Below are 144,179 nucleotides of genomic sequence, written 5' to 3'. Positions count from 1 at the left end.
TTGCAAAGATTTAAGAAGCAGTAAGAACCTACGAATACGCTTCAGAACCTTGCTTATCACTCTCGTAGGCACCTCGAAGATGAGATTAAACTAAGTACCGGGCGCACTGAGGCATGTAATCACTCTCTCTTAGCATATTCCGTACGCGATTGAAAGGTAGAGAAACACAAAGACTATGTGCTGTTCAAATGATTCAAATGGCTCTGAGCACTATGGGACTTAACTTCTAAGCTCATCAGTCCCCTAGAACTTCTTAAACCTAACTAACCTAAGGACATCACACACATCCATGCCCGAGGCAGGATTCGAACCTGCGACCGTACCGGTCGCGCGGTTCCAGACTGTAGCGGCTACAACCGCTCGGCCACCCCGGCCGGCTATGTGCTATTCACTTCACAGTCCCTTGCAATCGCCATCAATTTATTTATTTATTGTTTATTTATTTATGTGCTGTCATAGAATTTTGACCTGCTGCATAGCTACTATTGCGGATCGTATTACATCTGTTATTTTAAATTTTTAATTGACTGCATATTTATTCCGCTCAACAAAAAGAGGATACTATTCTGCTATTAAATTACAAGTAGGTTTCTTATGCCAATATGTTAGAGTGTTAGTATATTATACCGAAGTTAAATATATACTATAAGTTCAACCTACGTCAATATAATGAAATTAATTATGCTTCGTTATATATGTTTATGACATTAGAAAATAATTCAGAATTTATTTTCTACTATTATAGAACGAAATTTCTGTGTTTATACAGCCATGCATTCCTCCTTGCAGGCGAGATGCGTAAAAAAAGTATGCAGACACTATCTCTTCTCATTTACTTTCAGCTCGTAGTCGAGCGACGTAGTCTGTCTCTAACTATTGGAGCCAGTCCATCTTGTGCTGTGAGGCGATCTGATGATAAGACGTACATCTGGCACAGAACCAAGAGTCTCCATTCACACCTTGACTCCTCGCAACGCTCCGCTTCGTTGCCAGTTCACCCGTAACTCTACGTGAGGCCATGGTCGCCTTCTCCTTAGGCTTCGCCCCGCGGGATAGCCACGCGGTCTTAGGCGCCTTTCACGGCCCGCGCGGCTCCCCCCGTCGGAGGTTCGAGTCCTCCCTCGGGCACGGGTGTGTGTGTTGTCCTTAGTGTAAGTTAGTTTAAGTTAGATTAAGTAGTGCGTAAGCTTAGTGACTGATGATCACCGCCGTTTGGTCCCACAAATTTCCAAAATTTCCCTAGGCCTCGGGGACAGAATCAACGAAATTTACCTTCGATAGATCTCCTCTCCAAGACCATCACAGGACGGTGTCTGAGATGACCCAGAGATAGCACAGTTCGCTTTAGGTCTTATGAGTCTATTTCTTTGAAATCTCCATAGTCACTGTCTGCGCTGACTGTCAAATTTCGTGTGGAACTGCTAAAGGTTAATTTTGGGAATTCTTTCCTCGAAGCCTAAGGAGATTCACAAAGTGAACCAGAACACTACTGACGAATTGGTTGGTTGGTTTGTGGGGGTTAAAGGGACCAAACTGCTACGGTCATAGGTCCCTTTTTCCAAATACTAAAAGCACCCACAGAGAATAAAAACGATCAACAGACGATAAGACAGACGACACAGAACAAGAGAAACGTAGACAAAGACCAGACAAGACGAACTAAAATCACACAGAGTGACGGTGGTTGGCCGACCATACAAACAAAAAGGGAAAAGCCAACCACCGAGAAACACATAAAAAAAAGACAAATCGTAGGCCATAGGCCAGAATCAACTCAAAAACTCACACACTTACATTAAGCGATAAAATCCCCCTGCCCGAATAAAACGCAGAACTATGTCCGCTATGGAAGAGTCGTCAGATAAAAGCGCAGAGAGCGTATCAGGCAGCGCAAAAGTCTGCCTGAGCACAGTTAAAAGGGCGCTCTCCAACAGAATATGGACCACCGTCAAGGACGCCGCACAACGACAAAGAGGGGGATCCTAACGACACAGTAAATAACTGTGCGTGAGTCGGGTGTGGCCAATGCGGAGCCGACAAAGGACGACTGATTGCCTGCGGTTGGCTCGCATGGATGACCGCCACAAAGTAGTCGTCTCCTTGATACGGCGGAGTTTGTTTGGCACGGGCAGGTTGCGCCAATCAGTGTCCCATAAATCGAAAACTTTGCGGCGTAATAGTGCCCTCAAATCAGTCGCCGGGAGGCCATTCTCCAGAGATGGTGCACTAGTGGCCTCTTTCGCCAGACGGTCAACAGTTTCATTTCCGGGTATCACAACATGGCCTGGGGTCCAAACAAAGACCACAGATCTGCCGCAACGGGCAAGAGTATGCAGGGACTCCTGGATAGCCATCAACAGACGAGAACGAGGGAAACACTGGTCGAGAGCTCGTAAACCGCTCAGGCAATCGCTACAGATAACGAAGGACTCACCTGAGCAGGAGCGGATATACTCTAGGGCACGAAAGATGGTGACCAGCTCAGCAGTGTAAACACTGCAGCCAGCCGGCAACGAACGTTGTTCAGAATGGTCCCCTAGAGTTAGTGCATAACCGACACGACCAGCAACCATCGAACCGTCGGTATAGACAACGCCAGAGCCCTGATACATGGCCAGGATGGAATAAAAGCGGCGTCGGAAGGCGACCGGAGGGACTGAGTCCTTCGGGCCCTGTGCCAAGTCGAGCCGAAGGCAAGGGCGAGTCACACACCATGGGGGTGTACGCAGAGGGGCCCAGAAAGGACGTGGTAAAGGGAAACACCCAAGCCCGTAGAGAAGCTGTTTGACGCGTATGGCGATCGGACAACCCGACTGGGGCCGACGTTCTGGCAGACGGACGACTAACTGCGGGGACAGGACACGATAATTTGGATGCCCGGGCAAGCTAAACACATGGGCAGCATAAGCAGCCAGTAATTGTTGGCGTCGTAACCGCAGTGGAGGGACACCTGCCTCCACAAGTATGCTGTCCACAGGGCTGGTCCGGAAGGCACCAGTGGCAAGGCGTATCCCGCTGTGGAGGATTGGGTCCAGCAGCCGCAACGCATATGGGGATGCTGAGCCATAAGCCAGACTCCCATAGTCCAGACGGGACTGGATTAACGCCTGGTAAAGCCGTAGGAGAGTAGATCGGTCGGCGCCCCACCTGGTGTGACTCAGGCATCGCAGATCATTTAGATACCGCCAACACGCCTGTTTAAGCTGCCGAATATGAGGCAGCCAAGTCAATCGGGCATCAAAAACCACCCCCAAAAACCTATGTAACTCTACCACTGTAAGAAGCTCGCCGTCAAGATAAAGCCGCGGCTCCGGGTGAACAGTGCGTCGCCGGCAGAAATGCATAACGCAGGTCTTGGCTGCCGAAAACTGAAAACCATGCGCTACAGCCCAAGACTGCGCCTTGTGGATTGCGTCCTGTAGCTGACGTTCAGCAGCTGCAATGCCAATAGAGCTGTAGTAAAGGCAGAAGTCGTCAGAAAACAGGGAAGCGGAGACAGAATTTCCCACGGCCTCAGAGAGCCCGTTAATGGCTATTAAAAACAGACAGACACTTAGAACAGAACCCTGTGGCACACCGTTCTCCTGGACGTGGAAGGAACAATATGAGGCCACGACGTGCACGCGGAAGGTACGATACGACAGAAAATTGCGGATATAGATCGGCAGAGGGCCCCGAAGGCCCCATCCATGAAGCGTAGAAAGGATGTGATGACGCCATGTCGTATAATACGCCTTCTGCATGTCGAAAAAGACAGCGACCAGATGCTGACGGCGGGCAAAGGCAGTACGGATGGCCGACTCCAGGCTCACCAGATTGTCGGCGGCGGAGCGGGCTTTACGGAACCCACCCTGAGACGGAGCCAGAAGGCCCCGAGACTCCAGTTCCCAATTCAAGCGCCGGCTCACCATCCGTTCAAGCAACTTGCAAAGAACGTTGGTGAGGCTAATGGGACGGTAGCTGTCCACCTCCAAAGGGTTCTTCCCCTGTTTCAGAATGGGGACAACAAGACTTTCCCGCCATTGCGACGGAAACTCACCCTCGACCCAAATGCGGTTGTAAAGGTCGAGGAGGCGTCGCTGGCAGTCCACTGAAAGGTGTTTCAGCATCTGAGAGTGGATGCTATCTGGGCCAGGAGCGGTATCAGGACAAGCGGCGAGGGTACTGCGGAATTCCCACTCACCGAATGGAACATTGTACAATTCAGGATGGTGGGTGCGAAAAGAAAGACTCCGACGTTCTATCCGCTTTTTAATGGAGCGGAAGCCCAAGGGGTAGTTGGCAGAATCGGAATTCAGAGCAAAGTGCTCTTCCAAGCTGTTTGCAATGACGTCGGAGTCAGTACAAACTGCTCCATTCAGTGAGAGCGCAGGGATGCTGACAGGGGTCCGATAGCCATAGAGGCGGCGAATCTTGGCCCAGACCTGCGATGGAGTGACATGGAGGCCAATGGTGTACACATACCGCTCCCAGCACTCCTGCTTGCGTTGGCGGATAATGCGGCGGGCTCGCGCACGCAGCCGTTTGAAGGCGATAAGGTGTTCGATTGAGGGATGTCGCTTGTAACGCTGGAGCGCCCGCCGGTGAGCTTTAATCGTTTCAGCGATCTCAGGCGACCACCAAGGCACATCCGCCGCCAAGGGGACCCCAGAAGAACGGGGAATGGCAGATTCGGCGGCAGTAACGATGCCGGTGGTGACCGATTGAACCACTGCATCAATGTCATCGTTAGAGAGAGGCTCAATAGCGGCAGTGGAGGAGAACAAGTCCCAGTCAGCCTTATTCAGAGCCCATCTGCTAGGGCGCCCAGAAGACTGACGCTGTGGTAGTGACAGATCGGAACGTGGTCACTACCACAAAGGTCGTCATGCACTCTCCATTGGACAGACGGTAAGAGGCTAGGGCTACAGATCGAAAGGTCAGTGGCGGAGTATGTGCCATGCGCCACACTGAAGTGTGTGAAGGCACCATCATTTAATATCGAGAGATCGAGCTGCACCAATAAATGCTCAACGATGGCGCCTCGACCTGTTGCCACCGACCCACCCCACAGATGGTTATGGGCGTTAAAGTCGCCCAGTAAGAAGAAAGGTGGCGGCAATTTGGCTACCAGAGCAGCCAGGACACGCTGCGCGACATCACCATCCGGTGGAAGGTAAAAAGACTGCAGACGGTAACAGCCTGTGGCGTCCACACCCGAACAGCGACAGCCTCTAAAGGTGTTTGGAGAGGTACAGACTCGCTGTGAAGAGAGTTCAGGACATAGATGCAGACGCCACCAGACACCCTTTCATAAGCTGCCCGGTTCTTATAATAACCCCGATAACCACGGAGGGCGGGGGTTCGCATTGCCGGAAACCAAGTTTCCTGCAGAGCAATGCAGAGGAAAGGGTGAAAGATGATAAGTTGGCGGAGCTCAGCTAGATGGTGGAAGAAACCGCTGCAGTTCCACTGGAGGATAGTGTTGTCCATGGCTGAGAAAGGCTAAACGGGACTGGGAAGGGAGATTACGCCGCCGGGTCACCTGCTGCCTCCGATTTAGCACCTGTGATAGTGCTTACCGTGGCGTCTGATGGACCGGCGGGATTGAGGTCCTCAGCGGACGCCAGAATCTCCACCGCATCCTGAGACGCAGAGCTGGAAGGTTGCGGTGGGATGGCTGCCACCGCGAGTTCCTTGGGCTGAGAGCTCTTCTTGGGTTTCTCACGCCGTTCCTTGGGTCGCACCAGCGGGGAGGGCTTCACCGATTCAGTCTGCGGGACGGAGCAGGATCGTGAAGCCCTACGACCAGCTGATTTCGGGCACTTACGCCACTGTCGGTCGTCAGCCTTCTCGCTGGCGGAAACCTGGAAAGGGAGGGACCCAAGGGACCCCTTGCGAGTGTGAGAAGCCGAAGAAGTTGGACACTTCTCCGGCTTAGAAGTGGGGACGGATGCCCCCGATGGGTGGGATGGTGTTGCTCCTAAGGTAGTTGGCGCAGGAGCAACCCGGTGGGTAGAGCCCCCCACTGGTGAGGGGGCAGGAGGAGTTCTACTGCTCGTCGATCCGGCCACAATTGGAGAAACAGACGGGGCTAGCACAGGTGTTGTAGCAGCAGTGTAGGAAGATGTCATTCTCACAGGATGGAGTCGGTCGTATTTCCTTTTGGCCTCAGTATAGGTTAGTTGGTCCAGGGTCTTGTATTCCATGATTTTACGCTCTTTCTGGAAAATTCGGCAGTCTGGCGAGCAAGGTGAATGGTGCTCCCCGCAGTTGACCCAGATGGAAGGCAGGGCACATGGAGTACTGGGATGTGATGGGCGTCCCCAATCTCGACATGTGAGGCTGGAAGTGCAGCGAGAAGACATATGGCCGAACTTCCAGCACTTAAAGCACCGCATCTGGGAAGGGATATAGGGCTTAACGGTACATCGGTAGACCATCACCTTGACCTTTTCCGGTAATGTATCCCCTTCGAAGGCCAAGATGAAGGCACCGGTAGCAATCTGATTTTCCTTCGGACCCCGATGAACGCGTCGGACGAAATGTACACCTTGGCGCTCTAAATTGGCGCGCAGCTCTTCATCAGACTGCAAAAGAAGATCCCTATGGTAAATAAGTCCCTGGACCATTTTTAAACTCTTATCCGTTGTGATCGTAACGGCAACATCCCCCAACTTGTCACAAGCGAGTAACCGTCGTGACTGGGCAGAGGATGCCGTTTGTATCAGGACTGACCCAGATTGCATTTTTGACAAGCCCTCCACCTCCCCAAACTTGTCCTCTAAATGCTCGACGAAGAACTGAGGCTTTGTGGAGAGAAAAGACTCCCCATCAGCCCTCGTACAAACTAGGAAGTGGGGCGAATAACTGCTACTGCCATCCTGAGACTTACGTTCCTCCCACGGTGTGGCCAGGGAGGGGAACGTTTTCGGATCGTACTTCTGAACGTTAAACTGAGCCCGAGAACGCTTAGAGACTGCTGGCGGCTGGCCACTAGCGAGAGACGATGTACCACGCTTCATTGCGGGTCATCCGCCCTGATGCCACCTACTCCGACCAAGGGCCCTCCCCACGGGCGCCACCCAGCCACGGCAAGAGCCACCTGGCAGGATGGCCGTTGCCGGGAGTCCCGATACCCCAGGAGGATAGGCATCTACTCCTTGGCATACGTGGGGAGTTAACGGCGCAGGCATCAGTAGAGCGATCCCTGTGTTGTCAGGGGGCTACAACCATCAGGGTACATGCCGGCCCCACCACAACGGACTGGCTACCGTGCTGGATGTTAGGTAACATGTGGTCCATGGTCGCCGTCGGGGCAGAAAGAGGCACTGCACAGTGCAACGTGTAATCTGCACGCAGAAACAGAGTCATGCCCAAGAGATGGAGAGCGGACAGGACTGCAATTCAACGGTGTATAAGCTGGCGAAAGGTCTGATCGCAAGATGGACACAATGCACCAAGTAAGGCGCCCTTCCCCAATCGGCTCGCTCTTCGGAAAATTTTGAAAGATGGAGGTCAAACCCAACAGGGGACCATCATACAAGGTCGAAAAGTTTGAGACTCCTTTTAGTCGCCTCTTACGACAGGCAGGAATACCGCGGGCCTATTCTAGCCCCCGAACCCGCAGGGGGTCCACTGAGGAATTTCCAAAGATAGTTCAGGGATATCATTTTGGTATAAGGCCCCACTACCTCTAACAGTTCGTTACAGAGTTAGTCTATTTCCTTTGGTTTCTTGCCCAATTAGCTCTCCTTATCTGTTTCGCTCTGAAAATAGTGGACAATAATACAAATGCCGACAGTTTACGCCGTGTGTCTTCTTTCCATTCACTCAACGTACCTGCTGTTAACAACAGTAATGGTGTCTTTATCCAGTTGCATTCAGCACTACTCGGTTCTGTCTAGGGTTTTGTTTTCCGGTATCACTAGTTGCGCGTTAACAGTGATACAAAAATGATTCAAATGGCTCTGAGCACTATGGGACTCAACATCTGAGGTCATCAATCCCTAGAACTTAGAATTACTTAAACCTAACTAACCTAAGGACATCACTCACATCCATGTCCGAGGCAGGATTCGAACCTGCGACCGTAGCGGACACGCGGTACCAAACTGAAGCGCCTAGAACCGCACGGCCACAGCGGCCGGCTAACAGTGATACACAGCAGTACTATAGACACATTTATTGATGAAAGTTGGCCAATATGAATATCACGTACGGGTTCACTGAATGCAATGGAACAGCTGCACAACGACGCTACGCTGGGTTGTGCTCATACCAACGCAACCACATGGCAGTGCTTTTGCATCTGTCCGAGGCTCGTTGCATTACGCTGTTGTATATTTAACGTTTTCGTGATTCATAATTACAGACTTTTTCATTGGTGTGGAGGTATTTTCACAGAAATAAGGGCGACAGCGGTAACAAGCCAAATCAATCATTATTACATTAGTACAATGTACCACCGAAGACTTTGGTTTCCTTGCACCAAAATATTCAGAAGGTATCCCTGAAAAACATGTGGAAGTTTGTGGGTGGATTTGTGGTTCAACCAACAGACCATGGACTTCCGGGGAAGTAGCTTGGGGCGAAATCGGAACGAAGCGATGAGCTGCGTTGAATACAGCCGGTAGATTAAATTTATGGAATCTTCTAGGCTGAAGAAAACGAGCAAATGCTAACTATAATAGTATAATTCTTCGCTGCTTCATACTACAAACGGACTAGTTGTACAGATGTCTCGCTAAAACGCAACGATGTATCTACACTCCCTACAGCGCGGAAATTTGTAACTTTTAGGCAGACGAATGTAACATAAACAGGGTATTCGATTGCCCTTCTATTAGTGTGAGACACAGAATAACGAAGAAGTTGGAGATAGGGTAATTACTAAAGCAGTCCAGACAACGTACGCAATGCTTGAAGACTTCAGTGACTACCGTAGCAGAATATTACCAAAATATCTTTCACTAAACCCAAAGGAATTTTGGTTGTACTTAAACGCTATTAGTGCCACCAGTGTCAGTGTCCAGTCATTCGCGGATGAGACAGGAACTGAAATTGAAGGTAGCAAAGCAAAATCACTTAAACTGGTGAGTGAAATAGATATTAGTGACAGTGGTTTTTAGAAACAGCTGAAATCGTTAAAACTGGGCAAAGCTCCAGTATCCGATGAAATCCCTGTAAGATAATATACTGAATTTATAGCTGAATTATCCCTTGTTCTTATTACGATTTACCGTAGATCCCTCGAACAAAAAATCATGCCCAGTAATAGTAAGAAAGCCTAAGTCACACCCGTCTACAAGAACACAAAACTGCCGTCCAATATCGTCGACATCCGTTTATTGTACAATTTTAGGACATATTCTGAGCTCAAGCATAATGAGATATCCCCGACAGAATGACCTCCATGCCAAACAGCATGGATTCCGAAAGTATCGATCCTGTGAAACCCAACTAGCACTTTTCTCACATGAGATACTGAAGTCATGGATGAAGGCAGTCAGATCAATGCGCTATTCCTCGATTTTCAAAAAGCATTTGATTCAGTACCACATCAACGCTTGTTATGAAAAGTACGGTCTTATGGGATATCAAATGAAATTTGTGAGACATCGACAGATGTAGAAGTAACTTCTTGTGTGCTCCAGGGTCGTGTTAAAGAAATATAAAATTGTGCACTTAACAAAACAAAAGAAGGTACTCTCGTAAGACTATAATATCAATGACTCACAGTTGTAATCGGCAAAGTCATAAAAATACCTGAGTAACAATTTGTAGGGATACGAAATGAGCCGGCCGCGGTGGTCTCGCGGTTCTAGGCGCGCAGTCCGGAACCGTGCGACTGCTACGGTCGCAGGTTCGAATCCTGCCTCGGGCATGGATGTGTGTGATGTCCTTAGGTTAGTTAGGTTTAAGTAGTTCTAAGTTGTAGGGGACTGATGACCACAGCAGTTGAGTCCCATAGTGCTCAGAGCCATTTGAACCATTTTTGATACGAAATGGAACTATCACATAGTTCACGCATATATGTAGTATGTGGCAGATTTCAGTTTATTGCTAGAATACTAGAGAAAAGTAATCAGTCTACAAAGGGGACTGCATGTGAAACACTGGTACGGCCCATCCGATAACATTGTTCAAGTATGTGGGACCTGTACCAAATAGGACTAACAGCGGATATTGAATGTATACAGAGAAGGGCAGCACGAATGGCCACAGGTTTGTTCGACCCATGGCAGAGTGTCACGAAGTTAATGAAAGAACTGAAACGGCAGACGATTGAGGATACACGCAAACTATCTCGAAGAAACCTACTTAGAAAATTTATAGAACCAATTTTAACGTGATGAATTTAGGAATATATTGCTGCCCCCTGTATCGCTACCATAGGAATCGCAAAACCAAGATGAGACTAATTACAACACCACAGCGGCATTTAAGCAATTCTTCCCGCAACCCATACGTGAATAGACCGCGAGAAAGCTATAAAAATTGGTATTATGGGACGTACTCTCTTCCATGCACTTCACAGCAGTTTGCAGAGTGCAAATGTAGGTGTAGATGAATGTAGCCGGATCACGTCTTCGACAATTTTAGGTTCCTGGACAGTTGAATAACCCGTCATTATCAAGTCCAAAATGGAACTAGAGAGCTGTGAGCAAGATATTTAAACCCTCGGTTGGCGGTGATAGGCCAACCAAGAACCATAAAAGGCGATATACTGAAAGACACAACACTCAGCGTAAACAGCTAGCGTCACGACATGCACAAAGATAACCAGCTTCAGAAGTTGCAGATAGCGAGTGCCAAGGAGATGAGCAAGTCGCATTAACTCTGCGCCTCTATTGTTTGACCAGGGGGAGAGTAGGATTCCAAACTCTTCCGTCTCTATATTTAGCCTTACTTGCTGTTTTAATCTCAAGTGCTTCCTTAATATCACTTCTAACATTCTGCGTGGTGTCTGTTTGTTCTATATCGTGTCTCCTACCACTTTCGCACAACGACGCTCTGAGCGTGTTTTTTAGGGAACTGAGTAGTTTGAACCTGGGACCTGTTGCTGGTAGGGAGACGCCAGACCACACATGACATGTAGAATTCAGAAGAGTTCAGTGAGACTAGCGATGTTATAACCAAATACTAAATGATCTCAGCGTCAGCTCCACTGCACTCCATGTGAAATAATCTTAATACTAACTAAATTTAGTGGAAGGGTTCAAGGCTTTCCTATTTTTAGGTAGCTGGTAAAATAACGTCGAAAATGCAGTTAAGTTTACCATTGGAAATTTTATTCTACTCACAAAACATTGTTTATAAATTGCACTATTGATAAAGGGAAATATTTTAATACAGGGAGGTAAAAACCAACTGCGTTCAACAAAAATGTGAACGAATATTCCCTGAATTGGTTTCCAAGTTCTATAATGGATCGAAGGATGACCTATGCCATATCACATCTATAATCTAGGTTTAAATAAAGTTTCACAAAAGAGAAAACTATCAAAATGGTCTACAGTGACCCTCAATTTTCTGTAATTACTTATCTAACTTGTCGTAAATTACATTGGCTGATGTGGCTTCTCAATAACGATATAACAGAAAAATCATCGCGTTTCAGATTTTTAATTCAAGTGGCAAATGTGAACACCATGAGCTTTAATCGACGATCGACACTAGTATTACGCAAGAAGGGGGTCTAACAGATGAGACTTCTGCAGTTCTGAGTGAAGCTTTATGCTGTTATGTGGCATCGCGTACTTTCATTGCCTTGTCGGTGTTCGTCAGGGGGCGGCGGGCAGCACAGCTCCGCTCATCTCGCTGTCTCGGAAGCAGCTCTCCCCTAACTTCTCCTTACTACAATTTACCGAAGTTGGTTTAAAAAAAACTATCTGGCTGTCTTTTCATCTAACCAATCAGGGTCTCAGTGTTAACCTTAAGCTCTGCCTACAAAAATTCTGTCCATCCAATGAGAAACGTTATACTTTTCGTGGTGGGGCAATGTTTTTAAAGTTTGCAACGTAACAGAGACGCGAAAAGTCTCACGCTAAAACTTGCAGCTGGTGTGGTCCTTTTAGCGTTATCGTAAGATCTATACTGTTCTTCTGGAGGGCTCTAGCTTTTAACATGGGCTGGGGGGTGGACATAGTGGTTAGCTGGCGACTTGGGTGTCCGTCCTTTATTGTAGGGCCTTCAGCTTAACACAGTTCTGCTCTCGGCTTCTGTTCTCGTTTCTCCCCTAGGAACTGCGTCTGACTCACGGTGGGAAGGTATGACATGCATTTAGGCATTCTTGTGTTAGTCTGTGGTATTCCATTTCCTCACTCGTTACTCGTATTACTTTGGTTAATTTAATGTCACGATTTATTTGAGCTATGTGACATACTACTGGATTTGCTCATCATGCCAGGGTTTTCATGGAAGGTGTTGGCTTTGCCTGACACCTTACACACAGTCCCCGTATTTGGAAGGGCACACTAGCATTTCTGTGTAGTTATCTTCCATAGGATTATCGGTACCAAGGCAATATTCTTCAATAGCAGATTTACTCGGCTGCTGCCACGACGGGATACTGTTGACATATGACTTACACTAACCGAAACCATCCTTTACCGAGACCCTGAAAGGGCCCTAAACTTGAATGGTCGAAAAACACACTTCACACCGTGTTTCCGCAGTATGTTTTAGCAACAGTTTTCATTATTTCATTTATTTCCAAATTTATTATTCAATTACTGTGCACATGTGAAGCCGGCCGGTGTGGTCGAGCGGTTCTAGGCGCTTCAGTCAGGAAACACGCTGCTGCTACGGTCGCAGGTTCGAATCCTGCCTTGGGCATGGATGTGTGTGATGTCCTTAGGTTAGTTAGGTTTAAGTAGTTCTAAGTTCTAGGGGACTGGTGACCTCAGATGTTAAGTCTCATAGTGCTTAGAGCCATTTGAACCATTTTTTAGATTACACTTCGTTATTTTCATCACTCACCCGATCCGTGGTCGGTCGATAACTCAACACGCGTCTGATATCTCTTTCACTATTAGAATTCTGACGAAAGGTGCTCATTGTACAGATTGATAACATTGGGGATAGGCTACAACCCTGTCTTTATCTCTTCTCGACCACTGCTTCCGTTTCATGTCCTCCGGCTTTTACAATTGCAGTCTGGTTCCTGCACAAGTCCTACATAGCCCTTCGCTCCTGTATTTTATCACTACTGCCTTCAAAATTTCAAAGAGTGTAATCATGTCAACAAAGCACAACTCCCCTTAAATCTAAAATGCTGTGGATATAGGTTTGCCCCTCTTCAAACTGTATTCTAAGATAAGAAATAGGTCAGCATTGCCTCGCGTGTTCTTATATTCCTCCTGAATCCAAAACGTCTGTAAATAATTCGTGTCAGCTTTTCGCTTTTATGTCACATTAAACTGATGGTACGGTAATATTCACCCATGTCACCACACACCTTATTTGGAACTGGAAATATTTCTCCTCTCACCTAGCACACCAGCTGGAATAGTTTTGTCTTGGCTGGCTCTTCCAGGGGCATCAATAATAATGAGGGACTGTTGCTTACTACAGAAGCCTTCTTTCCACTTAGGACTTTCAGTGTTCTGTCAAATTCTTCTCGCAGTATAACATCTGCCACTTCATCTTCATCCCTCAAGTTTGCTTCCTTTATGCAGACCCTCTATACGTAAACAGCTTCCGCTTTTCTAGCTTGGCATCTGCGCTCTTGGTATTCATTCAGCTGCTTCTCTTTTCTACAAAACTCTGTTTAATTTTCCAAAAAGAGGCATTTTATTCCCTAGTAATGTATGTTACTATAGCCTTGTATTCGTGCTGTAACCATTCCTGCTTTGCCAGTTCACACTTTCTGTGAATTTCATTTCAGAAATTTCATTTTCTGCTACACATACTATATGTTTATATTCTCTCCTTTCCTCAATTCAATTCAATACCTTCCATTTTATCCAAGGATTTCTACTGGGCCTTCAGTGTTTACCTGTGTGGTCCATTGCTGCCCTTTATATTTCATGACTCAGAACCACCCATTCATCTTCTTTCGTATTCCTTGCCCTGGCTTCAGTTCAACGCTGCCTAATGCTCCCTCTGAACCTCTCAACCTCTGGGTCTTTCAATAAACTCCGGTCTCATCACCTGAAATTCCTACCTTCCTGCAAATTCTTCAGTTTCAATCTGCAGTTCATAACCAATAAATTATGGCCAGAGTCCACTTATACTCCTGAGAACTTCTTACAATTTAAAATATGGTTTAGAAATCTCTGTCTCTGTATAACCAGTTTGAAATCTCCTAGTGTCCCCATGTCTTTATGTATACTATATATATAAATATACAATATATATAAATGACCTAGTAGGTGGTGTCGCTTTTCGCGGATGATGCTGTAGTATACAGAGAAGTTGCAGCATAAGAAAATTGTTGCGAAATGCAGGAAGATCTGCAGCGGATAGGCACTTGGTGCAGGGAGTGGCAACTGACCCTTAACGTAGATAAATGTTATGTATTGCGAATACATAGAAAGAAGGATCCTTTATTGTATGATTATATGATAGCGGAACAAACACTGGTAGCAGTTACTTCTGTAAAATATCTGGGAGTATGCGTGCGGAACGATTTGAAGTGGAATGATCATATAAAATTAATTGTTGATAAGGCGGGTGCCATGTTGAGATTCATTGGGAGAGTCCTTAGAAAATGTAGTCCATCAACAAAGGAGGTTGTTTACAAAACACTCGTTCGACCTATACTTGAGTATTGCTCATCAGTGCCGGCCGCGGTGGTCTCGCGGTTAAGGCGCTCAGTCCGGAACCGCGTGACTGCTACGGTCGCAGGTTCGAATCCTGCCTCGGGAATGGATGTGTGTGCTGTCCTTAGATTAGTTAGGTTTAAGTAGTTTTAAGTTCTAGGGGACTGATGAGCTTAGAAGTTAAGTCCCATAGTGCTCAGAGCCATTTGAACCATTGCTCATCAGTGTGGGATCCGTACCAGATCGGGTTGACGGAGGAGATAGAGAAGATCCAAAGAAGAGCGGTGCGTTTCGTCACAGGGTTATTTGGTAACCGTGAGAGCGTTGCGGAGATGTTTAGCAGACTCAGGTGGCAGACTCTGCAAGAGAGGCGCTCTGCATCGCGGTGTAGCTTGCTCGCCAGGTTTCGAGAGGGTGCGTTTCTGGATGAGGTATCGACTATATTGCTTCCCCCTACTTATACCTCCAGAGGAGATCACGAATGTAAAATTAGAGAGATAAGAGCGCGTACGGAAGCTTTCAGACAGTCGTTCTTCCCGCGAACCATACACGACTGGAACAGGAAAGAGAGGTAATGACAGTACCCTCCGCCACACACCGCTGGGTGGCTTGCGGAGTATAAATGTAGATATACAACAACCATTCAGGATTCTTAAACCAACCACTTCACTGGGGACATGTCAACGCCAGTTTGCAGCTACGGTGTCCATTTAATTATCATTTCATTTCTAGCAAAGCTACATGGTCATTAAAGGTAACTGTTCTTTCGGGAACAGATACTACCATTATATATACGAGGGTCAGTCAAAAAGTAATGCCTCCTATTTTTTTTTCTACGTTTAATTGTCAGGAAATTTAAATGCAATTACATAGGTTGAAAACCACAACATTGAGGATCATTTTGTCATTTTTCAATGTAATCTCCGCCCATCTCTACAGTTTTGGTCCATCTTTGAACAAGGGCATGTATCCCAGCACGGTAAAAATCACAGCTCTGCTTCCTAAGCCATTGACGCACGGATGTTTTGACGGCCTCCTCATCTTCAAAATGAATCCCACGATGAGCTTCTTTTAGTGGCTCGAACAGATGGAAGTCTGATGGTGCCAGGTCAGGGCTGTATGGGGGATGAGGCAAAACTTCCCATCCAATTTTGACAATCTCGTCAGAGGTGTGACGACTGGTGTGTGGTCTTGCATTGTCATGCAAAAGAAGAACATCTGCCATTGATTTTGTTGGGCGAACTCGCTGAAGACGTGCTTCAAGTTTTTTGAGGGTTGTGACGTATTGAACAGAATTTATTGTGCATCCCTGCTCCAAAAAATCAACCAGAATCACACCCTCTGTATCCCAGAAAACTGTTGCCATAACTTTCCCTGCCGATCGCACAGTTTTGAATTTTTTCTTCCTCGGCGAGCTTGTGTGACGCCACTCCACTGACTGCCTCTTTGATTCGGGTTCAAAAAAATGCCCCCATGTTTCGTCCCCGGTCACAATTTTTTTCAGAAACTCATCTCCCTCCAAACGGAAGCGCTGCAAGTGTTGGGAGGCTATTGTTTTCCTTGCCTCTTTATTCTGATCGGTTAACATTCTTGGAACCCACGGTGCACAAACTTTTGAGTACCCCAATTGTTTAATAATCGTGATCACACTGCCTTTACTAAGAGAAATAATGCGACACACTTCATCTGCAGTCACCCGACGGTCACCACGAATGATGTCATCAACTTGCTGAATGTTGTGTGGAGTCACTGCACTCACCGGCCTGCCGCTCCGCTTTTCGTCAGTCAACGGTGTTTGCCCTTCAGCTTCCTTACAACGACGAACCCATCGTCTAACAGTGCTGACATCCACTGTCACAACACCATACACCTTCTTCAGTCTTTCATGAATGCGTATGGGCGTTTCACCTTCTGCATTCAAGAATTCAATCACACAACGCTGTCTCAAACGAACATCGATGTCGGCCATCTTACAAACTTCTGCTGTGCTGCCACCTGTTGACACAGAAAGTTACTACTGCAGTGGATTGCAGAAGAAGGTTTGAGGAATGGCGCCAAATTCAAATTTTTCACTTAACTTAATTTTTTTAAGTAGAAAAAAAATGGGAGGCATTACTTTTTGACTGACCCTCGTAGTTAAAATATGGCTTCCCGGCCATTGACCTTCTTTTGCGAACGCACACGCTATGCCCGAACTCGTACGGGACTTAGTAGATTAATCTGCCACTAGTAATGAGTACGATGGGCAAACATCTATTAGGCGCACTGCGAATATAGTGGTGTGGACATGTTGGGAAAGTGAGTCTCACGGGGAGCGCGCAAGGGATAAATCCCTGCAGGCGCACTATCCTCTGTGCTCTCGGTGGCTCAGATGGATAGCCGGTACGGTAACTCAGCGTGTTCGGTCAAAGGGTTAGCTGCTCTCTGTAATAAAAAAACATCCGCCCCGAGCAGATGCAACGAACGAAAACGAACAAAATGAGATTTTAAAAAAAAGAGGGATAGAGCATCTGCTATGTAAGCAGGAGATCCCGGGTTCGAGTCCCGGTCGGGGAACACATTTTTAACATGTTCCCAGTGAAGTACATCAACGCCTGTTTGCAGCTAGGGTTTCCATTTAATTATCATTTCTTTCTGTCTTTCCCGATATGTGCGGCATTTTGCAGGGTTTAATTGTCGGTGCAATATGGTGATCCGTGTAAAATATTTTTTTGCCACTTCGGTGGGTAAATTCGATAAGAGCCAATCATAATGCTCCATTGATTCACAAGACATCCTTTGTGCTGGGGTATAAGAGTCTCTACATAGCGATGAAAACGTTTACATATGTTTAAAGCAGGAATGGTAGGACGTGATGGACGTGGTACCACGTTAGGACTACGAGGAAGAATGAATTCGACGTTAGTTTTCATTATTTTCGTAAACAGGTTCTGTTAGGGCAAGAATTTCCATGCAGACAATAGAGCACAAAAGCTCCTACAACAGCGAGCGTTATCTATTTCTGGGCCACTACACAATTTCCGAGGGGTCGACTTGGTTCTTATTTTACATAGCCATGTGACATCAGTATAAGATTGAGAACCCTTTTAGATGTGTTTGTTATGGTGGGCAGCTACACGCGCGCATTTCACTGTGATGCGCCAGCCACACTGGGCAGGTAAACATGTGTGCATGGCTAGATGCAGCTCGAATGTCCCGTTAGGATCACAAGGAAGAGAGAGCAGCCTGTGCTTTTCCGGGAAGCAATGGAGCTGATTTCTGCAGTGTCAGTGAGGGTGAGTCACTCTGCAATTAGATCTTCACTCCAGTCCGGTCTTCATTCCCGTCTTCCATGGCGGAGCAGTGTAACTGAGTAGTCTTTCCGTATTTGAGGATATGTGCGGCTCTTTTGTAGGATTTAACTGTCAGTGCAATATGGCGATCAGTAGTTTTTTGCTGCTGAAAGTCTCATCTGTGGTAAACAATGGTGGCAGTCTGAGGGGTAAATTCAGTGACGAATGGGCTGTCCCATTAGGATTGCAGTCAGATATATTTCTATAGCGCGATCTGTGATGTCAGTATAACATTGCAAAACTTTTAACTGCTGTATTAACATCTCTCTCGGGGACGGACCCGCACCCCAACTACGCGCCATCGCGTCAGCAATGGTGCCTAGGTGAACACATTTCAACAGGAATTTTTCACATGTCAAGTATGAAAGGGATGCCGCTGCCTCATGCTTTCGGGGCCCAAACGGGCACATGTTCATGGTTTGGCAGCTGTTGGCTGTGTTGTCACTCTGTGGGGTATACCAGTTTATCCCGACCTCTGGGACCATGTGTGGTACAGTGGAAAGGTGGTGGCGGGCGGTGCATGGCAGGATGTGTTATTTATTAGTGATCTTTTGCTTAATCTATATTCCATTGATTTCACCGACCAATATGATGCTGCGAATTAAGGTGTTGGGGTCGGGTTGTTTTAGGGTAGGAGACCGGACAGTGAGGTCATCGGTCTCATCAGGCTTGCGAATTAAAAAAAAAACTACCCCATAGATGTGAAGAACATCGATTTAATTAATTTGCATTATTTTTTTTATATAGTGTAGTATTAACACTACAATAGTTTAAGGGGATGGATGATAAAGAAGAATGTGCCAGAAATGGCGTTCAAAAGTATGTGAAATTCGAAAAGTGTACCAGAAAATGGTGGGAGGACATAGATAATTACCTAATTTGGTATCAAAGGCAGGACAATAGTTTAAGGAACTTGGCGTGACATGGAAAACCACTTAACAGAAGAATAGGTTGACTGCTGACAAAGGGCCAAACAATAGGTGAAGGCACACAGAGTACAGTGCCGAACATTAGGTTATGCAACATGTTTGCCCCATGTAATTACTTCTTACAAGTCCTACATGTTTCCAAACAGCAGAGAATGATGAGCAAGAGAAATCCAACCCCCACAAACAGGCTTTTTATATAAATAAATAATATGCTGTTGAATTTCCTGTTATGAGATCCTTCCTCTCCACCAATTTCCATATATTCCAAACACTGCTTGATTCCCCAAAATTGTTGAAATAAACAATATTCCACACATTGTCTAAATTGTTTAAACAATATTCGGTACACAGCAATCGATTTCCCTCCCAATGAGCCGACTGGAGTGGCCGTGCGGTTCTAGACGCTCCAGTCTGGAGCCGAGCGACTGCTACGGCCGCAGGTTCGAATCCTGCCTCGGGCATGGATGTGTGTGATGTCGTTAGGTTAGTTAGGTTTATTTAGTTCTAAGTTCTAGGCGACTGATGACCTCAGAATTTAAGTCGCATAGTGCCCAGAGCCATTTGAACCACCAGACCTCCCTATGACCGATCAACTGAGTCTTTCTCTCCAATTTCTGAGAGGAAGGGTGGGAGGGGAGGTGGATTTACCAGAGGGGAGGTTAATTAATTGATCAATTTAATTAATCAATCAAACTGATAAGCATGAGAGGGGATATTCCAATAACTCAGACCTGAAAGTGTACCTGTAGCAGTGAGGGGGAGTGGGTGGGTTGAAGGTTTCCTGAGGGGGTGGGAATGGGAAGAGGAGGAGGAGCAATAGGTTAAGTGCCTGTCAGTCAAAGAACAATAGATTTGCCCCTGAGTGAATACCTGCCCCTGAGGTAGGTAACTCACACTAACAAAATGCGCCATAATATAGTTTGCTTTACTACTGCAACCTTCTTCCTGCCACCCTCTTCAACATTTCTCACAATAAATTTAACCTATTACTTTCTCTTTTTAATGTCTCTACTTACCCGATTTACGGATCTGACATTCCATTCTTTTACTTGTAGATGCCAGTTTTGTTTTTCCTGATGACGACATCCTCCTGAGTAAATTCAACTTATAGATCCGAATGAGGGACTATTTTATCTTCGGAATATTTCAACAAGGAGGATGCTATTAGCATGAAGCCATACCGTAGAGCTACATTCCCACAGGTAAAAACAAAGGCTGTAGCTTTCAGCCATTCTTAGTATACAGCCCAACAAAGCCACGTTGGTTGATGTTACAAGACCAGATCACCAGCCACCCTGACTCCAGCCACAGAAAAGTCTGCTGCCCATTGTCATTCAAGAACCATCGATTAGTCTGGTCTCTCCATGGATACCCTTCTGCTGTGGTTGCACCTACATTGGACGTGGTTGCAGAGTGTGGGCGAAAAATTTGTATTCATTACACTGCGAAGGGTCTGTGTTAAGGAGCCCGCCACTCAAATCAAATCTGTTAAATATACTTCTATTTTATTAGGATCAAACTGTTTAGTGATAATTTCTGAGATGTCGTCGATACGGACTTGTTGTCTTTTACCATTTTCGTCTGATACTTCCGCCTCACGATTCAGTGCACTGAGGACTTTCTTTTTGGCTCAGAAGAAAAATTAGAATTCAGAGATGACCCAGGTGACAGAAGTGAAGATAGGTACTGTAAATCATTTTTCTCTTTTTGCGAATCCACGCAAAAGATTTCACGATACACAGTCTCACTGATATTAGTCAAATGTTGCAAGAATGACGAAATCCAAATGCGGGACCTTGGCTTCACAAGGAAAACATAATAATGGTTCAGCATAAAGTATACACTGTGAGAAGAGAAATAGAAATCTTATTGTGATAATTTAGGTTCATTGCAGAACAAACATTTTGGAGGAGTAAATAGCTTTTCGCTTTCTCTTTGCATAAGGGATAGACGCTATGGCGTAGAAATGTACAGGTACTCTGCAATATTCTAAAAACTCAGTATAATCTTCTCTATACTACTGTACTCTCTCAGTATGTCAAAAAGTCTTGAAGATAAGACACGTCGACTTGATCCACTTGTTCCTAGACATTTCGTGCTGAATTACAAGTATGGGGTTTAACTAACATCAGAGCAAGCATTTTTAAATTTTCTCAAGACTAATGTAGTCGGATCTTTGTTAATATAAGGCATCTTTTTCTTAAAAACGTTTCTGAGAAAAATTTCATTTTCCTGATGCCTTCAGGGTAAATACAAGTGGTCTTTTTCCAAAACGTTTTTAATCAAATATCACTCACTTCTAACAGCGCCCATGTTAGAGTATTGTGTGTCAAAAAATAATGCTTTAACAAAGGACTTCAAGCAACTTTAAATGACGTATTCATCGAAAACCTTCGCCAGGTGATTCTCACATTAAAATGAGCTACAGAAATATGCTTATCACTACCAGCATTCAATCATCAGTAGATTAATTTTTTATTTTCAGCAACATTTGGGTATAATTTATAAGTAAATAAACGCGTCACTTCCTGAATTATTGAATCTCACTTTCGCCTCGCGCTCGGCTTTCACAGCCACCCATGCTCATTCAGAAGCGCTTTTCTCATTCTCATAAATAACTAGTGATAAACTCCTAGCACGACCCTTGACCCTCCTATCAACACTTGATTGCTCAAAATCTAGCTTTCGTTTCCACTAGCACTGACATGCAGACACATTTTTATGGCCTGGCGCATGGTATTAAGCGTCTCGAAACGGTGAAGCTGACTGGATGTTCGCCCACTGCTGTTGTCGGCAACGACGGTAAAAGTCGAAGGACAGTCAAGCCACAAGTAGGCGACAAGATACTGGACGTTCACGCCTCATCACAAAACTTGGAGGTCGGAGGCTTGCTCACTAGGTAAAGCGAATTATGCGGCGATAGGAGTCAGATTTGTAGACAGAGTACAAAGGTGGTGCAGATACGAGGTGTTTCGGATCACTTTGTTAGATACGGGGTTCCGCAGTGGTGCAATTAGAATTGCTATGGCAACGGGATTGCAAATTTTCGACCTTGGGTCACGGATGAATCACGTTTTATGCTGCAGCAGGACGATTGTTCTGTTCGGATATGTTAACATCCAAGGGAACAGCTGCGGGAAACATATATGAGCAACGAACGCAGAACGGAGGGGGCAGTATTGGACGTCCCTATGAACCGTGACAGTAATCGAAGGTACTCTGGCAGCTGTGTGCCCACGTGAACATTACTGCAAACGGCCTGCAGCCAGTCATGCTTGACGCATTCCCCGACGGTGATGACATCTTCCAGGATGACGACTGTTCGTGTCACAAGGCCAAAATCGCGCTACAGGGGTTTGAGGAACATGAAAGTAAACCCACGGTGATGTCCTGACTACTAAATTCGCTTTGTATCAACCCGATGGATGATATCTTGAACACTACTGAGCGCCAGTTCGGCACTCATGAACCACCGGTCCTTTAGTTAAGGGCACTGCGTGACCTTGCGTAGACATGTGATGCCAAGTACTTCCGGAAACCAACGAAGAGCATGTCGAACCATGCCGCGCTAAATGGCTTCTGCATTGTGTTCCAAAGGTGGCCTAACATGGTATTAACCAAATGGTCATAATGTTTTGCTGTGATGTTTTCAGGTTTTACTTCTTATAAGTTAGTAACTGTTGAAGCTGTTTATGTTTATTGTTAATGTTTAACTGAGGTTATAGTAGCAGTTATCCAAGCACTGAAAGACCTGAATCGAAACAAGGCCCCGGGAGTAGACAACATTCCATTAGAACTACTGACGGCGTTGGGAGAGCCAGTACTGACAAAACTCTACCATCTGGTGAGCAAGATGTACAAGACAGGCGAAATACCCTCAGACTTAAAGAAGAATATAATAATTCCAAACGGAAAGAAAGCAGGTGCTGGCAGATGTGATAAATACCGAACAATCAGTTTAATCAGTCACGGATGCAAAATACTAATGCGAATTCTTTACAGACGAATGGAAAAACTGGTAGAAGCCGATCTCGGAGAAGATCAGTTCGGTTTCCGTAGAAATATAGGAACACGTGAGGCAATACTGACCCTAAGCTAGATTAAGGAAGAGCAAACCTACGTTTCTAGCGTTTGTAGACTTAGAGATGGCTTTTGACAAAATTGCCTGGAATACTCTGTTTCAAATTCTAAATTTCCGCTCCTTCAGTAACGTTTCACGACGAGTTTCGGTAACATGCTGCCATCATCATGCGCACTGCTATAACAAGTACATAATTTTAATCTGAAGTTATGAAGTGTGAAGAGGTTCACTTCTTGTGTGCCAGTTAGGTTATATAAGGAAATAACAATTTTTACTGGAAATTTATTTATGTGACACATACAGCACAGCAACAAATATATCACCACTAGACACTTTCAGATACAGATATTTACATCATTCTTAGAGATTTATACATCTGTATATGAAAGTGTTTTAACTAATGATGGGAATGTTTCTGTGATCCATGTACCAGACAAATAAATATTTATACACTCCTGGAAATTGAAATAAGAACACCGTGAATTCATTGTCCCAGGAAGGGGAAACTTTATTGACACATTCCTGGGGTCAGATACATCACATGATCACACTGACAGAACAACAGGCACATAGACACAGGCAACAGAGCAAGCACAATGTCGGCACTAGTACAGTGTATATCCACCTTTCGCAGCAATGCAGGGTGGTATTCTCCCATGGAGACGATTGTAGAGATGCTGGATGTAGTCCTGTGGAACGGCTTGCCATGCCATTTCCACCTGGCGCCTCAGTTGGACCAGCGTTCGTGCTGGACGTGCAGACCTCGTGAGACGACGCTTCATCCAATCCCAAACATGCTCAATGGGGGACAGATCCGGAGATCTTGCTGGCCAGGGTAGTTGACTTACACCTTCTAGAGCACGTTGGGTGGCACGGGATACATGCGGACGTGCATTGTCCTGTTGGAACAGCAAGTTCCCTTGCCGGTCTAGGAATGGTAGAACGATGGGTTCGATGACGGTTTGGATGTACCGTGCACTATTCAGTGTCCCCTCGACGATCACCAGAAGTGTACGGCCAGTGTAAGAGATCGCTCCCCACACCATGATGCCGGGTGTTGGCCCTATGTGCCTCTGTCGTATGCAGTCCTGATTGTGGCGCTCACGTGCACGGCGCCAAACACGCATACGACCATCATTGGCACCAAGGCAGAAGCGACTCTCATCGCTGAAGACGACACATCTCCATTCGTCCCTCCATTCACGCCTGTCGCGACACCACTGGAGGCGGGCTGCACGATGTTGGGGCGTGAGCGGAAGACGGCCTAACGGTGTGCGGGACCGTAGCCCAGCTTCATGGAGACGGTTGCGAATGGTCCTCGCCGATACCCCAGGAGCAACAGTGTCCGTAATTTGCTGGGAAGTGGCGGTGCGGTCCCCTACGGCACTGCGTAGGATCCTACGGTATTGGCGTGCATCCGTGCGTCGCTGCGGTCCGGTCCCAGGTCGACGGGCACGTGCACCTTCCGCCGACCACTGGCGACAACATCGATGTACTGTGGAGACCTCATGCCCCACGTGTTGAGCAATTCGGCGGTACGTCCACCCAGCCTCCCGCATGCCCACTATACGCCCTCGCTCAACGTCCGTCAACTGCACATACGGTTCACGTCCACGCTGTCGCGGCATGCTACCAGTGTTAAAGACTGCGATGGAGCTCCGTATGCCACGGCAAACTGGCTGACACTGACGGCGGCGGTGCACAAATGCTGCGCAGCTAGCGCCATTCGACGGCCAACACCGCGGTTTCTGGTGTGTCCGCTGTGCCGTGCGTGTGATCATTGCTTGTACAGCCCCCTCGCAGTGACCGGAGCAAGTACGGTGGGTCTGACACACCGGTGTCAATGTGTTCTTTTTTCCATTTCCAGGAGTGTATTTCGTTGCGTAACGTCAGTGACACAACCAGCAAATGAACCCCATCACACTTCAGATGCTGCCGAAACGCTCTGTGCAAATGTATAGTGGTAGAAGATGAATGAAGCAGTTGAAATTATTTTATAATTTTTTAGTCGCAGACCTCAAACACCTCCATGTAACATGGATAAATTTGTGTTTACTGGATACTTTCCAGAGTCTGTCTTCTGTTGCGTCTTTTACTGCATATAGTTCCCTCTAGCACCAAGGAAGTTATTTCCTGATGTCTCAATAGATATCCTACCATCCTGTCCGTTCTTCTTGTCAATGTTTTCCACGTATTTCTCTCCTCGCGGATTCCGCTAAATAGGCCAGGAGAATAGTACACACAGGAAGTGGCTACAAGGGTAGCGGGGGCTGTGTGGAGGGACTGGGTTGCTTTTTAGGTTAGAGAGTCTCAGGAAAGAGCAGAAAGGAACAACAGAGTTTAATACAGCTTTTGCGTTAGTGCATGCCTCACGATTCACCTATACACAAATGCAGCACTCTTACATCTAATAGCACAAAGAGTACTCTGCGGCATTGGTTCCTTACCCAGCCTGCATTTGTCGTGACTCTCTCGTCTAGCGCAAAGTGACTGAAAAAAGCACAGGTGACACCACTATATAAGAAGGTCAATATCGCTAACTTCAGTTTGCTGCAAAATCCTTGAACATATTCTGAGTTCGAATATAATAAACTTTCTTGAGGCTGAGAAGCTTATGTAGAGGGATCAGCATGGTTTTAGAAAGCATCGCTCGTCCGAAACTCAGCTTGCTCTTTTCTCACATGATATACTGTGAACAGTGGATGAAGGGCAACAGGCAGATTCCATATTTCTGGATTTCCGGAAAGCATTTGACACGGTGTCGCATTACAGGCTGTTCACGAAGGTACGAGCATACGGAATAAATTCGCAGATATGTGAGTGGTTCGAAGAGTTCTTAAGTAATAGAAATCAGTGTGTTGTCCTCGATGGCGAGTCTTCGTCAGAGACAAGGGTGTCATCAGGGGTGCACCAGTGCGATAGGATTGGTGTTCTCTGCTGTTGTTTGCTGATGATGCTGTGGTGTACGGTAAGTTGTTGTTGTTGAGTGACTGGAGGAAGATAAAAGACGACTTAGACAAAATTTTCAGTTGGTGTGATGTGTGGCAGCGAACTCTAAATGTTGAAAAATGTATCTTAATATGGATGAGTAGGAAGAACAAACCTGTAATGTTCGGATAAAGTTTTACTAGTGTCGTGTTCGACAAAGTCACGTCGTTTAAATATCTAGGCGATGTAAAATGGAACAAACATGCGAAAACTGTGGTAGGGAAGGTGAATGGTCAACTTCGGTTTATTGGGAGAATTTTAGGAAAAAGCGGTTCACTTGGAAAAGGAGCTGCTATATTTGTTACTGGTTCGAACAACACGTAAGTGTTACGAAGATGCTTCGGGAACTCAAATGGGAATCCCTGAACGTTCTTTTCGAGAAACACTGTTGAGAAAATTTAGAGAAACAATATTTGTAGCTAACTGACAAACGATTCAACTGTTGCCAAAATACAATGCTCGTAAGGCTCATGAAGGTAAGACACGAGAAATTAGGCTCAAGCTCAGAGACAGTAGTTTTTCCCTCTATTTGCGAGTTGAGCAGGAAAGGAAATGAATGGCAGTGGTTCAGGGTATCCCCGCCAAACAACATACGGCGGCTTGTGGATGTAACACATTTGACTTAGTGGTTAACTGGAGTGTCATGACTATCATTATAGTGAATTAATAGCCTTTCTAACTATGAGTGCCTTGTACCACACACGCCCATCCTGCTGTAAGTGTAATGCAACATACAGAGAATTTTGTTTGATTTTCCTGTATAACAGCAGTGGTATTGTGTACCTTTACAAAGATAACTCTCAAAAACAGGTTGTTATAAATAAATGGGGAATCACAGTTTTTAGGTATTGGAACGTGCTATTTGCATCCAATAATACGACAGGAAACAGCAGGTCCATAATTACCATACATACACAGCTTGTGTTAATGTTTATTACCTAGCAGCATTTAAATAAAATAAAACATAAAATTAACAACCTCACAGGCACAATAAAGATTTTTCTTAAACTCCTGTTAAAATCTGCATAACAAATACATAAAACATTAACAAAATTTGTGTTGGTGTAATTACTTAATAAAATAAACCTTGCTGAACTCTGAACCCACAAGACTATGCTGTACTATGACTTCTGTTTTGCAATATAAATTCATACCAAGGTATAACACTGAGGCATAACCTAAGGCACACAAGTAATAATAAAAGCAACTTCTAAAACTTCAGCTCTCGGAACTAGACGCCTGGAACACTAACTTCTGACTAAGGAACAATCCAGCTGATTTCAGTAGAGGGAGGCACTAATTTAACAACAAACAATTAATAAAAAAGCAGCGCCTCAGCATGTAAATATTCCCCGAGAGCATACGCACATGAAATCTTCTTTATAAAAATTAAACTTCACAACCAGCATATCAGGTACCAATATAACAAACAAATGGCTGATGAGGGAATACATAATTAATGAGTAGGAGCCTCCAGCAATCTGATAGTACACTAATTACAGAGTGAAACCCAGTGTTACAGGTCTAAATTCATATTTTGAGAGAAAGGTGCATTCGTCAAAGTGGCAGAGGAGCGCGCTACAAAGCTTAACGACCTGACAGAACCAGGAACAAAGAGAACAGCAGCACTCAACCTAAGGACGATATCGAGACAGGAGTGCACCCCCCCAACATGAAGCCCGGTCTAACGGATTACAGTTCTACTGGCAACGGCCATGTCAACAAGCCCCTGCCCCACGCCCCACCATCCCGGACGAAACATACTGCACAACTGAAACCTAAATCAACTACAGCAACATACTTGTAACTGCACATTCATATTACATAAAAGAATAAACATAACATTAAAACAGGAAAATACGCTAAAAAATTTATTAAACTTGACATTAAAAAATTCATTTAGACACTACAATACAAGTGTAGATAAGATTGTTCCTTGAAACGTGACAGTAACAGGTGAGTATTATCGTAAACAGGCAAGAGCCCACCAGAACTACACTTTCATGGAATCTGATGTTTTACGAGAATCATAGTATTTAGTTACATGTAAACTAAGGTGGAAATTTTTGTGCTTAATCATCAAGGGTACAACAACTTTAGATATACAATCACTCAATAATGAGCAGCTCACCGGGCTTCCTTACCTATAGCTGCAGATCCTTCATCAAGTGGTAGGAAACGAAGATGGAATGCTCAAGCCCCGTTAGCATGTCATGTGTGACATACTTTGACATATCAGACTCGTCATCAAATTCACACTGAAGACAACATTAGCTAACCATTAATAAATATATTTAAGCACACAGTTGCACCTGTTTAAATCAAACACACACCATATGACCCAGCGAACGCTTAATGCCAGGTGACGCTCCGGCAAGCTGTTCTTCTCACCATACACTGCGTGTCGAGAGAAGCCAAACACGACGCCTCGTGCCGGAACCGAAACCTTTCTGCTGTCTCCGGCCGCAGTACTCCAGGAATACCACGCGCATCAGGTAAAGGCCAACCTACCGACCCCGTCGTAACCGCAATTGTGAGACCACACCGCGAGACCAGTTGCCTCGACACCGCAGACTTTAACAGCCGAATCCGCAATGAACAACTGACTCGCGGTTGGCCAAAGCGAAATCGATGGCAAAGATGACACTACAAAGAAGGGTACTGGCGCCAGCCCCGCGACGTGTCAGGTATGGACTTTGCAGTACACTCATCACTTAACATTTCCAGCCTGAGATGCCGTGGTCTATATATGAGACTTTCCCCGGACGTTTCGCCTTCGGCTGTGGAAGGCATCCTCTGAGGACAATCGGCGAACTGCAACGAGAGCACTAGTGAGCGCCGTACATAAAGGCCATCCTGAGGGCGCTGCTGTCAATCACGTGACGTCGGCTATGCTATAATCTCTGATATTGCCAACTTTCTCAATTGAAACTAATCGATTGTCACGCTGTTGCTGCAATGTTGACATCCATATCTTAACCAGCTTAATGCCTTCATCTTTTCTATTAGAATCATTGCACTGTTTGGGAATCTCAATGGCCTCTCTGTACATTCGCGCATAATAATGGGACGTCTTTCCTATGACGGTCGTCTCGCTAAACTTCATTTCATGATCACCTCCCTGAAACACATGTTCCGCTACAGCCGATTTATCAATATGTCTGAGGCGGCAGTTCCTCTTATGTTCACCCAGACGGGTGTTGCGCTGCTTTTTGTTTTGCCTATACAGACCTTTCTATAACTGCACGGAATTTTATAGACACCTGGTGTAGCTAGAGGATGTCGCTTATCTTTTGCGGATTTTAAAAGATGACGACACCTGACGTGAAAGCCTTCATTCTATTGCAATACACTGTTGATATTCTATTAACATTGTGAACAGAGCAGAACACTAGCTCGCACTGATCTCTCTCCTACAGTAAATGTTAGGTAAGTGGCAAGAGAAACGTATTCACAGTGGTGACACAATCCCACCAACTCAGGTCACTTTACAAATCAGTATTTGTCCAAACTGCCTACAAGTATACCAGATGTGATGGGAATAATCATTTACGAGTTTGATACCACTTTTTACAATAGGGTATTCCCTGCAGTTCAACAACACATAACTGCAACACAATGCATCTAATAGACAAAAGTAGCAGGTAAGTGGGGTGCCGTGACTGTATCAGATTGTCATTAAAGTAAACTATTTACACCTTCCAAGCAACAAGATACAATTCAGCCCTTGCACCACAAACACCCATCCTGATGAAAGACAGAACGTAGTTCGTTTACTGGACTGCAAATGTTTTACATCTCAATATACATAAACGACTTAGATAGTCAAAAGCGTTTCCACATAATTTTTAATTCATTCTGGCAAACACTGGTGTTACATGTATTGGTCTGATGGGTACACATATGTCCTTAGGCTTAATTTACACATCAGCCCACAGTGAAAGCATGCTTGTGATTAGCTGTTACTTGAGTCCGTGGCGAAATTTCGTTGTTAGGTTTTGAGACATCGAAATATTTTCAACAGCTGAACAGCTTCAGCCTTGAAAACACCGAGGTGACAAAAGTAATGGGATATCTTCTAATGTCGTGTCGGACCATCTTTTGTCCGGTGTAGAGCAACAACTGGACGTGGCATCGACTCAACAATTCGTAGAAGACCCCTACAGAAATATCGTGCCATGCTAGCCATGCTCCCTCCAGCGTCGTCCATAACTGCAAAAGGGTAACCAGCGCAGGATTTTTTGCAGAAACTGACCTCTCGATTATGTGCGATAAATGTTCGATGGGTGGTCATCTCATTCGCTCAAACTGTTCACAATGTTCTTCAAACCAATCATGAACAATTGTAGGCCGGTGACATGGCACATTGTCATAAGCAAAAAATTCCATCATTGCTTTTGGACATGAGGTGCATTAATGGCTGCAAATGATCTCCAAGTAGCCAAAGGTAACTATTTCCATCCAATCATAGGTTCAGTTCGATCAGAGGACACATTCCATTCCATGTAAACACAGTCCACATCATTACTGAGCCACCATCACCTCGCACACTACCTTGTTGACAACTTGGGTCCACGGTTTTGTGGGATTTGTGCCGCACTCTAACCCTACCATCAGCTCTTATCAACTGACATCAGGATTCATCTGACCAGGCCACGGTTTCCCAGTCATCTGGGGTCGGTTTCCCAGTCATCTGGGGTCGAATTGATATGGCCACGAGCCCAGGAGAGGCGCTGCAAGCGATCTCGTGCTTTTAGCAACGGCACTCATCTCGGTCGTCTACTACCATAGCCCATTCTCGACGAATTTCATCACACTTTCCTGACTGATACGTTCATAATGTGTCACTCATTGACGTCTGCAGTTATTTCAATCAGTGTTGCTTGTCTGTTAACACTCATAATTCTACGCAACCGCCACTGTTCTTGATCGATAAGCAAAGAATTGACCACTGCGTTGGCTGTGGTGATAGGTAATAACCGAAATATGGTATTCTCGGCACGCTCTTTACGCTGTGGACCGCAGAATATTGAATTCCTGAAATGTAATGTACCATGCGTCTACCTTCAACTACCATTCTGCGTTCAAGATCTATTGATTCCCCGTCGTGCGACCATAAACACGTGTGAAACATTTTTCACATGAATCACCTAAGTGCAAATGACAATTCTGGCAATGAATTGCCCTTTCACACCTTGTGCATGCGGTACTGCCGCCATCTGTACATGGACATATCGTTATCCCGTAAAACTTTCTCACCACAGTATATTTCGGAAGAAGTTTGGACTCTGAATATTTTATATGAAGTGGGAATGCGGCGGGAAACTGATCAGTCGAGAGTACGCAACACTTCACCCAATCCATCTACAGGTTCCGGCAAAACTTGTACAAATATATTCGATGTTAAAGTGAAAAACGCTCCAAAGTGTAGCAAATTGCCCCGGGACTGGAACAAACTGCCCTGAAACTGTAACAAATTTACTTGCTAAAATATGACCACAACTTAGATTTTATGTATGCATGCAGATATGTTCGCCTGTTATGCTTTTGACAAATGATGAATGCAATATATGTTAAAAAGGAAAAAAGATATTTGTATATGGTTAATTACAATTTAATAAGTGAATATTTAATTTACTTGTACTGTGAAACCTTGCTTCTTGCCGAATTTGAGGATTCAAGGTCAGCGAGAAGTACGATATAGGCTTTGATGAGTGAGTTTGTGAATATCAAAATATGCTCTGTGAATGACAGAATCTTTTGACAGCATTGACCAGAAGCTTAAATTTTTCACACCACCAAGGATATAAATCTGAACTTGATATGCTGAACTGTTCCAGAGAAAAAGGGATCATACAAGAGGACAAACAGAAAGACTGTAAAAAAATGACTAAAAAAGTTTGTTCGTGGGATATAATTAAACAATTTTCTGGTTTTTCCTTTATCTGCACTGTGCAACCTTGCTTTTTGCCAAATTTCATTTCATGATTCTATGTCAAAGGGAAGTATCCAACACATTTTGAGAGTGAGTTTGCAAGTATCAAACGATGTGACATAAATGGCCATATCTTTCGACTGCATTGACTCAAAAGTTTAAAATTTTTACATCACCAAGGGAACATAGATCTTAGTATGTGTCATAAATTTGGACTTATTGAACCAAAATATTGCAGAGAAAAAGAGTCTTAACAGACGGAAAGACAAACAAATAGACCAATAAATAATACAGAAATATTCTCTCCGTGTTATATAATAACAAATTAACAATTTTCGGATTTTTTACTTTATTTTTACAGTAAAGCCTTGCTTTTTGACAAATTTCATGAGTCTAGGCCAACTGGAAGTACCCTAGGTATTTTGGCGAGTGAGATTTCTAGTATCAAAATATGTGATATAAATGGCTGTATCTTTCAATTGAATTGACTCAGAAACTTAAAATTTTTACAGCCCAAGGAATCATCGACCTTAATATTTGACAAAAAGTTGAACTTCAGACGTCTACCCATTGCTGAGAAAAGGGGTACTTAACAAACGGTCAGACGGACAGATGGACAACTGAGTGATCGTGTAAGCGTTCCATTTTTATAGACTGAGGTACAGAACCATAAAAACTTTTACAAATTATCCGAAAACAGTGGTAAATCACCCATAAACTTTAACAAATTGGCCCTACATTACAGCAAAAACGGTGACAATATGCACCATATTTCAGAAAAAATTGTAGGAAATTGCTTTAAAACTGTAACAAACTGACACCAAACTGTAACAACCTGCCATGTAAATTGTAACAAAGGACGCTATGTTTCAGTAAAATTTGGAAGCAAAATAACCTGTGTTAAAATGAAATTACAAAAGAGTACATCTCAGTAGACATAAATGTTGTATAGCTTTACACAAAGAAGTTTCAAAACTGGCTGATAAATATGTATACTTGTGATGAGCAAATGTCAAATGCTAATAGTGTTACTGGACTAACACGCAATGTGCATGGAGGGCTACACAAAATCACTGAAAATATATGACATCAAAAATCAACATGTAGACCACTCACTTTCAAGAATCTATCCATAACTGTAGATAAATGAATGACATATTGACAACTTGGTAAATTTTGTTACAAACTATAACAGTGTAGCAGCATCCCAATGCCACATGCAGTTCCTGATTTTGTGTTTTCACTGCAATAATTGTGGATTTTTGACTGACAAACACTACTAATAAATATCGAATATACATTGGAGCGCCCTAGGAACTGGACAGGCATGCGTATCCAAATACAGAGATATGTAAACAGCCAGAAAACAGCTGCGCTCGGCAACGCCTATATCACGCACAAGTGCCTGGCGCAGTTGTTAGATCGGTTACTGCTACTACAATGGCAGGTTATCAAGATTAAAGTGAGTTTGAACATGGCTTTATAGTCGGCGCACGAGCTATGGGACACAGCATCTCCGAGGTAGCGATGAAGTGGGGATTTTCCCGTACGACCATTTCACGAATGTACTGTGAATATCGGGGATTCGGTAAAACACCAAATCCCTTACATCACTGCGGCCGGAGAAAGATCCTGCAAGAACCGGACCAACCATGACTAAACAGAATCGTTCAACGCGACAGACGTGCGATCCTTCCGCAAATTACTGCCGATTTCAGTGCTGGGCCATCAACAAGTGTCAGTATGCAAACCATTCAACGAAACAGCATCGATATGGGCTTGCGGAACCGAAGACTCAGTCATGTACCCTTGATGACTGCACGATACAAAGCTTTACGTCTTGCCAGGACTGTTGATGACAGGAAACACGTTGCCTGGTCGGACGAGTGTCGTTTCAAATTGTATCGAGTGGATGGACGTGTACAGCTATGGAGACAACTTCATGAATCCATGGACCCTGCATGATATCAGGGGACTGTTCAAGCTGGTGGATGCTCTGTAATGGTGTGGGGCGTGTGCTGTTAGAGTGATATGGGACCCCTAGATACGATTCTGACAGGTGACACGTACGCAAGCATCCTGTCTGATCACCTGCATCCATTCATGACCACTGTGCACTCCGACGGAGTTGGACAGTTCCAGCAGGACAATGCGATATCCCACACGTCCAGAGCTCCAACAAAGAGGCTCCAGGAACACTCTTCCGAGTTTAAACATTTGCTGTGGCCTCCAAACTCTCCGGACATGAACATTATTGGGCATATCTGGGATGCCTTACGACGAGCTGTTCAGAAGAGATCACCACCCTCTCGTACTCTTACGGATTTATTGATAGCCCTGCAGGATTCATGGTGTCATTTCCCTCCAGCACTACTTCAGACATTAGTCGAGTCCATGTCACGTCGTGTTGCGGCACTTTTGCGTGACCGCGGGGACCCTACACGATATCTACATCTACATCTACATCTACTCCGCAAGCCACCCAACGGTGTGTAGCGGAGGGCACTTTACGTGCCACTGTCATTACCTCTCTTTCCTGTTCCGGTCGTGTATGGTTCGCGGGAAGAACGACTGTCTGAAAGCTTCCGTACGCGCTCTTATCTCTCTAATTTTACATTCGTGATCTCCTCTGGAGGTATAAGTAGGGGGAAGCAATATAGTCGATACCTCATCCAGAAACGCACCCTCTCGAAACCTGGCGAGCAGGCTACACCTCGATGCAGAGCGCCTCTCTTGCAAAGTCTGCCACTTAAGTTTGCTAAACATCTCCGTAACGCTATCACGGTTACCAAATAACCCTGTGAAGAAACGCGCCGCTCTTCTTTGGATCTTCTCTATCTCCTCCGTCAACCCGATCTGTTACGGATCCCACACTGATGACCAGTACTCAAGTATAGGTCGAACGTGTGTTTTGTAAGCCACCTCCTTTGTTGATGGACTACATTTTCTAAGGAATCTCCCAATGAATCTCAACCTGATACCCGCCTTACCAACAATTAATTTTATATGATCATTCCACTTCAAATCGTTCCGCACGCATACTCCCAGATATTTTACAGAAGTAACTGCTACCAGTGTTTGTTCCGCTCTCATATAATCATACAATAAAGGATCCTTCTTTCTATGTATTCGCAATACATTACATTTGTCTATGTTAAGTCAGTTGCCCCTCCCTGCACCAAGTGCCTATCCGCTGCAGATCTTCCTGCATTTCGCTACAATTTTCTAATGCTGCAACTTCTCTGTATACTACAGCATCATCCGCGAAAAGCCGCATGGGACTTCCGACACTATCTACTAGATCATTTATATATATTATGAAAAGCAATGGTCCCATAACACTCCCCTGTGGCACGACAGAGGTTACTTTAACGTCTGTAGACGTCTCTCCATTGATAACAACATGCTGTGTTCTGTTTGCTAAAAACTCTTCAATCCAGCCACACAGCTAGTCTGATATTCCGTAGGCTCTTACTTTGTTTATCAGGCGACAGTGCGGAACTGTATCGAACGCCTTCCGGAAATCAAGGAAAATAGCATCTACCTGGGAGCCTGTATCTAATAATTTCTGGGTCTCATGAACAAATAAAGCGAGTTGGGCCTCACATGATCGCTGTTTACGGAATCCGTGTTGATTCCTACAGAGTAGATTCTGGGTTTCCAAAAACGACATGATACTCGAGCAAAAAACATGTTCTAAAATTCTACAAGAGATCGACGTCAGAGATATAGGTCTATAGTTTTGCGCATCTGCTCGACGACCCTTCTTGAAGACTGGGACTACCTGTGCTCTTTTCCAATCATTTGGAACCTTCCGTTCCTCTAGAGACTTGCGGTACACGGCTGTTAGAAGGAGGGCAAGTTCTTTCGCGTACTCTGTGTAGAATCTAATTGGTATCCCGTCAGGTCCAGTGGACTTTCCTCCGTTGAGTGATTCCAGTTGCTTTTCTTTTCCTTGGACACTTATTTCGATGTCGGCCATTTTTTCGTTTGTGCGAGGATTTAGAGAAGGAACTGCAGTGCGGTCCTCCTCCGTTAAACAGCTTTGGAAAAAGGTGTTTAGTATTTCAGCTTTACGCGTGTCATCCTCTGTTTCAATGCCATCATCATCCCGGAGTGTCTGGATATGTTGTTTCGAGCCACTTACTGATTTAACGTAAGACCAGAACTTCCTAGGATTTTCTGTCAAGTCGGTACATAGAATTTTACTTTCGAATTCACTGAACGCTCCACGCATAGCCCTCCTTACGCTAACTTTGACATCGTTTAGCTACTGTTTGTCTGAGAGGTTTTGGCTGCATTTAAATTTGCAGTGAAGCTCTCTTTGCTTTCGCAGTAGTTTCCTAACTTTGTTGTTGAACCACGGTGGGTTTTTCCCGTCCCTCACAGTTTTACTCGGTATGTACCTGTCTAAAACGCATTTTACAATTGCCTTAAACTTTTTCCATAAACACTCAACATTGTCAGTGTCGGAACAGAAATTTTCGTTTTGATCTGTTAGGTAGTCTGGAATCTGCCTTCTATTACTCTTGCTAAACAGATAAACCTTCCTCCCTTTTTTTATATTTCTATTAACTTCCATATTCAGGGATGCTGCAGCGGCCTTAAGATCACTGATTCCCTGTTCTGCACTTACAGAGTCGAAAAGTTCGGGTCTGTTTGTTATCAGTAGGTCCAAGATGATATCTCCACGAGTCGGTTCTCTGTTTAATTGCTCGAGGTAATTTTCGGATAGTACATTCAGTATAATGTCACTCGATGCGCTGTCCCTACCACCCGTCCTCAACATCTGAGTATCCCAGTCTATATCTGGTAAATTGAAATCTCCGCCTAAGACGATAACATGCTGAGAAAATTTATGTGAAATGTATTCCAAATTTTCTCGCAGCTGTTCTGCCACTAATGCTGCTGAGTCGGGAGCTCGGTAAAAGGGGCCAATTATTAACCTAGCTCGCTTGTTGAGGGTAACCTCCACCCATAATATTTCACAGGAACTATCCACTTCTACTTCACTACAGGATCATCTACTACTAACAACGACAAACACGCCACTACCGGTTGCATGCAATCTATCCTTTCTAAACACCGTCTGTGCCTTTGTAAAAATTTCGGCTGAATTTATCTCTGGCTCCAGCCAGCTTTCTGTACCTATAACGATTTCAGGTTCGGTGCTTTCTATCAGCGCTTGAAGTTCCGGTACTTTACCAATGCAGCTTCGACAGTTTATAATTACGATACCGATTGCTTCTTGATATTAGGTAGGTGTCCCAGTTTCTTTGGCTTTTCAGCATATATCGCGACAATACAGTTATTCTGTCGATTAATGAAAATCGAGTGTACTAATGACCCTGCCCAGCTACGCTTGTTTGGAAAATGCTCTCACCAGGTTTTATTGAAATCTCAACTACATATCTACAAACATTGCCACATACTGGCTTGCACAGACAAGAATACGGCTAGCACTGGTGGCTACAATGGGGAGATTTGCAATCGCTGGTTGTATTTGTGTATGAGTGGATAGCAAAAGCCATCAGTAGTAATTGTTAAACAGGGAGCTAGAGGCCATCAGTGATGTATTGTGTATGATCTATGGTTTTTGTGTTCCCTGGCAGTAGCGTACTTAGTATAAGTCACACAGGCTTTGCCCGATAATGGAAATATCAGCCCTTTTTACACCAATTCTATGTCCGCTATGACAGTAAATCAGCAGTAATAGTTTTAGCAACAAAAATATCATACATTTTTTTTAAATTTCCGCCCTTTTTCAATTTTTTGGGTTATATATTACTTAGCAATGATATGTGTGCGACCTACAGCGTGTTTTAACTTGGTACTTGTACACACATCATGTGATTGTTCAGTGGAAAGAGTGTATTTGATATGATATGTAGTATCACAAGCCACGTGTGTCTGGGTCAGATAGGTTAATCTGGGCCTGCTTTCTTGCTACAATCAGTGCAACTGTGTATGCAGATCATAAATTCTGAACTTGGGTACAATCTAACTGACTTGTCAGATCAATCCGACTAATCTAGTACTGACTATTTAGGAAGGGGACACCCATTTTAGATTAAAAATTATAATACATATCTGCTTACGCATTTCCAGAAAAATGGTTCAAATGGCTCTGAACACTATGGGGCTTAACATCTGAGGTCATCAATCCCCTAGAACGTAGAACTACTTAAACCTAACTGAACTAAGGCCATCACACACATCCATGCCCGAGGCAGGATTCGAACCTGCGGCCGTAGAGGTCGTGCGGTTCCAGACAGAAGCGCCTAGAACCGCTCGTCCACACCGGCCGGCTACACATCTCCACAGTAATTGAGTAATAAATTTGGAAATAAATTATTTCAGATAATTGGGTGAGAACTAGTAGAATAATGCAACAATTTATTTTTTTCTGTCTGGCAGAACTGTGGCAGTTTATGATCCTTTCAGAACTTTTACAGAATACGAGTGACGAGACTCATACAGCTGACTTAGAGAGAGAAGGGGAGGGGTCGAAGGGAGAGGAGAGGGGAGGGATGTAGGAAAGCAGAAATGGCATCCATGCAGAGTGGGCCAGGGCGCTGGTCCTGAGGTAGGCTAACTGCATAACATAGAGCCAGGAACCGCACAGCCACAGTACTGATCTCTTCACCCATTCATACGCAGCGATGAATGCAAGTAAATGCTTCAAATTATCAGTTTCTAATGCGATACTTCGAACTCCAATTGAAAAATATTTCATTCGTTGATTCTGTTTCTCATTAAACAATGCAAATTATGTTGAAATCGTTACCCCGTGACAGCATCAACGACTGTGGTTGTTACAAGGATGTTAAGAAAAGAGGGAAAATAGTTTTGCTTCGCAAGAGTGAAAGGATACAAACTGCAGAACATATGAATAGCGAACACCAGATATTCTATGCTGAGTTCGACGATTTGGAACGCAAATGATTCAAATACAAAAGCACTGTTCAGTACGCCTTGGACAAGTGCAGACTGAGTAAGGTCCTAAGGGATGAGGAATATCAACTGTGGTTTAATAGACACGTTAGAAAGTTGCTACGAAACCAAAAAGAGTTTCATCACTGATTTAAAGGAATCGAAAGCCTAGGTAACAAATAAAAGCTGAAGCAAGTGGATATCAGCGAAAGGAGAGAAATGACCGAAACATTCAGTGAATCTGAAAGTAGAAATTTGTCAACAGACAAGACAAAAACCCAAAGAAGTTGTGGTCTTACATACATTCATGAGCTTGCCATATAACGAATTGTAAGTGGTCTTGGTCGCATATTAATTTATTATGGCGTTTCGACACGACATCATCATTAGACATAACTGTGGTAAGGACAAAGAAATAATTATAAGAGATGCCTCTTAAATAAATATATAAAACAAGAACAACAGAAATAATTATAAGAGATGCCTCATAAATAAATATATAAACAAGGACAACAGCTTCCATCAGTACTTCCAATGAAGTATAAAACCCAACCACAACAAAGGGGGCATATAGAGTACTGAAAATATAGCTGTCGTATATGTGGAGCCAGGTGCCAAACTGCGCATAAATCGAGAAATGTAATGGTAAGGAAAACAATTGGCATCTGTAAATGGTGTTAGTACTCATACAGACAATAGTTGGCTGTCAAAGAATTTAACGATTGAGAAGATACAATGAATATATCGAGTACATACTGTATGAATCTGAAAGACATAGAGGAAACCATGTATACATACTTTAAAAAACGTAAATTATGTAATAACCAGAGTGAAAAGAAATATAACAAAATAAACAGACTACATGAGGTATGTTAGCTGTTAAATTTGTAGAAGGTAGTTGAATCATTCAAAGAAACATAAATTAAATCAAATTGCAGTAAATAAATGTAGAAAAACTGTAACATACTCTTAGTCCTAAAGGATTATAACATAGACAGGGATATAACACAATTACATAGACATTTACAGTATAATCAATGGTAACACAAAAAGGGTTTTTCTTTATTTTTTTACTCAAGGATATACAATAGTAAAATGAAAATCCAGTATGTCTACATCATATAAGCATATGGTATATCATTCGTTAAAACGTAAAATCAGAAACAATTAACAGATAATACAGCTTATTAAAAATTTACAAACAAAATACTAAACCCATGTGTTGTAATAATAAAAGAAGGAATACATAAATAAAATATCACTAAATATTATTGAATATACATATGAAAACACATTTTTGTAGGATATAATACGACTGCGTTATTAGCAATGCTCTGTGCTTATTTGATTTTTTTCTTGGCTAACGGACTATGCTTACATTTCAATTGTAGTTGCAGCCAGTGGATTCCGAGAACACCGGCGCTTGTCATAATCACAAAAATCCTCCTTGTATGGTTTTAATTTCACTTCAATCAATAAAAAATACTCGATACTGTTGTTCAATATATTATTATTCGTGCAAACACGATACATAGAACTCTTAATACTTCATATTTAAAATCGCACATCTTCATCGTCCTTCTACATACGAGAGAGAGAGTGTGTAAAAAACAAAAAAACTGTACAAATACGTGAATGAATGTTTTCTCGTTTGTCATTTTCTGTTTTTTTAATAAGTATTAACTTTACGATATCTTGGGGATCTTTCATCACGTACCTACACACCCAATGTAAGGAAGCACTGTGTATCACGACCAAGAATAGTCCGTCAAATTCATCCTGGCATAAAATTACATACATATCATGTCAACCATAAATTCATGGAATACATAAAACGAACTTAACACAGTATTAATGTTTGGTACTCATGAGACAGTGTCAAAACAGTGAGCATCGCAAAAGTAAAAACCAAAGTATATTAGGAACTCTGTGTCCATGACTATGCATTTACACTGCAGTATAGATTAAAGTGCTAATGTCAATCGACAGAGGATCGTAAGAGGGTGCAGCTTCAAACTACAAGGAAAAATTACTTATTTCCGTAATATACAACTCTCTGTACTGACAAAATAACACAACGGATAGCGACATCTGAAACTACCGTTTTTCAATGCAGTAGCAAAATTTTTAGCGATTAATAAGTTGTTCTATCAGTTTATTGTCTGCCTTTGTATGCTTTAACGTACGACACGCTACGTGCTTTTATGATGTACGCATATTTGATTTCCTCTTTCCTACAAACACTTTTTGTTACCAAAGCTTATATTGTAAATGTTTATGCAACAATGTCATATCCATGTCTCTTTTGTAATTGTTTATAACTATGTCATAATGTTTCTACATTTATTTATAGCAATTTCTTTTAACTTTCGTTTATTTTAATAATTTCTCTATCTTTCATATTATTATGAGCTAACATTGTACATATTTTGTAATATTTATTTTCAATCTATACATTATAAATCGCGTTTTTTTTAAATACACCTGCATGGCTTTCCGTCTCATATACTACGTAATCCATATATTCATTGGATGCTTCACATTGGTTAAGTTCTTTGACAGCCAGTTATTGTCTGTATGGTTACTAACGCCATCTGTTGATGGCAATTATTTTCCTTACAACTACGTCTGGTTCCACAGATAGAGCTATATTTGCAGTTCCCCACTTTGGTGTGGTTTGTTTTTGTACTTCATTGTAAATATTATTGAAAACTGGTATTCCCTGTTGCACATATTTTTTTCTGAGGCATCTTTTACATTTTACATTTGTCTCTCTTTGTTCTTAGCACAGCTTTGCCTGATGACGTATCGACATTCGTCAATAAATTAATTTGTGACCAAGACTTTCCGCAAGCCATTATGTGCCAAATTCCTCCCTTCAGTCATGCCATGAACGCTCAAAGGTAAGTGATTGCGGAATAGAAGAGAAACCACACTCGATTAATAGTGTATACTATATTGAGATAATGACTGTGGAACAGAAAAGCAACTACAGTCGCTTAATATTGAAAAGGATATTGAGATAAATTCTTGCGGAATAGAGGAGCAACTACAATCGCTTAATAGTGGAAAAGCATCTGGACCAGATGAGATACCTGTGGGATTCAACAGAGATTATGCAAAAGAACTTCCTCTTCCTATTGAATAATTATAGAACATGTTTTATAATTATGAATTATGACATTTTTTTGATGTATTTGAATCCAAGGCTTCCTTGCAGACAAAAAACACACGTGTGTTGATAGGTCAGTTTAACATGTCTGGCACAGACTATTTTGAAGGAAAATAGCCATTTTGGGTTATAAATCATAATAATAGCTGGTTTATGCATCTCCAAATTAACTGAGCTACAAATTTGAGTAATAATTTATGGCAGAATAATTCTCTCTCTGTCTCTCTCTCTCATATGTCCGGGTGGGGTTGTTGCACACCCCACCGGGCAAGTGGTGAATAGGGAGAAGCCTCCCACATATCGTTGGTATTGGGGAAATGAAATACTCAGGGCGGACGAGATACTATAATAAAACACATCAGCAACTGATTTGGTATCCAGCGGCTGTTGGTCGATGTTTGTTCAACTAACTGGTGTGACTATTAGGCATACGGTTTGATCTCCATAATCAAGTCTTAAAATGTCGTGATCTCCATCGGAGAACAACAATAAAGAGTACTCAACTAGAAACAAACATAGCAGAACAATAAGTAAGAATTCCGCTTACTTAGGCCCCAATCAATAGATTGGATTCCCGTTCTGGTAATGGAATTCTTGGGGACGATACATGCCATGTAGAGAGGTTTCATAGATACACATTACGTAAACATTTTGCTGAAATCAGGAAAACTGAAACACCTAATGAATACACGTGAGAGATGCAGCGATTAAAACTCTGGCGTTGTAGGAAACCCGATTTACAGATGAGAATTAGAAGTTCTATAAAGAAAAGCCTCTAGTCGAGATCAATCCAGCATTCAATCAATTTGGCACAGGTTTCAGTAGACCGTCAAATATTCAAAAGTGACTTTACCTCACTTTCAGAAAAACTCTCAACACAGACAATAAAATGAGGAAATGGAACGTACACACCGATTAAAATGCACGGACCAACAAATGACTGCAACAAAAAGGATCCACACGTGACAGAAGACTTCTGGGAACTGCTGGAAGAAATCACTAACAAAATTCCTATGCAATACATCAAGATTCTACTAACTTATTTTAATGCTCAGTTAAGAACATAAAGAATCGCAGGAGAACCACAGGACCATATACCGCTCACAACATGCCCAGTAAAAATGGCGGACATCTCATAAGCTGCTGTCAAAATGTAACTCCAAAATTGTGTCAACACAACTCCAGAAGCTCACAGAAATTTAGTACATGGAAATCCCCAACAAAACAATCTGAGAATTCTAGACTGACCACAATACTATTCAGGAGGAAAAACAAACAAGTCCTCAACATAAAAACCAGAAGAGGAATCCTCGCTTCAGACCACCACGTACTCCAAATCAAGGTAAAATGGACGCGACTTGATAGCTCTATCTCCAGGAACTAGTTGCTCGAACCATAGGAGAGGTCGCGCCCAGCTTGTAGCTCTTTGGTGAAAAAGGCGAATTTCATATAACATTGTTCATACATATACATTCGTCGTCTTGCCTTGTGGTCTAGTGGTAAAGCGTGTGCCTGGAAACCTAAAGGTCGTGGGATTGAGCCCCAGGCCAGCCACGAAATATTTCAAACTGCCTTAAACATACGCTACACCTCTTAACGACGTGAAGCTTTGACAGATACAACATGTGGTTTAGATCCTACTTAAACTGTAGATGCCCTTTCACCGGCAGGCTTAATGGGGTAAGTTAGGGACAGCCAAGTCTCGAAAGGGCGTCCAGCTTTCAGCTGTTGAGCCACAAGGAGTTGTAATCATTGTACAGTGTGGTTAAATTAAACTTGCGCTACTTGAGAGGGCTCCCACGAAAAAGTGTAGGACAATTAAAGTTCGTGGAAACATTATTAGGGACACTTGGAAGAGAAATAACGAACAAACCATTTTAATTTCTACATGAGAGGGTAACATTTGTTAATTGTGTACCGTGCTTACGTTCCAGGTTACAAATGTTACTCACTGTAACGACCATCTGCGTCCGCGACAGCTCGGAAGATTATACGGATATCACTTGTTATGTGACCAGTTATCTCTAAAACCGTCATCCAACGTATTTCAGAATATTTTATGTTCATTTCTCTTCATAAAATACTCGATCTCTGACGCTGCATAATAATTACAATCGAGATTCAATACCTCCTGTGACTGTTTCTTTTTATTACTGTCTGTTTACCATTCTTTTTAATGCGGTGAAGGGTCTGCATGGTTGTGAATCTACAAACCGGCTAACAGAAGATAAGAATCCATCGAAGAGGAGTTGGCCACCACAAAAATGTTCAGAATCCAACAAGAAGTCTCAGTCGCAGGTAGACAGACAGGTGTTCAGTTCCCTCAACCTGCACTCCCCCAGCGGGCCATGGGGCGGCTGCTTTCTATGAAAACAAAAACCAGTACTTTTCTTAGAAGCCTCTTAGCAAGGTAGGAGATCTCTAGCTAGGTGTCGCTGCTCAGAGGTTTGCCTGTGAATCTTCGTTAGCTCCAGAGTGACGCCACGAAATACCATTCGGTTTAAATTTTCAGAATCCAGCATCCTGTTTGGTTCTTACCGTTATTGTCCACACAGCACACAGTTTCTCAGCTGTTCCTATGTGCCAGTCATCTCATAGGTCTGTTTCAAAATTGTGCCACGTAGTGCGAGAGATTTTGTGCCTTCCTCCCCACCTCAGAGCACTATTGGTTGGAACCAGATGGAATTCACAATTTCTGCCATTACTGGCTGGCGAGCCTCTTCTCTGGTGAAGAGCAGTAAGTTACAGTGTTTCCAGAATGAGAACACTTGGTGTTAGACGACTGAAGAGTGCACTTCACGTTAGGAGGTTGAGGAGTAAACACTGAGTGCTACACACCCTTAGAATTAGGGTGACTGATGAGGCGAACTTTGCGGTCACAGAGAACAATGTTTCCATTCGAGTTCTGAGCACAGAAAGAGAGCTGAACTCTAAGTATCTAGCCAGTGCCTTCTGCATTACGCTATTCCATAGGGACGTGATATTAGTTCACTCCCTTCAGGAGCCAATTACTACATTTTAATATTTCTCAGCCACCTAGATTGCCTTGCGATCTCACTAGTGTTGGATCCTGTGTTTCCGTTTTCTTCCAGTAATTTACTAACCATGCTTTCAGTCACCTCCTTAACTTTGCATTTATCGTACCACTCAGCTGTGCCAACTTACAATTAACCATTACAACCTCTTGTCCAAATATTTAATGTTCAGTTGTTTATCTCAGTGGGTAACTCATGTGTTTCACTTGGCGATAATAAATCTGATCGTTATAGTTTCTGCTATAAATTAGCTGATCCCATCTCTCATTAATATGTATATGTGTGTGGTGTGCTAGCCTTGTCATGTTTGATCGGGATACCGCCATTAATTATCATCCAATATGACGTTTCCACTGTGTAACGTTTTTATTTCTTTTAATTAATATTGATGGCCATGTGGCGTGCTTACCTTCTCTGTGGGTCACCAGAGAGCGGACTTAAGCATCATAGCACAACCAACAGCCCACACATTTTTCAGTTGCTCACAGCACTTTTTGAACGGAGGACCATGGAATGTTCAGCTGTCGTGACCACAGCGTGGGCACTGCTTGAAGATGACACATTGTATCCAGGATTCTCAGCCATGACAACAGTAACTTCTCCAACAGTTTGTGGTGCAGCTGGTCATCGCTAAGAGCAGCGGCACTAATGCTGTTGTGTTGACAGCACAGTTTTACTAGCAAAGCCTGCTCACCTTGTACGGACTGTTGATTGTCTGCAACTGTGATACACTTAAGTTTTGCGTTTAAACCCCTACGTCGCCGTACCAGTACCGGTGCCTAAGAGCAAGTCATGATACCAACACTACTAACAACGTAAATCCTACAGCACACTGCCTGGACATCATGCCTGCAAAGCTGCGTACCCATACGGTAAACAGTTTTCCGTCTATAGAGGCTCAAGTAGCGAAAGTTTAATTACAACCACCCTGTAAAATCGTTTCAGAATATGCAGGCTTCAACATTTCAAGCCACGCACTAATGCTCGACATTAAAAATTTTATATAATTATTGGTTACTTAGTTACACTGTTGGTCATCAAAACTGCAACTACATGAAGGTTGCATGCAACAAATGTTAATTTGACATGGACACTAAGTGTTTAAACATGCAACTGTTTAACATTTCAACACAACTGCACAAAGTAGGAAGTAATAATGCCACCTGCATCCTGTATACGAGGAAAAATAACGCACCGGTTTACTCATCCACAAATCGCGTTTGAATGTTTGTTGTTTGTGAGGACATCGTGTCATATCTCGTGTAAGAAGGAGAAACGTCTGCCAGCTTGTATCAGAATTGGAAGTGGTCTACTGACACTGTGGCGCAGAATAGAGAGTTGAATCGTGATTTATTTTCAAAGAATATTCTTAAGAATTTATTTTATTTACCAGCGATTCATCAAGAACATTAACACATTTCATCACACTATGTAAGCATGGAAGTAGTTGCCAGGGAGTAACTGATGAAATCATAACCAAATTCCTTTTAACAAATGGGAATTTTATTCACTTTAATAGTGTCTAAAAGCATTTTTTTAAAGAAACAGATTTAAAATTATAATCAGAAAGCACCCTCTAAATATCAAAGTTACAATTTATTCAGAGGCAGAAAGAAACAAGTTTTGACTGTATGAGCTTTTGGGCAGAGAACCTTGCCGCTCCATTTTGACACGGCCGTAGTTACGACCGCTCACAACAGCCTCTGAAAGACTACACAGGTGCAAATCTGCAACACACCAGATAACTTTAAGCTAAGAGTTTGAACAATTTACACAAGCACACAAACTATGCAGCCCCCGTAGGAGGGATGGAAATGGTACAAAACACTAACAATTAAAATATTTGTCGGCCGGAGTGGCCGTGCGGTTCTAGGCGCTACAGTCTGGAGCCGAGCGACCGCTCCGGTCGCAGGTTCGAATCCTGCCTCGGGCATGGATGTGTGTGATGTCCTTAGGTTAGTTAGGTTTAATTAGTTCTAAGTTCTAGGCGACTGATGTCCTCAGGAGTTAAGTCGCATAGTGCTCAGAGCTATTTGAACCATAAAACATTAACCTTGCCACCGGAGGTGCAACTTGATTTTAACTTCTAAGAAAAGTCTTACGGTGAAAGGGTGGCAACTTTATATACTATAATGATCATTTAAATAAAAGCCCATGAAATGCACTCTTATAGAAAATTCTACAAGGTTGGCCAAACAATAGTTAAGATGCTCTACAGTACACAGATACCGCCTCTCGAGGTCATAGACAATAACATCAAAGTTTCCAAAGATCAAAGCATATTTCAGGTATTAGGCCGTTACACTCTAAGCAATAAATTCGTGAACACACCAAACCCGACAAACATGACAGAGGCAGCTACTAACGTACGGTACATTGATAGGGAGATTACCGAACAACCCGAGCCGCTGGTTGCTCTAACCGTCCCTACTCCACAACGGAAAAACGGACCACCCGATTTATAAACAATCACTTTCCCACGGGTGCGCAAGTGGAGAAGAATGGTGGGGCGACGCCAAAGCAAGACGGCTGGTGACCTCACCAAGAAAACAAGTAGAATTTAACAAGAGTGAATCAAACAACATATCGCCAGTCACTTAACTTCTAATAAACTGGGATTTCTCGAGAAGACCTGACGCAGCACCCCCGAAACGCTCTCCCTAACCGACCGCTGCCAGCCGCTTCAGCGGACGCAGGAAGGCGCGCCGATCTCCCGTCTCACGGTGTCGCAGCTCGCACCGGACGGACTGATGTCGTGGGTTGACTCCTGTTGCTCTCGTGTCGACCGCGAAGTCACTACCCCTTGCTATACGCCGCGGCCCACTGGACTCATGCGCCGACACTCAAGACGGACAAGTCATCTTGTGTCTCAGTGCGCGACCGACCAACCGATCGATCCAACCGCCAATGACCATTGCCATTGCCTGAGCAAACTCGAGCAGACTGGCTGCCTAACGTGCAGACTCAGATGCAGGAACTAAGCCCCGACCGGGCGACCACTGGCTGAGTTCTCTTACTAGCGGAGTGGAAAGACTCTCATTTTGGCGGCCTTAAAGGTTGATCCGAACGACAGACATATTAGCACTCCGAACGACGGACAGACACTAACTGCCTAACAAATGCGGACGAGAGACAGACTAGCAAGCTGGGGACTGGCCCAGACTGACTGACTGGCGAGCTCATAGCGCCCCTTAAATGCACGTGAACAGGCAAACTTTTCCCTTTCCCACGAGAGGGAGACACCAAAGCTGCGATTGCCATAGCGGTGCCACCGCCAGAAACGGAGGGCGACTGCTTCAAACTACGCGCTGCGGCGCGCTCTTGAAAGCCGCAATTTTTACCACGGCTCAAGGGTATCTATTCGGCGACTGCAGTTCATCGTTTCGCTACATTGCTTCCCGTGTTCGTCGGAACCGCACGGCTATCATACAGATATAGACTAGAAGGATTCAAGAGGGCCATACTCACCGACATAACAGATTTCAGCGTCCTCGTAAGACCTGCGTCCGACAGAGCAGATTGTTCGTCGATCATGCAGGTTCGTACAGCATGTGACGTACATTCAGTTAGGAGACGGTATTGCTTGCACCAGGTCAGTGCGACAGTGTCTGGACCACCATCGACTACCTGCTCGGCGACCACTGTTATATTTAATGCCCTGCTGGCCATTAAAACTAGAACACTAGGAAACATAGCACATAACGAAATTTTAGTGGCTACCACGTGTTTTAGAGAAGTATCGGTTCTGCGTACAATCTAACAATAGACGTATCCTTGTTTAGGCTTTGATGGAAACGAAATGTTTCCAGATTGAATTCGTAGTCTTCATACAGGCCTAGCCCATGGCTTAAGATATCGGGTGACACTTGGTACATAACACGATAACCTTCGTCTCTATAGCCGGTAATCTGGACAACAGCCGTTACCTTTCTGACCTGGCAAGACCGGTGGCTGTGCCCTATTTCGACTTTTCAGTAAACACTGGGGTCTCCCGGCCAAAGATGCCATGCACATATTTTTTTTCTTCTACTGTTCCTCATACACACAAAAACTAAAATTTCGTTATGTGCTATGTTTCCTAGTGTTCTAGTTTTAATGGCCAGCAGGGCATTAAATATAACAGTCAAACGAAATATAGATAAATAAGACGACTTAAAAAAACTGCATCATCCAGAAAACTTGGTCGGATGTCAATGTAACTTGGTACACTTATACACAATCGGCCGTTATGTGAATATTGGAATTGAGCTTTGTCTTACATTTAGGACGCCTATCAGAGGGCATTCGCGTTGTTCGTGTTTATTATTGGCACCAGGACTGGTACAGTATATAAGCGGCGTGAACAGTGCCAAAAGTTGAGTAATCACTGTGGAAGACATGGAGATGCCACGTACTCTTACGAAACAGCATTATCAGCACCTCATAGAGTTTGAAACGGGCCCCATTGTGGGTCTCCATTTGGCCAGTTGGTGGAATCGTGCAACATCTACACTTCTAGGGATTTCAGGTATCCCCGAAGTTGGAATGCATGGGAATTGTAGGGCAGGTATTCTTGTCGTCAAGGTCCTGATAGGCTACATCTGACCACCAGAAGGGAGGATCGCCATATTGTGTATCAAACACATCGTAGCCCCCACACATCTGTGCATGCCATCCGAGAACAAGTAATGGGCTCCATGACACTGCGTATCCCACACCATTCGTCAAAGACTAGTAGCAGCCGGGCCAAGGAATTACTGTGTCATACGTAGGCTGCCGTTGGCACCACAACACAAAAAGGTGACTACGTTTAGAATGGTACTGTGACCATGGACTGCTGATGAATCGCATTGCATTGTGTTCACCGAATAATAGTGGCTCTGCACTACTTCAGAAAATGTTCAAATGTGTGTGATTCCTAAGGGAGCAAACTGCTGAGGTCATCTGTCCCTAGACTTACACACTACTTAAAGTAACTCATGCTAAGAACAACACACACACCTATGTCCGAAGGAGGACTCGACCTCCGGCGGGAGGAGCCGCGCAGTCCTTGACATGGCGCCTCAAACCGCACGGCCACTCGCGCGGCCGCTCTGCTCTACTCCGGATGACTATCGCCAGCGGGCATGGAAGTGGCGTAAGAAGAAGTGCCATTCTTCCAGTGTTTTGGAGAGGTACAGCGCCGTTACTGCTGGCTGCATGGTCTAGGGAGTATTTAGGTCTGAACTCAGGTCACGGCTGGTATAGATTGAGGGACTCTGACAGCACAATCAGCGTCACGGATATCCTGTGGCCTCCTATGTTACCTCTCATGTGACAGTATCGGGTGCCATTTTTCAATAAGACAATGCTCCACCACACTCGATACTTGTATCTATGAACTGTCTGAGTGATGTTGAGATGCTCCCGGGGCCAGCAGTATCCAGAGATCTGTCCACGACAGAATATGCGTGGGACCAAGTCGGAAGGCAACTCCGCCCCAGAGCTAGTATCTAGAATATAAAGAACCAGTGACAATAGCTGTGAGAGGATACAGCAGTTTTATAACACACTTCCCAACCAAATAAGTGCGTGTACGCAGACCAGAGGGGTTGCCATCGTCGTAGGGGTAAGTGAGCCCACACTGCAAAGTTCTTTGCAAATTTGACTCGATATGGTAATCACTTAAATAACATCACGCCCCTCTCAACTTGGTTTCCTCGTCTCCTCCTGAATGATACACTTTTGTCGTCAGGCTGTGTAATTTAATTCCATGAATTAATGTTAAGAGAACCTTTTGCTTTTACACGTCTGAGAATTTCATTTTACCTCCGAAGAGCCAGTTATCGCTATAGCTAGGTTGGGTACTACTGCTCTGAACCACTACGGGAAACTGAAGAGCCTACGATGAGTCATACGATTACGAGTATTAGGATAGCTTTCCAGACACGGGCACTCGTCCTTTCTTTTGGGTGAGTTAAAGCACTCGAAAAACCCGGCGTGGTGAGTTCTCGAGAGCTTAGATAGACCGCCTTCCAGAAAGGTATGACGAAGCACAAAGGTGCCAAGCGGCGTTAGGGCCAAGTGTGGCTGGGCGCGTTTGGCGTGCCGCGGGTCGCAAGGCCGCGCCGCCGTGTATTTGCGTCGGGGGTGGGGTGAGCCGGGGCCAGGAGGCAGCGCTCCGCCGCCGCAGTCGCCGCCAGTCCAGCAGCGCCGCGCAGCGCCCGGGAGACTCGCACGCTCGACTTCACCGCCACAGGTAACCCGCGTCTGCTTCCCGCTGCCTGCGCAACACCTACAACGGCGCCCCACGCCCTAGTTTTTAATTTTTTATTTCTATTTTTTTACTATCCATGACGCTCAAAAGTTAAAAATGGGATCGGTGATAGATTTTTTGCACGTGATATCAGTGATAGCCTCTTGTTTGCTCCGCTACACATCATACGCACATTAAGAGAAATTTCAGGTGAAGACTTTGTAAACCACAACCAATGGACTTCCCGTGAGGCTTTAGGGGTACTGACGGACAGCTCAAACAGTTGTCAACCTCGTGATTGTTTTTAACTTCAAACTGCTTTACTGTGCATAATCGTATCGAAGACACAGCATTACACCCTCGTCTTCTTCTGGGCTAGCCAGTTGTCAAGGGACCTCTTGTTTAACATGAAACCCTAATTACGTACGATACGCTCTGATTATTTCATATGTTTAGACCATTATCAGCAGTGAAAACCACGCCGATTGTCCGAAACAAACCGTGGACCGATTGCAAATCGATCCTTGGATCTTTGAATCTCAATTGTGGCACTTACCTACGCAGCCACTTCCTCACAAATTCCTTTAACTGACACTAAAAGTCATTAGTTAACTTAAGTTTGAACTATTCCTTTGCTAGTCATAAGGCTCTGCACTTCATCGAGACATATCGCTGCCACAGTAACCGTGAAGACAAGATTATATTAATTAAGGCGCGCACAGAAGTATTTAAATTATTCTTCCCGCGCTCCGTAAGTAAATGGAACGGTAAAAAGCCATAATAACTGGTACCGTAGACATACCCTCTGCCATGCACTTCAGAGTGGTTCAGAGAGTATAATTGTAAAGGTAGATGAAGAGATACCAGTATTTGGAGTTTTCATTGATCAACCATATTCCGATAAGATGATGGAATATCTTGCAGAAATACGCCCGCTTTGTCTGCTGTACTGTGGAGAAGATCTGTTAGTTAGCACACAGACTACGTTTAAAGAAACATATGTGTTACGAAGCAAACGATTAACAAAATCAGTGGCAAAATTAGTGTAATGTCTTTGACGATTTTACTATAGCTAACTTTTTCTTGATCTCGAAATCGTTGTGCTTGTAGCATACATATAAAATATTATGATACAGTAGTAAGTGTTCTTGACGTTGTAGTCTATGGAAAGAATATTATGCAATTCGATTCATTTCTATCTACTTGTACGTTTGGATAATACAGTATTTGGTCTCAGTTTCACTGCGCTGGGTTCTGTCTTAACATGTAACGGTAGTAGCACTCGAGGGAAAGAGTCCCTTCACCAGCATCAAGCATTCTCCTTTTCACGTTTTAGTGTTATTTTGTATGTTTAAACCTAACAGAGAAGTGTATGTCCCATTAACCACAGTAACATTTGGTATAAGGCCCCGAAGAGTTCAAAATCAGTGTGTATCGAAACAGTCAATTGGAGAAAATTAATTATTCAAGTTATTAAATCAAAACATAACATTAGGCTGTACTCTTTCTTGACTGCTGTACTGAAAGTTTCACCTGTACTCTTCGTATAGACTTACATTAAAATAAAATATTTCCATTGTTAAGATTTTCACTGAGTGACCCAACAGTAAGATACTGCGTTTTCATTTGGGTGAGGGCGGTTCAGATCTCCATGTGGTTTCCTTAAAGCGTTTTAGGCAATTTCCGGGATAGTTTCACACTAGACTCGCGTTTGGGAGAACGACAGATCATATCTGCTTCTGACCATTCAGGAACATATTTTCCGCGATTTCCGTAAACAGCCCCAGGCAAGCGCCAGAATGGTTTATTTGAAAGAGCACAACTGACTTCCTCCCCCAACCTTGAAACAATCCAACATTTTGCTCCGTCTCTAATTATCTCGATGTCGACGGGGAGTTAAATCCTAATCTTCCTTTATCCTTCCCGGGTGCTTTCTTCGAAAAGTACACGAGCTATAGCCTTCTCCATCCAGACCTTGTGTTCCATCTATAAAGACACCGTCGCAGACGGAATGTTAAACTTCTCCCTTCCTTCTTTCTTTTGTTAAGAATCTTCTTGACAATTCCTATTTTCGTCGGAAGCAGGTACTTGTAACAGATGCTCGGTTCATTCGACAGGAAGAAACCGTCGCATTTTCAAAGTGGATCTACAGGATGTTTACGATTGACAGCAGTCTTTTTTTCCGGTTACTGCCCCTACGAAAGTATCTCTGACAGCGTGCTACAACACCTGTTACCTGCTATAACTAGACAACATCTTCTGAGTTACATTTACATACGCGTGCAGTTGCCTTTGTACAAGTGTTTTAAGCATAAAGCAGACTTGGTTGTTGTCATTCTGTTCAAATGTGTGTGAAATCTAATGGGACTTAACTGCTAGGGTCATCAGTCCCTAAGCTTACACACTACTTAACCTAGATTATCCTAAGGGCAAACACACACACCCATGCCCGAGGGAGGACACGAAGCTCCTCCGGGACCAGCCGCACTGTCCAAGACTGCAGCGCCTTATTGTCATTCTGTGTCTGTAATTATCTACAGATCGTAGACTCGTTAGTAGTGTACTGACCCATCGCCTTGACATGGTTGGTGTGCGGTTGTGTGTATGTGTTGGGGGGGGGGGGGGGGCAGTAAAGTAACTAATGCGTCAGAGTCCTTGCTGGTTATTGGTATAAACAATTACGAAGTGTACTAAAAGTTATGGAGCTTTTGAGGCAATAAAATGTATATGCTAAGAAACCATGGTCCTCGCGTCAAGCAGCGCAGTTTCCAGCTTCAAGCTGGTGCAACCACTCAAAGTTTGGCCGCCGCGGCGGTGCAACAGTGAGAAGTACCGGCAGCCTCGCGCACACAGCTAGTGCGGTAATGAGTTGTTCCTCTGCCCTGGCGCCCTTCCCGCCGCTGCTGTGACGAGTGTTAGCCCAGCGTGCAGCTGGCATTTGTTTCTGCGACCAGGTGCTCTCCCGCCTCCCCAACGTCACAATAAGTTATGGCCGCCGTGTATCTCTCTGCCGTGTAAACTCTGTTCCGTGCATTTCGTAACCTCACCGTTTGTGCGTTGTGCATCTACCTCGGCAACGGGCAACAAGCCCTATATTCTCGTGGATTGAACTATGGATCAAACGTCGTCAATCCAAGCGACTGTCTGAACGGCCCATCGAAAAAGATGACGTCGTTTCGGGCGATATCCAAGTACAAATGAGTTGACGCTCCGTTAAAAATGACCTCCAAGTAAACGGTATTTTAAACTTTCATCTCCCTCTCCCTTCCCAATGCAGTGCTTGTGTCTCCCATACTGATGCGCTAGTTGTTGTGCTGTACGAGTAGCTCGTGCTTCTTAAGGCACTCTTTTCGAAAAACTCTCACTTCGCTCCCAGCGGTCACTGTCAGTACCACTCTATGTCAAGACAGTTTACAAATAACTCTTGCCATATACCGTACAAAATAGTTAACTATATATATCTGGACCTGGGCATTTCAAATAAAATAACATTGAAAAAAGGGATTGAGTTTTTCACAAAAATTCCGCTCCCCTATCACTACCTGCGTTCCATTATAATTTCTGAGCAGAATCAAACCCAAACAACCGTTATAATCAACTTTTTTAAGTAATATTTTTGACGATCAAGCCATTGTGATCAGATGAGTGGCAGCAGTAAGAATAAAATTATCAGAACGAACACCTTCTTAATTGGCTGTTTATATGCTAGAAACAGCAACACAAATGACAGCGCAGAAATTTTAATAAGATTTTGTAATCGGGGAAGGCAGGAAAAGATACTTTGTTCGAAAAATTTTCTACAACCGTAACGAGCAGCAGGAATAAATTTTTACGTTAACCCAGTTCGCTTTGCATGGGGATCATTATCTGGTGTTAGCCAGGAATTACAGTTCAAGAAGAACAAATAAAAGTTTTTAGGTTTGGCGATGACGTAATTCTGTCAGGTCAGCTGAATGGAATCGATAGTTTGTTGAAAACATATTTTAACGTGAACATCAAGGAAAGTAAAACAAAGTTAATGAAGCGCGGTAAAGTTAAATTATATTAGGAAATCAGGTGCTAGAAGTAGTAGATGAGCTTTCTTATTTGGGATGTAAAATAACTGGCGACGGCCGAAGTACACAAGATATCAAATACATATTGCCAATACCAAAATAAGCGTTTGTTAAAAAGAGAAAATTATTAGCCTCGAATAGAAATGGAAGAAGTATGAAGTCTTTTCTGAATGCATTTTTCAGGAGTGTAGCCTTATTAGAAGTAAACGAGGACGAACATAAGTACATACAAGTGGAGAACAGCTGATTTTAAAGTGTTGTGTTAGAGAAGACTAATAAAGAGGTAGGACATCGAAATGGGGAGAAACGAACTTTATTGCACAATTTGACTAAAAGAGGGGCTGGTTTGACAGGGCACATCCTTAGGCATCAGGGATAGTTCACTCAGTACCAAGTGACGGGTGTAAGAAGTATAGAACGAGACCAGGACGCGACTACGGTAGGCAAGTTCAAGTAGGTATGAGTTGCAGTAGTTAGCTGACACTTTGATGCGGCCTTCACAGGATAGATTAGGGTGGGGAATGGCATCCAATCTGTCTTCAGACTGAAGACCATAGCAACAACAATAACAACAGCCTGCTTCCTTTTGGTTGGGGAATCATTTAAAAGGAACAAGGAATATTAGCGTTTAGTTTCCCGTCGACGACGATGTCAAATGGCTCTGTGCACTATGGGACTTAACATCTGAGGGCACCAGTCCCCTAGAACTTAGAACTACTTAAACCTAAGGACATCACACACATCCATGCTCGAGGCAGCATTCGAACCTGCGACCGTAGCGGTCGCGCGGTTCCAGACTGTAGCGCCTAGAACCGCTCGGCCACTGCGGCCGGCGACGACAATGTCAACAGAGACGGAGCAAAAACTCGGAACGGGGAAGGACAGGGTGGGAAATTTTCTTGCCAAAGGAACCCTCGTAGCATTTTCCTTAAGCGTCAGCGAAACCATGTGATACCAAAATCTGGATGGCCGAATGAGGATTTGAGCACCTGTCCTGCAGAATGCAGGTCCAGTGCCTTACCTCTCCGTCACCCTTCATGATGAGTAAATGCCTAGTATTGGTAGTTGTGATGATTGCATGTAGAGTGTAATGTTTTCGTTATGTTGTTGTTAACGTTGCAAGAGAAAGCGAAAGATGAAACGTTGCGCATGCAAATAGCCTACTCCTCTCGAATAGCACCCGTGGGGCTACAGTGACAGATGTTCCCATTCGATGGACGGATCAGTGTCCTGTCACATGGCCCCACACCAACAGACCTGCTTAAAGCTTATAATTTAACTCGGGACGTTGGCAGAAGCCATTCGACTCGGCCACCACCTCATGCGTCAGCGATCACGGTTCCGTAGATAAACGTCACGCGTTTGCCATCCTCGTGTGATGCATACCTTTTTATTTCTCACTACGTCGACTGCTTGCGTTTCAGACTCAATGCTGATTTATTTAACTGTTTCTCATTTGGCCTCTTGCATCTTACTGGATTTCGTTTCACACCTTACCGCAACATGGTGGACACTGTAGTGTAGTCGCGGAACCCACGCGTCAGCCACTAGAACGTGAAATTGTTGACCACAGAAACAGTCAAACTGGACCACAATCTCAGAATGAGGTTTTCACTCTGCAGCGAAGTGTGCGCTCGTATGAAACTTCTTGGCAGATTAGAACTGTGTGCCGGATAGAGACTCGAACTCGGGACCTTTGCCCATCGCGGGCAAGTGCTCTACCATCTGAGCTACCCAAGCACGACTCACGCCGCATCCTCACAGCTTTACTTCTGCCAGTACCTCGTCTCCTACCTTCCAAACTTTACAGAAGCTCTCCTGCGAACCTTGCAGAGCTAGCACTTGTCCGCGTAAGGCCAAGGTCCCGAGTTCGAGTCTCGGTCCGGCATACAGATTTAATCTGTCAGGAATCTTAAATCGTTAAAGTTCTCTTTCCCTAGCAGTACTAGCAAAAGGTATGTCCAAGGGGCGTATGAACGCTACAATCTTCCGCTGTAGGCACAAGTGTCAGTCGATCAAGATAACGCAAATTTTGAAGACAATCAGTATCGAGCTAAGCTTTGTCTTCCTCCACGTTTCCACTCTAAAAGACCAAAGAACATGACAATGGGTCATACGTAGAACGATGTACCATGTGGAGTTTCTTCGCATTCTCCATGGAGAGAGAGATTTTTTACATCATTTTCTTAAATGTCGTAAATAATTAAGCTAATAGCAATAAAGTAGTTTATCACTAGTGGAAAAACACTAGTTGTTGAGATACGTAACGTACACTAGTGCAACAGTAATCAACCAAGAGGTATCTAGTAAGACTACTAGTGTTGAAAGAGATTTTAGTCACCACGTTTTGTTCGGCAAGAGAATGAGAGACGACAGCTCCTGTTCACCACTGTCCCGGACAGAATCCCAGTCCTCTCCAAGAGGTGTTACGAAGCGCGGACTCGTGGCTTCTGATGGAAATCTGTTCGTTTGATCAGAGTGTCAAGCTCGACTGCCATCTAGGTCACATTCGTGAGATTTAAGCCACGTGGTGGCACCAGTCATCCTCGTTCTTTCTTCCCTTCGTCCTAATCACCGACAGCATGAGCCGCGGTAGCCGAGCGGTTCTAGGAGCTTCAGTCCGTATCCGCGCGACTGCTACGGTCGTAGGTTCGAATGCTGACTCGGGCATGGAAGTGTGTGATGACCTTAGGGTAGTTAGGTTTAAGTAGTTCTAAGTTCTAGGCGACAGATGACCTCAGATGTTAAGTCCCATAATGCTCAGAGCCATTTGAACCATTTGAGCCGATAGCATGACAAGCCCTACACACTAATCGGGAATAATCACACTACTCGGGAATAATCATCACTTCCATTCCTCCGACAGAGGTTAAAAGAGGAAAGCAAAGGTACCCTATCTTAGAGTTTCAGCACGTTCCGCGAACACCGTTTGAAATGAGTAACAACTTTTGAGATGGAATGACAGGGTTCATCATGTGAGTCACACACTTGTATGAACTTCCGCCAAACACCCTGCTGATCTTTCCTCAGCCATTGTAATTTCTAATCTGGTCCACTCTATGTTGCAAAATCGTGTTATTTTTGTTTCATGGTGTCAGTTTTACTAAACCCATGCCTGTTACTAGAAACAGAGTTCTTTGTCAGCGGGTATTATCTGAAATCAAAGTAATTATCACGTTTGTTCTGCCTTTAGTGATTTTCGATACAATAGTTTTCTCCAGAAAATAACTACGCTTGTATTGCTAATTCCACAGTCAGTTCAGTACAGAGTATGACCTTCTTTATTCTTGAGAACTTAATTCTTCCCGTCTTCTCCATCAACGGATCTATCATTCATATTTCCAATGTCCGTAGAGTTAAACAGCCGAAGCGCATGCTGCCTTTCATTTCTATGGAAATTTTAATCATTTAATTTATTGTTTAGTTTGATGTTAAGTATTGGCTGAAAATCAGTTAAGAACAAAACATGTCGTGATTGCGGGAGAAGCACTGAACACAATGGGAGATGCAAATTCCTTAGGGCAAAGAAGAGTGGCGCTGATGCTTGTCACTCTAGCGATTCGTGTCGATAATAGCAACAGGCATACCTCACAGGTCGCTTGCAAATGTCAGTGACGCCTACTGTGCCCGAAATGCAACGAAGACACTTCAGCAGTGCTAGGCACGACAAACGCTAGGGCTTGTACGTTATTTTTGTTCTGCCGAATAAAGGATATATATTCTACTGTGCCTTACTTTTGTTGCATTTGTTATCTCAGAACTGAGACTTCAAATACGAAATAGCATATCAGTTAGAACTCGGACCAGAACATCTGGGCAGAGAATTGATAACGCTGATTGTCACGATGTAATTTGTCTAACTGGACTCGAGTCCTATATGAGATTTGAGCGCTTTTGCCGCAGCATCAGTCAGATCCGCAGTCGTATTTGAAAGGAGTATGCGTACGTCTCGAGTAAAAAGTTTAGGGGATTTAAGATGTACAGCAAATCAAATGATTCTGAACGCTATTGACCCTAGCTATTATAGGACGCTCCCGGGAATACTCGGGTCTCTTTAGTGTTTCCTTCTGTAATGCGGCTGATCGGCAGGTATGTTCTCCTCTTCCTCTCCCTGCCGCTCCAACTTTCCATTCTCATTACGATAAGAGGAACTCAGCAGGGTGTCCGTCTTACACCTATTCCCCTTTCTTACATCTGTCCTCTTATAATAAACATGTAAAACACCTAGACTGATAAAACGCTATGAAATTCTGATAGCAAGAAAAAAAAAAGTAAATTAACGTCACGTCGAAGTTTGTTTCATCAGAAGCAGGGTAGTAAAGTAGAAGATCGGACTGTACGATGGTGAGAGAAGGGATTGTTCATGGCCTTCATCAAGAAACCAACTTGACACTAAATCGCGATGGACGGACGGGAATTTGAGACCCACGCATCCTGTAGACGATTCCACTATAACAGTACCCACGTGACCGATTGACCGAAATGCAACTGATCGAAAATCACAAAAGTATGAGTTGCTTTGTTCTCAGTAGCTAGCATTACCAGTACTATTGTCAACAACGCGACCGACGTACGAGAAGCATATTGTGTGTCGAGATTAAGGCAGTGGATACGTTTAATTGATACGAGTGAAAAGAAGATGTGATTACTGAGATTGTATCCAGAACAGTCATTGCCAATCTGTACATATCAAAAATATTTCATGTTCGTACCTCCGTTCTCTTAATAAGACATCCTCAATAAATGTAGATTTTTATGGTGCCCTTGTGGTTCAGTGGGCAAATGTCAGTCAAGCAATCCAGAGGTCCGGTGCTCAGTCCGCTGAGGGCCCCGGGATTTTTCTGTCACTTATCGCTTTTTCCGCCCATAGCAATGATTTGCTGATAAGAACCATGCAGAGTTGCACTATGGTTCGCAGTCCACGTTGAACTGTAGGCTACCCTGTAACTGGCTGCGTAAGCAAGTTCAGAAGTCGAAGGAAGCCATCAGCGTAACCATTGGCAAAGAAAGCATGCTTCAGTAAGCACTGCGGAACTGAAGCCATAGCATATCTCTATTATGACCCGTTAACTCAGCGCTCTACACCAGGTAAAATTCCTTCCACTTTTATTCCTATATACTGAATGTGTAATGATCGATGAATGCCTTCCCGGTGACCATTGGACTGATGATTCTTATTAATGTGTCACTTGCTTTTCAGTTCATAGGTTAGGTGCCGCACAATACCTCACGGTGGGTAGTGTAAAACGTTCCCCCTTCTAGTATTATTTTTTTGACTGTCACTGATATTTTCAAACTGTGATTGATTATTAACAACGAACTTCATAGGGAGTAAACATACTATGAGACTGGTTTCAATATTAGCAATTTTTTACAGAGCAGCCTACATGAGGTTCTAGGGTGGAAACACATGTTATCCTTATTACAAGCTTATGCGCAACAAACACTATTTTCCTCGGTGACCAGTTACTCCGAAATATGATGTCACTCGGCATGAAGATTATTTTTGACATTATGACCCAGTCAGCCTGATTTCGATTGTCTGTGTTTCCTCAAATCAGTACTGTAAGGTGAATCAAGCACATTTACAGGATTTTTCAACCTGGAAAAAGTGCCCGACAATGTAAAATGGTGCAAAACATTCGAATTTTGAGAAAAATAAAGGTACGCTATAGGGAAAATGGTTAGTACATAACATGTACGAGAACCAAGAGGGAAAAATAAGAATGGAAGACCAAGCAAGAAGTACTCAGAGTTAAAAATGGTGTACGATAGGGATGTATTCTTTTGCCCCTGCTCTTCAGTCTAAATGACGAAGAAGCAGTCACGGATATAAAAGAAAGTTTCAAGAGTGGGATTAAAATTCAAGGCGAAAGGATATGAATGTTAAGATTTGCTGATGACATTGCTATCGTCAGTCAAAGTGAAAAAGAATTACAGGACCTCTTGAATGGAATGAACAGTCCAGTGAGTGCAGAATATGGGTTGAGAGTAAATTGAAGAAAGACGAAAGTAATTAGAGGTTGCAGAAATGAGCACAGCGAGACACTTAATATCAGGATTGGTGAAAACGAAGTAGACGAAGTTCAGAAATTCTGCTACCTAGGCAGCGAAGTAACCCATGACGTACGGAGCAAGGAGGACGTAAAACGCACACTAGCAATGGTAAAAAGGGCATTTCGGACCAAGAGAAGTCTTCTAGCATCAAACATAGATCTTTATTTGAGGACGGAATTTCTGAGAATGTACGTTTGGAGCACAACATTGTATGGCAGTGAGACGTCGACTACGGAGAAGTCGGAACAGAAGTGAATCGAAGCCTCTGGGATGTGTTACTACAGAATAATGTTGAAAAATAGGTGGACTGATAACGTAAAGAATGAGGAGGATCTCTGAAGAATCGGCGAGGAAAGTAATATTTGAAAAACATTGACAAGAAGAAGGGATAGAATGACAAACATGTTAAGACATACATGGCACCAGAGGGAACGTAGTAGGTAAAAACAGTAGAGGAAGCAGAGATTAGAATATATCCAGCCAGCAATTGACGACTTAGGTTGCAAGGCTGCTGGCTGGCTGTAAGTAGACTTTCTTCGCTGCGGCACCAGGTGGGGAAAGCTGGAAATCTCTTTGCCCTAGTCACCTTTTACCCACAGAAAGGAACACCGATACATCATAACTGATAGCACCGCTCCTTCCTGGGATCGAATCTCTACACGCTAGACCATCACGTCCACAGACCAAATCATAACCCTCCAATAGATAAAACGTTATTATTTTTATTTTTTGCAAATTGACAGACCAACATACAGACTTTATAAGTTGTCATCTTTGTCAAAATGTTGTGCCATGGTAGATAAACTGTTAACATTTCTCGCTAACAGACGGCGAAAGATTCTACCGTTCGACATATTCCATTTGCTATATTACTTTTATTCGGAATAACTACTGTCAATTCTTTATGTTTCTTACCAACTGAGCGAGGTGGCGCAGTGGTTAGCACACTGGACTCGCATTCGGGTGGACGACGGTTCACACCCACGTCCGGTCACCTTGATTTAGATTTTCCGTGATTTTCCCAAATAGCTTCAGGCGAATGCCGGGATGGTTCCTGTGAAAGGGTACGGCCGACTTCGCTCCCCATCCTTCCCAAAGCCGAGCTTGTGTTCCGTCTCTAATGACCTCGTTGTCGACGGGACGTTAAATATTAATCTCCTCCTCCTTCTCTTAGCAGTTCTAAGCATTGTCATTTTTCGACTGCTAATTATCAACGCTTGTGTGATCACAAATTTAAAAAAAAATGAAAAACGAAATGAGCGAAATATTAAGCCTGTCATCTATAAATAAAATTTTTAGTGCAACATCTTATGGAAAAAAATTGGAAATTTGTGGTAAGGTTTTACGGGACCAAACTGCTGAGGTCATCGGTCCCTAAGCTTACACACTATTTAATCTAACTTAAACTAACTTACGCTAAGGACGACACACACACACCCATGCCCGAAGGAGGACTCCTATGATTCTATGTGAACGCCAGAACGTATGTTTTAGGAACAGTTTTCATTATTACGCACCTAGTATACAAACGTTCGTTTTTGTATCCTCTGATTCTTAACTTCTGTATGATACATACAATAATGGCATACTTAAAAAACCATGATATTCCCAGGAATGGAAGTCGAATGCGCGACCGTAGAGAAACGAGGCAGGGGCGCAACGATGAGCCACGGAGGCCGGTTGGAGCTGAGACCTGTGTTATGAACAGTTTCCACGCCCACTTGGTAAATGGTGGCCTACTGACCATGCTCTGTTTCAAACAGCACAAAAAAAAAAAAAAATGGTTCAAATGGCTCTGAGCACTATGGGAATCAACTGCTGTGGTCATCAGTCCCCTAGAACTTATAACTACTTAAACCTAACTAACCTAAGGACGTCACACACATCCATGCCGGAGGCAGGATTCGAACCTGCGACCGTAGCAGTCGCACGGTTCCGGACTGCGCGCCTAGAACCGCGAGACCACCGCGGCCGGCAAACAGCACATTCAGGTGCCCGCATGATGTTCAAAACCTCCACCATAAAATTAAAAGGACTTTCCATACACAAAGAATAAATAACCATTGCATATGCCGCGCAATTCGTTCAGGGGTTTTACAAAAAATGGTTCAAATGGCTCTGAGTACTATGGGACTCAACATCTGAAATCATCAGTCCCCTAGAACTTAGAACTACTTAAACCTAACTTACCTAAGAACATCCCACACATCCACGCCTGAGGCAGCATTCGAACCTGCGACAGTAGCGGTCGCGCGGTTCCAGACTGAGACGCCTAGAACCGCTCGGCCACCCCAGCCGACGGAGTTTTGCACTTCTATTTGAAATGTGCAAGGCAGCGGATGTGTAATCGTATGCGATGGCAACCATAACATTTCAAATGAGCGTTAACGGTTACAAAGTTAAAAAAAAATGCCACTGTGTAAGAGTGTTATGATCCTACTTAACGTCTCACATTCTTTCGCGTACGAATATATAAAGAATGTTGTGTCTTAAGACTCCACTTGACACCAAAGAAAAACTTACTGTTTGGATATCTGCTTATCGTCAAGAAATGCACAACACTCGACCGTTAGAAAGAGTGCGATTATCACTACCACAAAAGTGAAATGAATGAAATCAATTCTACACTGTGAGCTCTATGAGACTTAACATTTGAGACCATCAGTCCACTAGAACTTAGAATACGTAAACCTGACTAATGTAAGGACGTCACACACATCCATGTCCAAGGCAGGATTAGAACCTGCGACCGTAGCAGTCGCGCGGTTCCGTTCTGAAGCGCCTAGAACCGCTCGCCCAACGCGGTCGGCTACTCAAGTCTAGGACTGACAGCGTAGGTACACTCTGCGAACTGTGCCATAAAGCTCGACGAAGGAAAGCGATATTCTGTTGAGAAACTAGACTCGCCTACCGATAACCTTAGTTTCGTGACGTTATCAACGAAAACATAAAATCCAATGAACATCTTAGCGGTGTACTGACTGTAGCTATCTTTAAATGAACCCAGTAGAATTTAATCTACCCACTTTGAAATATGATTCACTGTAAGACATGAGCTCCTTCATTAAAAAGTAAGTGAGCGAGTGAGTAGATGAGACAGAGACTGGTAGTGTAAATATAAAGAGAGAAAGAAAGAGAATTACTAGCAGAGATCTGGCGTCCTATATAACCAGCCCCAAATTCTTAGGGCAGGAATTATACGGCTGGTAGGTCCTGAACTGAGGAACTTGAGCTAAGGGAGTGGTAGTCAGAAATAAATATTTAATTAATCTTTAGGAACTCTTCAGAACGATGACGGGCATTCTCAGGCTGTGCATTGTTCACTCTCTCGGAAATGCTTGTTATCGCTTGTACAGTGAGACAAGCAGGTAGGATTTTGTTAACCAGCTCACCTTCCGTTTCTACCGCAGTTTTGTGCGGCAAAGATTTCATGAAATCCCACAGGAAATGAATCTACAGGTGTGAGTTCCGGCGATCGCACTTACTACGGGGCAGGCTTGTTATCAGCGGTACTGTTCAGGTACTCATGTACACTAATTGGTAGTATAATGGTACACCGTCGTGTTGAAACGACGAGCTCCCGCGCATAACCAGAGGTAAAATCACTATCAACTGTAGCAGGGCACCTCGACTGAACACCGGGTAACTTACACCTTTCAAACGGGGCAGCAACAAATACTTGATCCCTTGGACTTCCAGCCCAAATGTGGATACTGAATCACATCCAGTGGTTTAAGGCAAGTTTCATTATTCCCGACAAGGCTTTTACATTAGATGGAATACAGTGTGGTTATAACTAAACTTTCCTTACTTGAGAGGGCCCCATTAAAAAAGAGTGATCGTAGGATAATGAAACTTTGTGAAAAGATTTGTAAGGGAACTCGGAATAAAATAACGAATCAAACACTTCAAGAAACACATTTTAATTTCCTTATAAAACGGTAACATTTTTTAACTGCGTACCATGTTTACGTTCCATGTTACAAACTTTGTCATTATGACGACCATCTGCATCCATGACAGCCTGGAACCGCACTAGAGTCAGTTTCACAATCGTTCGCAGCTAACAGTGAACCGCCGAATGTTTAGCTGCAGTGGCACAGCTCGCGCACTGCTTAAAGACGGAGGATTGGTCCGGCATTCTCAGCCCTGGCAACAGTAACTTTTTCAACTGGTCGTCGGCTTCTCCGAGCAGCAGCAATCCTTAAGTCACCATTTAATTCGAACTTCTGAATCATGTTCTTCAAGTCCGGTGGAGACAGAGGACCTCTCCGTGTGCTTTTACTGTGTCGATATTCGCGAAGGGCAAAAACGTTATTCCTGTTGTTTTATAGAACAGCTTTACGAGTAATGCTCTACTCATCTTGTCCAGACGCATGTTGACTGTCTGCAGCTGTAGTGCATTGATGCTTGTTTTTCAACCCTACGTCGCCGCATCGGTACCTGCGCCTAAAAGCAAGTCATGGCACTAACATCACCAACAACGCAAATCGTGCAGCGCGTAGTCTGAACATCAAGTTAATAAAGTGGGGGAACCATACGGTAAACAGTTTTCCGTCTAAACTGGCTAAAGCAGCGAAAGCTCAATTATAATCACTGTGTACTGTCACGGTTGAAAGAGGTCTCACTGTGGAGGATTCGAACTGCAAGGGTTAGTTAGTTGATTTGGGGAAGAAGGGAACAAACAGCGAGGCATCGGTCCCATCGGATTAGGGAAGAAAAGGGAAAGGAATCAGCTGTGCACTTTCAAAGGAACCATCCCAGCATTTGCCTGATGCGATTTAGGAAAAACACTGAAAACCTAAATCAGGATAGCTGGACGCGAATTTGGGCCGTCTTCCTACCAAACGCGAGTCCAGTGTGCTAACAACTGCGCCACCTCGCTCGTTCTGCAGGAAGTCTGCCAACGCAGTATTTCACCGGGTAATTTACTGACAGAATTGAATACTGGGATCAAAATGATCTGGACCCATAGCTTGGACACTTTCTTTATTGTAGCTGTTTCGATACTATTCCACCTATGTTATCTACAACGCCATAGGGTTTATGACCATCTCATCATATTCTATTGTGCGAACAATTCTTTATCGAGAACTTCGGAAACCCCCCTATGACTTGAACGACTAGTTTCTCGTAAGTCTCCATCCACAGCGACGAATTCCTTGCGAGTACCAAGACGGCTGCTGCGAAATTTTCCTCTGCGTTCGATGAGCTTCTCGAGTACTACATCCTCCTCCTCCATACATTAAAGGCACATTTGCAGGTTCTTGTAACAAATAACCCTCTATCTGTGACAATGAGTCATAAACTGTGTACAGTGGTTAACTGCACCATGGTCACATCACAGAGGACTGTGCACCGTTTTTCAAAGTGGCACACCAACGTCAATACGGCAAACAGGTTTTGGTTATGAATTGCAAGCATTTTGTAAACACATGTCTCGTATGGCCTGAGTATTCATTTCGAAAGGTTAAGCCCTTACATTAAAATATCCAGTTCAGCATTCTCTTACTGTATACGTAATTTTGACCCTAAAGCTTTCTGACATAATTTATAAAAGCTATACCAGGAAAATTTGCCCTTACATCTATATTTACAATCCTATTTGAAGCGTTTTCTGCTATTCGATGGATGTATTTGAATCCTTCAAAAAATCTTGTGTGACCGAGACAACGGCACATGGCACAAGATACAGAAACAGGAAAGGGTGATCAGTACAGATTTTTACTTAAGCAGTTAAATGTCATCGTGATAAAAAGTTTTCATTAACCGATGTCATTTCCTAATGTGTAACTATAGACGTCTCTCTGGTATATTTTGTTTCGCATATTACTTGGAAGTCACCGTTTCATCGAGAATCCAGGGTAATAAATTTGACAGTTGCCCCCACTGTAAAAGATCTGCGAACACCCTGCGTTTTTACGGGTTGCAGTAATGTGTCTTCTCATCTTCAGATATGTGCTATTTGTTTTACAATTTGGTCTGAACATTACCGCAATAAACTTGATGCTGTGCTATTCATAAAGCGTGACGTGTATCTTCATATTCTTTTGCTTTTCATTTAGTTATCTTCTGCGAGTTATAGTTTCAGTAAGAGAATTAACCGGCCTTTTATCGTGAAGCGTGACAAACACTTGAAGTAGTATTTCAAAATGAAGTGAGTTACAATAATAAAGGAGATTTATCGTGTTTTGCGACACACAGTGATATTCCTACCCTATTTTCTGCATTTTAGTACTGTTTCGGCAATAACGTAAAAATTTCGCATGAGACGATTAGCTATATGATTATAGGAAATGGATATAAAATGACAAAACTTTTGTCATTTACCTGTGATAAATCAATAATTATATGATTATTTTCGTAACAGGCGCGTAAATATTAATAAGAGAAGCAGGCAATAACTGAATAACTGACCAATGGAAGAAAGTTAAACCGTCGAGTTACCAAATAAAATAAATACGCTGACTGAACGTTGGTTGAAAATGCTGGACGCAGTATGCCATCTTCGAGCTGTGTCGCGACAGCTGAACATTCCACAGTCCACAGTTCTAAAAGTGCTGCGAACAACTGTGATGTGAAATCCCTGTAAACTTCCAGGCTGTCTTGGATGCAAATGGTCGTCACACTGAGCAACGCTTGTAACCTGGAACATAAACAAATGTTACCCTCTCATGTGGAAATTAAAATGTGGTTCTTTCAATGGTTTGTTATTTATTTCTCTTTCGAATGTTCGAAGTTTTCACAAAGTTTCATTGTCCTAAGGCCTCAAGTACCGAAAGTCTAATTGTAATCATTCTGTATTATTAATATCGATTAACATGATTGCCGCAATGGTTTTGAATGTGCGTATTATATGTCGTATCATAACTTAGAACTTCAATCTTCCTTTGCTCCGTACCAATACACTGCGGATAACATCACTCAGAATGGCAACATAAATGCAATACAACAATGATTGTGCAAGAAATATGAAAAAAATGATAGACAATCATACAATCAACACAACGTACAAAATGTTTATATCATGTATTTCTCCTCTCATAATCTCTTCCGTAAAAATTATCTGTATTTATCTTTAAATAACAACATGAAGTATTAATACCGCATCTTTTACTCATCAACAAATAATCCTGTGTGACAGTTGGTTGAAAGCGCTTAGGTCTCGCATTTATACTGGGGTTTCAGATTTCGATCATTCCCAGCTCGAATCAAACTGATTCCACTAGTGATATTTTCGATGGTGTTTGTTTATAAATTCTCGTACAAAGATTTCAGCACAACACATTAGTGATATCGTTTCGTCGCATTCTCTCATTAAATATGCTGTGCCAGTGTATCTAGAATAACGTTACTTTTTAGAATCCTAAATGCACAAACGAAACACACGTAGTTTACATCTCTCATTTCGTAACTAGGATTTGATAGAACTTCAGTACTTCCTGTTGTTACGAATAAATACATTTCCCATTTACGGGAGTAAGTACAAACAGCTCATCCTCTTATATGATTACATTTGAGATACGGAACTAAATGCAGAAAAAAATTTTGTAATGAAATTCTGACTACGTACCTCACGGCCATCATCTGAGATAAAGACAATCGCTGTATGCTAGCCTTTGAATTTCTTAGGTAACAAGAAGGCATATAAGGTCACTGATATTGAAACCCATGAGTGTTAATTTTGAATGCCAAAGATATTTAATGTAAGGTATAGGCTGATGGTCTCTTTCTTGTGAACGTAAGATCTTCGCTTGTTACTGCAGTTGAAACTATGTTGCAACGTCGTGTTTTGGGAGTGAATAACGAAGACTAGCTGCTTCCATTAACAATTCTGCATCAAACATAATTAATATTTGAATAAAAGATACGACAGCCATCGTTATAAGATGTCCAACATCCAACATCTTTAACAAACGCTATTAGAATCTGTGATCGTAATGTCTGTGGTCGCATACGCTTTCTCGATAGCTGTCAACGCTGAAGGCTAAAATTTGTAGTGTGTAATAGCTTACGACTAATCTAAAACGTGACAAGAAAGAATCTTGCCGAAAAATCGTGGCAAATTTCAACCGGCTACATGCTCATAAACACAGGGCTTGCTCAGAGCGGCGGGAAACACGAATACCCTCAACTCTGCTCTCAAAAATTTCTCCGTTCTGTGCACATATTGTGCGTTCACTGACACTCCCAAGCAAATAATAAAAACAATAAATACACCACAGAAAAGATGCCCATTTTTTTACAATTTCACGAGCTCCCTGACATTTTCAACTGCTGCGACATGCTCATCGTAGTGAATATGACGTCTACACATTTGATCTTCAGCATTTCAGTAACCTAGTACGTTGTGCGCCAGCTTTTACGATTTCTTCCCGTTCGGGAATTCAGTCATATAGGCGGTACTCACAAATAAATTGCTTTTGTGCTAGATAAAATACATAATGAATATTACGAATGACCATACCACTAAAATGTAGATCAGGTATCCAAAATTACATTGCTGTAAATGTAGATCTCAAAGTTGCTAAAACGCGTCATCTTTGTTAAGAACCGTAATTTCTGTAGCAATTTCTCTTGCTTTGAACACAGAACGATGCAGTCGCAGCCGTTCTAGAATATCAAGTACGAAGGGAAATGTTCTTCTCTTCAACTGACGCACAATAACAAGAAAATAAGATATCTCACATTTGCAGGAAAATAAATATTAAAATAGTATGAAACAGAAAAAAATCGCTGGACCCGAAGGAATATCTCTTCGATGTTATATTAATTAAAGGAAAGAACTTTTTTTCCCTTCTAGCAGCGATTTATCCCCTGTTACTAGAGCAACAAAGAGTTTGAAACGGTGGAATAAGGCACAGATCGTTACTGTCTTCGACAGCTACTGACTGTAGTTGTATGTCGCTAATGTCAACATGTTGTAGAATAATAAATCACATTGCCTGCACGCGTGTAATGACTGGTGGACATCAAAACACTCCTTTATAGGAATGACTACGGTATCCGTATATTGCGGAGAAGCTGACTGCTAAATTTTCGAGAGTGTACCTTCCCAGAAGGGTCCGTCAAAATCTTACTTCTTCCTACATATATCTCACAGGGGGAATGGCAGTGGTACACCACAACAGATAAAGGATGTAAGTCCCACCACACATCGCTAATTGGGATGCAAAGCATACCTGTATATGTAGACGTAAAATTAGATAAAAGTTTCAGATAACACAACAGTACTTCCCAAGTTTCTACGTCTATGAGGTTGAAAGAATGTTAATGAGAGAAGTGAACAGTGCCCATAAAGGACCACTCTGCGCTCAGAACCATATCAAGTCGAACTAAAAAGCTATTCACTGTTCTCTTAATCGCTACCTGTAACAGTTGAACTTTTTAATTTACATCCTCTTGCCAATTTACTTCAAATAAACCCAATCTCACTTTATTTTGGTTTTAATGGATAAAATATTATCTTGTATTATACCTGAGTACTGACATTAACCTTTCAATCATTAACTTTTTATTAGCGTGGATAGTAATCCGATACCTGATACCTTCTATCAAAAATTAGAGTAGAAAGTGCTCTTTACTTGTTTTCATTTTATGACAGTGTCTAATATTTTATTTTATTTACACCTGCCATGTTACAGATGAGTAGTTAAAATTATACCTTACATAGCATGGATCCTACTCCCATGTGTAACCTGTGCACTCCATGAATGGACACAGCAAGATACAATTTTATAGCACTACCTTGGATTAACAAAATTTGCCATGGAATACGCATGCGTTTGCAGCGGTTACAGTACAAATATTTACAACGGTGAGTTGAGTATGCGTAAGTGTATGAGTAGCATGTTAATATAAAAACTTAACGTCAACACAATGTGCTCTTAATGAATTTAGCGAACGTCCTTCGTTTTCACTCACGTAAGGATGTACAGGACTCTGTGTGTAACCTTTTTGCTTTTGTGTGCAAGCTAACAGTTTCCTTTTACTGATTTATTTCATTTTGTAATAGAAAGATAGATATTGTAACTGTAATTAATATTTTTGTACTAATTTATTTTTATTGCAAATTTATTGTCATACATTTAACTAATTATTCTTCTATTCATAATTTAATTTAAATTTTTCATGTGTTGTAGACGTTGCGAAAGTCATAACATCAGCAAGTGCGATCGCTTATTATTCGAGGAGACAAAATAGGAAAGGAAGATGACTCTTGTTAGGCCGTAGGTAAAGAAATAGAGAGCCGTTTGGAACTTAAAAACTCCAGAGCTGTCTTCATTTTGATTCAAAGAATGCAGTCACAGTAGGAGCAAAAGGCTTTTACAGTTGAATTCTCAAACACAAGGGGAAAAAACCACTTGCAGAGAGGACTCGTGGCGGAGAAGCGTCAGAGATTTCATGGTACAGCCTTTTAATCAACGAAGAAGGTGCACAGTAAAGAACGACAAAATATCAAATGCTTTTTGTCTTGTTTGTACATTTTGTTAATCGGTTGGTTGTTGCATTGTCACGTCAATTGTGTTTTTGAAATGTTTTGAGTAAAGAATCCCCAGGTAATGGGGTCTCTTAGAACTATGTCCTACAATCGTTCTGAGGTACAGTAAGAAACAGCCCATTTTTTCCGGTACGTGAAGTAAGAAATCTCAAACATGAAACGAGGGAATACTCCTGTGGGCTCATAAAGTGTGTTATACATGCATTTTCATCTGTATAAGTAGTTAACATGTCTGATACATGCGTACCTTACACATATGTAGCCTAAAATCTCTTTGTCGCCTATTCGTTACAGACATGCGAGTGATGTAACGAACACTAGAAAATAATTTAGAATTATGATATGATTTTGAGTAGTTTTAAAATATAGTTAAAGCATTTTCCATCTCTTTTGGTGCAGATACGCTATTAGCCGCAACCAGTCATTGAGGAGCTCAATCTGACGTTTTTCTACGTATCTTGCATCATAATAGATATCATTTGACTTGTAATTCGGAGAAATGCAGGAACACACGAGGCAATACTGACCCTACGAGTTAACTTAGAAGATAAGTTAAGGAAAGGCAAACCTACGTCATAGCATTTACACACGAAAGCTTTTGACAGTGTTGAGTGGAATGTTCTCTTTGAAATTCTGAAGGTGGCAGGGGTTACATACAGAGAGCGAAAGGCTATTTACAACTTGTACAGAAAGCGAACGGCAATTATAAGAGTTGAAGTGCTCGGAAAGGAAGTAGTGGTTGAGAAGGGAGTGAGACAGGGTTGTGGCCTATCCCCGATGTTATTTAATCTGTATATTGAGCAAGCATTGAAATAAACAAAAGATTTTTTTTAACAGGCATTTAAGTTCAGAAGAAGAGCAGTTTGTTAAAATCGAGTATAGATTTAAGTGTCAGGAAGTCTTTTCTGAAAGTATTTGTATGGAGTGTAGCCATGTATGGAAGTGAAACATGAACGATAAATAGTTTAGACAAGAAGACAATAGAAGTTATGGAAATTTGGTGCTACAGAAGAATGTCGGAGATTAGATGGGTAGATAACATCGTAAGTAAAGAGGAGTTACTGAACAGAATGAAAAATTTAGTATTGGATGGAAGTTTGGGGAGTAAAAATCGGAGAGGGAGACCAAGAGATGACTACAGTAAGCAGGTTCAGAAGGATGTAGATTGCAGTAGTTGTTTGGAGATGAAGACGCTTGCTCACGATAGAGTAACATAGAGAGCTGCATCAAACCAGTCTTCGGACTGAAGACCACAACAACAATTGAAAAGCAATGTGCAATAATAAAACATAAAAACACAACAATTTAAAGCAGATATCCAAAAAGATATCCCTGTCTTTATCAATAATACTGTTAAAAAAACAAATGGAGATAGATTATATTTTGAGGTCATTACATCGGAGTAATAGTTGAGTGGGAGAATCGAAATTGGATTTGTCCGCCGTGATTTCAGTAAAATGAAATCAGGGTAACCGGACGGGCGTTTCAGTTCCACCGCATTCCAGTATAAAGCTTCCGGTTTCCTTCTTTTTTTTCAAAATTAGAATGCATCACCTAATGAGTCAAATACTTTACATAGATCCTTTGTGTGACGCCAGTTTCAACTGCTCTGTCTCTTTCTGCGTTCTGCAGGAAATGACCTTGAAAAATCGCTGCAGAGTATACTTTTTCATCATGCTACAAATTCGTGTGCCGGCTCGCAGCAGATAACCTTCGTGTTAGAGATCATCACTACTTCACCTAATCTGAAAAATGTTATCAACAGCATATTGTAGTTACAAAGGACTATCGTAGTTAGAAATGGTGAACCTGCTGATATTTGAACATTTTCATAGTTAGATGTCTTTCCGTTTCAGTTAACGTGGCCACCACTTTTTTGCAAAGATGGTTACTATCACTACACGTATTTCCTCGGTTACGTCTTTGCATTCAGACGTCACACATCAACTGCCTTGAAAAAGAAGCACTGTAACCCAGCCAACCATGGAGCTAGCTCACAGCAGTTCCAAAAGAAAAACGCCTATTCCCATCTGTAACGACTCGGCTCTCTTCTCTCCCAGAAAAGACTGTGCTAAGAGGCTGAAATTGTTGCTTTGTAAATAATGTCACTTTACTTCTATTACCAACATTTCTCGTCTTTGGCCAGGGTTGGACTAAAGTAAGATTTTGGTTCAGCGTGAGAAAATCTCCGATAGGAGTATGATTTCTATCTTCAACATCCGAAAGGTTTAATTGGGAGCCGGTTATGCTAAAAATAGCATATTTTAGAAAATGCCTTAAAGCCCTAGTACTGCGCTCAGTTAGCTACCTATAATACGAGATATCTATTGTTGTATTTTTAATGCAGGCCATTTGCAAGATAAGAATGTTCACCATTGTGGAACTATTTGGTCTGTAGGACATTCAGTTGTTGCATATCTCCTAATATCTTTAGCAATCAATAGCAATCCTCCTACCGGAATAATGGAATCAGGTATGCTAAATTCCTTGCAATAAGAACTATGGTTTCTAATCCAGTCGTGTTTTTCATAACATGGTCTCAACTCCCTCCTGCAATACAGTAATTACCCCATCTTAGGCAAAGTGTAACAAATTTTTGACACTCGGTAATCCATTCATTTAGACTCACGGAAAGTATACGATCTGGAAGAACCCCACACGACAGAGGGTCGGGAGGGGGTGGTTATGAAGTATTTTTAATTTTTTGGAAGCAGAAAGGCGACTGGTACGTCGCCATAATAAAGATCCAGCTCCAATCCTGTTAAAAACCTGCATAATACCGACTTCTAACCCTTTTTGAGAGAAAACCACATGACTATATTTTATTTTTTACTTTCCCTGAGAGATAGAGATGGGGAGGGGGGCGCCCTCTTCCCCCCTTGCCCCAGAGTATGGGCACACTTTGCGATCTGTATGGGTCATCACAAAATGGTCGCCATAGACACAAAATTCGTTCATTGCGCTAATCCAGTCACTAAGTGATCCTCGTTCAAGGAAAGGAACTGAGACACACGCGGGCAGTGCTGGTACACAAATTTTCGATGACGCAAAAGTTGTGGAACACTACCGCTGGCTCTTATCGGGGCAGACAACTACCATTAATGTTAGCCCACTCTACTTGCTTAGTTGTGGGTCGCCACGCTGTGGCGCTTGTTAACAATACAGCTAACAGAGGCCACGAGCGTAATACAGATCTGCAGCTATGACATGGGCAGGTGGACCGCAGTGCTTTCAGATTTAGTCCTGGTTTCTAATCAATGAGCATAAACGAAACCAAACTGATGTCACCACAAATGTATAAGCTACACATATATAACCAAACAATAGAAAATCCAGGTTCGAACCTCAATTACGTAAGGAAAAGACAGACTGAGACAGGCACAACTAAAAGAAAACACACACCTTCACTGACACAAGAAAGCACATCTCACACACACACACGACCGCCATCCCCGGCAGTTAGGAAATGATAACTTCTTACAGAGATAAAAATGGATGTATAACATACTTACTGATTCCATATAAGTGCTAGGATATGTTTCCAATACATTCACGCACGAAGCGCAGTATGAATGCTTAAAGACCTCTGCGTGCAATATAATTAGCGTTATCTCTTCTCGGTTCCTACGGGAAAATACATAGAGGACTATAGTACATTCCTAGATCTCTCACTACACTGCGGGTCTTCAAACACTGTAAGGAGACTTAGTTGACGACTGTTTTAACCTTCTATTATTTCAGGCTCTTCAGCATTTCGGCAGCAACAAACCCGTACCATTCTTCCTTTCTTTGTATATGTTCATTATCCCCGGTTAATTTTATTTTGTATGAGTCCCACACTCTTCTTCAATATCCTAGGATGGTTTTGCTGAGTGATTACGTTTTGCCAGTATCCTACCAATGAAACAAAGTCTACCACCTGCTTTACGTACGACTTGCCCTATGCTACTAGTCTGCTACCCATTCTTTCAAATTCGTACACCCAGATATTTGTATGAGTTGACCGATTCCAGTTGTGACTCGTTGATAAAATCTTTACACCACTTTGAAATTTTATCAAGATCCCATTGAATATCTGTGCTGCTTTTTTTTTCAGAAAGCACTACATTATGATAAATGCATCGTCAACGGAAAGTTAGAGATTACTATTAACATTATCTACAAGGTCATTAATGTACAGCATTAATAGCAAGGGTTCCAACACATTTCCTGGTGTACACCTAATACGCTCCTGCATCTCTCAGTGACTCCCCGTGCAAGGTAATAGGCTGTCTCCTCCCTGCCAAGAAATCCTGTATCCAGTCGCAAATTCCGCTTCATACCCCATACGATCGTACTTTCCTTTCTAAGCGTTGATGTGATACTGTATCAAATGTTTTTCGGAAGTCAAGAAATTCTGTATTTACCTGATTACATGGATCCGTGGGTTTCAGGAAGTCGTCTGTGAACACTGAGAGATCGGTTTCGTCAAACACATATGGGCTGTAGCTTCTGCACCGCATAGTAAGGAGCAAGTCTGGTTGGAATGGCTGCCCACTGATTGTTGTATTCCAATATTGAACTGACACACAACTTCCTGCACTGCATCCGCTTTACCTGCAGTTGAAAGCCGCTATAGCCGACGATGACCCTCGTCAGGACACATTCCCAAATCACTTGACTGTGGCAGCAGAGGTTTTTTCCGACTCGAGGTATTTGCAATTCGTGCCTCAGTTGTCTCCACGTCCAAAGCCTAAGCAAGGAATGAAGGAAGAAGGGAGGGAGGGAATATTAAGTGTAGCGTCTCGTGGCGATGAGGTCATGTGAGACAAACTTCAAGTTCGGATTGGGTAAGGACAAGAAGGAAATCTGCTGTGACTGTTCAATGGAACCATCCCAGATGTTATGTTAAACGATGTAGGGAAACAAAAGAAAATTTAAATGAGAGTCACTGGACTAGAATTTGAACCTTACTAATCCCGTTTGCAAGCCAATGGATTAACTGTGCTGTCGAAGATGAGTGACGAGCAAATGACAAGATAGATAGAAACTGTTGGAGATCTGACTGATCGAGGTTACCTACCGAAATCCGTCCTTTATGCAAACCATCACCTCAGTGGGTGTGGATGGATGGTACCGGTGTGATACAGGCTTCACATCACCATTAATGGAATGGTATTTATTGAAACTCTTAAGACCCTACTATACTCTTAAGGCAAGGGAAAAAAATAAAAAAACGACGAAGGACAGATACAGAATTATTCGAATGAGACTGAAATCGGTAGATGTGATGTACATGTACAGACAAACAAATGATCGTAATTTCAGAAAAAATGGATGATTTATTCCAGAGAAAGAACTTCACAAATTGAGCAAGTGAACGAGGCGTTGGTCCACCTCTGGCTCTTATGCAAACAGTTATTCGGCTTGGCATTGACTGATTGATTTGTTGGATGTCCGCCTGAGAAACATCGTCCGAAATTCTGTCCAACTGGAGTGTTGAGTAGTCAAAATCGCGAGATGCTTGGAGGGCCCTGCCCATAATGCTCCAAGCATTCTCAATTTGGTAGAGATCTGGCGACCTTGCTGGCAGGGTTCGGCAAGCAAGAAGACAAGCAGTAGACACTGTCGTCATTGTCGGGCGAGCATTACCTTGTAAGTCAAGGACGACTCTCCATGGAGGGCTACAAAACAGGGAGTAGAATATCGTCGACGTACCGCTGTGCTGTAAGGGTACGGTGGATGACAACCAAAGGTTTCTACTGTGATAAGAAATGGCACCCCAGACCATTACTCCTAGTTGTCGAGCTTTATGCTGGGTGACAATCAGGTTGGTGTCCCACCGCTGTCCACGGCGTCTCCAGGTGCGTCTTCGGCCTGGAATCTCTTTGACTGGAGTAGTCTTCGGTGATGAGTCCCGATTGGAACTGAGCCCTGATAACCAGAAAAGACGTGTCTGGAGACGCCCTGGACAGCGGCAGGATACCAACCTGATTGTCACCTACCATAAGACTCGACAACTAGGAGCTGTGCGTCGTCGTCGTCGTTGTTGTTGTTGTTGTTATTGTTTTTCCAGCTTAGAATGTACAATCACCGTTGACAGTGCAAGTTAATGGCATCGTTGAGCAATGTTTTCGACAGCAAATGATTGATCAAAAGTAAGTTTTTGCTTATTATTCTTGAATATCAAACTATCAAAGTTAAGTACTATGAGATGGGTTAGAAACAGCCTCTGTCAGACACCTTGTGGGTTACGTCAGAGTGAAATAGGGCTATAGGACTGGAAAGTGGCGTCTATCTCACGATACAAGCCACCAGCTCACCCACTATGAGCCACATTCACAAGTAAGCTCAGCAGTCAAAATAGTACTCACCCTCTTACAACAAAACAGGAGTGACTTAGGACCACTGTAGATTATGTAGCAGTGGGTCATTCGACCTTTCACCGCTTAAGTAAGTTATGTCAGTAATGTGGTGTGGGTCCTCCCAAGTAGGCGCGCGGTCTAACGCGCTGCTTCCCGGGCGGGAAGGCGTGCCAATCCCCAGCACGATTTGTGTCGAGGTCCAGTGTGCCGGCCAGCCTGGGGGTGGTATTTAAGGTGGTTTCCCATCTGCCCCGGCGAATGCGGGCTGGTTACCCTTGTTCCGCCTCAGTTACACTATGTCAGCGACTGCTGCACAAACACTGTCTCCACGTACGCGCACACCTTAATTACTCTACCAAGCAAACATTTGGGGTTACATTCGTCTGGTATGAGACGCTCCTGGGTGGGTTTCACTGGGGGCCGAATCGCACAATAACCCTGTGTTCGGTGTGGGGCGGCGGCGAGGTGAGTGGACTGCTGTGGCCTGTTGTGGGGGTGTGGACCACTGAGGCTATGGCGGGTCGAAGCCTCTCCGTCGTTTCTAGGTCCCCGGTTCCATACGCAATACACAATGTCGTGTGGTGTGTTCGTGCTAGTCAATTGTTTGGAATTAACACAGTAAGATGAATCTACGTAGAGATGTGAATGGCAGAAAGAAGGTGCATGTTTAGTCGTGTCCATGACCACACCGAGAATGGAGTAGCCCGACTTGCTGGTGTATCAAGGTGGACTGTCCAACGTGTCTACAGGGAATAGTGTACACCCACAGATATGTAATCCAGCGTCAGAACGGTGCTGGCAAACAGATCCCAATCGAAAGGGATCCGAGACTTGTGTCACACCTTGTCAATCACAATAGCTTTCAAACTCAGTGAAAATTGCTGTTGTCACTTAGTGCAGGTCCATTCCAACCAGTTGCCGAGCGAACGTTGCGGATGGAATGCACGTTTGAAATCGAGTATCATGAATAAAACCATTGCTCGCAGCGGCACAGAAATCCGCATATGTTCAAGCGGCCAAACAGCACAGAAACTGCGTGGCAGCTGACAGGTGGCTTGTAGTAGGAGTTTTGAGGAGATACTGATACCTGTTACGTTCTGACACAGCCATCTGTATCTACATATATACTCCTCGAGCCACCGTACTGTGTGTGGCGGAGGGTCCCAGTACCACTATTAGTGATTTCTTTTCCTTTTCTACTCGCAAACAGAGCGAAGGAAAACGACTTTCTATATACCTTCGTATGAGTTACAATTTCTCGTATCTCGTCTACGCGGTCGTTACACGAAATGTATGTTGCTGAGAGTGGACTCTTTCTGCAGTCAGCCTCAGATGCTGGTTCTCTAAATTTTTTCCAATAGCGTTCCTCGAAAAGGACGTCGCGTTCCCTCCAGGTATTCGCATTCGAGTTCCCAAAGCATCTCCGTAATACTAGGGTCTTGTTCCAATCCACCAGTAACAAATCTAGCAGCCGGCCTTTGAATTTGCTTCGATGTCTTTCTTCAAACCGGCCTGCGCTGATCACAAACGCTCTAGCATTACTCCAGAAGAGATCGCACTAGTGTCCTATATGCGTTCTTCGTTACAAATAATCCACACTTCCCCTAAATTCTTCCAGCAAACCGAAGTCGACCATTCGCCTTTCCTACCACAATCCTCAGATGCTCGTTCCATTTCATGTCGCTTCCCACCATTACGCCCAGATTTTTAAACAATCTGACTTCGTCAAGCGGGACACCACTAATGCTGTATCGGGAAATTACAGATTTGTTTTCCTACTCGTTCGCATTAACTCATATTTTTCTACATTTAGAACCAGAAAGTTCGTTTAAGTCATCTTGCATCCTCGTACAGTCACTCAACTTCGACACCTTCCCGTACACAACAGCATCATCAGCAAACAACCGCAGATTGCTGTACACCAGATCATTTATGTACTTAGAAAATATAGCGGTTCTTTTACACTCCCCTTAGGCACTCCTGACAAAACCCTTGTCTCTAATGAACTCTGGCCGTCGAGGACTCCATGATGGGGTAGGACGTCAAACGGGCCGATTTGTAGCAGGAGAGTCACCACAGGACATTTTAATTTTTACTGCCTATACTTTTACAAATAAATTCATAAAACTTTGTCACCAGGACTAGGAAGGATTGGGGACTAACACTCATCGCAGTGGAAGTTCAAAAACGTAGCAAAATACCTTTTTTTTACATGTGAAATTTCATCATTTTTTCACTTATTACTGGCTGCATTTGTTGCCATAGGTACACTTTTCTTCCTAAGTAAGAGAGATTCTTCGATGAATTTTTCATAACATACAAATAGTAGTTACAGGTGTATCTATTAAAAAACTGTGGAAAAAGTTGAGATAATTAACTATAAAACTTGAATATTTTCTAAATATGAAGTTTAAAATGCAACAGTTCATTCATTTTATCATAAATTAAATAACTTCTAAGACTTTCATACACCTGTAACTATGGTTTGTATGCTGTGCAAAAACCATCGAAGAATCTCTTACTTAGGAATAAAAGTGTACCTATAGCAACAAATGCGGCCAGTAGTAAGTGAAAAAAAGATGAAATTTCACATGTAAAAAATGTGTTTTGTTTCGTTTTTGAGCTTCCACTGCTTTGAGTATGAATCCTGAATCCTTCCTGGTTATGCTGTTAAAGTTCTATGAATTTATTTGTAAAAGTATAGACAGTGCAAATTAAAATGTCTTGCGGTGCCTCTCCTGCTCCAAGTCGGCCCGTTTGACGTCCTACCCCCCTTAATAAGTCTTCGAGCCGTTCGAATATCTGTGTACATATTCCATATACTTGTACCTTCGTAATATGATATCATTTTTATTTTATGTAATGTAGTAAGATGTTCGTTGAATTTATCGATGTAATGTAAACAAATATGTTTTTGTTTACTGTTTGTTGTTTCGAAAGGCTATTGAGACTGACTAAACTGTCGGAACTAGTTTAGCCAATAGACAATATTCTCATTATTTTATATGTTTTCCAACGCTCCTTAGTTTACCTACCATCTCCATGAAACAATATTTGTGTGAGCATTTGATGATAAAGCGGTGGAACAGCGGTGAAACGCAGCCCTCAATTTTCCCACAGTCGGGTAGCTCTAAGGTATCTGATTCTCAGTTCAGGGCTTCAGACGGATGCGGCATACCTGAAGAAACTTGTGAACTCTCTTCCTCGCTGAACTGAGGTCATTATCGCGGTTAGGGTCGATGTTATAGGGTATCAGCGTGGAGTCTCCTGGGGGAGACTAATCTTTCGAGCGGTATGGTTTACTTTTGTAAAAGTCGGGTAGTAATAGTCGAACACCCATCGTAATTTCAGTTTCTAGGCAGCGACCGTCGAACGTTTTTATTCAGGAGCCAATACTGACGTTGTGTGGGTGGCACCTTGGGCCGCATATGTACCGATCTTATTATTAGCTGGTTACGTACGTAAATTACATTGAAGAGGCAGAGAAACTGGTACGTCTGCCTAAGATCGTGAAGGGCCCCCGCGATCACTCAGAAGTGCCGCAACACGACGTGGCTTGGGCTTGACTAACGCATGAAGTAGTGCTGGAGGGAACTGACACCACGAATCCTGCAGGGCCGTCCATGCATCCGTAAGAAAATATACCAGATATCCTCAGTAATGTTCATGTCTGGGAAGTTTGGTGGCCAGCGGAAGTGTTTACTCTTATTTTCATCTATACATTACATCTATGAAGTGCGTACAGTTATTTCTGAACCGTCCTGAATGATGCAGGTGAGAACTGCTGACCGCGGACAGCATTTTGATGACCACTGATGTCGAGGCTCCTGCCTTTCGTCAGGTTGCACACATATCGAGCATTAAAAGACGTGTAAAATCAATTTAAATAATTTAGCTAATGTATCCAGTGGCTCTCTTAATACTGGTTGAATTGTATCGTGACCAATTTGAGGGGTTCAGAGCTTTCTTTTTTAAATTTTTGTATCCTTTGTTTTACGATACCAATTAACAAAGTCTAATATGCACCTTGCACTTGACATTAGGATATGTAGCTGACTGGCGCTCTTTCCGCAGCCAGGGAGATGTCGGAAGAAGAATTTCCGGCTGCGGCCGCGGAGCCGGGGTCTGAGCCGGGGTCTGAGCCGGCGTCTGAGCCGCCGCCGATGGAGGGTGGGGAGCAGCCGCCTGCGCCGGAAGGCACGGAGGAATCCAAGCCCAAGTACCGGCCCGCCAGGGATCCCGACCGCCCGCTCAAGTTCCGCTACTGGAACCGCCCAACCAACCTCCAGTACAAGTATCTCTACGACTACCGCCACAACTACTACTCCGACGTCATCGACTATCTAGACAACAGGTGCGCTGCCTCCTTGCACACAACACTATTACAATACACCACTGCCTGACAAAAAAAGTAAAGCACCCAGAGGAGAAGGGCAAACAAAGTAAAACGCCACGTGCTGAGAACGTATGTGATGTTAATTCTTTAATTACAATATCGAGACAAATATACAAAAAACATGGCAGTATGAAGCTCCCTTATCACACTGCACCTCTACCCCGCGGCCCTCTGGCCTGGTTGCGTGCACACATCCATTTGGGAAGAGAGTCATAAAGCTGGCACACGACTGTCCTAAAAATGGTTCAAATGGCTCTGAGCACTAAGGGACTTAACATCTGTGGTCATCAGTCCCCTAGAACTTAGAACTACTTAAACCTAACTAACCTAAGGACATCACACACATCCATGCCCGAGGCAGGATTCGAACCTGCGACCGTAGCAGTCGCACGGTTCCGGACTGATCGCCTAGAACCGCTAGACCACCGCGGCCGGCGACTGTCCTAACTGCTCCTCGATTTCTCGGATACTGGCACAGAACAGAGTGGATGTCCGAATCGGTCCAATACGTGTTCTATAGGGGGGGAGACCTGAGGAGAGCAACTGCTCTCCTCAGGAGTACCTCAACATCAAGCAGACAGTTCATAAAGAAAGGTGCCTCGTGTGGGCGAGTATTTTCCTATCGAAAAATGGCACTACGATAGTGTTACCTGAAAGGCAACACATGAGGACGTGGGACCTCTGTGATTTACCGTCGTTCTATCAGCGTTCTCCCAGTTACTACCAGCCGTGAACTGAGTTCATACTCGATGCCGACTATACCATTACGCTAAACAAGAAGTCGTCGCCATATTCACTGACGATGGTCATCCGCCGTACTGCAAAATCGCTATTAATCGGTAAATACAATACAATGCCATTGATCAGCAGTCCATGTTTCCCATTAACGGTTCCACTAAAAATGCAGCCCGTCTGCGTCGTGGTGTTAAGGGCAACACTGGGCCAGTGTTATATCCGAATGTCCCACAAATCTGGAGATTTCACAATTTGATCAGTCTGCCAAATGGAGACCAGGTGCTGATACCGTTGTCTCACAAGAGGACGCAGAATCGCCAGTCCTTAATAGCGATCACTCAACATCCGACTCTATTCACGCCCCTGCCAAGCCTGGTAACAAAGTTAAATACAAACAACACCACTGCACTCTGGTGGCCGTTCAACTCCTCACAGAGAACTGCAACTCTCTAACCATTTACATACCCACTGATGGTGTATATGTGTACGAACTTACACTGACGTCCGAACATGTCTTCTGGGTACTTCGCTTCTTCCGTCAGGCAGTGCACATTTATTAATTTATTTACTTGTTTTCATTTCTCTAGTTGCATACCTAGAAACAAAAACCAACTGCACAGGTTTTTTTTTTACTTGTTGTTTTTTAGTGTCTTCAGTCTTCTGACTGGTTTGATGCAGCCCGCCACGAATTCCTCCCTTGTGCCAACCTCTCCATCTCAGAGTAGCACTTGCAACCTATGTCCTCAATTACTTGCTGTATGTATTCCAATCTCTGTCTTCCACTCCAGTTTTTGCCCCGTACAGATCCCTCTAGTGCCATGGAAGTCATCCCTTCATGTCTTAACAGATGTCCTATCATCCTGTCCCTTCTCCTTATCAGTGTTTTCCACATATTACTTTCCTCTTCGATTCTGCACAGAACCGCCTCATTCCTTACCTTATCAGTCCACCTAATCAACATTCGTCTGTAGCACCACATCTCAAATGCTTCGACTCTCTTCTGTTCCTGTTTTCCCATAGTCCATGTTTCACTACCATACAATGCTTACTCCAGACGTACTTTCTCAGAAATTTCTTCCTCGAATTAAGGCAAGTATTTGATATTAGTAGACTTCTCTTGGCCAGGAATGCCCTTTTTGCCATCGCTAGTCTGCTTTTGATGTCATCCTTGCTCCGTCCGTCATTGGTTATTTTACTGCCTTGGTAGCAGAATTCCTTAACTTCATCTACTTCGTGACCATCAATGCTGATGTTAAGTTTCTCGCTTTTCTCATTTCCACTACTTTTCATTACCTTCGTCTTTCTTCGATTTATTCTCAGTCCATACTCTATACTCATTAGACTGTTCATTCCGTTCAGCAGATCATGTAATTCTTCTTCACTTTCACTCAAGATACCAATGTCATCTGCGAATCCTGTCATTGATATCCGTTCACCTTGAATTTTAATTCCACTCCTGAACCTTTCTTTTATTTCCATCATCGCTTCTTCGATGTACAGACTGAACAGTAGGGGCGAGAGGCTACATCCTTGTCTTACACCCTTTTTAATACGATCACTTCGTTCTTGGTCGTCCATCTTATTATTCCCTCTTGGCTGTTGTACATATTGTTTATGACCCGTCTCTCCCTGTAGCTTACCCCTACTTTTTCAGAATTTCGAACATCTTGCACCACTTTAGATTGTCGAACGCTTTTCCCAGGTCGACAAATCCTTTTCTTTAGCCTTGCTTCCATTATCAGCCGTAACGTCAGAATTGCCTCTCTCGTGCCTTTACTTTTCCTGAAGCCAAACTGATCGTCATCTAGCGCATCCTCAAAGTTTCTTTTCCCTTCTTCTGTATATTATTCTTGTGAGCAACTTAGATGCATGAGCTGTTAAGCTGATTGTGCGGTAATTCTTGCACTTGTCAGCTCATGCCGTCTTCGAAATTGTGTGGATGATGCTTTTCCGAAAGACAGATGGTATTCTACACACCAACGTAAATAGTCGTTTTGTTGCCACTTCGCCCAATGATTTTAAAAATTCTGATGCAGTGTTATCTATCCCTTCTACCTTATTTGATCTTGATATAAATGAGAATAACAGAGAATATAAACGAGAACAGAAAATATAAATGAGAACAGAAAATATAAATGAGAATAACAGAAGAAAAAATTACAAAACAAAATGAATTCTACCAGTAAAAACTGATTATCTACAACAGTCTCAAATTAGTCTACATCTAAATGAAAACAATCCTTTGATCTGGATATCAACCAGCAGTAAGTTCGTTTTATCAAAGCATAGTTTGATTCTCTGTTTCGCCATGAGGCATGCTACTAGTTTCCAGATACGTTATCTGTCATTATTTGACATATACTCCTGGAAATTGAAATAAGAACACCGTGAATTCATTGTCCCAGGAAGGGGAAACTTTATTGACACATTCCTGGGGTCAGATACATCACATGATCACACTGACAGAACCACAGGCACATAGACACAGGCAACAGAGCATGCACAATGTCGGCACTAGAGTACAGTGTATATCCACCTTTCGCAGCAATGCAGGCTGCTATTCTCCCATGGAGACGATCGTAGAGATGCTGGATGTAGTCCTGTGGAACGGCTTGCCATGCCATTTCCACCTGGCGCCTCAGTTGGACCAGCGTTCGTGCTGGACGTGCAGACCGCATGAGACGACGCTTCATCCAGTCCCAAACATGCTCAATGGGGGACAGATCCGGAGATCTTGCTGGCCAGAGTAGTTGACTTACACCTTCTAGAGCACGTTGGGTGGCACGGGATACATGCGGACATTGTATTGTCCTGTTGGAACAGCAAGTTCCCTTGCCGGTCTAGGAATGGTAGAACGATCGGTTCGATGACGGTTTGGATGTACCGTGCACTATTCAGTGTCCCCTCGACGATCACCAGAGGTGTACGGCCAGTGTAGGAGATCGCTCCCCACACCATGATGCCGGGTGTTGGCCCCGTGTGCCTCGGTCGTATGCAGTCCTGATTGTGGCGCTCACCTGCACGGCGCCAAACACGCATACGACCATCATTGGCACCAAGGCAGAAGCGACTCTCATCGCTGAAGACGACACGTCTCCATTCGTCTCTCCATTCACGCCTGTCGCGACACCACTGGAGGCGGGCTGCACGATGTTGGGGCGTGAGCGGAAGACGGACTAACGGTGTGCGGGACCGTAGCCCAGCTTCATGGAGACGGTTGCGAATGGTCCTCGCCGATACCCCAGGAGCAACAGTGTCCCTAATTTGTTGGGAAGTAGCGGTGCGGTCCCCTACGGCACTGCGTAGGATCCTACGGTCTTGGCGTGCATCCGTGCGTCGCTGCGGTCCGGTCCCAGGTCGACGGGCACGTGCACCTTCCGCCGACCACTGGCGACAACATCGATGTACTGTGGAGACCTCACGCTCCACGTGTTGAGCAATTCGGCGGTACGTCCACCCGGCCTCCCGCATGCCCACTATACGCCCTCGCTCAAAGTCCGTCAACTGCACATACGGTTCACGTCCACGCTGTCGCGGCATGCTACCAGTGTTAAAGACTGCGATGGAGCTCCGTATGCCACGGCAAACTGGCTGACACTGACGGCGGCGGTGCACAAATGCTGCGCAGCTAGCGCCATTCGACGGCCAACACCGCGGTTCCTGGTGTGTGCGCTGTGCCGTGCGTGTGATCATTGCTTGTACAGCCCTCTCGCAGTGTCCGGAGCAAGTATGGTGGGTCTGACACACCGGTGTCAATGTGTTCTTTTTTCCATTTCCAGGAGTGTATAATATACTCTTGCTCTATAATACTCAAGTCCTTGTATTTAGTTACATTGGTACGTAACGTATCACAGTGATTGTTTTGCACCTTATGTGGACTATTACAGCTTGGTACCAGCTCGCATGGTGCGTCGACCAAACGGCACCTCACGCGTATGTCCGTTTCCCGCAACTCTTGTAGGCTGTTTCCAGAACGAGGCGCTGCTCTCATGCTTCCCACTTTTCCCCGAAACTCGCAGATTAGCAGCCACTTGGAGTGGGCGGTGATGGGTTCTTCGTTGATCTGCATCCGCATGCGTTCCAAATATTATACCACCTGTTGCACCTTAATACTTATGTACCAATTTGAATTAATGATACAGTTATTTGAATATGCCGTGTGCCGTTTATTCAAATGGCTCTGAGCACTATGGGACTTAACTTCTGAGGTCATCAGTCCCCTAGAACTTAGAACTACTTAAACCTAACTGACCTAAGGACATCACACACATCCATGCCCGATGCAGGAGTCGAACCTGCGACCGTAGCGGTCGTGCGGTTCCAGACTGTAGCGCCTAGAACCACTCGGCTACCCCGGCCGGTATGTGCCGTTTATTGCCAACAGTTGATACATCACATTGCATTGAGAATTACACGTACAGTATCATATTTAACTTCTTGTGAGGTGTTATTTAGTATGTTTCTCGTGCCACAGCGTGTAACTTACAGGCAACATCTGTGACTTTAGATATTTATTTCTTACTACTTCTCTTGGACGGTACTAAGGTCGTTCGTAAGTACCACTGATGCTCTTCCTCCTAGCTTAGGGTCGTCTTGATGCCAGCCTCATTTGTGCTGCCTACATTGTCTAGTATCTTCTTGTGACTGGATCTTATCATCTCACATACTATTCCAATTCACGTTGCGATGCGTATCAGGATAAACTGTTTCATACCTCATATATCTCCAGTCCATAATTGTATTATAAACGCTATTATTTCTCAACAGTTCTCTCTTTCACTGCAGCATATATCTTGACATCACCTACACGACCTGCCTGTGCAGAATATTTTCGGAGGAAACGGATTTTCATAAAAGAAGGCCGGATTTGCGCATAGGCCAGATAGGCCTGTGCCTAGGGTGCTCATAGAAAACTCGGCACCGGGAGAGCATTAACGGCGTTTGACTTTTCGGTAGACTTGGCCACCCACATGAAAACAGAATTACATGTAATTTGTAAAAAAAAAAAAAAAAAAAAAAAAAAATTGGTTCAAATGGCTCTGAGCACTATGGGACTCAACTGCTGTGGTCATTAGTCCCCTAGAACTTAGAACTACTTAAACCTAACTGACCTAAGGACATCACACACATCCATGCCCGATGCAGGATTCGAACCTGCGACCGTAGCAGTCGCACGGTTCCGGACTGCGCGCCTAGAACCGCGAGACCACCGCGGCCGGCGTAATTTGTAAACACAGAAGGTAAACACTCATTGGTGAAACTGCAGAGATCACACTTTAAATTTGTCCCATTTTAGATTCGCTTTGACAAAGTTCTTGGTACAGAGTGACGCAGAATGGGCATTGCATCCATTTATTACAACTGTCACGTAGTGTCTCATTCATTATTGAGTTCAGTAGGAGAACTATTGTTAATGTCGCTGGCGACAGATGCTATATAGGGTAAAGTTATCTAATTTGGAGATAAGCCCTGTAATTCTATAAATAATTAGGTGATTAGCCATATACTACTGCGGAAAATGATTATGCGACTTAGGTTTGTACGTGTACGATGTAATAACAGCAATATCATAGCATTAGGTTTCATTTTGGTGGGGTTGAGGATATTTAAATGGAAACACTACAACTGTACCTAACTTGTTGACAAGGGTAGCTAATTTTGTGATATGGATTCTTAATTTGGTGACGCATTAACGTAAATTATAAATAGGCCTACGTTAAAATTATTTATATATCTCTGAACATTTTTACTAGACAATCAAAATGAACATAATAAATCAAGAAAATTATAATAAATTACACATTTATAATAAAAATAACTTTATAAAAGTAACTTCAATTCAAATAGCAAGTAAATTGTTAAGGGTTCAAAGTTGAGCACCGTTAATTTAACACCACATATTGAAAGAGTACTTATTCCTGTCCAAGCAATGTCACCTCACTCATTGGTGAAACTGCAGAGATCACACTTGTAAATTTGTCCCATTGCAGATTCGCTTTGGCAAAGTTCTTGGTAGGGAGAGAGGCAGAATGGGCATTGCGCCCCTTTCTTACCATTTTTTTAATCTTTCGTCTGAATTTTGAATATTGGCCCCCACATGTGCCATAAGTTCAGTCATTATCATTGAATTTTTTTTAAGCATTTCTACCTTTTGTTTACCTCATTCCGGAAGGTCTAACTGAATCCGAAACAGTGCTTCCTCTCCATTTGCTAGTTCATGGACTACTCATCGCCAGAGCTCTTTATTCATATCCATTTATGAGCCTAGCCATTGGGTCAACAATCCTTGCTCTTGTGATCTTCCTTCTTACTTTTCCTGCTCGTGTTCTTGGTATACTGTCAACTGGAGGCAATGAGGTTGGTGAGGTTCGTGCCATTTCAGTAACATCTGCCTGCGAACTCCCATTTGATGATTTGCGTGCAAGAATTACTACACCTACCTGTGTATCAGGACGTTCAGTGGCTTGGATGAAGCCAGTTTTTCTCGGGCAAAGGCATTTCGATCCAAGGGTATTATCCCACAGGACATGAAAGTATTTTTTGTTTCCTCCAGACAAAGCTTCGAGAATAGGCATCGTGAAGATGGTGCGGGAGTTTCTTTTATTTGCTTTCTCCTCTGGTTTTTTCCCCGTATAATCTTCCAGTTCATCTTTCCAAGTACTCTTAAGGGCCTTGTAAATGCCGACGTCCAGAGGTTGGAGCATGTGCGTAGTGTGAGAATGGAATGTAAGTAAACAGATGTCATTCTGAGTGGCAAGCTCAAGCACTTGTGGAGAAATATGTGCTCCGTGCGAATACATCAGCAATAGCGTATGTCGTGTTGAAACCAGGCTAAAAACAATTCTTTAGTAGTCCACCAGTTTTCAGATGGACCAACCTGCGTGATCGGTAGACAGTCGCTCATGTAACCTTTATTCCACAGAGACCGTTTGAAAATTATAAATAGTGATATGCAACTCCCATTAGCAGAAACAGAGCTTACCAAATTCATAACCTCTCCCTGTTCTGCGTACGTATGTCTGTATAGTCTGTATACGTACTTCTTTCCAACCGCAGTTACAACCTTATTGGACTTGACGACAAACATCAACCCAGTTTCATCTATATTCCACAAATGATCTTCCATCTCGCTTAGGTTTCTTAAAGGGATATGAAGGTTTGTCAAAATATCGTCAATCGTAACAGTGTTAGACATGGAAGCCTAGTATGCCGATAAATTATCCGGCACGCACAAAGTGATCATATCGATGTTTATAACTGATCCATTACCTCTTGCTTGCAATTTGCTTTTCGTTGTTAAAAAGCTTCTCGCGATGAGTTGCACCTGCCGGTTCATACGCATCACCCTCACTTATTTGGCAGTTGTCCAAATCCCATATCTTGCATTTTAATTTTGTACTTCAGTCATTTCTGTTCTAATTCTGACTCTAAGGCGAATGGGCGACCCAGTTTCTCCAGACGGGTAGCCCCACCAGCATCTTGATTTGACCTTTTTAAAGAACTTCAGGGACCCCATTCTCTTTTGCACCGTTGTAAATGCTAATATGATTTTGCTAAACCATTCTTGCTGCCTTTAGCATTGCACTATACCTGTAGAAACGATAGCGTATTTGGACGATTACTGTTCATCGTTTCCACTTTAAAGCAAAAGATATAAATCACTCATACCTAAGTTGGTAGTACGACCTAATTTTCTGATAGCCTGAGCGAAAATATTTTTACTAAAGTAGCTTAGTTCTATGCATCTTTTGGTAATTATAGATAACAATTTAAACATAAATTATGATTTTTTGCATATATGTGTGTACGGTCACTTCTTAATTGTGTTTGAGACACCTTATTTTTTTTTAACAAAAATACTCATCCAATACGAAGAGTAACAATAAAGTAAGTAGAAAAATACACTTCGCGTAAGTTCCAGTAACATTCTGAGAATGGAATATACTTGACCGATTCTCTTTATGTCAATATATATTTAAGAAAAAAAAATATAAATTTACTGACAAGCTAAGTAAATTTACTGCTACAATACCGTGCGCTGTCTTTTCACATTTGCTAGAATCTACTAACAGTGATAAAAGGGTGGTTCCACTTGAGCAATGCAAAGACATTCTGCGCTATCTATGATCGGTGTCGCGAATTATTTGAGTCACTCCTAAGTTAACGAGAAATATATGAAATATGTTACAACCCATGTGTACCGCCAGATAGCTGCGCGGAGTGGCCGCGCAGTTAGAGACACCATGTCACGGATTGCGCGCTCCCTTCCGCCGAAGGTCCGAGTCCTCCCTCGGGCATGGGTGTGTGTGTTGTTCTTAGCATAGGTTAGTTTAAGCGGTGTGTAAGTCTAGGGACCGATGACCTCAGCAGTTTGGTCCCATAGGAATTCACACGCATTTGAACATTTGAATCGCCAGATAAGATTCCTTACCTGATTGTGTTTCTCATAACCTGCGTCCAAGTTGTCATTGCCTTGATCGTCACTTATCATCGCTGCGCGTTTTAGCTGTTATTCATTTTTAAAAGGTATTCTATGCAAGGCGATGAGCGACGTCGCAACTTTTAAGTATCCTCCATTATACACACATCAAAAAAAGTTTTGCATGACCCTGGATCCCAGAACTCCTGAAGACAGACGTTGACTGTGGATATTGTGTCACATACACAATCTCTTTGACTGTTCAGAGATGTCACTAAACCCGCCAAAAAACATAAACAACCATGCATGTGCAGCGCCTATTAGGCGGAGGGGTTCCGACAGCCGATCAGTTCCAGTCATTCCACCAGGAAGAAGGTACACGGCTTGTCTTATCTGTAGTTCAACCATGCCTAGACGGTCAAGACCGCTTTTCGCATTGATACTTTGTGCCAGGAAGGGCTCTCAACAAAGTTCCTGTCGATGACATGCCTCGCTCAAGACGCCCAAGGGCTACTACTGCATTGGATGACCGCTGCCTAGGGATTATGGCTCGGAGGAACCCTAACAGCAACGCCTACATGTTGAATAATGCTTTTCGTGCAGCCACAGGGCATCGTGTTACGACTCAAACTGTGCGCAATAGGTTACATGATGCGCAGCTTCACTACCAACGTCCATAGCGAGGTCCGTTTTTGCAACCACGACATCATGCATCACGGTACAGATGGGCCCAACAACATGCCGAATGAACCGCTCAGGATTGGCATCATTTTCTCTTCATCGATGAGTGACCCATGTGCCTTCAGACAGACAATCGTCGGAGACGTGTTTGAAGGCAACTGGGTCAGGCTGAACGCCTTAGACACACTGTCCGGCGAGTGCAGCAAGGTGGAGTTGTTTTGGGGCGGCATTATGTGGGGCCGACGTGCGGCGCTGGTGATCATAAAAGGCGCCGTAACGGCTGTACGGTACGTGAATGCCATTCTCTGACAGATAGTGCAACCATATCGGCAGCGTATTGGCAAGGCATTCGTGTTCATGGACGACAATTCGTGCCCCCATCGGGCACATCTTGTGAATGACTTCCTTCAGGATAACAGCATCGCTCGACTAGAGTGGCCAGCATGTTCTCCAGACATGAACAGTATCGAACATGCATGGGATAGATTGAAAAGGGCTGTTTATGGACGACGTGACCCACCAACCACTCTTAGGGATCTTCGCCGAATCGCCGTTGAGGGGTAGGACAATCTGGACCAACAGTGCTTTGATGAACTTATGAATAGTATGCCACGACGAATACAGGAATGCATCAATGCAAGGGGCGTGCTACTGGGTATTAGAAGTACCGACGTCTACAGCAGTCTGAATCACCACCTCTCAAGGTCTCGCTGTATGGTGGTACAACATGCAACGTGTGGTTTTCGTGAGCAATGAAAAGGGCGGAAATGATGTTTATGTTGATCTCTATTCCAATTTTCTGTACAGGTACCGGAACTCTCGGAACCGAGGTTATGCAAAACTTTTTTTGATGTGTGTATATATCTAAGAATTCCCATAGCCAGCAATGTCCCCCGATTAGTATCCAGTAGAACATGTGTGGGACGAGGCCAGATGTCAACTGTGACCCAGTGCCATTATCCATGGTATAAAGGACCGGTTACAACAATCATGGGCAGCTTGTCTCAGGAGGAAATACAGCGGCTATACGACATCCTTCCCAAAAGAATAAGTGCATCCATCCAGGCCAGAGGGATGCAACGTCATACTGATACGTAGGATCATACTCCAAAGGCTTCATAAATTTGAGTCATTTCTGTAATAACTGAATTAAAATCACATCACCTTTCCACCAGTAAAGTTTCATTACGTTTCCAACAAAACAATTATGAAAACTAAAGACATCGACAGTCGAAAACAAACAGTTGTGAGAGATGGGCACGCAAAGTCCCTGATCTAGGGCATCACCATCTGTAAATCCCGCTCTGACATTCAGAGGGTGTTAATAATATGGATTATTTTATAGAGTGAACATCTGATAAACATAAGGGAATTTCTTAAAATGTTGCGGGATGACAACAGTGGTTAAGACACTGGGCTCACACTCAAAACCCCATCTGGCCATCCAAATACAGTCTTATGCGTTTCCCATAAATACGTAGAGGCGAATGCTGTGATGGTCGTTGTCAAAATCACACTGCCAAATTACTATATCATGGTTGCCCAGTCTGAGATTGCGTTTTGTTTATAATAACCTCGTTGCCACCGACGTGATAAATCCTAATTTTACTTTCTCTCTCTTCTTCTTCTGCTCTCTTTGGGTTTTCAGATCGAGATATACATCCATACTCCTGCAGAGCACTGTGAAGTGCATACCATGGGGTGCTTCCCATTGTACCACACATTGGGTGATTATAATTAAACTTCCCATATTTAAAGCGTTATAACACTGAATTTAATTACTGTACAAGAACAAAACTTGTTAGCATTAATGTCGAGGACATGTGGGAGAGAAAAAATGCAGAATCAACTGAGTTGAAACACTTTTAATATGCGGCTATAGTACACCATACCATTACATACCTGTATCATTACTGCTACAAAAGGGACTCAATTGGTGTCCATCAGTATCCAGAAGAGTCTGAAAGCACAGGATTGCATTCTGCACAGAAGAGTGAAGCATGTCCGTACGAATGCTGGCAACCTCTCTTGATATGCTGCGCTTCAGATCAGTGAATGTGTGAATGTTCCCCTTGTAAACCTTGTCCTTCAGGTAACCCCACAACCAGAAGTCACAAGGAGTGAAATAATGTGATCGTGCCAGCCAAGCTGATAATTCGATCTTTTCCAAATGTGTTTCGGAGAAGCAGGAGAACTGCACTGGCGATGGGCGGTAGGGCCCCATCTTGCATGAAAACTGTTGAGTTCAATGCGTCTCGCTCCTGTAGGGCGTGTATGACATGCTGGTGAAGCATATCGCAGTAAAGCTGACCAGTCACACGGCATGTATTTTGGTCCTTCATAGCCAACCTATTCAAAGAATAATGGGCTAGTGGTGAACGTAGCCGTAAAGCCACACTATACAGTGACACGTTCACCATACAGAGGAACTTCATGCACAGTGACTGGAGGTGAAGATCCCCACACTCGGAAATCTGTGTGTACACCTCACTTGTCAGAGAAAAACGAGCTTCGTCTGTCCATAGGATGGTCCAGGGCCAGCCCTCGTCATCTTCAATCCTTACAAGAAAGTGGAGAGCATCGCTGTGCTTCTATGGTGCAAGCCTACTGTGTGATACGGGTCTTGTACGGATACCATTTGAGAATGGTTCAAAGCACCTTTTGTACAGTGGATCATGGGATGTTCAACTGTCGTGACACACGACGCTCACTGCCCGACCATTGGGAATGGGCGCAGTGTTGTCTGCCATAGCAACAGCGATTTCATCAACCGTGGTGCAGTCGGTCGTCGGCCCCTTCCCTTGGCGACACCCAGTTCTCCAGCTGATTCGAACTACTTCATTATGCTCCGCACAGCAAGTGGAGAAAGAGGAGCCTTCCGTAATCCTTTCAGCCGGTGATATTCTCAACGTGCAGCTGGAGCATTACTGTTATATACACTCCTGGAAATTGAAATAAGAACACCGTGAATTCATTGTCCCAGGAAGGGGAAACTTTATTGACACATTCCTGGGGTCAGATACATCACATGATCACACTGACAGAACCACAGGCACATAGACACAGGCAACAGAGCATGCACAATGTCGGCACTAGTACAGTGTATATCCACCTTTCGCAGCAATGCAGGCTGCTATTCTCCCATGGAGACGATCGTAGAGATGCTGGATGTAGTCCTGTGGAACGGCTTGCCTTGCCATTTCCACCTGGCGCCTCAGTTGGACCAGCGTTCGTGCTGGACGTGCAGACCGCGTGAGACGACGCTTCATCCAGTCCCAAACATGCTCAATGGGGGACAGATCCGGAGATCTTGCTGGCCAGGATAGTTGACATACACCTTCTAGAGCACGTTGGGTGGCACGGGATACATGCGGACGTGCATTGTCCTGTTGGAACAGCAATTCCCTTGCCGGTCTAGGAATGGTAGAACGATCGGTTCGATGACGGTTTGGATGTACCGTGCACTATTCAGTGTCCCCTCGACGATCACCAGAGGTGTACGGCCAGTGTAGGAGATCGCTCCCCACACCATGATGCCGGGTGTTGGCCCTGTGTGCCTCGGTCGTATGCAGTCCTGATTGTGGCGCTCACCTGCACGGCGCCAAACACGCACACGACCATCATTGGCGCCAAGGCAGAATCGACTCTCATCGCTGAAGACGACACGTCTCCATTCGTCCCTCCATTCACGCCTGTCGCGACACCACTGGAGGCGGGCTGCACGATGTTGGGGCGTGAGCGGAAGACGCCCTAACGGTATGCGAGACCGTAGCCCAGCTTCATGGAGACGGATGCGAATGGTCCTCGCCAATACCCCAGGAGCAACAGTGTCCCTAATTTGCTGGGAAGTGGCGGTGCGGTCCCCTACGGCACTGCGTAGGATCCTACAGTCTTGGCGTGCATCCGTGCGTCGCTGCGGTCCGGTCCCAGGTCGAAGGGCACGTGCACCTTCCGCCGACCACTGGCGACAACCACGATGTACTGTGGAGACCTCACGCCCTACGTGTTGAGCAATTCGGCGGTACGTCCACCCGGCCTCCCGCATGCCCAGTATACGCCCTCGCTCAAAGTCCGTCAACTGCACATACGGTTCACGTCCACGCTGTCGCGGCATGCTACCAGTGTTAAAGACTGCGATGGAGCTCCGTATGCCACGGCAAACTGGCTGACACTGACGGCGGCGGTGCACAAATGCTGCGCAGCTAGCGCCATTCGACGGCCAACACCGCGGTTCCTGGTGTGTCCGCTGTGCCGTGCGTGTGATCATTGCTTGTACAGCCCTCTCGCAGTGTCCGGAGCAAGTATGGTGGGTCTGACACACCGGTGTCAATGTGTTCTTTTTTCCATTTCCAGGAACGGAGGTTCACCAATAATGTCCTGCACCTACGCTCATATCGAAACGCCAACATGTGCACTGGGAATGGTCAGGTGTGTGAGAATATGGATCGTGGTGACTGATCACGGCACCTGGTGGCCATAGTTGAAACTGGGCTGTGGCGTTGAGACGCATGGGAATCATTCACGCCACACTCTGGACATTAATGCTATCAAGTTTGGTACTCAAGCGGTAATTACTTTCCGTATTACAACGTGTCAAATAGGGAAAGTTTAATTACAATCACCAGGTATTTTGGTTTACTCTCATTCCATTCACGTATGGAGTACGGGAACAATGCCTGTTTAAATGCCTCTGTGCTTACTGTAATTAGTCTGTTCTTGGTTTCACCGTCCCTGTTGGATTTATACAAAGGAGAGGATTGATAGATTATTCACTTAATTTTCCTAGATTCTTCACTTAATACTCCTTCTTGAAACTTTGGAAGTAAGCTTGCAGCGGTAGGTGGTATCTATCTCTAGCAATTGAACATATTGAGATATGTTCAATATGTCCTATTGTCCCATTTCATATATATCCCACATTACTAAGCAATATCCTAAGATGTGTCGCAGAGGTGTTTTGTAAGCAATCTCCTTTATACACGGACTACGTTTTACGAGTATCCTACCTATAAACTGAAGTGTGATACTTGCTTTACCTAGGACTGAACATATGTGATCATTCTATAAACCTTCAGACAGTCTGCCCTTCACCATAAGAGGATGTACTGAAAACTACTAAAAAAAGTAAGTATAATAACACTTTTAAAAAATTCAGTTTCATATCCCCTATAATTGTTACATCCATGTATTTGTATGGGTTTATTTACTCCAGTTGTGACTCACCTGAGACCAGAGTCATACCACGGCACGTAGGTGCGACTGATCTACGTGGTCCCTTCCCAGTCGAAAGCCGCATGGCTACCAGTGGCGCCAGGTCCTCGTGTTGCCACTTTCAAAGTATTTATTTAACGTCCGGGCTTCCCACTAAGCTCTTACACATTGATGGCAGAATTGGTCTCCTTTCTTCCCGAAGTGTGATCAACAGAAATTACCGGAATTTTGTTCTAATCAGTCCATCATGCAATTAGTACACTAGATCATCTTAAAGATGTTCAGTCTGTTCAAGTCAGGTTTTGAGCAGGGCAGTCCAGTAAATTTAGTTCATTTTTTGATCACTTTTCTTTCTAGACTGGAAAAGAATTATGTGTAAATGCCGCAGATGCCCAGAAGGTTGCAGCAATTTCGAGCACACCAGCGCTGATTGTAGATTTGCAGTTCTTCGTGACAAATAGAACGACCACCTGAGTGCATTAGTGTTGTTCGTGTTTAGTATTCTTACTTAGCTTGATGAGGTATATAAGGTGAGTGAACAGCGCCAGATGTTGACTGATAACTGTGAAGGACACAGAGATGCTGCGTACTCGTGTGAGACAGCGTTCTCAGCACCTGACAGTGTTTCAAATGGGCCTCATTGAGGGTCTCCACGTGGTTGGCTGGTCGAATCCCTCAGTACCCAGTTTTCTACATCTGGCGGCAGTAGAATCGTTCTGAAGCCAGCTTCACATTGCAGTTCTCTAAATTTTCTCAGTAGTGTTTCTCGAAAAGAACGTCCCTTCCCTCCAGAGATTCCCATTTCAGTTCCTGAAGAATCTCCTTAATACTTGTGTGTTCTTCGAACCTAGTGGTAACAAGCCTGGTAGACATTTTTGGGGCTTGTGCATGTGACAGCGGCTAGATCTTCAACCGCTTGGGATCGTGAATGCACGCATACTCATCGCGGAGATTACGGCCAACCATGTGTGACCACCACAAGGTAGGACCATTGTACTGTGCACCAAGTACATCATAACCCCTTTACAACTGCGCCTGCCGGCCGAAAACAAGTAATGGTATTCCTGCAATATCCTGTGCAACAAACACTGCTGACATTCTAATGTACCGTGCTTTTAGTTTGTTACTGTCAGTACGCATTGTTCCATTCAAAAAGTGTACGTTTGCACAAATACCCTTTCTAGGTATTATTAAAATCGGTTTACTATATGAATGCAAAGAGTCTGTTCTTTCAGACATGTCCCAAAGAATAGAAACCAAGCATTCATATAACTTGGGAATGGATCTACCTCCTTCAGTGTGGATGTGCTACTACATCAGACCTTCTGTAGGAATCTCAGCTTAGCAAGCGAGGAGAATACGGACGGGGACAGGGGATAGATGGTGCTCGGTGGGATTGGGGATCGGCCAGGAGGTGTGCCGAAATAGTCCGTGCAGTTGCAACAAACACTGTGCCGGGGTGCCGCAAATGGTTAACGCACCTGCCTAGTCATCAGGAGAGCCCGGGTTCGAATCCCAGTCCGGCAAACATTTTCACTCATCGCCACTGATTCAGCGTCAAGTCCCAATGCAGATGACATCACTGTTCCCTTCCCTTTCCTTTCCTTTCTTCCCTCCCCCCCCCCCCCCTCTCCACCTTCAATTTAAACCTCTTTATACGAACCCACGACTACCAGTACCTTCTGTGAAAATCATAAATCAATAGCACTTTCCATTCCCGCAATATTTGCGGTGCAAGTATTAGGTCATTCACCCTGTGTAGTTTATAGATGTTTCGTGCAAATTGGCCGAACTGTGATGAATTAAAATCAACTGCCGCTATGAGAAGGCCATACAGTTGTGAATAGCAGAACTCGCAGAATATGCCTTCTTACATAAAATGGTACATGCAACGGGCTTTCAATAAGTAAAACAACACACACTTTTATGCACCAATTTCGGGTACAAAAATTGCAGAATTTGTTGTGGGACGTTCCCGCTTCATCTCCTGTAGTTTCATGCAGTTCCAGTTTGTGGCAGCGCTATACATAGTCTGCAAAATGGTGTCTGGAGTAAAGGTACGTTACAAGAAGCGAACTGTCATTGAGCTTCTTTTGGCGGAAAACCAGAGCACCGCAGATATTCGCAGGTGCCAGCAGAATGTCTATAGAGACCTGGCAGTGAACAAAAGCACGGTTAGTCCTTGAGCAAGGTGTCTGTCATCACTGCAAAAGGTCGCGCGAATCTGTCCGGTCTGCCACGTGTCGGCCGGCCACACACAGCTGTGACTCGTGGATTGTTGGAACGTTCAGACACTCTCATTCGAAACGAGCGAGACGTCACAATCAGACATCTCGCTGCTCAACTGGACATCTCCATCAGTAGTACTGACAAATTCGTTCACCAGTTGGTGTACTGAATGGTGTGTACCTGATGTGTTCCTCGTCGTCTAACAGAAGACGATACAGAGCAACGAAGAACCACCTGTGCAAAATTGCTTGCAAGCTGCGAGGTTGATCATGACAAATTTTTGTCGAACATCGTCACAGACGACGAAATATGAGTTCGTCACTTCGGACAGCAATCCATGTAGTGGTGGCACACCACCTCTCATCTGAAGGAAAGGTTTGAAGCCGCGCCCCATGGTACGACCGTATTCTGGGACTCGGAATGGATTATTCTGCTCCATGTCCTCCGGCACGGTGTAACAATTAACTCTGAAGCATATTGTGCCGCCCACAGCAAATTGAAGAAAAGACTTCAGTGTGTTCGTAGACACAAAAATGCAAACGAACTTCTCCTTCTCCGTGACAACACAAGTCTGCGCTCACAAACTGTCATTCGACTGTTCTTCCTCATCCACCGTACAGTCTGTATGTCGCACCTTCCGACTTCCATCCGTTTGGCCCAATGAAGGATGGTGTCCGCAGGAAGCACTAAGTAGGTTTATCGATGCAGCAAGACGTTGGCTCCGACGTCGATCTGTAGAGTGGTACAATGCGGGCACACAGAGCTCCCCAGTAAAGTTGCGTAAGGCCGTCGCACTGAACGGAGATTATGACGAAAAAGAGGTTTTGTAGTGAAAAGAGTGGAGAATAAAATGGTATATTGGAATCCTGAATAAAAACAAGCTGCTTTCAGAAAATAAGATGGGTTGCTGTATTTATTGAAAGCCACTCGCTTATATGAAATAATAAACTGACAGCTCGTCCACTCGGAAGATTAGATAAGAATCTGGGAAATTCATTCTGCCTTCATATTACGTGCAACAGCCGCGGGTTTATAGTACTGGTACGAATGTATATAAACCTTTAATACATTCGCCTGTAATTCTTCATCCATGTGCATGATTCAAAGGTACCGTAGCTCTGACGTCTTCAGCCTATGTATGGCATCTCATGTGCTGAAATAGTTTCAGTGGTTTAGTTGTTATTAATTTTATAATCTATCACAATTAGAAACAATTTCAGCTTTCGTAATATTAATCCCAGAATCAGGCATGAGGTTGGAGTGAGCTCGTCACATGGGAGCGATTTTTGTGCTGTACGCCCACGTTTATTCATTGAAAAATATTATATTCGTATTTCATTTCATCCATCTTAGCTGTCACTGTCCTTCCTCCGTCCTTCAACCAAGAGTGTGTAACCTCCCTCTTACTAATGGGCCTATCCTGCTTGCGATGTAAAATATGACAGTGGATCGCGTGTATGCCTAATGGATTTTTTCTAATTGTATAAGGCTATCTTTCCCCAAGAAGTGATTCCGAAAAGTAGGAGGAAAGTGTACAACCGACCCTTCTGATGGAAAGTCTACTAAAAATAAAAATAATTAAACCGAACAGAGCTATAATTTGGAAAATGAAAGTTATTTTGTGTATTCACTCACGAACAACACTGGGCAGAAAGGGGTACCACTGATCATGAATAGAAAAGTTACACTAATGAACGAAAAGGAAGTAATTAACGGCCGCCAGCCCACTATGGAAATTTACATCAAAAATCCTGTACAAAATGACGTGGCAACTGAAGGTTGACTCCAATTGTAAGTGAGTATGTAATGATGAAGAGAACTGAGAAGTCACTGTTACATTATGTTTGGCATTAAGTTTTGGAAAAGGCAATCGCGTAATGTTTTGAAAATATGTAATTAAACTGTATGTTAGTACTGAACTTCGTTACGCGAACAATGACTTTCAGTGATCTCAACATAACGTCATCAAAGAAATTTAGAAAAAAAGCAAGCACTTTTTATTTTGCCGTTACTTATTTTGCAAATTGAATTTCATATTATTGTCTGAACAACTGAGCCTTTTTTACCGACTTGAATAGAATTAAATACTAGAATATGTACCAAACCAAACAGCCATGTTCTCCACGCTATATGTAAAATAAATAAAACTTTCGCACTCTTAATTTGTGCATTTCTTTAGATTTCCATTTTTTCCAGTGATGATTCTCAAACTTCAAAAATGAAATTGTTTTTTTTTTTTTTTGTCATATGCTGAAGCGTCTATTGTACAACAGTTAATTGAAAGTAGACTGAGGCTAAAATTCTTAAAAGAGAAATTATTCATTAATAAACTGGCTGTAACTATTCGTTTCTTATGACACTCAGTTACGTATTAGGAAAAAAAAGGAACAAGGATCCTGCTTGGTAACAATGCTTGGGGACAATGATGGCACAATCGCCCTGAGTTTAACTGATTATTATTTAAATAAATTTTAGCAATCAAATCATATTCAGTTGTGCTGCTGGGTTAGCCGTTAAAACTTTCTACCAATTAACAGCCACCCTTCAGTGCTGTGCATACGACGAAACTCGGAGCAGACGACGAAACTGTGTTGCTGGAACTGCTGCTGTTGTTGAAGACGGTAGCATATTGTGGAGCCACGGCTAATTATAAGAACGAGCAATCGTAATTAATACAGCCTCTTCAACCCGTCCATTGTCCGTACTCCTGCTCTAGACATCTGGCCGGCGCGAGTACATGATGCCGCCGAAAATGGTTCTCTCTACTGCGAGAGCGTTAACACCACACTTCGCACACTACAAGCGCTGGAACCCGTCTCTCGCTCTCTCCGCGCAACTCCCTACACAAAGATTTTACAACGCACAGGCACTGCTATTATTGTTGCTAGCCGACGCAAGTAACAATTCCTTTGGCTTCTTGCCAGAGCTTACAAGTCACACAGTAAAACAGCGCACGTTGCGGTCTCGGCAAAAGCCAGCCTCGCGCACTCCTCGAGGCATTACGCGACCGACGGCCAGCCGCTCGCTGCCGACTGCCACGACACTCGCCACCCCCTCCTGCTCTGCCCGCCGGTCTGGCGTCACGTCGCACAGTGCGGGAAGCGTTTTACTACCCCAAATGTTTTCACAAGCACTTGTCTTCATTTTGGCATCTTTCTGGCCTAGCTGTCTGAGCCCAAATAATACAGAATTTCACGGTCGCCACAAGTCACTTAAGTCAGTAACCGTTCCGTAGACACTGTCCAGTGCCACATAATATACCATAAGACATCACTGTACAAACCCCTTTTCCATTACTCTGCATATCAATGACGTCATTCATTTAATGACAAGCTGGTCCTCAACAGTACCATGACCATGAAAACGTAGGGCCACACATCATGGACGAAAAGTTCTGTCGCTGACCACTGTAGTTGTGCTGGCACCGATGTCCGACCAGGGGGCTTACTGTACGCTTGAGTTCAAATGTCGCTATCAGTTAATTTCTTCAACCCGCGAGAAACATGATGGGATTTAGTGTTTCCGAGAGGTTTCCAATTGTCAGCAGCTTCGCATCTCACGTGAAATCTCTCTGGAGGAACATTCACAAACAAGCCTCGTTCGAAACCATTAAATACACATTGCGACAACAAAACTTCTTAGATCTTTGGCTAGACACCACACAGAGCGTGTCTGTGTGGGGTGTGTGCATAAATTTGGCCTATAGTTGGCTTCTGTGTAACTGCGTAGTTTGCGAACAATGCAGTGAGGATAAATTAAAAGACCCTTCCTTACACTGATTTGTTGTAAGAACACCGGGAAAGGTTCCTCAGTTTGGTAACCTATATTCGAAAATGTCATGACGGACTTCATGGCATTTTGTGTCTCGTCAGTCAGACATAGTGTTCCTAATCAGAGATGGTGACTACAATCTCCTGTAACCGAGCACTAGCGTTAGAATCACGAGCAAGCATTTTCTCTCTCGATTATTTCTTCTACCTACAGACTTCGGCCTTCAGACGTGCAAAGAATTACCTCGTGAGTTGTCTTTGGGGACATGCAACAACGTTGCTGTGACCAGCCCAATGACCAAGATAAGTTTTTCTGAGATATGGTGCCATCTATTGTGGGGAACGTGGTTAAGGCACCCAGTACTCGATCGATAGGTTCTTCAGGGAATACAGATACCATGCACCACTAAGACAATCGTCAATAATACACTCCTGGAAATTGAAATAAGAACACCGTGAATTCATTGTCCCAGGAAGGGGAAACTTTATTGACACATTCCTGGGGTCAGATACATCACATGATCACACTGACAGAACCACAGGCACATAGACACAGGCAACAGAGCATGCACAATGTCGGCACTAGTACAGTGTATATCCACCTTTCGCAGCAATGCAGGCTGCTATTCTCCCATGGAGACGATCGTACAGATGCTGGATGTAGTCCTGTGGAACGGCTTGCCATGCCATTTCCACCTGGCGCCTCAGTTGGACCAGCGTTCGTGTTGGACGTGCAGACCGCGTGAGACGACGCTTCATCCAGTCCCAAACATGCTCAATGGGGGACAGATCCGGAGATCTTGCTGGCCAGGGTAGTTGACTTACACCTTCTAGAGCACGTTGGGTGGCACGGGATACATGCGGACGTGCATTGTCCTGTTGGAACAGCAAGTTCCCTTGCCGGTCTAGGAATGGTAGAACGATGGGTTCGATGACGGTTTGGATGTACCGTGCACTATTCAGTGTCCCCTCGACGATCACCAGAGGTGTACGGCCAGTGTAGGAGATCGCTCCCCACACCATGATGCCGGGTGTTGGCCCTGTGTACCTCGGTCGTATGCAGTCCTGATTGTGGCGCTCACCTGCACGGCGCCAAACACGCATACGATCATCATTGGCACCAAGGCAGAAGCGACTCTCATCGCTGAAGACGACACGTCTCCATTCGTCCCTCCATTCACGCCTGTCGCGACACCACTGGAGGCGGGCTGCACGATGTTGGGGCGTGAGCGGAAGGCGGCCTAACGGTGTGCGGAACCGTAGCCCAGCTTCATGGAGACGGTTGCGAATGGTCCTCGCCGATACCCCAGGAGCAACAGTGTCCCTAATTTGCTGGGAAGTGGCGGTGTGGTCCCCTACGGCACTGCGTAGGATCCTACGGTCTTGGCGTGCATCCGTGCGTCGCTGCGGTCCGGTCCCAGGTCGACGGGCACGTGCACCTTCCGCCGACCACTGGCGACAACATCGGAGACCTCTCACGCCCCACGTGTTGAGCAATTCGGCGGTACGTCCACCCAGCCTCCCGCATGCCCACTATACGCCCTCGCTCAAAGTCCGTCAACTGCACATACGGTTCACGTCCACGCTGTCGCGGCGTGCTACCAGTGTTAAAGACTGCGATGGAGCTCCGTATGCCACGGCAAACTGGCTGACACTGACGGCGGCGGTGCACAAATGCTGCGCAGCTAGCGCCATTCGACGGCCAACACCGCGGTTCCTGGTGTGTCCGCTGTGCCGTGCGTGTGATCATTGCTTGTACAGCCCTGTCGCAGTGTCCGGAGCAAGTATGGTGGGTCTGACAGACCGGTGTCAATGTGTTCTTTTTTCCATTTCCAGGAGTGTAACTGGGTCAATGAGTTGTCAATCAATTATGTCACACCACACCTTTTATGGGAAACAGCGACGACAATTCTTCTGTCCATTTTAGTGCTGACAGTTCTTCACATGTCCATGCAGTGAGCAATCGGGTGGCCAAGATAACAAACGTCGTCAGATCAAAAAAAAAAAAAAAAAAAAAAAAAAAAAAAAAATGGATTTTGGAAACTTTGAAGTTAGCTATATGTCTATATCCCTGTATATGCACTGCTTTATGGCTTTTCAATTTTTTTCGCTTTACACTGCCCTACATTTTCTGAATGTTTACACGTCGGGAACGGGTGCACAAGCACTCAAGAGTTTAAGTTGTGGTGCAGCAATAAACGTGTTGTTCGCAACGGAGTGTAAGAACTGGACCAGTGGCGTTTACAATATTATTTTCATTGCCATTTTGCCAATGCCTTACAACGATGCATCGCATTTGTACAGTGAAATTCGTGACGCATATTATACTATACGTTTAGTCAGTTACACAACTCAATAGGACAACGACAAATAACATCAGCTGCAGCATATTCGAAGAAACCGCGCCAGCCCTTCCCACACTGATTTAGGAAAACCGAGGTAACTGTGAATCTGCATAGGCAGACAGGGACTTGAACCTCGGGCACCATGTCTAAATCACTGTGCTACCGGTACATCACCAGTTAAAGCCAGTAAAAGTCAACTGACATGTTACGCGATATGTGCTCTTCGGCGGTACAAAGACAGGGCAGGGTGATCTGTCGCGGTAGGTGTTGTACTTTCATTCGGGACACCTATGACTCAAATTCCCGACCAGCCACCCTGAACCACGTTTTCTGTGGTTCCCCTACCACTAGTGTCACAACAGACGAGTGCTGAAACCTATTTTGCTAAACGGCTAACCCGGCACACGGTGAAGTTGCAAGATTGAGGAGCAACAAAAATTTGACTTTCAGTATTTCATACAGTTACTGACTGAATTCAAAAACTTAAAACAGTGTCACAATCTAGTCATTAAGAGGTGTAATCTTATGTTAAAGGTTTAATACAGTATTACAGTTAGAAACTTGAGACAGCGCAACTCACGGTGTCCAAATTATCCATATTATATCCATCCACTGGCTAAGAACGACAGCACTTAGAGACTTCCAAAAAGCTTTACATATAGTTTCAAATCTTTCAGAAACTTTTTCTCTCTCACCCTCTACAGGAAATAATGAGAGGGCAAAAGTTTATCACTTAGGCCCTACTACATTTTCGCTTTTCGTACAGTAAAACTTTGGCATCAAACATGACTTTTATTTATTATTTCTTTACTGATAACTCTATTCGCAAAATATTTGCAGACAATACCGACATATACCACTGAATGTACCTGGAAAATTATATTACTATACGACATATAGTTAAGGAGATATGACGTCATAGACAATGAGATGATGATGTTTAAAACAGAGTGCAAATTATCTAGATTATACTCATACAGTATTTTATAGCGAGAGTGTAGCTACATACAAAAAAAAAAGTCAAACATAATTTCAAACCTTTTTGAAACTACTTCCTGCTTACATGCTTAACATCATAAAACACATTAACTCACTTGTAATCAGACGTTTGGAGTCCGGTTCTTTAAAGAATCGGGGGTTGGTTGTTCACTGTTCATTCTCTAAACGACCAAGCCCACACTACACCAACTGTTAGTGGCGTTAAACAGTAACCTTCTCCCTTCATTTACACTGGACAGTTTACACGAAACAGATAGATCTTAACTACAGATATATCTTAAATTAGGCTGTCGTTTTGAAAGTTATTAAGTTGTGGTGTTCTACTTCCGGGTACTCTGTCATTAGAGCACATCAATTGTCACGGGACTATATATATCTATTCCTACTCAGTCCAAGTGCGTGGCATTTCGTTTATGGTAAAATATGAGTTGATTTAAGATCGCGTAGCTGACGTAATACTGTTTATCTGATGATGAGGTCCCATACTCCGAGGAGCGTAGGGGACGATGCGGGAGACCCGCACCGTTGACTAGGCAAGGTGCTACCGGAGGTGGTTTGCCATTGCCTTCCTCCGGCCGTAATGGGGATGAATGATGATGAAGACGACACAACAACACCCAGTCGTCTGGAGGCACGGAAAATCCTTGACCCAGTCGGAAATCGAACCTGGAACCCCGAGCGCGGAAAGCGAGAACGCTACCGCAAGACCACGAGCTGATTAACTATGGGGCCCTTATTGACTAATAAGTACACTTTATTACACGTGTTTAAAAGTTTTAGTTCCGTATAACACGCCACAGATAACGCTAACAAGTCCTGTATACGCTGAATCAATCTCGCTCGATTAACGGCAAATAAAATTGACAGTTGCCCGAAGTTGTAGGTGCTGACTAGTCTCAAAATTGATTAATTACAAGGGGCGATCAAAAAGTTTCCGTTTGAAGGCGGTGCTGCTGCATAAGTGCGACGTAGCGCGGATTTACAAGCACAGACATGTAGGCAAGGAATTATTGCGGCATTTGTGTCTTTCCGACGTACGTGCGGTAAATGTGGAAACGTGAACTATGGCGACGTTATTACCAAATGCTACAAACAGGACCGACGTGCTTTTACTCAAGGACAAACACCTGATAACATCGACTGCATAATGAAGAATGTGTACGGGGCAGCATGTCTGCCAAAATCCACCGTCTTACTCTCTCCCTTTGTGATTATCAAGCCTCCAGTACCTTAAAGGGTTGACGATGGCTGCCGGATGAGGACTGGCAGCAAGCAGTTAGACTTTTTGACACAGCAGCACACGGTGTTTTACCAAATGGGGATCTTCAAGCTGGTGCGTCAGTGGGACCACTGGCTCCATTGCCACGGCTGTTTTGCCCCCCTGGTATACCGATTCTGGACAGTACGGTCTTCAAGCGGAAACTTTTTGATTGCCCCTTAATATTACAGTTCGCACAAAACAAAATCACAATAGCGGCACTAAATGAGCTAGATTGTCACTGACCTTAATTCAGATGAATGGCTATCAGACTTTGGCACTATATATTCTGTGTGTCCGTCTGTTTCACTGTTGTGCGATCCATGTCGTTTGCTACCAGGGAACATTAAACGCCGGCCGGTGTGGCCGAGCGGTTCTAGGTGCTTCAGTCTGGAACTGCACTACCGCTACGGTCGCAGGATCGAATCCTGCCTCGGGCATGGATGTGTGTGATGTCCTTAGGTTAGTTAGGTTTAAGTAGTTCTAAGTTCCAGGGGTCTGATGACCTCAGAAGTTAAGTCCCATAGTACTCAGAGCCATTTGAACATTAAAGATAACTTTTAGGTGAGCTTTGTTTATAATGTAAAACAAATAATCTATCAATAAAACTGCGACGAGTGTTTGTAGTAATTCACAGCAGACTACAGTAGAACAGAACACGTTAATAAAACTCTTTTGCCAATTTGTAAGACATAAAATGCGGTTCGAAAAAGCCAATTACGTCGAATATATTCTTCCAATATTCGAATATACTCATAGTTCTATTGCTGATATATAGTATTCCCAATGCTTTAAAAATATTGTGCACTTATAACTCTAAACAATGTTATTGTTTTCAGTTCAAAACTGCTAACAGTTAATTTCCCCCTTCAAAACTGGGAACCGTGGGTGTGGGATCCCTGACAGTATGAGACCCATAACATGTCTACACATATAACCTGACTCTAATCCATCTCCAGATACCACTGTAACTGACTAAAGGATATCATCAGTAACTGAGGTAAGTCCTTGAAGAGGTACCATGTTAGTTGTTACCAATGTGAGAACAGGTGGCTGAGGACCTAGATGGCCTATTAGGCTTACACTACCAATTTATTCCCTAATAAAATTCCCACAATCATTCAGCAAATACTGTATAAGATCTACCATAGATACTGTCTTGGCACTGTGTGTACATAACAGTAAATATTTTCCACATTTTAGTCACACATTTGAGGAACAAACTAGCCAGTTAGCTGCGTATGCTCCAAAACCATACTGCATTCAAGAGAAGACTAAGGCTTTTCCTGATGTCATCCGTGTAGATTCCTCCACAGTTAATTTTTTCCATACTGCTATCATGTCATACTGGTTGTATGCTGTTACTAACATTTGTAATGAATGTTAAACTTTGGAAAACAAAGTCTACTTCAGGCAATGTTAATACAGCTGTCATTACTATAATAATTATGTTCACTTTTGTCATTCATATAATTATAATGTGAGTTATTTTTATATAGAGCTAACTGTTATCCGTGTAGAGAGTAACAGCATATCTGAAGGCTCTAATCTTTCTGCACAAAATAAATGCATAAACTGCGTCTCCAATGATAACATCATTCCTAATCTCTTTGAATCAGGTGGAAATACTTTACATTCTAGTCAACATTTGAGAATTTCAATAGGAATAACTTAGTGACACAAATATGCATTCTGTTTCATCAACTGAGGGCAAAGCCCCTGAGACACATCCCAGCAGACTTTTTATATGGGTGCTGTGAATGTAGAAATTGACTGAGAACTTCCTTAACACTGATTCAGGTTGCTAAATAAAAAAAATTCCACTTGTTATAAACATTTTATCGATGTATTTCAGGCATGGCGAATCATCAGAAGGTAAGAAATAAATCTGATATAAACCATCATGTCAAGTTTGTTTCTGATATTCTGATGATGAACTATATCCAAAAGACATCAATAAAGTTTTTTGTAACATGTGGGTTATTGTTAGTTAGTGACCTGAAGCAAAGTTAAAGGTATGCTTAGTTGACTAGTATATAATGGTTGCAGGCTTTGTGTGTAATCATGTGTAGCAACTTGAAAGGTAGGGACTAAAGCCAGAAATGTACTTCTTGAGCATACCCATTACCTGCCATTCCTCTTGAACTGTTGTCAACAAACTGTATATTCTTCTTTTTGCTTGCCCTATACACAGCCACTGACTGTCTATGGAAGTAGTTGTTCTGGAAGTAATGTGCCAGGTATCAAATTAAGTCTTCCTATGAAGTTCCCCTCACACATCATTACCAGATAAACGAATTCTCTATCCCTTAGGAGACTTATACCTACCTGTTCTGCTAATTGGTCCTCAATCTGTACATTATATTTGACACTAACAAACTACTTTTGTTAACAAGCACTCTTTTCTCCTTTATAAGAATACTTCTACCATATTCCTAGCTTTTGCCACCTAGTATATACATTTTTTTCCCCAATGTTAAAGTTAGGTAGGTGGTATTCTTTTTTCTTCTGCCTTTCGTTACTTTTACATCACTATTCTTTAACATTAATTGAATTTTATGCCAATGAGTATATCCATTGAATTTAGTATACGCAAAATTTTTTCTGGCTTTCAGCCAGGATGTACAATGTCGCCTGTGAACCTGAATGTCAGTATTTGTCTCCCTTGCATTTTTATTTTCGTTACCTTTGTGCCTTATTTTTACCTTCCTCAGATTTTCATAAATTTTACTTTAGTTTACAGTAAAGAATATTGTCTCTGGCTCAGTGGTGGATCATGATTATACATTCTGGGTGCCCACAAATGTTTAGATTCAGATAAATTTGAGAACGTGAAATTAATATCACATGCTGTATAACAGTTATGATTATCAACAAGTTTAGACAACTACACGTACTGTCACTAATAATAATAATATTAATAATGATAATAAGATGCACCACTTATCTGACAAAAGAAAGAACTGCTTGTGGATCTTTGTTGTTTTGTACATAATTAATGTGTAAGATTTCCTAACTCTGTTTCAAATTTTTGTAAAAAATGAGAGTTTTCACATTTTTTCACTCTTTCAGATACATGTACAAGACCCCTAACAGATGAATTAATTCACAAATTTACTTCTGGGCTGAAAATCAGATATTCTTGTGCTGCACCCACAGAACAACTTGTTCTAACTGTACACTTCTTTGTTAAATGTTATCTTGTAGTCATGCTTATTTGATTTCATCACTCTCTCAATCAAAGGATCCTTTCTTGGAGACCCTAATTCCTTTGCAGCAAACTTTTCCTGGTAATTTACTTTTTTGTTCTCAGAATGATACTTTCGCTGTGAAGCGGTGTGCGTGCTGATATGAAATTTCCTGGCAGATTAAAGCTGCGTGCCGGAATGAGACTCAGACTTGGGACCTTTTCCTTTCAGGGGCAATTGCTCTTCCAACTGAGCTACCCAAGCACAACTCATGACCCATCCTCACAGCTTTATTTTTCTGTTAACATTTAAAATTGATTCAACATAGTTCACGTTTACACCGTACACGAAATTCCAAACACAAACTACCATTTGTGGAAATGATTAAACTCAAGCAGTGACCAACATGGTCACTTGACTAGAATACAAATGAGGCACTGAGGCCCATAAGAGCCTAAAGCATATTGCTTTAGATCCCACATTTAAGGGAATATCAGAGAAACTAGTGATACAGCTTTTCATGAATTTTCATATACACAGTGTGGGTCTACAGCACAGATAAACCTGACTCACCATAAGATCGAAAGATTTCAGAAGCATGAATGAATGCTACAATCTCATAATCGATGGTGATGTGCTTTAGGCCCTTATGATACTCAACATCTGAAATCGATTACTGTATGACAAAATTCATAACTTAATATACTATAACTCATTCAGAAACCCACAAAATAGATTTACTGTCAGTACACAAGAAAAGATAGAAAGAAAAAAAAACTAAATGAGGGTGTGGCATTGTAGGCTGGGAGGCCCCATCGGGGAAGTTCGGCCATCAAGTGTAAATCTTGCTTCAGTTGACGCCAAGTTGGGCGACTTGCATGCTGGTGATGAGGATGAAATGATGATGAGAACAACAGAACACCCAGTCCCTGAGTGAAGAAAATCTCCAACCCGGCCAGGAATTGAACCCGGGCCCGCTTGCATGGGAGGCAAGCACGTTGCCACCCAACTAAGCAGGCGGACTTTCAGTACAAATTTAATGTGTACTGATGTCTGATATAGTGTTACTATATAGTGAGTGAATTAACATATCTGAGGAGTGTGCTACAATCTAGCAGAATTTATGCAGAACGAATGGGGATAGAAATCTGTTGCAGTGTGCAACTTACTGGTGGCACTGATGTAAACTTCCAGATAAGCGGCAAGAGCTAGATGTAGATAACATAATCCAAGCAATTTGTTTATCAACTCAGTATGTAATTGGCACGTAAGGCAATTAAAAATAAATCTGCAAGTTGCCAAAAGTTAGGGTGTTCACATCCTCTTACTCAGCAGCCACCACTGCTCTGGCTTCACAAATGCCATAACACATCCTGTTGTGCCTTTAGTCTTTGTTCCTTTATAAGTGTAGGATCACAAACATTTTGTGGGCTCTTCACCTCAGATTTTATAGGCCTTGTACTTTCTTCTTCCTATGAAATGTAGAAATGACAATACAACTTCTGAAACCAATATCATTCAGGAAAACAAATTCTTAAAAAAAAAATTCTGTATGATTTTGGTATCAGATACAATTTTTTTGGCCATGTGTACATACCTATTTCAATTTGCTTTTTAAAAATATTTTTCATATCTGTATAACTCCATAGCACTGCAGGAAGGCAATATGTAACATACCTCTATACAGTGTAAAGTATATGTCAATATCAATGTAATCTATATTAAAAACAAGGATTCCAAGACTTACCAAGCAAGAAAGTGCCGGTAGATAGGCACAATAAAAAACACACAAACACACACTCAAAATTTCGAGCTTTCGCAACCGGCGGTTGCTTCGTCAGGAAAGAGAGAAGGAGAAGGAAAGATGAAAGTATGTGGGTTTTAAGGGAGAGGGTAAGGAGTTATTCCAATCCCGGGAGCGGAAAGACTTACCTTAGGGGGAAAAAAGGATAGGTATATACTCACACACACACACACACACACACACACACACACACACACACACACACACACACACACACACATATCCATCCATACATATACAGACACAAGCAGACATATTTGGATGTGTGTGTGTGTGTGTGTGTGTGTGTGTGTGTGCGAGTATATACCTATCCTTTTTCCCCCTAAGGTAAGTCTTTCTGTTCCCGGGATTGGAATGACTCCTTACCCTCTCCCTTAAAACCCACATCCTTTCATCTTTCCTTCTCCATTCCTCTTTCCTGATGAAGCAACCCCCGGTTGCGAAAGCTCGAAATTTTGTGTGTGTGTTTTTTATTGTGCCTATCTACTGGCGCTTTCCCGCTTGGTAAGTTTTGGAATCCTTGTTTTTAATATATTTTTCCCATATGGAATGTTTCTTTCTATTTTATTTTCATTATTAATGTAATCTTTTACATTTCAGGTCACGTGGTATCAAATCGGATATTCCAAGACCACAGACGTGGGCCGAACGTGCTCTACGTACTTATACTAACCCAAAGAAGAGTGAAGCTCTTGCTAAGCGCCAGAAGGATGTTGAACTTCTTAATAACATCCGTACAAGCAACTTTCTGTATCAGTATCACACCAAGGACTATCTGTACAGAAAATATCCAGCACTAACACTCTGAATGTAAACAACATGTAGGTTTTTCATTTAAAGGATCCAGTACTATACAATAAAAAATTGAAGATTTAGATATAAAATTGTAAATATGCATAGCAGCTCATTATTTTACAAGCACATAAAGAGTTTGTACCACTAAATAGAAAATCACAGAACAAACAAAGTAAATTCTAAAAAAGAAAATAAGAGATTTCTTTTGTTTTCATATTCTCAAGAATGCCATTGCATTATGAAGTAATACTTTGCTCAGTAAGCTTGACAAAAAGTGTATTATATGTATTCCTAATAGCTATTTAACACTGCCAAATATACATAAGTATTCTGAGTTCTTTGTTTTCTTCATGCTCGGTATTCTAATAAAGCAAGCTTTTCAAATGGGAAAGACAAAGAAAATCATATTGAATCTATTTTCTCACATAGAGTGGGAGAAAGAAGAGCACAAATAAAGGTTTCTTTGCAAGAAGCAAAGAATCACATTTTTTTCCTTGTGCAGCATGTTCTTAAAATAATCTAAGTACTGCTTTTTGGACACAGCTAATTTTTGACAGATAAGTGTAGATGTCATAAGGAAAGGTATATTTTTGAAATTTAGATACTCAATGACCTGTTTTCTCTGGGGAAGCAGGGTATTAATTTTAGTGTGTACAGCAATTAAAAATGTTGCTATCTCATATTTATATACTGCACTTTGGCAATGTTTTCTGATTTGATGCATTTAGCAGTTAAGCTTATCAAGTGTATTATTGTTATTAGACACTCAATAAAAGACATTAATTATTAAGTTTGACTCTACAATGAGACCAAATAATCTGTTTAACCTTGGTAATCTCCGTAGTCAAATTAATGCAACAAACTGAAAATTAACTTGATGTTCATGACAAAAACTGTCTACACACATGGTTAATATACTGTTTCTCTTGCACACTGTGTTTCATGTGGTTGGATAAATTGTTCATATTTTCTGTCTTATTATCTTACTGACAAATTTTATGTAGGCCTGTATTTTCTCAGTGCTTTTCAAACTACATGAACGTGTCATAACATCAATAGAGCTGTATTGTTTACAGTTCTCATGAAATTCAAATAAAACTACAATCATTTCCATCAAAACCTTTCTGTTTTTGAGCCATTATCAACACAAAGCTATGTAACATACAGACAGCCTCATTTTATGTTACATCAAGATGTAGGCTATCCCAGTAATACTTAAAGTTAAAAGAATGTAATATAACGGAGGGTATAAAAAGGTTTTTTGAAGCAACTGTATGTATCTTACAATTGTATAGCCATACACAACAGAGATGTCAGTTGTTGCCATAGGGCTTGTGTCAACGTCCTATGAAATGTATCATTGCTTCATTTTATGATAATAATTTTGTAAATGGCACTAGTAAATAAGTAACAAGTTCAGTGTTTCCACTGAACACCATTTAAATTCCAGAACAGCTTGCTGAACATGTATTCATGTTCATAATTTAAGAGTTTTCCAAGGTCCATGAAACACTCTAAGGTATGGCAACCAAGTACTAAAAGATAGTATAACAACATTGTGAAATTCCTGCAGTTTTGGAGGAAAAATTTAATTTCAAGGCAGTTGCTTTCATAATGACAGGGGTCCTATTATGTGAGATTACAACCTTAACTAAACTAATGGATGCAGATAATTTGAATAAAGATGATTTTGTTGTGTTGCTGGGAGGATCAAATGACATCTATAGAAATGAAACAATGGAAAATCCAGGTTGCAACATCCACAGTATTATGAAAAGGATAGGTTGATACTGTCCATAAACATGACATATAGAGTTGCAGACAGACACAGTGAAAAGATGTTACACATTGAGCTTTCAGCTAAAGCCTTCTTCAAAAAAGAAAACCCACATTCACACACAAAAGCACAACTCTCCCGCACATGACAACTATCTCTTACTGCTCTGGCCAGCCATAGAAGGTTACTGCAAACTGAGGAAACATTTAAATAATTTAATCCACACAAATGTACGTATTGTAAATATCCCATATCATTATGAATTACCATCCTTGTAATGTGTGAACTGTGAAATTAGTATTGAAACAAGTGTATCATTGAAATATGTGCTCATTTCAAGAATGCTGATGTTTTAATCATAAGCAGCTTGGACTGGAAGTACCACACGATATATGGTCTTCATTTAAATGTGTCCAGAAAGGAGTTACTAGTTGACAAAATATGGACATTAATGAAAGGGGGATAATTGGCAAACGTACAAATTACCAAGTGTTTTAGGTGAGTTGCAAGCAATAAAGTCATCAGTCAGATGTAAATTATGAAGTGGTTTAAACCAAAATAAAATAAAAAAAAACAGAGGTGAATGTACCACAACTTTTGCAAGTTCCAGAAGTAAACCCATCTACTGACTGGCATCAGTGAGGAGAAGCCTTATCCAACAAGGACACCAAAGATATTTTTAGGCATAACATTACATGCAGGAGGGGAAGCAACAACAGAAGAAGATGCAGCAGCCACACAAACAGCTAATCGAACAGCAAGCAAATAGAAGGTATTGCACCCCTCTCATCAGAAGGATTTTTTAACTACAAACACAAAGAACAAGAAGCCTCAAAGATAAGTGTCACCTCAGTGATCGAGCTCAACCAAACATAAGGGGACTTATCACCAAAACAGATCAGTTATCAGCTAAAATAAATGAAAGAAATTGCATAAACAATGCTGACATACTGAGCTTTTCAGCACACCACAGCACAAATGGCATTGACTTGTTACAGTTAGATAATTACAGCTCTGCTATCTACAACAGTATCGACAGAAATGGAAGGAGGGGAGTAGCTATGTTTATTAAAAATAATGTAATATTTAAATCTATAGACGTAAGGAAATACTGTTTAGAACAATAGTTTGAAGTGTGTGCAGTAGATGAAACAGTAGATTGTAAAACACTTATAATGGTGACTATTTTACAAGGCACCTGAGGCTAACTTTAGTGTTTCTTCTGGTTTTTCTTATCTCCTTTATTGTCTAAAAGCTAAAATTTTTCATACATGTTGAATTTAATGTAAACTTTTCAACTAAAAGCAACAACAAAATAGAGCTTCAACACTTGATTAATTCATATAATCTTACATCAGTAGTTGATTTTCTCACTAGGATCACATCTGAGAGTCAGACTTTTGATGGATAATTTATTTATAGATGTAAAAATGTGCTGTGGCTTCACTGTCACCCCTGTCTTCAATGGGTTATCTGACCATAATTGACAATTCCACACTCTGCATGTCAGAACACCTCTCAAGAAAGCAATATCCACCTGTTGTTGTTGTGGTCTTCAGTCCTGAGACTGGTTTGATGCAGCTCTCCATGCTACCCTATCCTGTGCAAACTTCTTCATTTCCCAGTACTTCCTGCAATGCACATCCTTCTGAATCTGCTTAGTGTATTCATCTCTTGGTCTCCCTCTATGATTTTCACCCTCCACGCTGCCCTCCAATGCTAAATTTGTGATCCCTTGATGCCTCAGAGCACGTCCTACTAACCGGTCCCTTCTTTTTGTCAAGTTGTGCCACATACTCCTCTTCTCCCCAATTCTATTCAATACTTCATCATTAGTTATGTGATCTACCCATCTAATCTTCAGCATTCTTCTGTAGCACCACATTTCGAAAGCTTCTATTCTCTTCTTGTCCAAACTATTTATCGTCCATGTTTCACTTCCATACATGGCTACACTCCATACAAATACTTTCAGAAATGACTTCCTGACACTTAAATCTATACTTGATGTTAACATATTTCCTTCTTCAGAAACACTTTCCTTGCCATTTCCACTCTGCATTTTATATCTTCTCTACTTCGACCATCATCAGTTATTTTGCTCCCCAAATAGCAAAACTCCTTTACTACTTTAAGTGTCTCATTTCCTAATCTAATTCCCTCAGCATCACCCGCCTTAATTCGACTACATTCCATTATCGTCGTTTTGCTTTTGTTGATGTTCATCTTATATCCTCCCTTCAAGACACTGTCCATTCCGTTCAACTGCTCTTCCAAGTCCTTTGCTGTCTCTGACAGAATTACAATGTCATTGGTGAACCTCAAAGTTTTTATTTCTTCTCCATGGATTTTAATACCTACTCCAACTTTTTCTTTTGTTTCCTTTACTGCTTGCTCAGTATACAGATTGCATAACATCGGGGACAGACTACAACCCTGTCTCACTCCCTTCCCAACCACTGCTTCCCTTTCATGCACCTCGAGTCTTATAACTGCCATCTGGTTTCTTTAGAAATTGTACATAGCCTTTCGCTCCCTGTATTTTACCCCTGCCACCTTTAGAATTTGAAAGAGAGTATTCCAGTCAACATTGTCAAAAGCCTTCTCTAAGTCTACAAATGCCAGAAACGTAGGTTTGCCTTTCCTTAATCTTTCTTCTAAGATAAGTCGTAGGGTTAGTATTGCCTCACGTGTTCCAACATTTCTACGGAATCCAAACTGATCTTCCCCAACATCGGCTTCTACCAGTTTTTCCATTCGTCTGTAAAGAATTCACGTTAGTATTTTGCAGCTGTGACTTATTAAACTGATAGTTCGGTAATTTTCACACCTGTCAACACCTGCTTTCTTTGGGATTAGAATTATTATATTCTTCTTGAAGTCTGAGGGTATTTCACCTATCTCATACATCTTGCTCACCAGATGGTAGAGTTTTGTCATGACTGGCTCTTCCAAGGCCGTCAGTAGTTCTAATGGAATGTTGTCTACTCCGGGGGCCTTGTTTCAACTCAGGTCTTTCAGTGCTTTTTTCAAACTCTTCACACAGTATCGTATCTCCCATTTCATCTTCATCTACATCCTCTTCCATTTCCATAATATTGTCTTCAAGTACATCACCCTTGTATAGACCCTCTATATACTCCTTCCACCTTTCTGCTTTCCCCTCTTTGCTTAGAACTGGGTTTCCATCTGAGCTCTTGATATTCATACAAGTGGTTCTCCTTTCTCCAAAGGCCTCTTTAATTTTCCTGTAGGCAGTATCTATCTTACCCCCAGTGAGATGAGCCTCTACATCCTTGTCCTCTAGCCATCCCTGCTTAGCCATTTTGAACTTCCCATCAATCTTGTTTTTGAGACATTTGCATTCCTTTTTGCCTGCTTCATTTACTGCATTTTTATATTTTCTCCTTTCATCAATTAAATTCAATATGTCTTCTATTACCCAAGGATTTATAGCAGCCCTCGTCTTTTTACCTACTTGATCCTCTGCTGCCTTCACTACTTCATCCCTCGAAGCTACCCATTCTTCTTTTACTGTATTTCTTTCCCCCATTCCTTTCAATTGTTCCCTTATGCTCTCTCTGAAACACTGTACAACCTTTGGTTTAGTCAGTTTATCCAGGTCCCATCTCCTTAAATTTCCACCTTTTTGCAGTTTCTTCAGTTTTAATGTACATTTCATAACCAACAGATTGTGGCCAGAGTCCACATCTGCCCCTGGAAATGCCTTACAATTTAAAACCTGGTTTCTAAATCTCTGTCTTACCATTACATAATCTATCTGAAACCTGTCAGTATCTCCAGGCTTCTTCCATGTATACAACCTTCTTTCATGATACTTGAACCAAGTGTTAGCTATGATTAAGTCCACCTGGAAATCTATAATATTAATGACTATAGACTCACTGGAAGTCTTTAAATATAAACTGCAGCATATGGACTGGAGCCAGAATACAGGTCAATAAGATTAACACTATATTTAACACATTCATAAATGATTTCTCATCTGTATTTGAAGAGGTTTTTAGAAAAAAACTCTGGATCACAAAGGGAGCTAACCAATGCTGCAAAACAAAGAGTAAATTTTACATTGCAGTTAAAATGTCTGAGAACACAACAAAAATTGTTCACTATAAAATGTGCTGTAAGATCATAAGAAGATGATAAAAATCAAAAGCATTATATTATGAACAAGAAATTGGTAACATTAACCATAAGATGAAAACTATTTGGCTTATTATTAGAAGTGAGACAGGGAAGAACTAAAGAATTTTAGAAAATTTAAAAATCAAACATGAGGGAACTCTTGTATACAGTCGAAAAAACAGCCAATATTTTAAACAAATCCTTCTTGTCAGTGTCAGAACAAATAAACTGAAAGCCTTGAGTCTTTATATCTCTAACAATTTGTTGAAAAACTGCTACAGTTCTGTAAGTGATGGACTTAGCTGCATTTTCAGTGCATCCTTACAACAAGGAACTGCACCTGACAGACTTGTGAAACTCTTCTTCAAGCAAGGAGAAAATGTAAGTTACAAATTACAGGCCAGTTTCTTTCCCAATTGCTTTTCTGAAGGTACTAGCTCACAAAAAACTAAACTCCACCTGAACAGGTCATGAAGGCCCAACAGTACTGACTGGCCATCATGTCGTCCTCAGCCCACAGGCGTCACTGGATGTGGATATGTAGGGGCATGTGATCAGCACACCGCTCTCCTGCCCCTCTGTCAATTTATGAGACTGAGAAAAGCTTATGTATACAAGGATTTTTGAACATTAAGATATATTTAATATTATCAGCAAAAGACAGTTTAATTTCTGAAAGGGTTTGTCAACAGAAAAGGCAATCTATGTTACTATAAATAAATCCCTAGAATCCCTCAATGATAAAATGGTGAAAACAGCATTATTTTTATGATCTATCAAAAGCTTTTGACACTATGAACTATCAAATATTATTATATAAAGCTAACCTTTTAGGAATAAGTGGCGTACCAGATAGTTATGGCTCGAAGATAGGAAGCAGAAGTCATTACTAGACAGTATAGAGTCAATTTTTGTGGTGGTCTGGCTTCATCAGAATGGAGAAGCATCAAATGTGGGTTACCACATAGATCTATTCTGGGTCCTTTACTGTCCCTGATATTTATAAATTGCGCACCTCAATCTACAAAGCTACAGTGCAATTTTATAATTTTTGTACATGACACCAAAATAATGATTAATGACTGTAGATGTGAAAAACTTCCAAGGAACTATTAATAATATTCTTGTTGATTTAATAAAATGGTCTAGCATTAAAGGCCTCTCATTATAATTTAATAAAACTAACCACATTTGGTTCACTACATCTGCCAAAATTGATGAAGATCTAACTGGTAAGTGTAATGTAATTGGATAGATAAAAAAATCTACTCACCAACAGCATCAGAACACACATATAAAAAAAAGAGTTTTACGTATGCAAGCTTTTGGAGGCAGTGGCTCCTTCTTCTGGCAGAATGGTTGAAGGGTAAGAAAGGGGGGTGAAGGAAAAGGACTGGGGAAGTTTAGGAAAAGGGGTAGAGGTCAGAAGAGTCACTCAGAACTCCACTTTATGGGATACTTACCATATGCGATATGTGTTCTCCTGCTGCCACTTGGTGAGTAGATTTTTTATCCGTTCAATTACATTATATTGTCAACAATTGATTGTTTTCATTGTTAACTGTTAATTATGCCACACAGACGATAGAAAGAGTTGAAAGAATGAAGTTCCTGTGTGTTACGACTGACTGCATAGTAAATGAGTCATATCATATAAACAAACCTTCACAAGAGTCTCAGCTCGTTGATTTTTGCCATGCTTATTATTTCTGAGAGTCAGAATTTAATCACTATGAAAGCAGTATACTATGGATACTTCCATTCTCTGATGATACATGTAATTATGTTTTGGGAAAATCGATCACCAGCAAAAACAATATTCTTATCCCAAAAATGTGTTGTAAGAATAATGAGCGTCACAGACTGTAGATGCAGTAGAAAAATGTTCCAGAAACTAAAATTCCTTACTACTATGTCTCATTATTGAATATATGTTCCACCTTTTATGCAAAACACTGTTTTTCTTTGTTAAACAAAAACTGTCCAAAGTTTGTTTAATATGTGTGTTCAGTGCTCTCTGAACAGGAAAGAAGGAGGATCTGTCACAACAAAACATGAGTAATAACAAATATATAAATAAAACATTTTGCCACACCAAAGTCAAATTTTTAAAAATCAAAGGAGGTGTTAACTCATTGATAAAAGTAAGATTTACTTCATTGGTTTGCAGATGACATGCTATCAGTGCAGGACATCATACAGATAGTCCTGCAAAACTCTGTAGTGTAAAATTAAGATAAGAATAAAAACAGTCTTTAGGCCTCATTTGGTTTTTCAGTTATAATCTAAAATATGTTCACCCTTTACAATTTTTCAATAAACAAAACCCACTGATGGTGGCACATATGTGCCAAAACATGAATAGGTAACAAGAAAAAAACAGTGTTTTCCATAAAAAGTGGAACCTATATACAATAATTTCAACTGAAAAATGAAGAAATACAAGAGCTGCAAATCCAAAAGAAGAATATTATTTCTCAATTTATATTTTTACTCAAGTGTATCATCAGTAAAAATACTGAACTGTACAAAAGAAATAGGAAATATCATGAATACAATACAAGGAGAAAGTATAATTTACAAAATGACTGTAAAACTCTGATGATGTTGCGGAAAAATGTACAGTACACTCACAAAAAGGTCTCTAATTCTCTCCATCCAGAAATTAAGTGTAAGTTTGATAATAAATCCATGTTTGGGAGCCTCTGAGCCAATTTCTTCTGGAAAAGTCATTTTACAGTTGGTATGAGTTTCTTAAGAACAATGAAAAACCTCCTACTAGAACTGTCAAACAAATATAATGTAAGATTGAAAAATTATGTGGGTAATCATTTATATATTTTTAGCTTGCTATGTCTAACTTATGCATAATGAAAACATGATCTAGGACTACTTCTGTCTTTTTTTGTAACATTAATATCTAGCCTTTGATTTGTTTAGAAATATCACACAAATTGTCATAAAAAATTAACTGACACACACCATATCCCTGTTAGATTATCATGTATGGATTGATAGCATGAAACAAATAAATAAATAAACATATGATACAGAGTTAAATCAGTCAGTTAGTGTTTTGTGGGTCACTTGCATGATCTTTTATAATGACATGGAACAAGTCAGTTTATACAGTGCACTACCTTTATTTGTATTTAGACATGGCTACATGTTGACCATTCACAGAAAATTGTATTTAGTTTACTGTTAAAATTAAATATACAATATCACTGAACTGAGATAAACGTGGTCTTTGATACTGAAAAAGTTACCGAGAAAGAACTTATTCAGCTTACTTTCAAATTTAGCTCTGCTGTCTGTGCCTTTTTCCAGGGAGGCTTGGTGACAACTTATGTAAAAAAGAAAAAAAAAAACCTTAATTATGTGTGTCTGCAACTTGATGTGCCATCTTTATCATAAGTAGTAATTTATCTTTCCCTACATTGCTGGTAAGTAGTCTAAGATTTTGTTACAGAAGTGTTATTCATCCCTTCCCTTTCTGAGCTATTGTCAATTTTGATGAAGAATGATTGAGGTAATTTTTTATGTTTTAGTGTTGTAATAACGAATGTCATTATTGCCTCTGAACTCCCTTAGATTGTTTACAACAAATTTCAAGACGGAATATATGTATCAGTAATGTGATGCTGTAGTTCAAACACTTAACTCTTTAAATAGTTGTCTCCAAAATGAACACCAACGAGCACCACATATTATTCTTATGATATATTTTTGTACAATTAAAATTTTTTTTCCTAATGATGAGATATTTTAGACTATAATTCCATTATGACATTACGGATGAAAAAAGCTACAAAATGTTTATTTATGAATAAAGTCTCATCAGTATAAACACTCAAAATTTTTGAAGTTTCTGTCAATGGTAACTATCAACCTTGTTTTAAATTTACAATTGGTTTTATGTGCAGAATTTAATATTTAATATTGCTTTCTTAGTGAAGAAAGAGACCATTTTGCTCAAAACCAGCCAATATCCTCTGCTTCTGTATGTCTAACTGGGATTATGCCATCTGATACAAGATCTAATTTTGCTTTATATGTGTTAAACAGAAGGTCATTTACAGTAGAATGCCAGGCACAATCTTAAAATTGTTGAACTTCACTAATGATGTCTCCCCAATCAGAATAATATCTTTTGGCTACCACTGTTAAATTATGAAGCACATCTTTCGTTATTCTTTTTGTTAAGTATGAGGTAAGTCATTTGTTATCTGTATCATTTATGCCACAACGTCTCAGTTTTTATATATGTTATAATTTTTTCAGTCAAATGTTTTGAATACACCACAGAAAAATACATCAGTGCTGTTTTGTAATTAATCCTTGTAAAATTTTGTGAGTTGAGCGATCCATCTGAAATCAAAACTGTGGATTAGAATGTGTTATATTAATACTGCAAAGGCAAGATACTGTTTTAAAACTTTACTTCCTTGAAAAGTTTAGAAAATGATATCAACAGCAAAATACATTAGCTATTACTAATATCATTCCTATCACCTTTCTTTTACAATGGGCTTAACAACAGCATATTTTAATCTCTCTAGGATAATGCCTTGACTTACTGGGGCATAAAATATTTAGAATGGGTGATACTCATTGCAGATACATAGTAATCTTTAATATTTCATCAGAAACAGACTGACAGAAATAGAAAATGTTATTCCTTGACCAACACTGGCAAACTGATAATCAGTACTGCCATGCCTGTGGATATACTGATTAAAATTTCATCCTTCTGTAAGCTTATTTTCAGGACAGAAAAAGCCGTTCCTACAGACAAAGAATTGTGTGAGTACATACTGGCTATTGAGTGTGTCTAAGATTACTAGTGCTTTTTAGATGAAGATCACTACACAGTACACCCAGAGGAACTGTACCTGCAGCTTATTGCTGTCTTTTAGACTTTGAGAAAGGTCAGATCATTGGTGTAAGGGACATGGGAGCATCATAACAACAGAAAACATATACAGTTGGCTGCAGTGCAATGACTGGAGAAAAATGGTGGCCAGATGAAGCCAGAAGAACAAAGTGGTAAGAAGGATAGGCACAGGTCCTTCCAGAAGGACTACACTATCAAAAGGTTGTAGGATTATTCAACTGGCTCTGACAAACAGATGAAAAATAACAGCAGAATTCAGAACAGAGATTACACACAAAGTGTTGTTATGAACAAGCAGTAAAATATTACTGAAAACAGGGTTGAGATCTTCAGTTGCCATGTATCATTTACAGCTGACATAACAACATACAACAGCAACTTGTATGGTGTAAGGTCAAAGTCAATTGGAATGCTGAGTGGCATTCTATAGTGCTCAGTGACTAGTCGTGGTTCTGTTTGTGTCAGTCAGACTGATTCCAATACATTCATAGATGACTTAATGAGAGGTCACAGGAACTAGGGGTTCTTGAGATCCATACCTCTACAACTCATGGAAGTGTGATGTCTGGAGCTATTGGATGTGACTACAGGACTGATGTGATTATTGCTGAATGGTGAGAGTGGTAAACCCTGCTGTCATACTTTTTTTGACTGGGTACCCAATGGCATATTGTATTCCAGCTGAACTGCATATTTGGTACACATGCAGATGTCACTATGAACAAACAGTAAAATATTACTGAAAACAAGGTTGAGATCTTAGTTGTCATGCATCATTTACAGCTAACAACTTGAATGGTGTAGTGCCAAAAGTCCACTGGGACACTGAGAGATATTTTATGATTTTCAGTGACAAGCCTTGGTTCTATTTGTGTCAGTCAAACTGATTCCAACACATTCATAGATGACTTACTGAGAGGTCACAGGAGGTAGTGGTTCTTGAGATTCATACCTCTCCAGTTCCTGGAATCGTGGTATTGGAAGATAGTGCATATGACTACAGGACCGATTTGATTACTGTAGAATGGTAAACCCTGTTGCCGTACTCTTCTTGACTTGAGTACCAAATACCACATTGTATTCCAGCAGGGTAACACACCTGGTAGTATTCAAGTCCTGAGAGAGCCAGATGGAACAGTGAATACCCATGAATACCATGAATACCACAATGTTGGTGGATTAGAAGCGAACCACAGTCAGTGTGACGTGAGATGGGAAATGAATATTGCTTGTGCACCTTTTCATAGCAGCAAAGAATACTCCTGAATGCAGGAAGTATTCAGTGCTATTATGGGAAATGTTGACAATGAGCTTCAACCAAGCACCAGAACTGTTATATCCCCATAAGTGCCCAAATATGCTGAATGAGCACAGCAGTTGTCCTTGCTAGAAATCTCACAGAATCCTCTGAGACACTGGGTGACCACTCTGTGTATGCTATGCTTTCACATGATGCTCTGTTGCTTGTCAACCTTTCAGATACATTCCCTTCATACATAGTTGCCATGTTGTTTTGCATATGTGATTTCTTGTCCATTATGGATGGATCCAAAAACAGCGGAATAGAATCATGTTTCTAAACTAACCACTGTTTAGCCTATGGAGTGATGCTGTAGTGTTGAAAGAAACAAGTATGAAGACACAAACATACTTACATAGGTCACCATCTTTTCATAACCATATGAATCACTGCATGTTTTTCCTAAGGTTACTATGACAACTGCTATTTGTACAAATGGATGATTCTCTTACAGTAGTGTGTGTACCTTTCTGGTGGAGGATATGGACCTTGGTTCCATATGATGGATGATAGTACATGACCATGGAGTGTTTGTTAGTGACCAACAAACATTGGCTTGTGTGGTGATGTTTTGACTGCTTGAGTAACATCTATTCTAGCCCTATTGGAGTGATCCATCTCATTTATGGAAGGATATGTATCATGAATATCAAATATAGAGCTCAGAATAAAGAATTGGGACACATACAGTGGGAAAGTATTACTCAACAGGTGTGGAGTCTACCAGCTGGAGAGCGTTTGTAACCTCCATGGAGCAAGGAAGAATGAAGGAGCTTCAGTACTGTGGAAGATCTCTGACACCACAGAAGATGAACATGATGTACATAAATGATAGTTGATTTATACTATTCACAGACGTGTTAATGAGAGGTCTTTGACACAGTAATACTAGCTGGTTTCGAGAGTAGTAACTTCCTGTGCAACGTGTAACCTTTTATGGAAGTTTGTGACAATCCACAGTATTATTTGGAAGCAATCTACATTTTATTTAAGTAGAGAAGCAGTGCATTGTTTTACAGCCATTCCACTTACAGAAATTTGCATGGAAGAAAGAAGTTCTATGCTGAGGAAGAACAGGGCACAGCACAGTAAACTACAAGAGATCAAGGTTGAATACCTACACCAATCTAATATGGAGACCGTATGGTTATAAGTGGAAAGTGGCAGATAAAAAACAGGTTGCAAGGAAGAAATTCCATAATAAATCAGCAAAGAGAAGTCATGTTGTCAAGGTCAACAGGGATAATAAACAACAATGTCGATGTGCCTGGGCTAAGAGCGGCCATAAATGACCTGCCAAGAACCAGCTCGAAGCCATCGACATCCAGCCAGCAAGCAGCTGTTGATGAATGATCCATCACCAGTGAGCAGTCTACACCACCACAACAGCAGCATGCAGTCCACAACACAATGACGCCAGCACACAGTCTAAATCTCTGCATCATCAGACAATTGTCGATGACTAGACCATCACCAGCATGCAGTATGACTATGGTGAGCTACACCAACATTTTACCTCGAAAGTGTTTTTGTTGGTGTTGTGTGGTGATTCAGTAATACTTGTGGGTTTGTTTATGCCAGTAATAACAAGGAAAATGTTGACAAAGATTAATATAGAAATGTTACTACAAAAGCCAGAATACACACCAAGACAGCCAAATGAAAGAAAATCAGATTAAAGACACTCACGAGCAAGTAATGCAAAACAAAACAGACTGTGACAAGAATTAGAAACTCACTTCAAAAACACACATGAAGTATTAGAGGCAGGTTTAGGAAATAAACTAGATCAAAGACCCAATATGTTAAGAGAAGAAATACAAACCAAAGTCTTAAACATTGTGACTTAGTTCGGGAAGAGATACAAAAACATATTAAAGATTTGCTTAAGGGCATATACAGTTCACGTAACTTCAAAGAAACAGAATGTAAGTTGGGAAAAGATCAAATGTCAGATGTGCAAACATGCACAGAAAGTTTAGAACAAACAAGTGACAATAGAGAAACTGTATATTTTCACAAGATACATTCAGTTTTGGAGGAATAAAAACATAAGTATTGTTAGATCAGAAATTTCAGGAGACTTCACACACTTTGGAAATGGGCAACTTTACGGAGAGAAAGTCTCTATTTACACCACCAGTAAGTTTAAAAGACTGTGGGACAAACCGAGAAAAGCTAGAAGGCAATTAATGGAAAGTCAAATTACAGGAAAATCTTTCAATGCAACAACACTATTAAAGGAATTATAAAACTTCCTGGCAGATTAAAACTGTGTGCCAGACTGAAACTCGACCTTTGTCTTTTGCAGACAAGTGCTCAGTTTCATTCTGGAGAGGAATTATGTTTGGGAAGTGGCATGAAGGAAGTGGAATAAACTTTTACAAGCATTTTCCAAAGTTAAAACCATGCGGGGATGGACATCCAACATATTTCCTTTGAGTGTTGTCCAGGTTATTACCACAAAAGTGGGAAGACTCTAGTCAGATAGATTTTGTTTTGCTTTATTTGCTGGGGGATGATGCTGAGTGGGGAAATTCCCACTCAGAACAATTTAAATCATGGGACAATTTTTAGGAGAAGTTCAAGGGTAAGTATTTGTCTAAAACAATACAAGATGCTAGGATTATTAGACCCAAAACATTTTAACAGTTCAAGGGATAGTTTCAAAAAGTATATACAATGGCATCTAATTATTTAGATAACCCAATGGACAAAGTACATCTAGCAAGGGTATTGGTGAGGTTCTTAGTATATTATGTAAGAAATGAGATTTTATGTAGAGATTGGTCTACTGTGAATGAATTGCTGTTGTTTGTTGAATATCTAGATACAATAAATAATGAGTGCAGTGATCCAGTCATGAGGATATGTGTCAGGGAGGAGGTAAACTTAACCCTAAATACCAGAAAAAATTAGAGGTAAATTACTGTCAGGAAAATAAAGGTCAGAATAGTTCTTTTAGAACAAAGACAGGGAGTACAAAGTGTTGATACACAAATATTTGCAAATAGTGGCCAATTGGAAGGTGCTAGAATAGTGCAGCCTTGTTTGACAACTAAAACAACAATAGCAATCAAAAACAATTGATGTCCTTGTCAAGGGGTTATGATCCAGGATGTGCCCAATGAAGAGTAGGCCCACATGAAAAGAAGTTGATTGCCTTTAGTAAGGTAATATGACTATAAGATTGGTTACTGGGCAAAGAAGACAAAGAAACAGGTATCAAGTGTACTAAACCAATAGTTTTGGGGACCGTTGACAATCAGGAAGTGAGTGTGTAGATAGATGTGAAAAGTGAAATTCCTTTTGTGTCCTAGTCTTTGATTAATGTATTAGAACATAAGAGAGTTTATCCAATACTGCTGGTTACTGGGATACATGTAGCAGAAATAACTGGAAGCAAAGCAAGACAAATTAAGCATGAGGTGTGGTTACCAACAGCATTAAAAACATTTATGTCTATGCAGACATGCTTATTAATGCCTAATGTAAATTTGCAGTTGTTACTCGGTATTGATTAGCTGATAAGATTTAAAGTAATACTGGATTTTTCAGTAGATGTATTAACATGAGCTTATCAAGACAAAGTATTTTTAGTACCATTTAGGGGGAAGGTTACTGTTAATACCAAAACATATATCATGTGCCTTGTTGCAATGAGCACTGTGATGGATTTCGAGAACACTTTGGATACACAAAGTATGCTGTAAGAATTAATAAGGATGAAAGCTTATGAATCTGGTCTGTTAACTGAGTTATGGAAAACTGATCTATACCGTATACTGATGAAATATAGTAGTTTTCTCTGATAGACCTGAATAACTTGATAATTATGTTAGTAGTTTTAAGACCAAATATGAATCATCTTCTCTCCATAAACCCAATCTGGTGTCATTAAGTGTATGACCAGCCATACAAGAGGACATTAATAAAATGTTAGAAGGAGGAATTATAGGAAGGGGTTCTAGTGTATACAACAATTTGTTGTTAATAGTGCTTCAAGCGATGGTGGGAGTACATCTAGTGTTGGGTGCACATACTCTAAATAAGCACATAGAACCTAAAAAGAGATCAACCAGTCTTATAGACAAAATATTGATGAAGTTTGAAGAAGCAAACTACCCTAGCTCAGCAGATCTCACATATGGTTACTGGAAAATCAAACTTGATGAGACTTCAAGGAACTTTACTGCTTTTTGTATGAGGGTAAGTCATACCAATTTAGTGTCACCCCTTGGATTAAATATCTCTGAGTCATTATTCATAAGAGCCTTAGCTGCATTGGGTAGGGATTTATTGAAAGAACTAATAATCTATGTAGACAATGTATTCCTAGTGCCCAACACATGGGAAGAACATTGTGATTTACTAATCAGAACATTAAAGGAATTGCTGTAAGATGGTCAAAGTAGATTTTTGGTAGAGAAGAACTGCAGTTTCTTGCTCACTTGGTAGGCATAAATGGAATAAAAGCAGACTCAGACAGGATAAGAGCCGTTATAGAATGTCCAGAACCTAAAAGTATGAAACAATTAAAAGCATTTGTGGGAGTAGTAGGATTCTATTGGAAATATATTAGAGGTCATCACTATCAAGGATGTAACTTTTTCTTTGTTAACTTTTATTGAAACTTGATGTGTTGTTGGTGGATTTGTGTTTAACTTTTCTAGGAGACATGTGGGATTTGTGCATACTACACATCACACAAGCAAACAAACACACAAACACACAAACACACACACACACACACAAACACACACATGCATATACACACCTACAGACTATGTACAAAAACAAATAGGATTTAGGGATATTCCTTTGCTAGGCTTGCCACTGTTTCAAGGGGATGGAGGAATAGGATGGGGTGCTCTACTAATAGGATTCAATAGAAATGACAAGCCAATGCTAAGGAAGAAAAAGAGTTTTGGAGAGAGGAAAACTATCAGATGAACTTGTTGTGGAAAAGCGAGAGATGCATGAAGGATGTAGCCTTAAGATGAGGTGAAGTGAAAGATAATAAGTACTGAATTACTCAAGAAAATAATAGAAAAACAGGGTGAGATATTTCAGGTTGGGAGCTGTGGGGAAGTAACGCACAAAGAAGGGAACTTATACCAGGTTTGAGAGAACCCAAGGAGTGGAGGACCCCAACCACTTTATGGGTAAGTAATTCCAAAGAAGGGAGCTTAGGCCAGGTTCAAGTGGACGCAAGGAAGGGAGGACCCCAACCACTTTATGGGTAAGTAATTCCAAAGAAGGGAGCTTAGGCCAGGTTCAAGTGGACGCAAGGAAGGGAGGACCCCAACCACTCTAGAGGAAAGGAGAGCTACATCTCACCAACCGAGCCTATGAAATAAGAGAAAAAGAGTACTGAATCCCAAAAAAGATGGCCTTCAAGAATTGAGAAATGCATAAGGGTAAACTTTATGAAGATAAGAAATAAGCACCCTTTTGCAGGGATCATCTGCTCCATATTGGATAATAAACTGTGAGAGTACAAATTAGCTAATTCTGTAGTTTACCACGAGTACCTGAATGCCTGCATAATCTGATGTTTGATCTTAGAATTGTGTTTAACAATTGCTTCCTCCAAAGGCAAGAATACAATTAAAAGATTAAAGAGGTGAAAGTGCTCAGAAGGCAGCAATGTAATTATGGTTCACTCCGTGTCACTTTGCTAGCCAAAGTAGAAGAGCTATTAAATATAAAACAACTAGGTTAATGAAAATTCTAATTTTATGTTTTTACTGATTGACTGTTACGTGTATGATCATCACATCTTCTCTCTTAGTGGAGGGATATGTAGTGATCGATGCTATTCATGGAAGGATATGGAGTTCTCCCTTCCTCGGGTCCACCCAAACCTGGCCTAAGCTCCCTTCCTTGCTTACTCATAAAGTGGTTGGGGTCATCCCTTTCTTGGGTCCACCCATCTTTCATAAGCTCCCTTCTTTGGGGATTACTTGTCCATAATTCCCAATCTGAAGTACCTCACCCACCTTTTCTGCTACTGTACTGAGTGCTTCAGTGCTTCGCCTCTTTCACTTCACCCCATCTTAAGGCTGCATTCTCCATAAAACTCAGCTATCTCCCACTTTTCCACTAGAAGTTCTCCTGTCTATTTTGTTCTCTGCAAAACTCCTTTTTCTTCTTAGCATTGGTTTGTCATTTCTATACGAAGCTTATAAGCTTAGTAGTAAGACACCCTGACCTATTACTCCCTCCCCTTTGTGACAAAGCAAGGTGGGATATTTTTTACTTCTCCTCTTGTATTGACATCTGCCTCCTTAAATGTGTTTTTTTTCACTTTTAACTAATTACCATTAACAAGCATCAGTATAATCTGCATTTTCATAAAAGAGAAAGGCTGGCCCTCGGTTTTAAAGAATATAACACAAGATCAAATTTTGTGCTTAGTTTTAGCTATGTAATTGATTTTCTAATTTATTTCAACTATTCCTAGTTAGTATCGTCTGTTATAGAGTGAAATCAGTAATTGTTTTGTAACTTGAATTCTACTGTTGACTTATAAACAAATATAAATTCTGTTCTAATTATAAACATTTGGAGATTCTTAAAGGTTCTGTTTGGCTCTGTTCGAAAACATGTTAACAAAGTCAGCCCTTAATTAATTCCAGAGTATTTAACAGTTTTTTCAAAAGTATTGTTTGCGTAATGATATCTGTTAATTTCATCATTTAAACAAATATTTCAGCCTAACTCTCGTGGTAGAAGAAACTGTCAAAAAGAACCAATTTTTCGATACATGCAGTTAATTGAATGAGTTAAGTTTCAATTCCAATTTCTGTAAATTAAACATCAAACAAGGTGTAGTTTCCATAACTATTATTGTGAGGACATATAAGGGCCCAATTTTTGGTCTCGACACAGTCGCTCCATGGCGAAGTTTCAGACACGGAACCCGTATTGGTTAGATCAGCAACAATGCATCAACTTAAATATGAAGTAAGTGTTACACCAGTAGCCTGTGTGTTAAAGCAATGACAGTGTCTGTTAAATTTATTTGACACACTTTGAAATGTGTGGTTAGGTTTTTACTGCTCGTATCAGTATGTTGACGTTTGCCTGCAAACTATTAATGAGGCTTATCGAAAGTCAAACAATAGTGCACTGGCCATATAACTGTGCAATATTGGGGGGTTGTGAACAGTGAAAGTAAAGAACTGTAAAACATAATAGTGCACCTGTCAGCTACATCATTTAAAGTAGTCAGCACTGAACTTCCAACCCCCATTTTTCAGCCAGTGTAGCAATGCAGTACGTCCACACTGAGGACAACTAATGAAGAAATAAAGCAGGTGAATGTCACATCTTGACACAGTGACAAGCCTAGAAAAAGAATAGCCATAAATCATCTTTGTTTGTGCATAGTCTGAAGGTGTGTATATACGTGTGTGTGTGTGTGTGTGTGTGTGAGAGAGAGAGAGAGAGAGAGAGAGAGAGAGAGAGAGAGAGAGAGAGAGAGAGAGAGAGAGAAAGAGAGAGAGAGAGAGAGAGAGATAGTACACATAAATACCACATCTTACCTGTATAAGTTAAGCACAAGCCCACCCCCAACATATCAAATTACTACAAAAGTTAACAAAAACCATGAGTTACATCCTTGATAATCATGACATAAAACATCTTATACCGTGTTCTCAAATTCATAACCCACTGACTTTTTTTCCATTGAGTTGTTCTTTGTACTTCTTTACCTTTGTCATGTTGTATAAATCTCTCTCTTTCTCCATTGTTGGCTGCACTGAAAACTAATGCTTTGGTGCATAGTGCCCCCTCAACTCTGTATGGACCAACATACTTGGGAAAAATTTACTTTCCTCTTTCTTGATGGTCATTAATTAGCACCAGATCTACAATATTAAATTCCATTATTTGTGTGTGTATATTATACTGTTTCACGCACAAATCTGCATTGTCTGTTACGTTTTTCTGCTCTTGTTGATGTACCTCCTCTATCGTTCTAGTTCCAGCCTGAGTCCAACTAAGCAATTTTAATAAAGGTTCTCCTATAAATGGCTTATCCATTATTTCCACAGCTGACAATCCTGTTGTTAAATGTGGTAATTCGTTAATTGTCCCAATGAATTTGGGGATTAATTGTGCCCAACCTGTATGCCTTGTCAAACAATACATCCTACACAGCCTAGTAATTTTTTTCATCGTGCAATTACAATGATTACTTTGCAGGTGGTATTTCGAGATAGCAATGTGGCTAACATTTTCTCATGCTAAAAATTCTTTAAAGGCTTTACTCATCAACTGTGGGGCATTGTCTGTCAACAATCTACATGGCTTTCCTACATTCGAGAAATATATAGACATCAGGTCAGCATCTCCGTGTTGGCATGCTTAATAGGGTAGAGTTTAACATACTTAAGCCAACACTCAATTAGTACAAATACTTAAGTTACCCCCTCCACCCCCTCCCCCCCCCCCCCCCTGCATCCTGTACGTGTTGGTAATTGGCCAATGAAATCAACAGCTGTGAGGTCACATAATCCTTTAGGTATTATTGGGTGCAACTTATACATCATTGCTTGATTGCTGTCATCCATCTTCTTGTACGTTTCATATGTACATAGTACAGAGAGTACTTATTCACTTAAATTCTTGAAGTAGTAAAATCTTATTTATCATATGTTGAACACATTTTTGTATCTCAGAGTGTCCATACCCTTGATGAATACACATAATTAAATCACATTCTAAAGATTTCCTCATACACAGTTTCCATTTTTGTCTAATTTTCTTTACTCTACAAAACGAAACATGATTTACCATAATGCATTCTACCATACCGTTATCAATTGTCCCTCTTTGGTCTAAGGTTTACACTTATCCCCAAAATATGAATGGTCAGTTATGTCCTCCTTTATTCTTAATGTTTAGTTTCTTACTTCATTATTAGTATAACTTATTGAGAAGAAGCTGTGGCGTCGACACACGGATCGATACGCCAAAACGTGATACGTGTATAGTATCTTCGATTGATGTTCTTTGTAGGTTGACTTCCGGGAATCAGTTCCCATCTGTACCCCGTGCTGTACAGTTGATTATGAATAAAGTATTGTGATAGGAAGCGAGAGAGGTGGTTATTACCTTCCCACTCCCTTGCGCCTTCCTCAGTGGTGACCCCGACTTTCGAATTTTGAGTTAAAAGTGACTGCCGCGCCGGCTTCCGTGTTCCGCATGGACCTCTGTTCATTACACAATGGCCCTTTACAACACGCCGCCGCCGCCCGGTTTTCATCAGCAACAGCAAGTAGGTTCGAGCACGCAAGCTGTGTTCGGCGTCCGACGTGAATATCCACAGTCCTACAGCCTCGAGAACCCAGGGACCTCGTCAGATGCAGTTGTTTTGAACATGCCGCCAGCGGTTTCCGACTCCGGCTTTGTCAGCCCCGAAGTAATCCAGTTTTCGCCGCATAGCAGTGCTAGAAGCCTTTATACACGGGTGCCGAACGTTAATGCAAGTGCTGTAAATATAGGGGAGCATAGTTTTCATAATGTGCCACAGCAGGACGCCTGTTCGAATGTGCAAGCTCCACGTGTGTATCACTCCGCGCCTGCTGCACGATACGTGAATGGCACTCGCCAGTCCGTTACTCCGAGTGTTCATCAGTGCATTAATTTGAGTGCGTCAGGCCCCAGCAACCTCATCAGTGACTCCGTGATGGACAATTTCGCTGCAGACGTTGAAGATAAATGGCATCACAACCTGTCGAACAACTTTGGCCTTCCGCCACAGCAATCGGTCCCGCTTCGCTCCGCGCCGGGGTTCGTGCTGACGGACTTCGCTTCTCCTACAGGAACTGCCAACACAGCCGGCACATCAGCTTCCTCTCTACCGCCTCCACGACACCAAGTTAACTTTGACTTGCCTACTCCTGCGTGCGCGAGTGGCCGTCAGCACGCTTCAACCTCCGGTTTGTCTAACCTACCGAAACTTCCAGCTTTTAAACCTGCTTACCCGGAGTTCTGGTTCAACCTGGTGGAGCAAACTTTCAGTGTCTGTGCACTCGATGACAACGCTCGTTTCACATGTCTAATGAACCACCTCCACGACCGCGTCGACTTAATTTACGACTTGGTTAAGTCACCTCCTCCGAACAAGAAATACGTTACAGCTAAACAAACAATACTGGAACGTGTCTCGAAGACAAGAAGAGAAAACGTTCGGCAGCTCGTCTATGAAGAACGCCTCGGCGACAGGTCTCCGTCTCAGCTGTGGCGATGTCTTCGACTTCTCGTCGGTGAACGCGACATGCCAGACGACACACTCACCGAGATTTGGACGGAAAAGCTGCCTCTGTCTGTTCAAACCGCTATCTCCGCCTACGAAGATAGACCTAACAGTGAACGCTTGCGCGCTGCCAACCGAGCTTACTCCGCTCTACAACGTGAACGCCGTGCCCAACAGTCTGGCGGCTACGCCAGTTTCCAACCACAGCCCGGATCCCAACGTGGACGCCCTACGAAACCTAAGTCAGTCAAGCTCGCAGCACTACCGGCAACTTCAAGTCCGCGAAACAACAGTGCATCTGACCCAGCAGAAGATTCTGGGCCGCCGCCGCCTGACCACTCACAGGAGCAGGCGTCCCCCCATAAATACTGTTTCTTCCACGCAAGATTCGGGGAACAAGCACGCAATTGTAAACCGCCGTGCTCATACCCAAACTTCAATCGCAGGTAGGCAGCGGCGCCACCTCCTGCGAGGTAAGCAACGGGCGCCGTCCCATACTCCATTCTGTGTCCAACGCTAATGCTTCGAAAGGGCGCGTCTATGTCCGCGACCGGAACTCGGGCACAAACTTTCTCATCGACACGGGCGCAGATGTTTCCCTACTTCCACCCCGTCTCGCTACTGACAAGATCCGACCACAAAAAACTGTCCTACGTGCGGTGAACTCATCTAATTTGTCGTGCTCGGGTTCTACTTCGTATACAGTGTCCCTCTCGCCTGAGTGCAACCTGCAGTGGTCCTTCCTGGTGGCTGACATCAGCGAGCCCATTGTGGGAACAGACTTCCTACGACACCACAAACTGTGGCCTGACCTCGTCAAAAACACAGTGTTCTACTATCCTAAGCAGAAACACATCCCGTGTGCCTTGCCGTGCGCGAATACTATCACAAAACAGGTCCGCCTAGCTAGGAAGTGTAACAACCCCTCCCCCGAGCTCCTGTCATGGACCAATAAGTGGCTCACGGAGCGTGTTGAGTCTACACGCCTGCGTCTGGAAAAACTGGAGTTAGGTTTTCGCCTCAACGACTTAAGTAACGAGTTATCTTCAACACGGCAGCGGCTTGCAGCAGACGACGCATCGGCGGCACACAAGGTTAGTCAGTGCAACTACAGTGTTCTCGCACCCGAGTGCATTTGTGACAGTATACCGCATAAACTGTGCAGTTTCCGCGCCCCCGCCAGCCCGAACCGTGTAAATCCGAGTGCTGATTCATCTCCTTCCTCGTTCAGGCAGCTAACTTCCACGGCGCAGGTTAACGTTTTTGACAGACTGCCACCAGCTGTTCATTCGCGCCCGCTAGCGCCACCAAGCTCGACGGCAGCACCTCGGTTACTAGTACACAGTGTACCAACCTTGTTTCGCGTAGCTCACTTGTTGGCAACTCCCAGCTAACCAACAGTTGGCACTCATACAAACTTTCGCCGTCCGCGCCACAACCCAGCCTAGCGGCCGCCGCGCGCATTACGCCACAGGCAGACGCCTCTCGCACAGCGTCGTGCGTTGCTGTGGTTACCAACGGAACCGCCCACAAACTTCGCTTGCTAGACGGACCGCCTATCTCTTGCCGCCCACGCCGTATCAAGCCAGAATTAATGAAAGTGGCTCGCGAACAAATAGACGAGCTCTTAACGGCTGGTGTGATTGAACCATCTGCCGGATGCTGGGCGTCGCCTATCCACTTCGTCACAAAAAGCGACGGCACCTGGCGTATGGTCGGCGACTATACTAAGTTGAACTCACGGACTATCATAGACAAGTACCCAGTTCCTAACGTCGCGGATTTTAACCATGCTCTGGCAGGCGCCAGGTATTTCTCAGTAGTGGACTGTAAGAGGGCGTATCACCAAATTCCGATGGCTCCCGAGGATATCGAGAAAACAGCTGTTACAACACCTTTCGGCCTTTTCCAGTACCGATTCATGCCCTTTGGCCTCCGCAACGCGGCACAAACTTGGCAGAGATTCATAAACGAGGTGTTGTTTCATTTGGATTTTTGTTTTGTGTACCTGGACGATATTCTAATCTTCAGTCCCACCTTGCAAAAGAACAAGGAACACTTGCAGATTGTTAAAGACACCCTTACCGCTGCTGGTGTTGAACTAAATAATAAGAAGCTCCAGTTGCACCAGACTTCGGTAAGATTCTTAGGCTACATAGTGTCAGCTAAGGGCCTCACTCCTCCCGAGGATAAAATCTAACCTGTTTTGGACTTGCCACGCCCTCACACATTCAAAGAACTACGCAGGTTCGTTGGAACAGTCAACTATTATAGGAAGCATTTGCCAGCCGCAGCTGAGGTTCAGGCTCCCCTAACAGACGCCCTTGCTGGCAAAAATACAACTGGTATCCGCCCAGTTCCCTGGACCCCCGCCATGGAACAAGCTTTTGACAAGCTGAAGCACCTACTAGCCAATGCAGTGACTGTTGCCCACCCACATCCGGACGCTACAATGTTCATAACTGCAGACGCCAGTGATACCGCAGTTGGCGCAGTCCTCAGCCAAACCGTCGGAGATACTACCTCCCCTTTGCAGTTCTTTTCTAAGAAGCTCAACGGCGCTCAAAAAAAGTACTCAGCCTTTGACAGGGAGCTCTTGGCCGTCTAAGAGGCTGTTAAAAAACTTCGCGCCGAGGTCGAGGGCAGGGACTTCTACATATTATCAGACCATAAACCTTTGGTCGCTGCTGTAAAGAACCTTCCGGCTGACCCTCCGCCTAGACGCTTCCGTCATTTAGACTATATATTGCAATTTACCTCCAACATACGATACATCAAGGGTGCGGATAATGTGGTCGCAGATTTTTTGTCCCGTGTTGGTGCTGTCACAACCCTGATAGACCTATCTAACTTGCCTCAGCTGCAGACTGCCGATACGGATACCATGGACCTCATTTCTGATAGCAGCTCATCACTCAAACCGGTACGGTCCACCTTCCCAGGTGTCATAGGCGAGGTTTGGTGCGACAAGTCAACTGGTACACTGCGCCCCTTCATACCCAAACCTCTGCAGAGGCAAGTGTTCGACAAATTACACAACCTAGCTCACCCGGGAGTGAGGGCCTCTACCAGGCTCGTTGCAGAGCGCTTTGTCTGGCACGACATGCGGCGGGACTGCCAAGCATGGGTCCGTGCCTGCATTCTGTGCCAAAGGAATAAGGTTTCGCGGCACACATCACCCCCACTAGGCAGCTTCACTGCTCCTCCCAGTCGTTTCCAGCACGTTCACATCGACTTGGTGGGCCCCCTCACCCCCTCTGAGGGTTACAGATACGTGCTATCTGTCATAGACAGAACCACCCGTTGGGTGGAAGCTGCCCCGCTAACTAATATTACATCTGAATCAGTGGCACGAACTTTCATAGACACTTGGCTTTCACGTTACGGCTGCCCTGTTTACTTGACAACCGACCAAGGCCGTCAGTTTGAGTCGGCCTTGTTTTCAGAACTATGTAGACTGTGCGGCATCAAGAAGATTCATTCCACAGAGTACCACCCTCAAAGCAATGGCCTTGTGGAACGGTGGCATAGGACACTTAAGACGGCCCTACGTTGCCATGGCCCCCTTTGGACGGAAGCCCTGCCATTCGTCTTACTCGGTTTGCAGACCACCTTCAAAGAAGACCTTAAAGGCACAGTCGCGGAGTTTGTCTACGGTCAGTCCCTTACACTGCCAGGCGAACTTGTTGCTCCTACTCCAGTCGCCAAACCCTCTGAACTGCCGTCCCTAGTAGAACGGGTGAGGTTACACTGTAACAACCTTCAACCCCCATCCCCTTCCAGCCACACTCCTCCGCACGTATATGTCCCCAAGGCGCTCGACACGTGCAACTTTGTGTTCCTTCGGGACGACACTGTAAGAGCCCCGTTACAGCCCCCTTACACAGGTCTGTTCAGAGTCGTCAAACGAACGAGTAACACGATGGACAATGTAAATAAGGGCACAGTAACTACCGTCTCCCTCAACAGGGTTAAACCGGCTCACGTTGAATTTTCTCCTATCTCGCCTACCGGTGAAGAGACCACACCCTCCGGCCGTCCTCGGCCCTCTTCCTCCGCTCATGATCCAAGTACACTAACGCCTGCACAAGCCCCATCAATGAGCCCACACTCTTTCCGGGGTTTCTCACTCCCCGGCTCCCATAGCCCAGTCCCCGGCTCCCAGGACTCTAATATAACAGTCCCGTCTTCATGCGACAGCACACCGCGCCGCTCTTCTAACTGGTGTAGCACGCAGGCTCCCGCCGTGCCCACCCAGACCCTACCATCCCACGCCCACCACACAGACACACCCCTCTCTACTCTCAGCACTCCACCTTCACTGTGCCACGGTTTCCCCACCCCACCGGCTCAGCATACCTCACCATTAGCAGGCGCCACTTACGAGCTCTCTACCCACGTTCATCCTGATGACATTTGTGGATTGTCTGTTGTCGTTACTGGTGATACTGTGTCAGTGCTGCTTGCGTGTGACGATTCGTGTGACCCGTTAGGTGGTGTGTCGCAACGTGTAGTGAAGCGTTTCAAAATCCCTCGAAGTGCTACGTGTGGTAAACTACATGCTTACGTTAGGCCAAGTGGAAAGGTGATCATCAGGTTCCCCGCCGACGACGCCCTTCCACACCAGCGCTCCCGCACCGGCCGACGACTTCAACCGCCGAGTCGCTTCACGACTTCGAAATCAACATCCCAGGATTTGCTCCACGCTCTCCTCCCACACGGCCCGTGCCGTTAGATGCGGAGGAACTCATTGTAACCAACTTAGACTATCAACCCCCCCCACCCCCCCACCCTCGGGTATGTACTCCATACTGAAGGGGGGGGCTATGTGGCGTCGACACATGGATCGATACGCCAAAACATGATACGTGTATAGTATCTTCGATTGATGTTCTTTGTAGGTTGACTTCCGGGAATCAGTTCCCATCTGTACCCCGTGCTGTACAGTTGATTATGAATAAAGTATTGTGATAGGAAGCGAGAGACGTGGTTATTACCTTCCCACACCCTTGCGCCTTCCTCAAAGCTAATGATGAAGGTAGACCCAGGACCTTCCATTCTTACCAAATCATTCCTGCCCAGTGGTAAGCATGATAAGGAACTATATTTTGTAAGCCCTTTATTTTTTAATTTCAGTTTGATATTCTTGCAAGGCTAGTACACAATGTAATAATATGCTATGTAGTAGTCAACTTCCCATAACAAATACTAGTGCTTGGTGAACAGTATACACTATTATTTTAGGTATTCAAATTGGAGTCCGAAATTTCTTGAACTCCACACTATAGCCAGTAATTCTTTCTCTGTTGCTATGTAGTTCAACTACTAGTGTACTATGTTCTCCCATGTTAACATCCCACTCTCCCTGGAACAGCTAACATGTTATTCCATACTCTGAGGCATCAGTAGTTAAAAGGTTTATCCATCTGTGGGTGTTGTAAAATGTATGTCTCTACTAGAGCTACTTTAATCTCATTAAAGACCTTAGACTCTTAATTACCCCATACCCATCTCGTTTTTTGCCTCCACAAGTTTAATAACTTAGGATTATTTGTACACTGACCTCAAACATATTTCCTATAATAGCTTAATAGTTCCAGAAATGCTTTAGATTGTTTTGTATTTTAAGTTCCATACATTCCTTTATGGCTCTTGTCTTTGTCTGCTTTTATTCCTTTTATGCCTACCAAGTGGCCAAGAAACTCAAGTTCTTTGCTCCCAAAAATTGATTGTGACACAACCTGGGGGATGTTTCCAGAATGAAATTTTCAGTCTACAGTGGATTGTGTGCTGATATGAAACTTCCTGGCAGATTCAAACTGTGTGCCAGACTAAGACTCGGAGTCACAACCTTTACCTTTCATAGGCAAGTCTGAAAGCTAGAAGATGAAGTACTGGGGAATTAAGGCTGTGAGGACCGGTCATGACTCATGCTTGGATAGTGCAGGTGGTACAGCACTTGCCCATGACATGAAAAGTTCACAAGCTTGAGTCTTGGTTCAGCACACAGTTTTAATCTGTCAGAAAGTTTCATATCAGCACATGCTCCACTGCAGAGAGAAAATTTCATTCTGGATGTATAAAGTATAAGTTACTTCAACATTTGCATGTGCTCACAATGTCAATGTTATTTTCATAACACAAAACAAAATCTGTTACAATTTAGAAACCTTTAAAGTGAACACTATGCATGCCTCACAGAAGTAGCTTACAACTCCTCTAAGACTATTTGCATCAGTCACACCAAAAATATGCAAACTTATAGTGCATAGCTGGTAAATCAGGCATTCACACCACTTCTGAATGTTAGATTGTGTTTGTCTCTTTAAATATTGTTCTGCACTATTTTTATTTGAATCAAACCTTGTAAAAATCTGTAATACACTAATTGCTTGGATATATTCCTGGAAAATCTGCCCCATGTAATGTGTATACCACTACACAAAGTATTAACAGTGGCCACCAGAGGACTATACTGAAGAAATTAACATGCATCCTTTAGCGAACATGTTTGATGACTAACATGTCAGGTGACCCTGCAGGCCTATAAAGCAATGGTTTATATTGTTCTTCAAACAAGTTTTGAAGATTTGATATGGCTAGGTATTGTCCTGCTAAAGTATGGCCTATTGCTATTAGCTGAAGAAAAGGCACTACTTTACACTATGAAACCTCTCCTATGTAGCAGTTGCCATTAGGAGTCAGTACCATATTCAATGATGCCCCACATCATCAAGTTGATCATCTGTAAACAATTCAAACACTTATATAGTGGTCACCATGTAAGCCCATCTCAAAAACAGTTTGAACATGACTCATCTGGGCACACTACATTTTGCCACTTAACATACTGGCAGCATTCACATGTCCAAAGCAGCATGAGGCATTTGTGGTTTTTGTAAAACAGAAACCGAAGAAATGACATGCATACCTTCTTTTCACTCATAGCAGATGATTTTCAATCACTGACACAAACATATTCGCAGGCACTGCAGTGATTCCACATAGAGTTTAAACAGTGGATGAAGGTACACAATCAATTACAGCAATGTAAGTAAGTATGCAGTTAACATATGCTGTGTTCAGTTTGTTTGGCGCAACACCTGCTTTCTACTGCATACATGCATTATTATCAAGATGGCGGCTAGTGACAAGGGTAAGTTGTGTCATAAGTGCAATAAATTAATAAAAACCATGGAAATATTCGTGATCTGTGGATTATGGTGTAGAAAACAGTTTCACAGTGATTGTGTTGGTCTAAGCAACAGTGAAATACGTCTCGTGAGAAATTCTAAAGAGCGAATTAAGTTTTGTTGTGAAGCACGCGAGTCTGCCTTACATGTTCAGCTGACGAAAGAGGTAGGAACTACAACGGATTGGGAAGCTGTACAATATTTAAGGGAAACCGCGTCGAGTGCAGAGGTGAGCAATATTAACGAGACAAAAAGCTACAGCCACGTTGTAAAAAATAGTGTTTGTAATAAGGGTAAAGGAGAAATCGAAAAGTTAAATGAACGATTAAAAAGTCTTCAGCTAGTTGCTGATATACTGAGACGAGATATCACTAAACTTGAGAACGAAAACCGCGAGTTAAAAACATTGGTTGCGAGCAGTAAATGCCAAAAGAGCATAAACA

At 42.7% G+C, this 144,179-nt stretch overlaps 1 protein-coding gene across 2 annotated transcripts; it reads left to right on the top strand.

Annotated features, from left to right (window-relative positions):
• The first annotated feature begins 51,265 nt into the window (after window positions 1–51,265).
• LOC126363198 (flightin) lies at window positions 51,266–114,943 on the top strand. 2 transcript variants are annotated; one of them, XM_050007944.1, is made up of 4 exons: window positions 51,273–51,369; window positions 71,123–71,295; window positions 82,398–82,677; window positions 113,959–114,943. In XM_050007944.1, the coding sequence occupies exons 2-4, from the start codon at window positions 71,247–71,249 to the stop codon at window positions 114,164–114,166; spliced, it is 537 nt and encodes a 178-aa protein (XP_049863901.1). In that variant the 5' UTR covers window positions 51,273–51,369; window positions 71,123–71,246; the 3' UTR covers window positions 114,167–114,943. The 2 variants fall into 2 exon arrangements, with proteins under 2 accessions (XP_049863902.1, XP_049863901.1); XM_050007945.1 differs by lacking the exon at window positions 71,123–71,295 and having other exon boundaries at window positions 51,266–51,369.
• Window positions 114,944–144,179: the final 29,236 nt, after the last annotated feature.

The sequence above is a fragment of the Schistocerca gregaria genome, chromosome 1 (genome assembly GCF_023897955.1).
Source record: "Schistocerca gregaria isolate iqSchGreg1 chromosome 1, iqSchGreg1.2, whole genome shotgun sequence".
NCBI lineage: Eukaryota > Metazoa > Arthropoda > Insecta > Orthoptera > Acrididae > Schistocerca > Schistocerca gregaria.
Note: the sequence above shows the minus strand (reverse complement) of the source record. Positions and strands in the feature narration are given on the sequence as shown.

Coding starts and splice junctions, on each gene's coding strand:
- LOC126363198 (XM_050007944.1), top strand. CDS start 71,247: ATGGAATACGCATGCGTTTGCAGCGGTTACAGTACAAATATTTACAAC. Junction 71,296..82,397: donor CAGTACAAATATTTACAACG/GTGAGTTGAGTA, acceptor CTCTTTCCGCAG/CCAGGGAGATGTCGGAAGAA. Junction 82,678..113,958: donor ATCGACTATCTAGACAACAG/GTGCGCTGCCTC, acceptor TTTACATTTCAG/GTCACGTGGTATCAAATCGG.